This window comes from Vitis vinifera, chromosome 14 (assembly GCF_030704535.1).
Source record: "Vitis vinifera cultivar Pinot Noir 40024 chromosome 14, ASM3070453v1".
Lineage (NCBI taxonomy): Eukaryota > Viridiplantae > Streptophyta > Magnoliopsida > Vitales > Vitaceae > Vitis > Vitis vinifera.
The window spans coordinates 23,277,884-23,405,844 of NC_081818.1; the positions used below are offsets into that span (position 1 = coordinate 23,277,884).

Here is a 127,961-nt window from a genome sequence, read left to right on the forward strand (position 1 = left end):
TTTGGAAATTACTTTGCTTTGATTATTATTGTAGTTTGCTTTTTTTAGCTACATAATTTGCTGATGTTGTCATATAAATGGAAACAATAATATTTAATTGCTCTAAATGTAGTCTTGACTTTGTAAGAGGAATTGCACTTGTTGTAAAGAGATCTGTGAAATCATATTCTGATCCAAGATCAACCTTCAAGCATATAGAGAGTCAAATTATCATCTAAAATCATTTTTCCAAAAGCTAAGAGAGTACCAACTATGTTTCACATCTTAAGAAAATAGTCATTGATGTTGAGAGAACCTTTCTTGAGAGATTGCAACATATAATGAAGTTATATGGTTCTTGCTTTGGATTTTGAGATGAAAAACCTTTGCAAATGGAAAAGTTTCAATGGATGAGATCATAGCAAGGGTAGGATTAGGTTGATCGATTGGAATTGATGTTACTCAAGAAGATATGATACCAAGTTGAGATATAGAACAATGTAGAAAAATCTAAAAGACATAATTTATGTGAATGACTCATAAAAAAATGAATGAAAGCTTCGGGTCTTTCATATATAAATATTGATTTATAAATATAACAATCTCTAATAACAAACTCATCAATAATATAATAGACTCATGTTCTAACTGCAAGCTAACTATACTTGATAATAATAACGAGGAATAAAGTGAGAGAGGGAGTACAAAGATACTCGTTAAAGTGGGACAGCAGTTGGAGAATAGAAAATAATCGTTAAGGAGGCATTTTCTGATAGAATTTAAAGTGCTTAATCTCTTTTAGATCCATTTTCTAATGGAATATAATGTATGGAAAACATTTTTTAAGAAAAGTTTTCATACCTTATGAAACGTTTGTTAGGAAAACGTATTCCATAAAATGTTGAAATGGCTTTGTAGCTAAATTGGTTGATTGAAATCGTTTCCTTTAGAAATATCTTTTCGATTGGGAAATTTTAAGCTAGGTAAATGGCTCAAATTCCGATACTTTTGTATATATTTTTTATGGTACTTATATAGATGTCAAAACTCCCTATCATCAAGAAGTGATTCCGTGGCACAAAAAACAGAATTTCAATATTTTCAGAAAATTTCTTGAAAAATGCTGTCAAATATCATTCAGTTCTCTATAAGAAAATATTTTCGGGGTCCTTTAAGTTCCGATTAAATGGCAAAAGCTACTAATGCTGCCATGAATGATAAAGGTGAGGCCCAAGAGTTTGGAGATGCTCCCTTTAATTATTAGCTTAAAGGGTTGAGGATGATGGAAAAATAAGAAGAGTAAGAAGACCAAAAAGATTTAACTACCATAAAGAATGCAGATGAACAATTATGGAGGTAAAGTTAAAATGTTGATGAAATTTAAGAGGCAAAAACCACATTCCTAACAGAATCAAAGTAAGTCCTGAACTTGATACTGATAATAATCGAGCTAAACAATTCAACAGTTATATATATTGGAAGCACAGTTAAGCAAACAAGCAAATATTCTTCAAAATGGTCCAAAGTGAAAGCAAGTATCATAGGTTTCCAGAATACAATGAATTTCTTACATGCCTTGGCTAAGTGTTCCAGCCCTTGGAGATTCAGTCATAGCTGTTATTTTGCCATTAAAGGTTACATATATTACTAATGAAACCACATACATATCATCACCATACAAGGGCATTTACCTGGTAAACATTTTTCCAAGAGCAATCAGTCAAGCAAACAAATGTCAAAACTCAAAGCATCCACCCAGGGATAAATCCATTGACATTTTGGGCATTACTCGGAGCAGATAGCTGGCTTGAGCCTGCAGGATTATATCTTCATCCCATAAAAGAAAACTAATTCAGCTATGGTACTAATATTAAAAAGAGAAGATGGATTTCACCAAGTTAAATGTTTACCCTATTTGCAATGTGGGATTGCATTCTAAAGGCTGGAAGAACCCCTGAGACTGAGCTTGCTGGTGGCCGTATGGCATACTCTGCTCACCACTTTCCCATGATAATTGAAGGTGATTTTTGACACTAATTTCATCCAGCTTCACAAATAGAAATCAATACAGCAGACGTAAAAAGGTGGGAAACAGAAACATATCAGCTAGGGATTGGATTTGTTTTAATAGAAGAAAGATACCATGGGTAGAATCTTTGACATGCTACCCACATAAATCAGTTTGACAAGACTTCATATGAAGAAAAAATTGAACAGAGGAAACATGTAAAGCATGCAGACAAACGAACTTCTACTTATTCATGCAGCCAAAGGGCAATGCAACGAGGTTTTGCACATATGATGTATTACCTTCCTCGTCAAAGCCTTGTTAGATTCAACCAAAACTTGTTCCTGTGCTTGGCAATAGCTTGCTAGTATTAGAAGCATATAAAATCTATTCATAGATGATTTGAATTTCCAAATGTATGTACCATCTAACCTTGTTCTGAAGATCAGAAAGCTGATCAAGCATGAATTGGGTCTGCAGTAGGTAGATAAAAAAGAGTCAGAATACTCTCTAAAAGAATTATCATGAGGTCATCTTACTGAAAAGTTGATGGAAAAACAATTTTTATAGAAGCCAAATCATGTTCCAAGAACTAAAGACGAAATGGGAGAAGTAATCCCTGAAGTGTCTTACACAGCATAGTACTGAAGCCTTCAAGGATAAGCACAATACACACAATGTCACTCATAGTATTAGATTACCTTTTAACTAAATAAACTAGCAATATTTATAAACAAGATTCTGTGCTACAGATGTAAAGGTCAACCCTTGTTTCAACCAAAATACATGAATTTCCCTACGCTTACATTGTTCATATTAGAAAGCATCAAGACTCTAAAATCTCCTTGAAATTTTTACAGTTTGAGCAAACAAAAAAGGACAATTCAGTATTATGTCTTGAGCAACCACGTTTAGATGCCTCCCACACATTCTGTAAATTCCCATAGCACACACATTGTCTAGAGATGCTCTATGAGGGTTTCTAAAGATGAGAATTTCTTTAAACAGAAGCTACCCATGGATGATAAAATTAAATATTTTAATCTTTGGATTTCTCTTGGCATCTCTAAAACATAATTTGTTATGTTCAATGAGATACCTATCCAAAACATTATTTGAGGAGCATTTTCCACAATAACAACTTTGCAGGGTTGTTTAATTCATAGTTCTTATATGCAAATTTGGCTTCGCTAAAAACCTGATTTTGTCATCACTTTCTTAAACATAGAAAATAATTTATTTCTGGGCAGAAAATAAAAAAGAAAAAGGAAAAAGGAAAGGGTACACATATATTTTGATTTTAATTGGAGAGGCAGGTTAAGGATTTTAAGTTCACTTAGCAACTGCTAGTAACTTCTATAATGATTGATTTAAATCATGGGACATCTATAACTTGATTAGACCACAAAAGCAATCTCAATCCCATACATCACCTCCCCCAATGGAAAAAGTCACACTCCCTATTAGTGAAGAAGGAAAAAGGGATGTAATCCAATAACTGATATTGAATCTTCCAATTTGAAGATAAAAGGTTTCAATATCTAAAACTCATTCTCCTTCTAAGTGCTGATTTCCTGCATTCAAAGTTACCAAAATCCCTGACCAGCCAGTCGTGATATGAGAACCCAATACTTCAACTAGACTCGGATATGGAGGATTTCTAAAGAAGAAGTTTAGTTTCTCTCAACCAACACAAAGTGCAGACCTACATTTACAAAAAATTTAAGACCAACAGTACTATGATAGCATCACAGTTGTCAATAATCCTAATCCCCTTCAAAGAGTTCGAGCCCCACCCAGCCTTCTTTTCTGTTTAGTTTTCAACTTAGGAAGCCTGAAACATATGCATCATCAGACAATAATTTTATACATTATCAACATAATACTAATTCAAATTAGTATCACAATTACTTCAGCACTTATGGTAAATACACTCTTTTTTAAAGAAAAATTGGTTACCTTAGTAGACCTGACTTGCTTCAAGGATGTCTCAAGTTGACGTTCAAGCTGCTCAAGCTCTTTTGTGTTCAATGGACCCAAGTCTTCCCCAAGAAGGTTTCTAGAATATTCAGGGTCAAATATTTCATGAATAAAGTCAGGTTGTTGCATAAGATATCTCCGTAATTGAATGAAAACAATTATCCAACTCAGAAATTTCAGAAGCAGAATTCAAAAAAGCCACAACTAAGGTACTTAATCACCTCTGAGTTCGTTGAAGGGACTCAAACTTAGATTTCAGTTTCAGGTACTCCCTATAGCTGCTCTGCTGAAGACAACTAAACTAAATGAATAATCATAAACCACAGGAGAGTTGAAATTGGAATAGAAACATGGTGCAACTCTGAAACAGAAGGCTATACAGTCTCAGGCTGTGCATCAACTTGCACTTGTAAAAGTACCCATTATTCTCTCATAAGTTTTCTTTCATGCCACATCTCTTGGAATGGAAGAGTTGGCAAAAAATTTTAGTTGAAGATTATACCTGCATAACTGTTTTCAAATTCTTTGGTGTGCTAATAAATTTGTTGCCTTGTATAGCAGGTACTAAGAGAAATCATTCTCAATTAACAGAAACAACATAATAATTAAACCACCTCAAGCTCCTTGGAGGGTCGGCTGACTTCCACTGCACCATAACTGCATTTTTGGTATCTTTCGAGTGTCTTGAGCATGCTAACATAAGATGAAGGCAAAGGAAAAAAAAGAGATCCCATTATAGAACCGAACATGAACATAAAATAATGAAACTTGTACTAAAAAAATTGAAACCTGGTCATCTTATAAATAAACAGCATACTATAATCCAATCTCCTAAGCTCACTTAAGTCACAAAATTTCACCAGCTCAAATAAGCAACACAACGTCTTGGATTATCTTACAAACCAAGTAGAAATCAATAAAACACTGTCAGTCCACATTGGTGTGTACAAGGACTGAACTTCATGTCTGGCAGATAATTGCAAGTTTGTCATAGAACACTGTCCTTGAGTGCAAGGGCAGCCCATTCTGTGGTCCAAGCCCAGAGAACGTAATGTGAAGTCAGAAAGTACAGCTAACGAGCTGATTAATCACAAAGGAAAATGTTTCAATTGTAGGCATATTGGCCTCCAAAGGGACACAACATCATACATTTGTCGACTGTCATTAAGCTGCCAAACTGACAGAATCATAGACCAAATGGTTAAATACGCAAATTTTAGGACTGCAACAAGATAAGGCTGGTTTTTGTTTTAGAGATCGGCTAAGAAAAGCTTAAGGAGATGTACTATTAGTTTCTACATTCCTGTGTACACAGGTAAGGAATAATTACCTCTTTCTACAAAAGAAAAAATGAAATACAACAGAAAGGGCAACAAAAACAAAAACACGTCAAAAAAAACTAACATGGTTTAGGTACCTTCACCTGTGTACAACCTGACTCATAAAAAAAAGGTTAAAAATAATAAATAAATGAGAAGTTTAGTGTTTAATCACACTTTTTTTTTTGTTTCCAAATGATCGTTGGTTTCTCTCCTACCATAAAATTCAAAAAACCCACAATGGGGTAGGCATTCAGACCTTCCATTTTTTTTCCACAAAAGAACTATGCACCCTAAAACTGTTTCTCTTACCAAAGTTGTCATTACCACGCAACCTTAAACAAGGAAAATACCAAATTCCATACCACCCTAACTTTGGTGCAATGCAAAAGGATATGATCTGAGTATTCATCCTTCTTATAAAGAAAACATTGGTTCACCAAATACTATCCTCTCCTTTGCAACCGATCAAAAGTCTAAACCTTTCTCCTAGAAGCTTTCTATGTAAAAGAAAACCCTACTTTGGTCGGCACCATCAAATTCCAAATAACCCTCCTTAGGAACACTTCTGCCCTCCCCACAAAAATATAAAAGGATCTAACAGAAAATTTACCCTTCCTCGCATTCATCCAATCATTTAGATTTCTTGAAAAGCGAAGGTCGCAAAGTCCTCCATCACCCTATCAACACCAAACATCCTCCACCCAAGTATCTTTTGTCAACGCTATTGAAAACAAAGTAGAGTGACTCTCTTAGAGTAGAATCAGCATACCATTTATCTTTCTAAAACTTCACCTTTCTACCATTGCTCACAATAAATGAGTTTATGCTATCAAAATTCCCCCAATCTCTCTTGACGGCCTTCCACAATCCCGCATCAACACTTTTAAGCAGTTATGTGGTTCTTTTCATCTCTTAATTCTTAGGACTTCTTTACTGTATAATTTTGAAAAAAAAAAAAAAACCGAAAATAACTAAATTACTTGAAATTGATAAATAAGTTACCTGAGGTAAGAATAACTTGGGTGACAATTGCATATCAGTATATGATACCTTATCTTATATATTTAAAACAATTATTAGACTAGATCACTTCTTACTGTCTAAAGAATGAGAATAATTTCAGTGATCTAACATAGAGTATTTTTCCAAGACTGGTTTATTATCACACTCTCATTTTATTAGATGGGTTTGGGTTGAGGAAAAGTAAAATGTCTTTTAGGTTCAAAACTATGTGACTGAAAAAATAAGGGTTCAAAGACCAAATTAGAAATTTAGTAGTTCATATAAGTTACATCTTAGCAACTAAGCTGAAAGCTTTGAAGCGTGATCTTAAAGCTTAGAATAGAGAGGTATTTGGGAATGTCACTACTAATAAAATTGTAGTTTTGAATCAGATTGGTTTTTAGGGAATAAAGGAAAGGGTAACTATTCATTTAGACAAGGAGAATGAGATCAAAAGGAAGGTAATGGAGGAGTATTGCAATTGGGTAGCAATGGAAAAAGTCCTATGGAGATAAAAATCAAGAGAATTATGACCTAAAGAAGGAAATAAAAACACAAAGTTCTTCCATAAAATAGTCATTGCTCATAGAAGAAGGAATCATTTGATTAAAATCAAGGTAAATGGTGTATTGTTGTCTAAGGATGTAAACATAAAGAAAGGGGTGGTGAATGCTTTTCATAACCTTTTTTCTGAGTCAAAAAGTGATTGGAGACCAACATCAATGAAATGGTTTTTGAAAATTGGGTATGATGACTTAGGACATTTGAAGACCCCATTTTCTGAGGAAGAGATCCTTTTAACACTCTAGTTTGTATGTGAATAAAACCTTAAGATGGATGACTTATCTCTGGTCTCTTGGCAATTCAATTAGGACTTCATCAATAGTAAAGTGATGGGCTTTTTTAGGGAGCTCTATGAGTTTGGGCTCTTATGAGAGAAGTTTAGAGGGTTTTTTCTTATATTTTTATAATTTCTAATTAATTTTAGGTTCGCTGATATTTTTATAGTGTTAGTCCTAAAAAAAGGGGTAGTAAAGACTTAAAAGGGGGAAAATAAATTTGGTGAGTGATACAAGCTTCTATAAAAGTCCCAGCAAACAAACTCAAAAAAGTGGTATCTGCTTTCCAACATGCGTTAATGTTAGATTAACAAATTTTGGATATAGTTCTTATAACAAATGAAGCCATTCACTCTAGGATGAAAAGCATCGATGGTTGGTTCATATGAAAGCTAGATATTGAGAAGGGTTTTGATTTTGTCAACTAGGATTTTTATTAGCAATTTCGGAAAATGTGGGTCTTGGTCATGAGCCGATAAGTTGGACATAGTGGTGTATCTTTACAACTCAATTCTTTATTTTAGTTAATGGAACCCTAACAAGCTTCTTTCAAAATAGTAGAGGCTTGAGAAAGGGTAATCCTTTATCCCTGTATATCAACATCTCAACCATGGAAGCACACTTTGCTATCTAAAAGGCAAAAAGAAGCAGGTTTCATCACAAATTTGTTAGTTGGTGAAAGAAAAGGAGAAAGAATAAAGGTGTCTTATCTCTTGTTTATTGATGATACTCTTATTATTTGTGATAGCACAAAGGAATAAATAGAATACTTAAGTCAAGCATTCATGCGGTTTAAGGCTATCTTGGGCCTAAAGGTCAATTCAAAGAAAACTAAGTTGATTCTTGTTGAGAGGGTTGTCAACTTGGAAGATTTGTTTATGGTTTTAGGCTATAACCTCAAAACTCTCCCCATCAGATATTTGAGACTTATGTTGGAAGCTGCTTTCAATTGAACTCGAGTTTGGGATGTAGTAAAAGAGAGATTTTAGAAATGACTTGCTATATGAAAAAAAAAAAAAAACAAATATCTATCAAAAGAAGGAAGGTTGACTCTTAAAAAGCATCCTTTCTAGCTTGCCAATTTACTTTATGTCTCTCTTTTTCATATGGAGGAAGGTTAGTTTAAGGTTGGAAAAGATTCAATGGAATTGAAGTGGAATGAGACTTTTCAACTTGAACCCAACCTAATGTTTGAAAATTAAAACTTGTCAATTGGTCATTGTAGAATTTGATTAGCTTAAGTTGTAGGGTATTGGAAAGTATCTCAAATCACTAATTGGTATATGTAACCTTTTGTGTATGGATTGAGATGGAGATGTAAAGTTCATAACAAATAAGGATGTGAGGAAGAGTAATAGATAATTGGTAGAGCAAAAGCTCAAGGTGTAGCTACAAAGAACGGGAAACATGAGATGTTTCAAGGCTTAATGATTGCATTGTCATTTTTTTTAATCCTATAATTTTTTTTTATATACCTTTATATGTGGATTGTTTCATCCTTGTATTTTTGCATTAGTATATTAATTAACATTAAAACTTCTATTTGCACAACAAGTTGTATCAAAGCTTTCATTAGCACAATAAATGACATTAGAGCATTAGTTGAGATTTCTAGAAGAATAAAAAAGAACAAAACATATAAAAGAATTACAAAAGGAAATTTGGTTTAAGATTGAGTCAATTTTCCCTCATTGGAATGTGATAAATGAAGCATGTACTTTATTATTTTATTTTATTTTTTATAAATAAAAGAGATAAAATTACATTGAAAAGAGCCGCCAAAACAATAACTCAAAGTATATAAAGTAGAAACACCTCTCCCTTCCCCAACTAGAACAAATAGTTGTCAAACACAAAGGAGTAAAAAAAACCTCACCCTTAACGAGAACCCACCCAATCAAAGAAACCAACTAAAGTCGAAGGACCATATTTTATAAACAATTTCATCTCCAACCAGTGAAAGAAAATAAAAGAACTCTCAAGTCTTTGGATGGACAACACATCATCTTTAAATACAATTTTGTTACTTGCCTTTCAAATCGTCCAAAAAATACATAAGGGTCTACTCTCCAAACTTTTTTTTTTTTTTTTCCCACAAAGGACCTGTCCCAGCCCAAAAACGTCACCTTAACTGTGGCTAGCATCACCCATTGTACCCCAAAGAGAGAGAAAAACAACACCCATAAAGTCCTTATCTTAGTACAATGGAGGAGGATGTGATCTATCGATTCTTCATGCATTTAGCAGAGGTAGCATCTATTCGTTAAAAGTCATCCTCTTTTCTAAAGTTGGTCCAAAGTAAGAGTTTTTCCCCACATTGCTTCCCACCTAAAAAAACTCACTTTGGGCACACAAGCTTTCCAAATAACATTCGATGGAAAAGAGACTGGAGGACCTAAAACTAAGGCTTTATAGAGAGACTTAACGGAAAACTTCCCACATTTGATCTTTATCCAAAGCACCCTATCTTCCACATTCCGTTGAACACTCTTTCCATTGAGGCTCAATAAAAACCTATGCACCTCATCCACCTCCCAATCATTGAAAGATCTAGATAATTGTAGGCTCCAACTCTCATTTCCCTTAGTGGAACCAGTGGAACTCCACACATATTTCACCAAGCATCCTTGGAAAATGTGCAACCCCACACCATCTATCCTTCCAAAATTTCACCCTTTGACCATTACCCACCACAAAAGAAAATCTACCACTTACAACATGCCACTACTTCCTAATTGCTTTCCACAACCCCACACCATACCCATATCTCACTTCTTTGGGACACTAACCCCTTTGCTCATCCCCATACTTTCCCTTTATCACTTAATTCCAAAAGACTCCTCTCTCATTTGCAAATCTCCAACTCCATTTGCACAAAAGCGTCTTATTTAGAGTAAAGAGATACTTTATCCCCAACCCCTCTTTGTTTTTGTCTAAGCAAAGCAACATCCACCTAACAAGATGAAGTTTCTGCTCAAGAGTCCCACCTCCCCATTAAAAATCCCTCTGAATCTACTTTAACCTCAATTTGATTGTCCTAGGTAAAGAAAACACAAACATGAAATAAATGGGCAAGCTAACCAAAGTGCTTCGAATCAAGGTGATCTTCCTTCATTTGGAGATGTATTGTACTTTATTATTTGAAATAAGTATGTTTGTTTTATATGTTTATTGCATCTTGAAAAGAGGAAACAGTCAAGTGAATAAATAGTTTGAATACATGGAGATCTACTACAATGCAACTATGACACATAAAGAAGCTATTGTGTAAGGATTTGGCTAGAAAGTTCCAAATAGAGTAAATGTCATGATTTCTTTGATAGTAACATATAAGCGATAGAATATTGACTTGATGAAATTTGATCCAAGATGAGATTGTTGAAAAATATTTCAAATTCCTAGTCGATATATATTTCTTTTTTGTAAAGAATATTATATAGATTATTTATTATATTGATGTGTCATTATAATATTATATTTCCATATAAAATAAAGAATGGTATTTGAAATATCTCTATAAATATTCTAGGAGAAAAAGTTGTAAGTATGAAGTTTATATTGAGTAGATAGAGATATGAGGAATAGTAGGAGACATTTACTAACAGTTTAAGGTGAAAATACCAGAAGTGGAGAAATATGAGATATTTTAAACGCTATGATTATATTTGCATTTTCTGGTCCTCTATAATATTCTCCATTGTATAATGAAATATTTTTTTTTCTCAATCATGGATATAAGTATGGTTGGTCAAACCACATTAAAACCTAAGTACCTTTATGTGAAGATTGTTTTATCTTTATTTTATGACATTAATATGATAGGATTGAAGCTTCTATTTGTACAAGTGATATCAAAGCTTTTTTTTAACACAACATTAACTTTAAAGTGCAGTTTCAAGTGTTACTATGAGTTTTACCCTTCATTGATAGATATGTTTTTATCATAAACAAAAAATGTATTAATTATAGATAACAAGTACATGAAAAGGATGAGGAGTCCTCTCCACAATTTCAAAAACAAGATCAACATATGACTAAACTCCATTATACAAGGAGACTTGTACAAAAAAGTTTTGGTCATATAAGAATATACATAAATGTCTTCTCTTCAAAAACAAACTAACCTCCTCTCAATATTGTCCAAATGCCAATTAAGTTGAACAATATTAAGAGGAATGTCTTAAAAGTGTTGGTACAAAAGGCCTAGAAAGAGGGATAGAAGGTAAATTGATCTCACAAAATCTTTAACATCCTCTAATTATTCTTAAAGATTCTATCATTTCTCTCTAGTACACAATCCAAAGCAATATCAAACAAATAATTTGCCAAAAGATATTATCTCTAATGGAGCTTCTCAAACTCTTATATGAAGTAATTATCATGTCACATAGACTCCTAGATGGAACCTAATCCACATTAGCTTGTTTAAATAAACTATACATAGCCTTAAAGTTAAAAGATAATGTAGAAAGAGGTGGTCAATTATCTCTTCACTCCCTATATATAAAATGCAATAATCAAGACTAAGGGATTTGAAAAGTCTTCTCAACTTATACCATATCATTGGTATTTACCTTTTAATGTGTCACTAGTCAAATGAAGGCCTTGACTTTTTATGACACTTTAGATTTCTATAAAAATTTGGTTAGGGAGAAAGAAATTAGATCTGATACATTGGAAAAAAAAAACCCATGAAAAATGATTTTACTAAGAATAAACCTCAAGAGGATAATGAACAAGCTCTTGCTTGAAGATAAGTATAGCACATGAGTGAGAGAGAATATAAGTCTTTTAAGATCCACAATCTCCATACGAATGAGGTTATGACAGAAATTAAGGTTCCTAGAAAAAAAAAATAGTTGCCAAGAATAGTTGATATGATAAGATTTATAACTATGAAAACTATGTAAAGACTTGAAAATTGTGAATACAAAAGGTGATGCTCCACAACAAATCTTCTTAAAAATGAATTCTCACTTACAAAGAATAGTTGTTAGATATATGACACATGTTTTACTACATGATTTAGGATACAATCCTCTACAAATGAACAAAATATTTATTAAATCAAAGGCATGAATTAGTATGTTAAGGAAATGAATGTAAGCTTGCTCAAGGAAATGTCTATGAAGTGTTGTAGTTGAACAAGAAGTTAAAAAAATGTAATATGTTAACCTACCAATTTTACTCTAGAGGTTAAGGCTAGCAGATATTAGGGGAATAGTATCTAGGCAAATAGTATATACTAGGTAAACACTCCTTGATATAGGTGGCCTCGTATGGTCAATAATATATACTAGGTAAACACTAACTAATATACATGGCCTCGTATGGTCATACCCATCTGTGGAGAGGCAATTCTAGTTAAGCAAAACTCTCATACCATGTTAACTAAATAATTTGACCCAAAATGACTAGACTATTAAGAAATGGGTTAACATTCTATACTAGACTAATACTATCTAGTGGAACAATACATCTTTCATTGTTGTATCGAAACATGTTCTTGATTGCTATGTTGTTAACCTACCAATTTTACTCCAAAGGTTAAGGTGACAAATAATAGGGGAATAGTATCTAGGCAAATAGTATATACTAGGTAAACACTCCCTGATATGTGTGGCCTCATATGATCAATAATATATACTAGGTAAACACTCATTGATATGTGTGGCCTCGTATGGTCATACCCATATGTAAAGAGGCAATTCTAGTTAATCAGAACTCTTATACTATATTAATTAAATAATTTACCCAAAATGACTAGATTGTTAAGCAATGAGTTAACATTCTATATTGTACTAATAATATCTAGTAAAAGAGTACATCTTTCATTTTTGTATCAAAATATGTTGTTGAGTGCTATGGATTGGAAATCTCTTGAACTTAGTTTTGTTGAACTACCAACTTTACTTACCTAAAAGCCTCTTAACACCCCTCACATTCCACCTCATATCCGCATATGGAGAGACATAGAAAGATAGAAGAGAATATCCACACATGGAGATACATAGAAAGATAGAGGAGAGAGAGATAAACAAATGCAAATAACCATTTTTGGATTTACAAACATGCAAATTGTAGAGAGGTGACTCAAACACATAGCCTTCACTCAAATCAAAATTTACTATCAGGTTGAACTACCAACTTTCTTAAAAGTTTAAACTTGCAAGATTTGGATTCATTATGTATATCAGAACTTGTTTTTAAATGGACTAAAATTGAGATTGATTGTGGGATTGTAATAATGATTTATTTGATAATTAGGAAATAAAACCTCATGCATCAAGGTAGAAAGTCCACCCTTTTTTTGGTTTGGTCTCATTTGTGAGACAACTAATTTATATACTTCATGTTATACTTGGTATATTTATTGGAAAGTTTCTTAAATTTATATTTCAAGTATATTTTTTAAAAAGAATATTATAAATAATATTTATATATATTAGTGTTTCCTTTGACAAAAAAAATATTATGCATAATATTTAATATATTAATATTTTCTTGTAAAAAAATTATTTTTTTACTTTATAAGGAAAGTTTTCAAAAAAATTATAAGAATTAAGATGAATTTGATGAAGAGTACTAAATGTGAGAGGTAAAGATGTAACGAAGAGTAGGAGAGACATGATGGAACAAGGCTCCTATTCATGCTGTTTTACAAGTGGGGAAAAATTAATAGACATTGGAAGGTCTCATCTAGCGGGAGCTCGAAGGATTTACAAGCAAAACCTAACATAGATACCATAAATATCAAGGTAGGATGTTATGATGAAATAAGAGAATTAACATCGTACGATGCCAGCCCCTCGTCCCCTTGTAAATAAACTCTGTGATGAAATACATGATCCTGTCAGAGTTGGATTTAATGAATTATGAGGTACACCATGGTCTTTTGACCCTTAGAGCATCTCTTACAACAGTGATAAAATAACAACATCAAAATTATTTTAATTTTTTTAATATAAATGATAAAATAACAACGTCAAATTGTAGTACATTACTTCGATGTATAATGCTAAAGATGAAATGTCAACGGAAATTGGCATCCATCCCAATGGTGCTGTTAGATTAGATCCTGGACTTATTTTGAAAAAACCTTTGCAATTCTTAGTATTTGGAGTGCCTGATATTGGTGAAATTTCGAGAGAAAATGGGACCAATACATTACTAGGAGGAGACATATCAAAAGGCACATTAAATCTCAGCTGTGAGGACTTCAAGGTATAATATTTTATGGGTTAGTGTAATTACATAAAGATAAAGTCATCACACACAAACATGAGAATTTAACATAACCAATCAGAAAGAAAATTAGTTCTCCTAATTTGATTTCCAATAGACTTTTATAACCTTATAAACGTTATAAAATGAAACAAAAAAATATTATTCATATATTTTTTGTCTCAAATTATTAATATTCAAAGCCCTTCTAAAAATGTAATAATAATCATACACACAAAAAAAAAAAAATGATGTCTTTAAAATAAATTTCCCTAGCAATGGATATTTCTCAAAAGGACTACTAGAAATTGCAGTTGCACCAACCAGGCCTCGTGTTGGTCAAAGACATCTAGTAGGAATTAAAATAATGTTTTCAAGGAGTGCTTCCAAAAAACATCTTGAGAGGATATTTCTAGAAATTTTAAAATAATGTTTTTCATGCACTCTGATGAATGAAAATAATAAAAGTGAATGTCAGAGCAAAATTTTTGGAAAAGTAATTTTCATTTTAGATATCAAACACTATAATATATTAAATTGAGGATTGTCATACGTCTCAATGAGGGAGGCTCTTTGTTGAAGTTATCCAATAACAAATACGGAAAGCTTTAATCATGAAATTCTAAGACACTCTAGTTTGAAGTCAATTCACGTGAGCATGCTCCTAGACTTTGCATCCGAATCAACGAACAAGATATTTTATTACCACGGCACTGTGAGTCTATTCACATGATTAATAGATATCTTGCTCTCTCATGTCTCAACCTTCCACTCCATTCAACCAAGTTGGCAGTACAGTACATGTATATAAACTTGTGCATGTCCATGGAAATCATGTATAAATTACTAGCAATAAACTAGAGAAAATAATTCAGGCCACTTCTTCACAAAGACAGAAGTGAGTACAAAATAGTTAGACATGGATTTCATTCTTTTTCTTCAGAAAACAGTAGTGACCATGATAAGTACTTGACATGTTCTGTGAAATGATTGGGTTGCTTTCTGATTCACCAGGGATTTGTTAATAACTGTTACATTATTAATGGGGGGTTAACAGACATTAGACAATTATTCATAACTAGAAAATGCATATAAAAGAGAAAATATACATCACCACTCTTCTCCTGAAACATGTCTGATAGAAAACAATCAAGAAATTCTGAACTAGAAGGCTACATATAACATTTTTCAATGTTAGATACTTGTTCTATTCTTCTCATATATGTTAAAATTTCTTTACTTAATTATGTGTACTGAATTGGCTTAGTGTTGATACACCAATTAGATCAAACCCTTAAAACTTTATCCAAAAAGAAAAAAAATTGAAGAAGAAAAATGGTCCCTAGGATCCTACCAAAGGAAGGTGCCCAACTCCTGCATTCTTTCACCCGATAAACTCAAAATCCACTCCGCCTTAAGCTAATGCAGATCTTTCATTTATTCTTCACGATTTTTATTAACTCCAATTGCCAAAGTTCTGTCATCAGCATCTGCATAGATCCTTATAAACAACCCAACATTTTGTACTAGAAAGAACTCTTTTTTACACAGTTGGTTCACAAAATAACTCTAAACCACACTAGATTGCATAAATGAATTATTTTGTCCCAGTTGGAAAGAACAGTATATATTTATTAGCTGTTTGCTGATTGTTCTTGGAGAGCAAATTTGATAAATTGACATTCCATCTCTTGCATCGATATAATTGTAACCTAGTTAAGGAGCTCATTTATGATGAGAAACCTATTGGTAATTTATGAAAAGAAACGTAACTTTTGTCAAACAATGAATGATAAATTCCTACAAATGAATTCAGTAATGGAAAAAGACTCACCCCTTTTGGAAAAATGTTAGGAGAAGAAGATAAGGAGACAAAAATTATTAGTAGTGATGAGAAACCATGGGCAGAAGAAGTTGAAGAAAATGAATAGTAGTGATCAGAGGAATCAGCAATGGTGAAGAGAAATGGTAATAAAAAGGAGCATGTAAAACTTTTCCCTCTACTTTTCCTCCATTTTCATCACAAAATTTCCTTCCTTTTTTTTTTTGAAAAATACAAAATAAAATACTTTAATATTTTGTTAGTATTTTTATTTTCCTTATCATCCAAATATTAAAAATAAGTATTTTTTTTTTCTATTAGTTTTCTGAAATCAAACATGCATCAAGCAAATTAAAAACTGGACTTGCCTGGGAAAAGATGTGTCCTTACCACCTATAAAAGACTTAATAAGACAAATCTTTCTAGTCAAATTTCATACCGATGATCCCAATTAAAGCCAGAATGAATAAACAAAAAAAATGAATAAAGCATATGGTGAAACATGAGGCTCTACAACAATTTCAGTGTTTGGATAAGAATAAAAGAAGAATTTTTCTCTCAAAAAGACCCTGAAATAGGGAGTTTCCAACATGTTAACCGAAAGAAAGGGAAAAGAAAGAAGTTGTTCAAGACGATGATCTGCTAAACTTCATGCAGGCTGCTTAATATCTGAACTTAGTTCTGTAAAAAGAAAGACCTAAAATAGTGAAGATTTCATTAGTAAAGCAATGTGAAGAAAAACACACAAGGACATCGATAGATGCAAACGTACACAATCGAATCAGGGAAAAAAACAGAAGAAAAGGCTGCATATATGTTTCAGATCTCTCAGTGCAAGAAACAAAAACTCAAGATCAGACCAAATAAACTTGACCACAAATACGAAAAATCAAAACAGACTGAACTAAAATCAATCCAACCATCATCATCAAAATAAGCAAAGAACGCAGCTTTGGAGCTCATAAAAACCCCAACCTCATCAACGTCAAAAAATTCTCATTCCGAAAATAGAAAAAAGAGAAAGAAACACGAGTTCGAGGTAGATGATAGAGAGCTGAAGACGATTTCTTTGCCGAAGCAAGAACACATAAAATCGAAAATCAACAAAAATCAACCAAATAAAATCAAGAAATCAAACAGATCCAATATGAAGACATGCGTTTGTGAATATGCGTAGATATAGGAAAAGAGGAATCAAAGAGAGGACCTTGAGCTGCTGCAGAACTCATAGAGCTTTCCACGGGTGGAGAAGATGATGAGAGCGACCTCAGCATCACAAAGGACTGAGAGCTCATAAGCTTTCTTGAGAAGTCCATTTCTTCTCTTTGCAAATGTCACCTGTCTGTTTATTTTGTTCTCTATCCTCTTCAGCTCCACTCTTCCCCTCCCCATTTCCTCTCTCAATCCTTCTTCCTCTCCTTTATATCAATCTCTTTCTATATATATATTAATCTGAAAATATCAATGAGTGCAACCAAAATAGTGTAAAACACTGTTAGAAAGAGATGGATCCTGAAAACCCTAGAGAGAGACAGACATATAAAGGGAGGAGGGTAGTGTATTTGCCTATCTTCTACCTTTGTTTCTTTCAGTTGGCTTTTAACCTTAGGCTTCTCCTCTTACACCAGAAATGAAGTTAGGGTTGGTGTTCTTTCTAGTTTCATTCCTATTCTTTTTCTTTTTTTTTTTTTTTTTTTGCCCTTTTCTGATTTTCTTTTTCAAACCTATCACCACGCCCATCAAAGGCGCGTGCCAAACTGTGAGAAGGTGATGCTAGGGAAGATGCACAACGCGCCACGGTGGAAAGTGGGGAAGGGGTGCTACTTTCTGAGCTAATCAATGTTATTTGGCTTGTAATGACTTGAGAGGGATCAGAACAGAACGTCGTCACCAACCCTAAAATGGATCTCCACCTGTCGCCGTCTCATTGGTTTAATATCTCTGTAATGCCAAATTGTTCCGTCCCACTCTCCCACTTCATGCAATTTCATTGATAAAATTATACAATAACAATTACAACCTCGTTATTAACCACCTAAGGTTTGTGTTTTTTTTCATTTTTTTTAATAACCAAAAAACTTTTCATCACCATCGAGTCTTTTCCGTCTTCATAAGGACTCAAATTTCAAGATATTGATCACATTTGTCACAATCAATATCGAGAAATTTAAGACATTCAATTGTTAATAGGAATTAAGACCGTACACTTTTATCAGATATGATATCTGATATTAATCATATATGTTAACTTCATGAGTCGGGATTTGTTTGATAATTAATTTGATGAGACTTAAGTTAGCTTTATAAGCAATAATTTTGTTTGATGATTTATTTGACAAGACTTATTATGTCGTGTTACAATTAAAGATGAGGGCAATGAAATCAAGAAATCCAATCAAATAGAAGTTATAACAAGAAGAGCCAAAGCAATAAAGTAAAGGAAAAGAAATGTGAAAAAAGAAAGGAGGGGGGGAGAGGGGGGATGCCATAAGAAAGGAAGAAGCACGAGGAGGAGATAAGACATGGGGCAATATACAAGGGGGTCCTGGTGATGTGGCCTGTCATGGAAGAAGAAAAACTTTTTCCCATTTTATAAATGACGTGTGATGGGAACAGCCCCCAACCTTTGCATGTGTGTGGTGTGGGCTCTCATTCATGTATAGTCGTCTCGTATGGGTGCTTCTGGCTACCACTCATGTTTCAAGTACACTGCCTCTATTCATTTCAACCCCCTTTTCAAGTCAATTTTCACCTAATTTCAATGCACCTTCCCTCTAATTTGATGACTCCTTTGAAAGATATGAATTGATTTGCATATACATATGGGGTACATTGTGATTAGTCTCATTTTTTTTATAATAATTGTGGTACTTGGGTACTATATAACCATAACAGGCCCCTTTACTAAAAGTAGTCTAAATCTAAATTGAGCTATTATTAATTTGAAATAGTAAAGGAAATTATAATTACTCTTTTATTGTGAAATTCAATTTTAACGTACATTCTCAAGGAGTGAAAAATCCAATAATTATTAGGCCGTTAAAGCATTGGAATTCTTCAAAAAGCAATATTCCACATTGACTAGGCATGATCAAACATGCATGACCATATGCACACCTTGCAATTCCTTGACATTATATGGAGGCACTAATGGCGGGTTAAGAGATGTATCACTATTCATAGTAGAGTTGATTGAGATGAAGATGCTTCTGTCAATAGGCAACTTAAATGCATGTTGAGGTACTACAAAAGAAAAAACTACAAAATTCAATCCAATTTATTATTATCGATTAGTTAACATGTTGGTTAACCGTATTTTGAAACATGAAAAAAAAAATTATTTGCTTATCAAATTATTTATTAATCCATGAAAAAAATTAGACAAAAGACATAAACAAATTCACTATTTATTTTATGTCAAGCAATACATAGAGTAACACTCGATTTAGTAGTAAAAGCAAAACATGTAGGGAGATTGATTCATCAAATTCTCATTGAAATAAGATCCACACAAGGAACATATCATAAAATCATGCATTAATTATTATCATGAATTACACTTTATATCAAGAGGGCTTTTTTGGTTGATCTTTCTTTTATCCTAAGGGTGTTTGTTTTTTTACTTAATTTTAAATAAAACTTAAAACTAAAAATTAGTTCATAGTTTTAAGTATTAAATTGTTTATTTCTAAATATTTTATTTTAATTAAGAATTAAAATTTTTTAAAAAACCAAAAAATTACTTTTAACATTTAAAAAAAAACTTAATATTTTGATTTTTTTTCTATTTAATTATTATTTTTAAATAAGTAATAAGTTAACCCTTTAAAAATTATGATTTTAATTTCAATTTCAATTTTCAATAACAAAAAACATAACGTTTTTCACAAACAAGGTCCTTTTATGGTTAAAAGGACAAATTTAAATTTTTCGTTTTGAGGAAAATGTTTCTTATCCTCAAATATTGCTAAATATGGTGTTTTGTTTCTAAACTATTGCTTTTAATATTTAAAAAAATTCTCTCAAATAGATTTTAAAATAAAATATATTACTTTAAGTATAAAAATCTTTTATAATCATGGTATGGTTAATAATAGTTCAATATATGATATTCTTATAATTTAGGGTTTTTTGTCAAAATATTTCAAATTAAAAGTTTTTTTTAAATTTTATCAAACACTTAATTTCAAAAAAAAAAATATTTTTTAGATTAAAAACATTTCATAAAATCACTATCAAACAAATTCTAATTCTATTTTTTTTCTTATTCTTAAAAAAAAAAAAAGTATTAACAAGATGCTATTTTATATTTTTATTTTTTATTTTGTGACAACATACCGGTATTTTGATTTTTTACTTTATTAATTTTCTAATTTAAATCACATTTTTCTTTTTCTCTTTCTTTCTTTCTATCGCTAACTGCAACTGCATAGCTTTGATTAAATCTCTTCATTCAAAAGTAGATACATATAAAAATTAATAACATGATGAGTGGAAGGAGCAAGCACGAAAGAGAGGAAACATGTGACATGATTAGATGCCGGGCAATGAATATGTTTGGCCATAGGCAGTGACAAATCTTCTCATTCGAAAAATATTTTGAAGTAGAAAACGGCTAAATGCAAATTAAAGACCACTTAGACTATGATTCATCTAAAAGTAGTACAATGATTCAACTTGATTTGGAGAGAAGAAACGTATGCCCATAGCTAGCTTTCATTTCTTAAAGTGACAACTACCAGCCACGCTACTGCGCTCCATTCGCAAATTATCCAGCATCCTATGTTTTATATTCTTCCTGAACTATGCTTGCATATTGTATTAGCCTTTTGCGGCGCGACCATGTCTGCCCAATTACAACTCCAATTGATTGAGGATTCTTATTTTTAGGTAATTTTTTTTCCTAATTATAGACATTATATTAACTATTTCACTGTTATATTCCACACCCAAGGCATCTGCTCTTACACTTATGATCAACATCTTAAGGTTAGGGTTTGTTGTTGTATGGTTTTCATAGTTGGGTTTTTATATTCATTAAAAAATTTAGGAAAAAAAATTGTTTAAAAATATATATTTTTTCCAATTTTTTTTATTATTTTATGACATCCAAATGTCTAAAAATATTTTTTATTTCTCATAATATTTGTCAAGAACCCAAGAAAAAATTGTGTAATTTAAATATCATTTTATAAGGAGAAAAAAAAAAGACAAAAAACCTGAGAAAGGCAAGGAGTTGTCGGAGGGGGGTAAACCTAGTCACTATACATGTGTCAACATGTGAACTGATTTGTACGTACAATGTTAAAAAATGGACTGAACACCGGCTCCCGAGGATCACCGTGGGTCAACATGAAAAGAATTAGCAAAAACGTGTCGGATGGTGATTGGGAGAAATTAATAGTGCCAGGTGAGGCAGACAATAATTGGGCAACGACCGTACAAAAATCGGCGTCATAAGCGACACGCGTCGGGACAAGACAGGAGGAGAAGCGTAGGCGGTGGATGCGCCTGTCCGAGGCGTGCTGGGCACTGAGAGAAGAGTACTCTGGATACTGTGCAATTATGAGACTGCCCGTAAATGATAGATTTACCTGTTTGCCCATTGGCCCATTGACTCCCCCTTCTTTGTACCAAATGGTGTAAAAGGTGGGATCGGCACTTTGAACGGTAAACTTCTATTATTATCAAAATATTTAAAATATTCTATATATTTAATTGTCCCTCAAAATATTTTAATTCAAACAAATAATTCCTATTAAAAATTTAAAAGTAATTTTTTTATTTTGAAAACAGAAAATTTGTTTTCAAATATGTGGAATCTAGGTCCATGGTGCATAGATACAAAAATGATTTGATATGAATAGGTGGCCCCTTTAATGGAGCAACGTCACTTCTAGTCGTCTGTCGAGGTTTGGAGTCTGGACCCAATTATTCTATTCCAAAAAGAGTGCATGCATGTCTTGTAATAATTTTGGAAAAGGGGGAAAAATATCATAGTTCAAATGTATCAGCAATGCCAAGCATGCATTCCATTTCAATAATAATTCTGTCACTTTCCGACCCTAAATTATGATCTTATTATTCATCCAAAGCCTAGAGTCCAAAATAAGATGATTTATACAAATACTTGCAAACCAATGGTCCAACATATAGTTGCCGACTTCTTTAATAAGTTAGAACTAAATAATTTAGCTGAAATGCTTAGAAAATGTAGCCTCCATTGTAATAGTTTTGTGATGAGTTCCCTCCGCCAGAAATAGTGTGATCTATAGTGTCGTCCAGGTTCCACAAGCCACCCCATAGGCCTTGATCCTCTCCCTGCAGATGATCTTGATACGTCACAGGCAAGCACAGATCTTCCAGTATAGTGGGGTACATGGAGGCCACCTGTTGCCTTGCTTGATGATCGTCAATCTCTTGATACATCACAGGCAAGCATTGGTCCTCCATGGAAATCGCCTCTTGCTTCCCTTGTGCTTCACCCATTTTTCCATTCTCCAATTTGATCTCATGATCTTCCTGCTGCTGCTGCTGCTGCTGCTGCAGTTTTGGTTCTAGAGGTTGTTGAGCTTTTGGCTTTTGTTGTTTTTGGTTTTTCTTGAAGTGGGTTCTCCAGTAGTTTTTTATTTCGTTGTCCGTTCTCCCTGGTAAGTATCTGGCAATGGTGGACCATCTGTTCTTGCACATAGGAAATTAAGAATAGGAAAAACAATTCAATAGTGGCCTCATACACACACGTATATTTATATACAATTCAGAGGAAAGAGAAATTAGTGTAGAGAATATTTCATTACTTGTTACCCCAAAGAGCATGCAGTTCTATGATGATGCCCTCTTCCATTGTGGTTATATGGCCTCTCTTAAGACCAGGCCTCAGGTAATTCACCCACCTTAACCTACAGCTCTTGCCACTCCTATTCAACCCTGTCAACACAACCCAACACCAACCAAGACTAATCAATTATCGTCCAAAGAAAACTAAAAATATATAGCTGCCCTACATATCTTAAAAGGGTAGTCATATTTATTACCTGAACATCTAGCAACAGAGCTCCATCTTCCCTCGCCATGGGAGCTGACATATTCAGAAAGAAGCTTGTCCTCTTCAGGAGTCCAGGGCCCTTTCCTCCAACCTTGAACTGGAACTGATCCCCAACCCATCAATCCTACCATTATTATTTCACTTTCAAACTTATGCTGTCTCCAAATTCTGTGACACATATTGCACAACGGCTTCTCTTATATACCCACCCCCTCAGTCTGTCACTTCAATGTTTATATCACACCCTTGGTGATGATTTCATTAGCACTAAAATCTTTAAATACAATTCCACGCCTGTTCCTTCTCTTGAATCAATCCCAACATCCAGTAGTTTTAACCCAAGTGTTCTCACAGCGCTCGTCAGCTCATCGTATTCAGCCAACCAGAATGGAACAAGCAATCAGTCTACCAAGTCCATTGGATTGTACGGCATCTAGTTATGATCACGGCATATATTATCAAGGCCACTATGGAGACATTACAATTCCGTAACAAAGGCCACATTGTCAATCATAAGACCAGAGAAAGCATAATCTTGAGTCAGCCAAAATGGTAGTGGGTTGTTGATGTTTCCTTGAAAATGGCTTCCACCCCAATGCTTGTGAGACATTTGTTGATCTGCATAATCTTTAATAGCATGCTTTAGTGTTTGTTTATTTACTTAATTAGCATTAAGAAGGTTCTGGGATGCCATTTTGGGTAATGGGGTATTTGAATATATAAGAAAGGCGTCCACATCGATGACTCACCTCGCCTACACGTGGTCCTCGTTGCGCGTCACGTGGCCCTCACAGTGTATAATTAGCATATTCAGCTTAATAGGGCATGTTTGATTTATTGGCTAAGCTCATTTGTTTAAGCTCAAAATGCCTATATGTAGGCACTGGTAGCCTGCATAAACCATTCATTAATATAAAGGTTTCAAGATTCAGGGAAAGTTCAAGATCTTGTAATGTTACAGGATCACAGTGAGAATTGCTTCATCCGCAATTCTTTTTGGGTATTCTCCTTTTGGAGTTCCCCTACAAATTGGACTGTTTAGGAGGAACTAAAAGTGTGCCAAGCATATGCCTTGTTGCTGGTCGTCCTCTAATGCCTAAATCAATGGCCTCAAATCTAAGCTTTTCTGAGACATTTAGAGCCACCCATGTGTATAGATAGGTACAAAAGAAAGGGGGAAAGAGGATCTCCATGGGAAACATGTAATCATTCTATTTGTGTCTTTGAATAGAAAATTGAAGATATTTTGTGCCACAAACCTTCTAGATGGATCTAGTACTTATAATAAAATCATGGACCCCATATGGATTAATTATGGATTAGTTGTGGAATTAGTGAGTAACACACGCCTCTCTACCGAAGTTTCTAGCATTCTCATAAACAGAGCTTTTTGGTTAGTAAGAAACCAAGATTATCAGGGACTTGATAAAATAAAGCTTCTTCTTCAATAAACTTAACGTTAGCATACAATAAAAAGCATGAGATTGAAAATTTTCCATTTTCATATTTTGCTTCATTCAAAAGTAATTCAATTCAGTGTTGCATTACCAACAACTTGACCTGAGTCATACAAAATTCCTACCAGCATCACCTTTATAGAAGGGGAAGAAGCCTGTCGCTTTGTCATTAGTAAATGCTTTAGTTCCCCAAAGAGAAGGAAATTAGATATTTTGTCAGTAATTTGGGTGGCCATTTTTGGTGAAATATGCTTGTTGTCCATGTCTCCTTTACTGCAGTTTAGGGAAGTTACTCAGAATACATGTTATATTCATAACAACTAAGTAACTATCAGCATTTATATCCTTCTTTTCTAGAAATCAATTTGTTTTTCATTGAAACAAACAATGTTTGATGAGAAAGCTTCCTTGCTTCTTCCTGAAGTTGTACTAGGAATTTTCTTGTTCAGAATGATGCAGTAGCACAAAACAAACTAATGAAAGATCGATGCTCATTACTCAAATATAGCATAATACTTGTAACATACTGAACCATCTTTAGGACCCCTTGACGCGCTGTTACATTTTCTTTTATTCATTTTTTGCTCTTGGCATCTGAATGTCACGCAAACGAAATTCCTTTCAACATATTAGGTGGTTAATTTACATAGATGTTGCTCCTAAGGGAAGTATGATTACTCAATGAATGAACCCTAAAATGGTTGAGCTCCACTGTTGGTGCACAAATTCTAATGTCCGGGTCTGTCGTTGGTTCAATCCAACAATGTTGGTTGGTGAGTGGAAGATTCGCCTGCTGCCCTCTGATGCTTGCACTAAGGAGTAATCGAGGAATTAGGTTAGAACCGATTCACAAGAAAACTAACAGGAAGCGATTGGCTTAAAGCTCAAGCTATGAGGTAGAGTCAAGAGAGGTTAATGGATGGTGTGAGTTGAGACGTGTGGGAACAAACTTGTCTGTTTTGAGGGCAACGTCTGCTTGTATAATGTCAGCTTATAGGCTTGTGGGATGGTCAACCATCTCCTCGAGAAGGGGTGAACTATTGGACAAGCATGAGGCGTCGTGTCAAGTTTGTTAATTATTGGTTAGTTAGATCTATGTTAGGCGGTGCTCAATAGATCATTGAGGGAATGTCTAATGTCTACTATTTATAGGACACATCCCTAACACGAAATTGACATTGCGTATGAGTCACAAGTGCAAGTCACCAGACCGAACAGACAAGGTAGGGTTTGAGTGTTGTAGCATAGGCTGCTTAGTAAAAACTTTAATACATACAATGTTAATATAAAAATATAAAGATAAATGAAATATACAAAGAGATATAAGGTTTTAATATAATTTGACCAATAGTATCTATCCACGAATGAGAAAAAATCATTTTGCTATACTATAGAGAATATTATAAAGGACAAAATCAAATATAATTATTTGGTTCTCGAAACATCTTATATTTCTCCACTTCTTATATTCATACTCTGAACCACAAGTCCCCTGGCTCCATTGGGTGTGTCCTATTCTTCCTCACATGTTTATCAACTTCATATAGTTTTTGCAAGTCCATCTTCATATGATAATTTAAAAAGAATTTAGAATATTTATAGAGATATTCGTAATAAATTTCCTTATTTTAAAAGAAAATCTAATATTACAATGATATATGAATATAAGAAATATTTTATACAATATTCTTTACAAATACAAATCTTAACTATTTAGAAATTAAGAACACTTTCCAACAATGTGATGACATTTTTTGGGAGTGTGTTTTTGAAGCATAATCGGACACAATGATCAACGGTTCCTCCTTCAACTGGGGCATTAGTGGCTCGTTCTAGGCTCGATGCGTCTGCCTAAGTGGTTCATGGACGGTTACGCCTTATGCTCTTGATAGAAATGAAAGTAGTGGGCATTTGGAAGAATGGATAAAAAAGACTTCGGTAAACACACATTCCTGGGGTATGTGTGCCTAGAGACATCGACTACTAGTTTATCAAGTTAATATGTGAAATCTAACAAGGCCAAGTGGGATTTTTCAAGTGTAAGACAAGAACATGCTTTTGAAGAGAGATAGTCAGCTCTCTACTTGAGTGGAATGTTAGGTGGTCGATTCCGGAACTAAATGTCAGGTATTGTGGTGGTTTCAATTGCACATCACTTAGGTAATACCTTATGCAATCACATCCTTGATAAAATACATTCTAACACTAATATGTTTGACCGGTCCTTTCATAGAGCATCTAAGTTTTAATCATAAGTTTTAATCAAATGTATGATACTTTGGCTATCATAGTACACAACAATCATCTTTTGCTACAAGTCTAAAACACCAAACACGCCCTTAATCCAAATAACTTTTTGCACTACTTCTTTTGTTTTCATGCATTCTACTTATTGGCAAAACAACTATAGACTACAAGGTTGCTTTTCAACAAATAGCACCAGTACATGGATACCCTATGAGAGACCGCCTTTGATACAAAGTTTTAGCATAGTTACATCCGACAGAACCAACAATTATCCTAATACACAAATGTTTTACATTTTTCTTGCCAAACTTGTCAAAGAATAATACTTTACCCTTAAACTTGTTAAAAAATCAATACACAACTTGTTAAGTGAAAAAACAATGCTAAAATGTTAATAAAAAAAACACTTATTGTCTAAATTTGAAGTTATCACATTTTATAGTTGCAAACAAAAATCACAAATAATCATGTAAACAATTCTCTAAAATAAAAAATCAAAACTGGTAGTATTCCAAAAGAATTTTAGAAATTCTACTTTAAAATTACAAATTCAAAGGTGGCTCTAACTAAGTTTGAATCAATATTTGAACCATAAAATAAAAAAGAGCAATTCCTTTTATAATTATTTTATGGAAGGTTTGTAATTGAGAACAAAATGTTGCTTTTTAACAGAGACAAAATATTGAGTTTTGAATGTAAGAAGGTAAAGTGTAAAATACACCAAAGGTTAAAATGATAAAGTAAATTTAACCTTATACATATACTAAGCATAAAGTTAATCTAATTAAGAAACCTCAAAGAGGGACGAGGCACAGAAATGAATTGTGTGATGGTCTATTTTTAAAGAAATTTACCAATACTTTTGCTGCCTTCAAGCATCATTTTATGAATTTTTGATACTTCAAACCCTCCGAAACTTTGAAGTCATCTTTTAAGACTTGAACCAACTTTTAAATGAAATAAGTTAAATATATATATACCCTTTTGCCCCTTAAGATACTTGAATTTAATTTTCCATAAAAAATTATGTTCAAGATTGTCTAAGCTAAGGTATTTTTTTTTCCTCATTAATTGCACATTTACCAAAATTACATGTAGAGGACTAACAAATGCCCTAACTAAATTCTTGATTTTGATCTTCAAGTTTTCTTACTAAAAATCTTTTCCTTGAACTGTACTTTTGCTTCTCTAGAAATGTGAAGATCTCTTGAACTTAGGCATATGGAATAATGTAATCTTAATTTCACGCTACTATAATAAATTATGATGAATGTCAAGTTTATATTTTTTTCAAATAAATGTATGATATAATATATTCTTAATTTTATCTTAATTAAATGTTTGATCTACTAAGATAGAATATAAAATACATATTTTAAAATATGATTTCATAATTAAAATATTTAAAATTTATAATTAAAAATATTATATCATATATATATTGTATTAAAAAATACGACATATTGGTATTATTTTATGTTGTATTATACACATTTTTTTAATTTCTTTTTTAACAAAAAAATTAAATTTTTGCAATCAATTTTTTTATGCAAAATTAGTAAATATAAAAAAAATAAAAAATAAAAAAATTGAAAGAAAAGGAAGAGAATAGACCAAACAGGGCCTATGTGTAGCAGGAAAATCGAACGTGCATGAGTCATTTTCCATTGAGATTTATGCAATACAAAAACTTTTCGTCTCTTAATGCATGGAATAGACCAAGGAGAGGCAGGCATTCTGATTTCAACGAAAGCCCCTGTTTATGTCCAGCCATTCAAGGGATAAAATATCTGGTCCACTTCAGCAAAACGAAAACGGTTGAATCAGCGGGCCACCTGGATCCCAATTCATCATCGTCAGCCTTTTCGAGTTTTTTTAATGTCCCTGTCACCAAAATTTTCAGATCCCACTCCTCTTTCCGTCTCCTAGAAAGTTTCGGCAGATTCACTTCACCAGATCCTTGACTCAATCGGCCGCTTATGTCGTAAGATAACACTGATTTCTCAAATCTTCTTCAGATCCTTTACTCTGAATGCACCGTATGTTTGATCATTATTTTAATGCTTTTAGTGTTGCCTTTTCTTTGCTTTTGGATTGCCCTGATTTTGATCTGTCGGTAACATTCTTTTTTTATTATTACCTTTTTTTTTTTTGTCAGCCATTGTATTGTTTTTTTCTACTCAAGATTTCAGATTTGTGGCTATTAGATCTTAGCATGAATAAGACTACCTTATTGTGCTTTTTCAACATGAATTTCTCTTCTTAAGTCTGAAAATGAGGGATCTATTGGGTTAAAAGTTATGGGTCTATGTTGGAAGTTGAAGTTGAGAGCTATGTCTGCCAAATTATTTAGGAAGTTCCTGCTTACATTAGTATGAGTTTGTGGCTATCAGATTTTAGTTACCAGTATGACATAAAATTGATGGTTGGTTTAATGGAGTCTTGTGGAATTGTTTAAGAAGTTTGTGCTTACATAAGTATGAGGTTGTAGCTGTTAAATTTTAACTATCTTGATGGGGGTATAGTCCTATCTTGTGTAAAGGCCATGAACTGGTTTACTGGCTAGAAGCATGTGCTTATGTAAGCCAGAATTCTAGTTTAGGTGGGAAATCATTCTTATATGCTCTGCTTGCTTCCTTTCCACAATAGTTCTATCTTCTTTTACCGTGCAGTTTGTCACATGAAAATAAAAAGACCTATTAAATTTCATTTGCCTTAAATTTTCTTTCCTCACATTAGTTTTTCAGGAAGAATTTCCAGTGGGACAGGGCATGTGCATCTTTTATACAAAAGTCATGAAATTGAGAAAGAAAAAAGGGGTGACGGGTAATTTGAATGTGGTGCTCATAAAAATCAAACCCTTCTGTTAATCCATTTGTTTGTATGGTGTATGCATTTAGAAGTACTTTTAAGATGTAAGAAAAACTAAGGAACTAATTATTATTAGTTTATAACAAATCTTCCTCGTAATTTTGTCAGGATCCGCGATCATTAATTGATTGCTCTTTTTAGTTTGGTTTCATTAGAAAATGTTATTCTCAAGGAATGCTGGTATCAAATTATGTGGCTTGGGCAGTTTTAAAATTAATGAAAGACTAAAGGTTATGTTGTTTGGAGATGAAAGGAAAAAACGAAGAATCTTGTCATTCAACATGGACTGAGGGGTGTCAATTCATAGTGTATGGTGTGCTCTTTTTTTCCTAGAAAAGAGCAATACTATATTGTTGAATTTCGGTACCCAAATCTATACAGATTAACCTCCCAAATCTTCTTTTCTCTAATTTAAAAACAAAGTGATCATTATTATCTTATTAATTTTAAACATGTCCTTGCCACATTATTGTATATGATTCTTGGGGGCTTACGCAAAAGGGGATAGAAGTTTCACAAGTGCGTGAAAAGCATAGTTCAATAATTTCTCTTCCTTTATGATTGATATTTCCTTTCTGCTTCAGAAAATAGAAAAGTGACATTTAACACGCCTATCTAAATGATCATGCACTGTTGTTTCTTCTTCTTCTTCTTATTGTCTTTTCTTTTGGCATTTTTGGCCATGGTGCCTAAAGTTTTCATAAAAGTCTCAAATCAGCAAGATTTTCAATTTATTTGATTGATATAGTGTTGGCTGTTAGTCATAAAAGTTTGGTTGAGGACAGGCAAGAGTCAAGACTGATACCTTCTGCAAACTCATCAACATTTAAAACTATGTGTGATATTTTTGTTGGGCTTATAAAACTAGAGCATCTTGTAGGAATGTGTTCTTGGTATTTTAAAATATTCACTTTTTGACCTGAAATTCTGAACAGTGAAAACTAAGAGGTAACCTGGTTTTGGTTAGTGATCGCCTGAAATATACTGTTCTATGAATAATGATCAGAAATATATCCATACAAATAACAGATATGCTGAAAATTTGTAAGCATTTGGGAGGTTTTCACATGCTGATGTTGCTGAAAGGGCCTTGTTTTTTGGTCAAATCTTAAGCTAAATTCAAGATACCAGGAAGTTCACTTGGATTGGTTAATAGATTTTGCCTTATGAAGTGGTATCAAGATCCTTTCAATTGTTCAACTTCTTCTTTCCTTTTGTTCTTTTTAACTTCATTCTGTGGGTGGATTCTCTAATTCCTGCATTTATTTCCACTGGATCCTACCCACTTTGTATACATGATTGGGTGGTCTCTCCACTCAAAATTTAGCATGACTGGAACCATCAAACAAGACATCCTTTTATAAAACTAAAACCATGCTGAAAATTTTGAACTTGCCACTAGTACATTGGTAAACAGGACCTATTGAACTCCACACCATAAATTGTAGACGAGCAGTTGTCCTTTTCTATTCACAGGTGATAGAAGCTTTTAAGAATGGGGTTGGAGTAACATGCTCAGAAGATGAACTAGTAAATTGAAACCAGAGTTATTTAACTTTTGGTAATTTATTCTTGTTATACATAAGAAAAGGATGGACTCATTAAGTTTGTACACTTGCTTAAACAAAGTGGATATGTTGGACTCAGACTAGTAGTTGGGAGGACAGGGTTTTCTTTTTCTTTCATATATGCATGTAGGTAGATCCAAACACTAATGTTTCGTTTTTTAAGATTTGACACATTGTAAAAGATTATCATTTGATGGTAGACAGTTATGGTTACCACTGCCCTTAACTTTAAGAGGGTGTTTTTGGATATCATCTTATAACAATGCATCTTTAATGTGTCTTGGGCAACATGGGCTTTTCTGACTAGAAGACAAAAAAAAAAAAAAAAGGCAACTTAGGCTTTTTCCACCATTGTTATGAATTTTGTGACTTATGATGGTTTTGTCCTATCAGAACAACCCCCTTGATCTTAAATCTTTTTTCTTGACAACTCTTAAGAGCCATTTTTTATTTTTTATTTAAAAATAGATAATTAAATACTCATAATAATTAATATATTAAGATTTCAAAAAAAAATTTAGAAATAATAAATAAAATCTTTTTTTTCAAAATGTACTTAACATTCATATATTGCTTTCTTTTTTTTCAAGTTGCAACTATTATATTAATTTATTTTTTAATAATTTAATGTTTTATTATTATTTTTTTATTTTGAAATTTTTATTTTTGATATTTAATTAAATAATAATTGTATAAGACATATTTTATATATATATTTTTTTTATTAATTTAACTAGCTTATTATTATTTTTTATTTTTTATTTTGTAGTTTATATTAATTTATTGTTCAATAATTATTATTTTTATTTTGAAATTTTTTTTTTAAGATTTAATTAACTAACAATTGTATAAGACATATACAAATTTTTGTAGTTATATTTTTTATTTTCTCTGTTTGTTTTCCATACCAAATTACTAAAAAACTTATTTATACACATATAAAAATGTCAAATATAATTTTTTTTTTATATGTTTAAACATATACAAGATAATTATACTAAATGTGTAAAACATTTTTATATTTTTTGTTAACATCCATAAAAACTCGCAAATATATTCACAATAGCGAGATTTGTATAACCTACTACAAAAATACAAATCCCTTATACATTTTAACCCCTTTGGAGCCATTATGAGCCCCATCTGCCCCAAATGTAATCGTCCTTTTAATACTTTTAGTATGGATTTCCTTTATTTCCAGCATGGTGACATTACCCATGTTATTTTACTTCAAGAAGTGCACCGTTCATCCTTTCTTATATTTCAAATCAAAGAATTTGATAAAGAAAATCTTGGAAGGAGAGAAAATGAGGGAAAATTTTCAGATTTGAGAGGAAAGAGAAAAAGTAGAATAGCAGTAATTAACAGGATCCATCATGAGTTTTGCTGACTTTTGTCAGATACAAGGAGAGATTCTTTGCTTAAAATTTGAGCTGCTGCTACAACGTCTCCAAACGTACTGTTTTAGCATCTCAACGGCTCATATTCAAAATGCGGTGGTTAAATTTGAAGGGGAGAAAAAGATAGAGCACTATGAGTCATGTGACTGACCAAAAAGAGGCATAGGATGCTCAAATAAAGGCTGGAAGACCTAACAATGTCGTGGCCCGTGGGAGCCACCACGCATGCTAATCAGAGGATAAGAACCGAAAGGCTTTTTAAGTCAAGAGTCAGAGATGCCCTTGTAGCCCTCTATTTAAACGAGAAGCAAGATGAGCCCCCCTCATCTAGGGTTTCAAGGGCGGCAGCCGTGTAGGAGAAAGTAAAGGGAGAGTGAGAGAATGGGGAGCGTCTGGATTGGGGGCCGATGGAAAGGGTCCCTAAACATTTGAAGATGTGTGAAGATACCTTTCCCAGACCCCCAATACCAAAGGCTTCCCACCTTCCCATCCCTTCCTTCTCTCTGCATCTCTGGATCCACGCTTCTTATCCGGTACTATGATATCTCGCATCTCTATTTCCAACCCTTTCTTCTTTTTTAATCTCTAGATTGAATCTTTCATTATTCTTGTTTGAGGTCATGTTTGATTTGATGGCTTGGTATAATTTCTGATGTTATATGATATCACAAGATATTTTCTTCAATAAGATATAAGATATAAGATATAAATTAAGGGTCTCCAACGCGTCGGGCCGGGCTGGCCTGGAGGAGTAAGGCCCATGGCCCAGCCTGGGGCGGGCCATTGAGCCCGTTGACCAGTCAACGGGCTGGTCGGGTCGGGCCCTTGGTAAATCTAAGGCTCGTGGGCCCTCAAGCTGGGCAGGCTTGGCGGGGCGGGTCTACGGGCTTGGGTAAAAATTAAAATGTCTTTTGAGTTTTAAATAGAGGGGGATTCAAGAAGAGTTAGCCACCTCTTTTGTATAACTATTTTGCTTATATATATATATTAAAAATGTTGTATGTTTTTTGAAAAAAAATAAAAGTGAGTTGACTGTTTAACGGTTCTTATGATCGTTGAACAGACCATATGACCGTTGAAGGATTCGAACTCCTTCCCTTATGGATTTCAAGGAGAGCCAGCCACCAATTGAGTGGCATGTTCAACGGTCATGTGACTGTTCAAGAAGTCCTATTCAAATCAGTCAACTCATTTTTATTTTTTTTCAAAAATCATACAACATTTTTAATATATATATAACTAATGCAAAATAATTACACAAAAGAGGGTCAGCTCAATTGGTGGTTGGCTCTCCTTGAAATCTATAAGGGAAGGGGTTCGAATCGTCCTCCCTTTAAAACTCAAAAGGCATTTTAATTTTTACCCAAGCCCGTAGGCCCACTCAGCTTGAGGGCCCACAGGCCTTAGATTTACCAAGGGCCCAGCCCGTTGACTGGTCAACGGGCTCAGTGGCCCGCCCCCAGCTAGGCCATGGGCCTTATTCCTCCGGCCCGTTGGAGACCCTTAGTTGGCCCATCCAAAAAAATTTGTAGTGTAATGAGACTAGGGGACATTAGTTTTAAGGAATATCCAGAAAATATCACAAAATTGCCCTCTTATCATATCAAAATGGGTATTATTACTAGTTTTGGAATAAATTACATTATATTATCAAAAGAAAATAGATAGAAAAAAAAAGTAGAAAATAAGTAATAGATTTAAATTCATTAAATTGTTTTTATATTTTACTTTAAAATTATTTTATTAGTTTTAATTTTTTTATATAAAGATTAAATAATTTAAAAAAAAACATAAATTTTTAATTATATTTGGTCTTTAACTTATAGAACAATCAAATGGAAGAAAATTATTTTTCTTACCACTTTTCGAAAACCAAGTGAATGCAAGGTAAAAGGTGGAGTTTTGGGCTAGGAAAAAAATTCATTTTAATCATTTTTTCAATCTTATATTCAAAATAATCCTTTTGTTGCCACATAAAAACCACGTTATTAGTTTTCTTTTTAAAAAAGTTTAAATTGAAGTCTCATTTGACAAATAAGGCTTCTTTATACCCATGGTAAAATATGAAATCGTATTTATTAAACAAGGCTTCAGTTCAAAAGCGAAGCCTCATTTGTTAAATGAGGTTTTGAAAGAAAAAAAGAAGTGATAATTTAAAATTTTATAATAATAATAATAATAATAACAACAACAACAACATGGTTTGATAATAAAAATGTCATTTTGAATATAAGTTTGATGGCTAAAATATATTTTTTTATTTTTTTATAGTAGGCTATTTTGGCCCAAAGGTCTAAAAAGGTGGGTGTATAACTTTTTACTTGTTTCTAAAATACAGAATATACAAGGAAAAATGAATGAATGGTAGCTCCACTTAACATACTTTAAGGACCGAACTTTTAAGAGGACAACTTCAGCCATTTAGTCCTCGTTATCTTATTACTCTACACGGTGGTGGTAGTTATTCTAAACGAGAATGGACGCTATCAATGACTCGACTAAGGCGGTAGCTCTGCTCCATATGCTCGAGGAATTCATGCTTGAACTCCTCGAAATATCCATCGCTAATGCCATTAAGGTTTTGGCCAAGATTTACATTTGGCACTGGTGGCTCTCGCTCATGCGATGACGCTTGAAGTTGTTCTCATCTCGTTATTGCTTCTGGCTCATGTGGAAGTACCATCTTGATTTTTGTAAACCCTTGACCTAGATATGATTCACCATTGATTTCAGTGTCAAAAACATTTTCTTCCCAAATTCCCCCGGACTAGAACTATAGAAAAACCCTAGGTTGGAGAGGTTGCCCAATAAGAGATCTTTTATAAAAATTGTTATAAAAATATGAAAAGTGAGAGACAAAAATACCCTTTATCATTCACGCATCTTTATTTACATCATTTTCTTGATTTCTATCATTTGTTTTTTATATCAAACCGATGGAAATATTGTTTACACATAAATAAATGTCAAATATTATTATTATAATTATAATTATCATTTTTTCACATTTTCGCATATGGGCAAGACACTTATATTAAATGTATAAGACATTTATGCTAAGTTTACAAGACTTGTATAAGTCTATATATTATGAACGTGTTTAGGTGTTTTTATTTTTGCCTGTTTTTTTTATATATTTGGAAACCTTGTTTACAAGTACACATAAATGTGAAATACAATATTTTTATATTTTCATATATGTACAAGACACTTGTATTAATTGTATAAGATATTTGTATTAGTTGTACTAGGCTTGTATAAAAATATGAAATGCCTTGTACATTTAATATAATTGTCCAAACATATGGAAAAAAAAATTATATTTGACATTTACTTATGTATATAAATAAATTTTCTAATAATTTGGTATGGAAAACAAACAAAGAAAATGAAAGTCTAAAGTGCTACAATAAAAAACCATTTTTATTGTTCACTTTTACTATTCACTATTCATCCACGGATTCACTATTCATTCATAGAAAGTTACTATTTACAACCAAAGTAAAAAAACATACAGTACTTTGTCTATTGCTTTGTACAATTTAAAATTCATTTTTCAGTTATTTAATGAGGTTAACTCCTCAATTGTAAGCACGCTAAAATTTACACTTAAATTTTTTCATAGCTTTCCTTCCATCATAAGTTTTTTCTTATTTTCTCTCTCTTTCATCATGTAAGCCTTCAAGTCAAAATTTTCTTCAAAACTTTCTTTGTCCTTCCATTGTAAGATATTATGTTTCCTTGTTTCTCCTTATTATAAGTATATTTTTCAAGTTATGTAAAATAAAGTTTGGTATTTCTTTTCTTTAAATTTCTTTATTAAATATCTTTGTGTATTTTCGATTTTTCTTATTTGATTTTAAGTTTTGGCATAATTTATATGCAATGAAAACATAAATTATGTCAAAACTCAAAATCAAATAAGAGAAATTGGAAATACACAAACATATTTAATAAAGAAATTTAAAGAAAAGGAACACCAAACTTTATTTTACATAACTTGAAAAACATATTTATAATAAGGAAAAATAGGGAAATGAAATATCTTACATGAAGGGCAAGGAAATCTTTGAAGAAAGTTTTGGCTTGAAGGCTTACATGATGAAAGAGAAGAAGGAGCTTAAGATGGAAGGAAAGCTTATGGAAAAATTTAAGTGTAAATTTTAGCGTGCTTACAACTAAAGAGCTGACCTCATTAAATAGCTGAAAAATGAATCTTAAACAGTACAAAGCAGTAGACAAAGTATTGTATGCTTTTTGACTTTGGTTGTGAATAGTAACTTCCCGTGAATGAATAGTGAATCTGTGGATGAATAGTGAACAGTAAAAATGACTTTTTATTGTAGCACTTTAGACTTTTCAGTAGGGAATCTTACTTTCGACTGAGTAATGATGGTTGAAAGGTTGTTTTTTGAAGTGTAGTCTCACATGTTGGTAGACAAAAATGCATTCGGTGCTGAAACGGCTTAAAGCTTTGTCGGTGGAGTCATGAGGAGGCTTAAAGAAGAACATAATCTCTACAATGCTCTTCAAGTAACTTGACATCTTCAGTTGCAGACTTGGTTGGTAGAGGATCAATTCTCTTGCTGTAGAAAATTTGGTGAAAATGATTTGCAACAATGAGATAACCCATGTTCTTTGGATATGCTTCAAAATCTCTACTGATAATCCTAGCTCTCCAATGTCTGATCTAATTAATTGGGGGCTCAACACAAATATCACTAAATTCCAGAGGGCAAGACAACAGTGTTGGTCTTCTATTTTGATAGTGAAAAGAAATATTATGTTGTGCAGGTAGAAGACTGCCATCACATACCCATTCAGGCACCTTGCTGATGATGATGGCATCAGCAAATTTCTTGTTCATCTTAAAACCTTGAACTAGTCCCAATGCCATTTTTCTTCCAAAATTAGCTGCTTGATTTGGATCTGAGCAAACGATTTGATGAACTAAACCATAGTCTAGGAGTAATTCTGGAGTTAGGATTAATTCTTCATTCTTAAAAGAGAGGTTGATTGGTTGATAATATTGCAAGTTAAGGCAAACCCGATTGATTGTAAAATTCCTATTGCACTTGCATAAAATTTGCTTAATGCCTTGCTGGTAAAGAAGAGGATCTTTGACAGTTCTACAGAATTTAGAATCATCAAATTCCTTATTCTTGACTAATTTTAAACCTAGGACCCGAAGACCAAGGGTGGCTGAAAGATAAATGTGAAGATCTTAGAGATATGCTGAAATAAAGACTTGTTTTTCTTCACCTAAAGCTTTGGCCTTTTCAAAGATCAAGAAATGAACATCTTGCTTAAGAGAATACATCATCTCTTTCTTATGAAAATACATTCTTAATTTAAAATTGTTCCACTCTTCCTCACTTAATTTTACTTCATCCACCAGTGGGGTGGATTGCTTATTCTCACCATTTTCCAGTGGGGAAAATGGGGCTTAAACCTTAAGCCTGCTGACCTTTGAGAAAGTCAACTAATTCTAGTTTCCTTTCCAAAGTCCTGCACCTTTCCTACAAATCACAAAGACTTTTGAGATAATCATATAAGGGGTTAGTATCCTTAGAGAGTGGAATTGTGAGGAAGGAATCCTCCACAGAAGGTAGAGAACATGAACTTGCTCCTTTAACCCTGATAGGGGATGAGGAATGCTTAGGAGTTTCTGAAGAAATAGGATCTTTGGAAAAGCTGCAGGAACCCGCAACTTCAAAATGTTCATAGTATAGTGGCATAAATTTCTCATAAAAAGCTGAATGGGATTTCTTAGAGTATGAAGATTTCTTAATGGGTTTAAGAGGTTGTTTTTCTTTTTTGAGGGCCATGGTCTTGTGAATCCTGTAAAAATTCACGAGTTAAGAAATCAGGGATAGAGTTATTTTCTCCTTTAATATTCTCAATTTGAAAATCAAAATTACTTAAAATAGCTTGTCATCTAGCAAAAATATGCTTAGAAGTTATATTCTTAACATCCTTTTGTAAAACTGATTTTGCATATTTGCAATCAACTCTTAATAAAAACTCTTGATTCAAAATATCATTTTGTAATTTTGAAATGCATAAAACAATGCTTAAAATCTCTTTTTTAATGGTGTTGTAGTTGAGTTTGGCATTATTCCAGGCTCCTAAAGTATATCTAACTAACTTCTCTTGGTTACCATCTTTTTGCTTAAGAATCCCACCATAACCTATGTCTAAGGTGTTAGTCTCGACAATCTTAAAGGCTTCTGGATTAGCTAAGGCTAAACATGGTAGAGTCTTGACTCTGGATTTGACGGTTTTAACAATCTTGGTGTGTTCCTCATTCCAAGGTACTGGATTCTTCTTAAGTCTTTGTCTTAAAGGGGCACAAAGCTGGCTCAAATGCTTTCGATCTTGAAACAACTTAAAGCTTTGTCAGTGGAGAATATTCTTATCGGTGGAGTCATGAAGAGGCTTAAGGAAGAACATAATCCCTACGATGCTCTTCAAGTAACTTGACATCTTCAGTTGCAGACTTAGTTGGTAGATGATCAATTCTTTTACTGTAGGAAATTTGGTGAAAAGGATCTGCAGCAATGAGATAACCCATGTTCTTTGGATATGCTTTATTCTCTTCACCGAAAGCATTTTTTGTCTACCAGCATGTGAGACTACAGTTAATGAAATCTTTAACCAGCTTTCTGATTTCATCATTGTCTACATTGACGATGTTTTGATATACTCTATCTCTGTTGAGCAACATTGGAAGCACCTCAACAAGTTTGTTCAGATTGTTAAAAGTAATGGTTTAAGCTTGTCAGGCACTAAGATTAACCTATTTCAAACTAAGATTAGATTCTTAAATCATCATATCTACTAAGGAACCATTACCCCAATTCACTTTTAGATAAGGAAATTTTATTTGAATTTGCCAATCCACCTGATGAGAGGAGTATAAACACTTCAAAGGATTAGGTGATTCAAGCTAAGGAAAACCAAGTTAATCTATTAAAACAGGAGATTAATCTTGTAAAAATTGAAGAACAATTAAAAGTTAAGAAAACTCAAGACATGATAGAAAAATTTAAGGATAAGATTATTGGAAAATTTTGCTCTAACATTCCTAATGCGTTTTGACACAAGAAACAACATGAGGTTGAGTTACCTTATGAGCCAGACTTTAGTAAGAAGAATATTCCCACCAAAGCCAAACCTATCCAGATGAATAAGGAATTGTTAAGCTATTGTAAAAATGAGATCCAAGATCTTCTTGACAAGAAGTTGATAAGGAAGTCTAAGTCCCTTTGGAGTTGTTTACCCTTCTATGTTCAGAAACAAGTTGAATTAGAAAGAGGAACATCTAGACTAGTCATCAACTATAAGCCTCTTAATAATGCATTAAGATGGATTAGGTATCTTATTCCAAATAAGAAATACCTCATTCAAAGGTTAGTTAAGTCTAAAGTTTTTTCTAAGTTTGATATGAAATCAAGATTTTGGCAGATCCAGATTGCAGAAAATGACAAGTATAAGACAACCCTTGTGGTACCCTTTGGACATTATGAATGGAACATAATGTCCTTTGGTCTTAAGAATGCACCCTCATAATTTCAGAATATGATGAATGAAATCTTTAAGCAGTTTTCTGATTTCATCATTATCTTCATTGTTGATGTTTTGATGTACTTTATTGTCAAAGTGGTCAAGTCTAGAGTCATGACCCTACCATGTTTAGCTAATCCATATATATATATATATATATATATATATATATATATATATATATATATTCATAATTTAGAAATTTGTACATGTCATACAAAGTTGTTTTTTAATTAAATTTCAAAAAATAAAAAATAAAAAATAAAAAAAATAATCAAAGGTTAAATTAATGAAAAATAAATTAAGATAAGCATGTGCTATTATTTAATTGATTCAAAAAATTCAAAATCTCAAAATAAATAATAATAATAATTAAATATTAAATTAATATAAACATGTCTTATACAATTGTTATTTAATTAAATTTTAAAAATAAAAAATTATAAAAAAAAATATTTAGCAAGTTAAATTAATGAAAAAGAAATTAATAGAAATTGTTATTTAATTAAATTTAAAAAATTACAAAATAAAAAAATTATAATTGAACATTAAATTAATACAAAATAAATTAAGATAATAGTTGCAACTTGAAAAAAAAACTATAAATATTATATAGATTTTGAAAATATATATTTTATTTATTATTATTATTTTTCTTAAAATTTTAATATACTAATTATCATGAGTATTTAATTGTCCCTTTTAAAAAAGCATGTGTAATTATCCCCTTTTACAAAAAAAAAAAAAGTTTTTAAGGATATTTTGGGCATTTATGGTTGATAACTAGGCTCAGATCCTCCACAACAATTTTATTACTTCTTCTAACTTTTCACACTAATTCTAGGAAGTGGAAACCCTTTACAACAATTTTCAAGTCTAGCAACCCCTTAAGCATAATTCTCCCATTTTTTGTAATTATTTATCTCAATTTTTGTATTCCAATATATTTTAATATGCTATCTATTCATTTCTTATTATCATAATTAAAAATAAATTTTATTAATTACGGTTAATTAATTAAATAAATAAATAAATTTTAAAATAAAATAATGAATAAATAATTTTTAAAATCTTAAATTTTTGTACTAAAAATCCTTATTTTTATGGGTATTTGCAAATTACCTTTGAGACTATATTTGGTTAAAAAAATACTAGGGAAAGGAAAAAAATCTTGTGAAAATAATTTTCCAACATGGTATTTGGAAAAAAAAAATATAGAGGAATATTCTACTACTTTTTTTAAAAAAAGTAACTCATTTTTTATATAAAAGTTTTTTTCTCTTTTAATATTTACATGTTGGTTTTAAAATAAAATGTTATTTTTATAAACAAACAATGATGATATTTTTGTTCAATGATATAAAAAATGGATTCAAATGCTATTTTAATCGAATAACCCTAAAAAATAATGAGGAAAATAGAAGAGAAAGGGAAGGGAAATACGGAGGAAATTTGATCCGGCTGACGTGTTCACCGAGTCATCTATTCACCTAACTTCCTCTTCATCGGTTGCTATGGCTTCTTAAAGTCGTCGACCCTTTCAACAGTCACCACCATCACTCCAAACACCTTCCAGTGCCTTCAACAACTTACCCTCTTCGGGCACACAAGTTCTCATGGATGAAATGCATTCTTCAAATCCAGTGAATGTGTTCGAATCCATGTCTTCATATTAGCTATGAATTAAACTTCTCTCTCTTAACCTCACACCTTAATGTTTTGAACCCTATTTTTTTTTCTTCTTCTCATTTTTGGAAATCTAGACACTTGGATTTTGTACATATAGAAAATTTGATGCGACTCCTTGTAATTGGATTTCGATGTTTCTCTTGTGTTTGCATTTTTTAATTCTCTGTGCTTCCATTCGATTTTGAAAACTAAAATTTTAATTTTTCGTTTGCTACTACACAATTTTGAGGAATTGGCTCTAAGAAAATTTAACACGTCAATGACTATTATGGTATTGGTTTGGGTTTGTCCAAATCTTTATTGATATGAAATCTCATCTTGAAAATATAGGAAGCTACCAAAGCCTGTGAAGTTTAGCAATGGGTTTGGTGGGTGGTTGTTGTTTTTCCAGTGGGTTGGAGGAGAAACAAAAGAACTTGAATTCTTTGGATCTCCTCTTGATTGCTGAGACTGGGAAATGGGTGTTGTAGCAGAGAAATGAAGTTTCATCTCTCTTCTTGCTTTGGTTTCCAAGAAATGAAGAATTCATTTTAACTAAGCCAAAATAGTGTCATAGGCTCAATTGAATACTGGGTTTGTGTTTTCAGGTCCAAAATGATGAAAAATCTAGGATTAATTAATATGGTATTGGTGGTTTTTTTTATCATGACTTCAAGACCTTTACACCCTGATCTTTTTGTCTTATAATATTGTGTAACTTTGTTCAAACCGGTGATCTAAACGTAGCTAGTTTACACATACCATCCCCATAACTACCCTGTTATTAGTTAGCTAATAGCTCTGTATCATACAAATAAACAAATGGGAAACAGGACAACTATTTGAAACTGAAGAGAAATAGCATCAGGATATGTTGTAGTCATGGGAAAACTTCCTGTAGTATTAAAATTGTGGGACTTGTTATGAGTGTGTGCTAGAATTTCCCTGCAGTCTCCTATGGATTTCTATTAACTTCTGCCTCAATTTTCAATGGCTTTTAATCTGCCTTTTCCTTTCCAGAACTCAGGCCTGTGAAAGAACAGCAGAATAAAAGTTAGGGGGGTTACAGCAACAGAATAGAATAAGTTAAGAGGGAAAGAGGATTCATAACTGGTCAACCATAAAAATTTCAAAGAGTACCAAAAAACTTAACATACGGAATGAAGGAAATGACCACTGGCAGATTCCTGGCAACTCCACATGAATGTCCGATAATCATGCGTACGAATTCACAAAGGGTGTACACTTTTGTAGAGTTACATTTCTGTAACCTAGAAAACACAACATGGTTTTCAAGCTAGTTACCCTGACTGCAGAATGCACATCCCAACATTAGGTTGACTCAAAAAAGTGCATCAAGTGTGCTCAAATTTAGTAGATAGATCGTAGCATCCAAACATACTTACAACTATTACAACTGAACTAAAGTAAAATAGAAGCAAGCATATAAAGATACGAAGTGAGCCTGCTGAAGATAAACCATAGGAAAGACTACGAAAGGATTCCTGTATTGAAAAAGGTAATAGTGATAAACCAGACATTGTAATAGGCAGTTACAAGGAAGAAGTTTTAGAAGACAAAGGAAGCTTTTATAAGATAATTCTGTTACACAATTTGTTATTCAATTTACAGCTGTTATAACAGCTTTTGTGTGTAATACTGATGCTATAAATAGATCTTCCTTAGCCTCTAGCTACTCACTTTTTGTGAGAGCAGAGTTTCACTTTTCAGTTTTTCTATCTTGGTATCAGAGCATAAATTTTTTTTCTCTCCGTTTCTTCTCCTTTTCTTCCGATCCAATCATGTCTTCCACTGCTTCTCAGAGCTCATCGTCTTCTGGATCTGCGCAATCTTCGTCAATGGCGTCCATTCCTTCTTATCAGATGCTCAATTACTCTCTACCTGTGAAACTCGATCGGACAAATTATATCTTGTGGCGATCTCAGATTGATAATGTAATCTTTGCCAATGGTTTTGAAGATTTCATCGATGGAACTTCTGTTTGTCCAGAGAAAGAACTTCGTCCGGGAGAGATCAATCCCGCCTTCGTTGCTTGGAGGAGACAAGATCGAACAATCCTCAGCTGGATCTATTCATCGCTCACACCAGGTATTATGGCACAAATTATAGGTCATAATTCTTCTCACTCTGCTTGGAATGCCTTAGAGAAAATCTTTTCATCTTGTTCGAGAGCAAGAATAATGCAACTCAGACTTGAGTTTCAATCAACAAAGAAGGGCTCGATGTCTATGATAGATTACATAATGAAAGTCAAAGGAGCTGCAGATAGCTTAGCAGCCATTGGAGAACCTGTTTCTGAACAAGACCAAATTATGAATCTTCTTGGTGGTCTTGGATCCGATTATAACGCTGTTGTTACTGCTATTAACATTAGAGAAGATAAGATCTCTCTTGAGGCAGTACATAGTATGCTTTTAGCTTTTGAACAGCGTCTTGAGCAACAAGGCTCGATTGAACAACTTCCGGCTATGTCGGCCAATTATGCCTCTTCTTCTAATAACAGAGGAGGTGGAAGGAAATATAATGGAGGTCGTGGACCCAACTTCATGATGACTAACAGTAACTTCAGAGGTCGTGGTCGTGGAGGTAGATATGGACAGAGTGGCAGACAAAACTCCAGCTCGTCTGAAAGACCTCAATGCCAGTTATGTGGAAAGTTTGGCCACACAGTTCAGGTCTGTTATCACAGATTTGACATCACCTTTCAGAGCACTCAGAACAATACTACTGGTGTTTCAAATTCTGGTAATTCAAATTCTATGCCTGCTATGGTTGCTTCCTCTAACAATCTTGCAGATGATAATTGGTACCTTGACTCTGGAGCAAGTCACCATCTCACTCAAAACGTGGCAAATTTAACCAATGCTACACCTTACACTGGGGCAGATAAAGTTACAATTGGTAATGGTAAGCACTTAACCATTTCCAATACTGGTTTCACCCGTCTATTCTCTAATCCACACTCCTTTCAGCTCAAAAAGGTGTTTCATGTTCCCTTTATCTCGGCAAACTTAATTAGTGTGGCTAAGTTTTGCTCGGATAATAATGCTTTAATTGAATTCCACTCCAATGGTTTCTTTGTGAAGGATCTTCATACGAAGAGGGTGCTTGCTCAAGGCAAACTTGAGAATGGCCTTTACAAATTCCCAGTAATTAGCAACAGGAAGACTGCTTATGTTGGTATTACTAATGATTCTACTTTTCAGTGTAGTACTATCGGAAATAAGAGGGAGTTATGGCATCATAGGTTAGGTCATGCTGCCACTGACATTGTGACTAGAATAATGCATAATTGTAATGTTTCTTGTGGGAAATATAAAGCTACTGTTTGCTCTTCTTGTCAGCTAGCTAAAAGTCATAGATTACCCACTCATCTCTCTTCTTTTCATGCATCTAAGCCTCTTGAACTTGTTTACACTGACATATGGGGACCTGCCTCTGTCACGTCTACTTCTGGTGCAAAGTATTTTATTTTGTTTGTGGATGACTATTCTCGGTACACATGGCTTTATCTTCTTCAATCAAAAGACCAAGCCCTTCCTATTTTTAAACAGTTTAAGCTTCAAGTAGAGAATCAATTTGATGCTAAAATCAAGTGCTTACAATCTGATAATGGTGGTGAATTCAGATCTTTCATGTCTTTTCTTCAAGAATCTGGTATATTACATCGTTTTTCATGTCCTTACAACTCATCCCAAAATGGGAGAGTTGAACGAAAGCATAGGCATGTTGTTGAGACTGGGTTAGCCCTATTAGCTCATGCTGGTTTGCCATTAAAGTTCTGGAGCTATGCCTTCCAGACAGCTACATTTCTCATCAATCGAATGCCTAGCAAAGTCCTGCAGAATGCCTCTCCTTACTTTGCCCTGTTCAAACGAAATCCAGATTATAAGTTTCTTCGAGTGTTTGGCTGTCTGTGCTACCCTTTTATTCGGCCATATAACAATCATAAGTTGCAATACCGATCTCTTAAGTGTGTCTTTCTTGGCTACAGTTTGCATCACAAAGGGTATTTGTGCCTTGATAATCTGACTGGGCGAGTTTATGTGTCACCACATGTTGTTTTTGATGAAACACAGTTTCCCTTTGCTCAAAACATATCATCTTCACCATCCAAAGATGCTTCAGACGAGTCTGTTATTCCTGCAATTATTGTCTCTTCTAATCCTTCCACTTTGAGCTTCCATGGCAGCAATCATTCAATGGCCTCTCCTAATCTCACGAGTGCTCTTACTCATCCCACTCCTCCTACAGATACACCAACTACTCGGTCTTTACGCGAGCCGGTTCTTGAAGCTGAGGTTACTCTTCCTGCTCAACAGCAAGTTGTTGTTCCTCCACCACGAGTAACTACGAGGTCTATGAGTGGAATTACGAAAAGAAAGCACATTTTCAATCTTGCAGCCTTCAAGATATCTGAGCCAACAACCTTGAAGCAAGCTATCAAAGATCCTAATTGGGCAGAGGCGATGCAAACAGAAATAGCAGCTCTACATAAAAATCAGACCTGGGACTTAGTTGATCCACCAAAAGATGTGAACATCATCGGCTGTAAGTGGGTTTATAAACTTAAATCCAAGCCGGATGGAAGTGTTGACAGATACAAAGCGCGTCTCGTTGCAAGAGGCTTCAATCAGACTTTTGGTTTGGATTATTTTGAAACTTTTAGTCCCGTTGTGAAAGCAGCAACGATATGAATTGTGTTGACTATAGCTCTGAGTTACAGATGGGAGCTTAGGCAGCTTGATGTTCAGAATGTCTTTCTCAATGGTGACCTTGTTGAGCAGGTTTATATGGCCCAACCTCCTGGTTTTCTTCATCCGAACCACCCAAACAAAGTTTGTAAACTAAAGAAAGCTCTCTACGGTCTGAAACAGTCACCCCGAGCTTGGTTTACCAAGCGAAGCTCTGCTCTGTTGTCCTGGGGATTCAATTCTTCAAGAATAGATAGTTCTATGTTTGTTCACTTTGGAACACACTCTACTCTCATTGTCCTAGTCTATGTCGATGACATAATTGTTACAGGAAGTTCTCCTGTCCTCATTCAGCAGCTGATACACAAACTTCATTCTCTGTTTGCTTTACGCGATTTGGGCCAATTGTCCTATTTTCTAGGAATTGAAGTGGCCTATGATGGTGGATCTATGCATCTCAGTCAAAGCAAATATATTACAAATCTTCTGCAGAGGACTTCCATGCTTGATAGCAAAGCTGCTGCAACGCCAGGCACTGTAGGCTTGTCTCTCTCTCAGTTTGATGGAGATCTTATGGACGATGTCACTATGTACAGAAGTGTAGTCGGGGCTCTTCAATATGCAACCTTAACTCGGTCGGATATAGCTTTTTCAGTAAACAAAGCCTGCCAATTCATGCACCGACCTACTTCCACTCATTGGTCTTCTGTCAAGCGTATTTTGAGGTATTTAAAAGGCACAACTACTCATGGTCTGCTCCTTCAACCATCCGCTCACTTTACAGTTCAAGCCTATACAGATGCTGACTGGGGCGCACAACCTGATGACCGACGAAGCTCAAGTGGCTACCTTGTTTATCTTGGCAATAATCTAGTCTCCTGGACAGCTTCAAAGCAGAAGGTTGTCTCTTGGAGTAGTGCTGAGTCTGAGTACCGAGGACTTGCCATTGCCACTGCAGAGATTATTTGGACACAAGCTTTGCTGAGTGAGCTGTGCATTTCTCTAACTTCGATTCCTACTCTTTATTATGATAACATCAGTGCTTATTATATGGCCAAGAATCCAGTCTTCCATGCTAGGACGAAACACATTGAAATTGACCTCCATTTTATTCGGGATCAAGTTCTTCATAATAAGTTACAGCTGCAATATATTCCAAGTACAGACCAGCCCGCTGATATTCTCACGAAGCATCTCACAAGCTCTCGGTTCTTGTCACTACGGTCTCATCTATGTCTTGTGCCTAGACCCTTCAGCTTGAGGGGGGATGATAAACCAGACGTTGTAATAGGCAGTTACAAGGAAGAAGTTTTAGAAGACAAAGGAAGCTTTTAGAAGATAATTCTGTTACACAATTTGTTATTCAATTTACAGCTGTTATAACAGCTTTTGTGTGTAATACTGATGCTATAAATAGATCTTCCTTAGCCTCTAGCTACTCACTTTTTGTGAGAGCAGAGTTTCACTTTTCAGTTTTTCTATCTAATAGATAGTCGGCAGTTTATTCAGCCAGATTTTAATCGTGAGGTTTCTTTAGAGAAATATGTATGCTAAAAACCAAAAGTTATTTCTACTTCTAGTATCTTTGTTGTAGTGGATATTGCATAAGTTGCTTTAATGAAAATGTTAGTTTGGCTGCATGTATCAGTGTTGCATATTAAAGGAGCCACCATTCCAAACAAGAAGGATTTCTTTGGAAAAAGCACTTGTCAATCACTGCACCAGTACAGTGATGTCCAAAGATGACCACAGTGTCACAAATATCAAGAAAAACAAGTAAACTAAGATAGAATTTTGTGATAACCAGTTAATAACTGATTTCTAATAACTTTTGTTGTTTTTAATAACTGATTTTGACATTTCAGTTTGCATATTTGTATATGTTTCTTTACATATGTTATAAATATTGGTCAATCATTTACTTCTATGACTCTGTTTCTTCATACTGTAATTTCTCTAACATGTGTTTTTTCCTTTTTCTCTTCGGTTTTATAGAATGGGTCATCGATTTGTGTATGATTTATTTGATACCGATGAGCAAGCCACTCAATTCTCTCCCAATCATAGTTCCAAAGCAGAGGCAACCAAACCCCTGAGCCCTATTGCTGAGAATCAGAAGAATAATACTGAGAATGCTGAGGTTCTAGTCCAACTCTAAACGTGCTGTAATTGTGCTGAGTTTGCTGTTGGAACTGAAGCCCAGACAGCGGAAACACAGGTCTTGGAAGTCCTACCACCTGTGAAAGAAGAAAGGAGAATGAGCAAGAGAAGCTTCAAGTCTTGTTTGAATCGAAGGAGAAGGGTTCTTGGGGAGTCTGATTTACAAGCGAAGGGGCTTGGTGATATGGGTTTTTATGTGAACGTGGTTTGTGGGAACTAGGTAGTGGAGGAAGCGTCTGGATATCAGTTGTTTGGACAGTCCACATCATGTCAAGATGCCTCCCCTTAGTGACGGTATGGCCATGAAATAGCATCTCAAGGTGTTAGAAGGACGTAGATTATACTTCCGAAAAAAAATTATATCGATTTTCCTTCCATTTTTCCCTGACAAACGAAAATGAATTCCTTGTTTTTCCCTAAAGAGAAAAATTTTATATTCATTTTCTTACCTTTTTCTTTCCTTCCAATTTTCTTTTTTTGGCATTTTTTGGAAACCAAACATAACCTAAGTGGATAATTATAGTAAAGAGGGTATAAAAAAACTATCTAAATATTGCAATACAACCTAATTTAGAAAATTTTAAATTTTTTTACGAAGTCAATAATTTTGTATCATCATAATGTATTTTTTAGTATGCTTATCATTTACAAATAGGATAAAATAACCTTGAAATTTGTAATAATCACAAGAAGGTAGAGATATTTACCTGATCAAAAAATTGAAAATCACTATCAACCCAAGGCTACAATCAACCCAAACAGACGCAGAACACTTTATAGGCTCTTATCTTATTCATATTAGAAGAAGAGAGTGCCCCTCCATCTCCATTGAGTAGATCTTAAATGAAATGAAGAAGAAAAAATCACATTACAAATCATAATTTGGTTTTTTAGTTTTAAAGTCATTTCAAGTGGAAGCTGGATGGCTCAAGGCCTACATTTCCTTCACCAAACGTGCCTAATCAACAGATTAGGTGATGCCTTCCATTGTCCCCATTATAATCTCAATTGCAATGGCATTAGTCATACCCCACCCATAATCTCTTTCTCACTACCAAAAATTTGTCATTTAGCCTTTAACTTCGCCCAAATCAAAGGGATTTTATAATTATGTTTCTTAATGAAGGCTGAGATGGGGCTTAGTATGATAGTATCAAATGATCCGAGAAAATCTAAAGTGGGCCATTTTAATTAAGTGGGTGGAGTCCCCACTAATGTACGGCCATGACAATAGTCTTGGCCCCTAATGCTTGGCCCTGTCTCTTATGACAATGTGCTTCGAACCATCTTCAGGAGAAGGAGACAACCATATCTTGTGTGGCCAGGCGGCATTGACGTTAACCGATTTGGACACATTCTCGGAGTGGACTTCTTTGGAATTTAATTATTTTTAAAAGATTTAAAATAAGGAAAAAAAAAAAAGGCAAGATAATTGATAATAACTAGGACTACGAAGACAGTGGGTTGCTGGGTGATAGAGCTGGTCACAAACTAACACCAAGAAAGTGGCATTCACTTTGTGAGTGGGGAGCAAGATAGTATCTTGTACAAAAGCTTTGCCTGGATTTATTTCAACCTCATTATCCAAACATGACCACATGTTCATTAACGTTGTCGGTCCTACACAATTCGTGGTTCCCCAAGTATCTTTTATCTACGAACTATTCATCGATGAATCAAAAGGTTGAAGATTCGAAGCTTAGCGTGAGTGTGGGTCAATGGGATGTGAATCAAATTAATATTATTTTGATTAACTACAATCCAGCAAAGTCAATTACAAATAAATTCTTAGAAAACTCCCCCCTTGTAATCTTCCGGTTGTAAATATAGCATGCTTCCAAGAGGTACGTGACATTTCAATTTCATTATCACCTACTCCTCTTCAACACATGATTTTTCTATAAGAATCAAAAAAATTTCCCATAGGTCTTGTCTAAATTTAGCAGCATCGAAGTTCCTTTCCGGACTGGGCAGCAGCCCAAATGGGTTCAGCATCTCCAGCCATGAAGCCTGATGTAACGTTGACCCTATGCTTGTCATCCCCGGACCATTTTGAAGCCATCAACCCCGAAGAAAGAGGGATTCTTCTCATTCAGATGCTCCTAAAATGTGCCATGAACGCCTCTTCCGGCAACCTCCATCGCGCCGACGCCTGCCTCCACCAGATCTCCCACCATGCCTCCATTTCCGGCGACTCCATGCAGCGCCTCGCAGCCCGGTTCGCCTCCGCCCTCGCGGTCCGCCTTGTGAAGCGTTGGCCTGGCCTATACAAAGCCTTGAACCGCAATCCATCGTGGCAGCCCAAAGCTGATTGGGCCGGACCCATCTTTGGCAAGGTCTTCCCTCACCTCGAGCTTGCCTATACCATCATAGCCCAAACCCTAACCCGAACCATGGCGGAGGAGCGGGTTATCCATATATTGGACACTGGGTCGGGTGACCCTGAGTTGTGGGTCCCACTTCTTCATAGTTTTGCGCATATGCCACATGGTCCTCCCCACTTGAAAATCACTTGCATTAGTAGTAACAAACTTGCTTTAGAGAAGCTGGGCATTAGGCTTGTGAAAGAGGCTGAAGCCCTCGCCATGCCCTTCCAGTTTAACCCTCTAAACGTGACTCTAAGAGACCTAACCATTGACATGCTTAGGGTGAGATCAGGGGAGGCATTAGCCATTACATCGGTGCTTAATCTTCACACCTTATTAGCCGAGGATGATCGTGTGGACGCGCATTTTGGACTCAATAAGGGCAACATTGTGAAGGAATGTAAGCAAATGAGTCGATTTCTAGCAACGGTCAGGTCAATGTCTCCTAAGATACTATTATTAGTCGAACAAGAATCTGATCATAATCTAAATCGTTTAACAGATCGATTCGTTCAAGGCTTATATTACTATAGCGCAATTTTTGACTCTATGAATGCAACTTTAGGGAGTTCATCAAGTGAGGAGCGACTTGCGGTAGAGGAGATGTACGGAAGAGAGATTGAAAATATAGTGGCATGCGAAGGGTTGGAGAGGGTGGAGAGGCATGAGAGTTATGGAAGGTGGATGGTTAGGTTGGGGCGAGGTGGGTTCAAGCCAGTGCGACTGTGGTATGAGAGTATGGAGGGTGTAAAGGATTTGGTGGGAGGAGATGGGGAGGATGGGTATAAGGTTAGAAATGAGAGGGCTAGTTTGATGATATGTTGGAGTCAAAGGCCTCTTTATGCCATATCTGCATGGATTTGCCAGTAAATATGTTTTGTTTTGTTTTGTTTTGTTTTCTTATAATAATTAGACATATGCTTGTACAGAGCAATTCGTTCAAAAAGTTGACATTTATTTATTTATTCTTCTTGTATTCCTTACCCAATGTATTCAATCAAATTCCACATCTTTTTATGTTGGATGTTAACTATGCCCAAGCTTGGTGCTCTAAGTTTAGATTTCACTTGAAAAGTGGATGTGTGAAGGAAAAAAAAAATAATTCTTTTATTTGATATATTAATTTTAAATATTTTTCTATTTTTCTTTTTTCTTTTTATTTTTCTTTTTATATTCATTTCATTAGGTTTTTTCTCAAGCTTTCGTAACATGTAAATCGAAAGTTAAGACTATTAGAAAATCAAGTAAATAAGATCTCATAATTCTAGTTTCATGAACCAAAATAAATTTACAAAATCCACTTTATGTCACTACGATGAAGATCACTTGACATAGATTCTTCACAATGTTGCGTCATTTTGATAGCACTTTGTATCGATATTAGCACCTTATATCTTCTCTCTCCTTACTTTGTCTCACTTAATGTTTGTACAACTGACGGGTAGCCTCCCAAACTTAGGATAAGTGGAGAAAGGGGCCGAGAACTCTTTTATATCAGATCAAGTGACATTCCATCAAGAGTCACAAATGAACACTTTATTTTAAATATATAAATCCGACTTTTCCAATTCCATATAATAGTCATGGTATATGGAAACTTTAATTCAGGTATATGACTTTGGTCATTGTACCTTGTATACAATTTGATAAGTTCATGACAGTTGTGGGGGCTTCCCTCCACGTGTCCTCCCCCAATCAAAAACCCTTGGTCTGTCCAAGGTAAACAAATGATCAGTTTAAATCCATCCATCAGAACCAAAATAAATTGTCTAGCGCAAGAGGAAAGAGATTTCCTTTTTTCTAGATGCTAGACGGAATGGATAGACCAAGTTAATTGAGATTTTTAAACGGATTAACGAACACAACCGGAGACTTCAAGCATTGAATAGATGAACAATCACATCTAGTGCCTGAGCAACGGCCTAGATGACATATACGCTTGAAAGTCAATGTCTACTAATTGCTACGTGCAATATGTGGCATTGACAAACGTAAATGCATAGTCAACTACATGGTCCGAAACTCTTACTCAACAACCAGCAAATGACACTAGTCGGTGGATTTTGTTTGGTATAATTGCCCAACCCGTGCAGAGATGATGGCGTTGATCCTCTTGCTAAGGTTTGATTTCCGCCTTGATAACAATCATCATCACAAAAAAGGCATGAATGCACCATCAACGCTATGGTGAAGGTGTCATCCGCTCTATAAAACCCTAGAAAAAGTATGAAAAAGGTACACACGTATAGAGTCATTTGAAAGAATTAGACTCATCCTTATTCTTTTCTAACTCAAGCTTTAAAGGGGGCATGCTCGAACCACCTATCCAGACATCCTTTTATATAAGGAAGAAGCCATTTAGCCCCAGAGAAACTAGACGAACTCAACCTAGTTGGCACTGCACCAACAAAAGTGATCATAATACCTTATACATTTAATCTTCCCACATACATTAGATGTATAATATGAGAGATGCAAATACATTAGGTTCATGACTTTGATAACGAACATTATTGTGATTAACTTCATATAGTTATAAAGGCCATAATAATTCTAACACTTTTTTTCTCATTATTTATACAAATCATACTTATCATAATGACCATCCTCTTTAACTAATAAAAAACTATAGTGAATTTAGTAACAATTTGAACAAATTTAAAAGTTTTTTTACTCGTATTTTTATTTTTAGTAATCATTTAAATACAATAACAAATAAAAATAGAATTAATTTTTTACTTCTTATTCAAATATTCCAAATATAAAGTGATAGGAGAGTGAGGGTGTTATTTCATTATTATTATTATTATTTTCTATTTTTAGGATATCTAAAATCAATTAGAAAAATCTCCTTTAGTTGTTTTTGTTAACAATTCTCGAGAATAGTTTTATGTTTTTGAGAATAAAATAATAGAAAAACATATTTGATAATTAAAAAATAAAAAATCTCATATTTTTAAATAAGGAGACAAATATGTAGAACAAAGCATTGTATATAAAATTTATTTTTTTAAAATATTTGGAAACATAAAAATAAAAAAATAAAAAACATTCCAAATTTTCAAAGAAAAAAAAAAGTTAAAAAAAAATAAAAAAAAATCAGAGAATTGAGAACTGTTTTGGCAAACATCCAACCTACATCTTTTAATCATTTTATAAGAAAAAAATAAATACTAACCAGGGCGAACCCGACCCAGATGAATAATCCTCTGGTACACCTTAGCAGAAATTAGTAACAAATTCTAATGTGCACCGGGCTAAGGTATTAGGGTTTAAAGGAAAAAATATTTTAAAAAAATAGAAATTGAAAAACCCACGATCCCGTAGACACAGCAGGGATAGGGTTTGAGAGCCCTATATAAACAAGCCGGTTCAGCAGGTTATAAAAGCCTCTGAACATCCCATAAGAAGAAGAAGGAAATTTATATAACAGAGACGTCAGAACTAGCCAACAACACCCATTACCCTGTATTGTATGCGAAAGGCAAAACAAAACAATGTCGATTGATCTCAGTGATTACTCAATCATCAAGGAAGGAGAGGCTGAGATTCTTATGCACGCCAAAAACGAAGTCTTTTACAACAAGACCCAGGTCCCATAATCTTCTCCTTTTGGTTCTCTCTTGCAATTTGTGCTCTCGTAATTGGATTTTTGATGGGTCAGTTTCTGATCACTGGTTACTGGATTGAACTTTTGATGGGTCACTTTTGTTATGTGAATTTGTTTTTTTTTTCATCCTTTATTGTGTTTTTCTCCTTCGGTATGATTCATTGTAATAAACTAGGGCATGAGTTTTTTATTCTTTTTGTATGACAATAGGGTGAAGAAAGAAACAGGGATGGAAAAGAATTACTGCTTGTTGCTTTCTAAACTAAGATTTCTAATCATTGGTAGATGAGTTGGTTTTTTCCAAGGAATTCTGTTCTGTAAATTCCAAGATGAGCTGCATTGAATTGGAGTTTAGAAACAGTTTCCATTAATATGGAATTGTCTTTGTGAAGACTGGGCTTGTGGAATTTAAGTTTAGTTCCAAGTTCATTGGTAAAAAAGGCTACCAATAATGTAACATCAAAGTGAATTTCTTGTGGACAGGAGCTGAAAACTTTCTAATTCATAATACCAAATTGTGTTTTAGATTGATTGATGAAACCTGTGAGTTTACAGCAGGGATGTGAATTTTCAGTGCAGGTTATCTACAATGGTCATGTACTGGTACACAAGTAATATAAGATTAAATCAACCTGGTGAGGAAAAGCCCCTTAAAGTAGCTGCCTACAATGAAATATGACCTAGGGCTTCAGTGTTTTGGCCTTTATGGGGACACTGGGATTAGGTTTTATGAATGAAATAAAGTTTATATTGTCTATGATTTAGAATGTTTTATGGGATGAAATTAAAACGGAAAGCTTGCTGGAATTTTGGACAGCAAGGGAGTTAGCGGATTTTAAAGTTAAAGTAGTGGGATACTAGGGTAAAAGTAGGGTTAGAGTTCATGTTTAAAGTAAATTTAAATGAAGATGAATAAAGAAATAGATAAATTTTAGAGTCTTAATCAGACCTTATAGGAGTCCCACCTGGTAAAGAAAAATGAAGTCTCACCATTAAAGAGAGTGTAAAATGTGCATAAAGTTTGTATTTATTGAATTATTATCTTTACAATTCCTGTCCGTATAGAAGCATAATCATCAAATCCCTCTAACTTATAAAAAAAAATAAAAAGGATAAACAGAAACTTGGCAATAAGAAACCTCTACCAAATAAATACTTCCAAAAAATCTAAATGAGATCAAATTAAGACTTCATTTCAGTTAACATCTTGTATGAGGTGTGAGTTTACATTTTTAAACATCTCATGAAAAATGTTTCATATTCAACCTTGCTTATCAAAAATATTTCATATTCAAAGTTGCTTACCAAAAATATTTCATTTTCAAACTTGCTTATCAAAAATATTTCATATTCAAACTTGCTTATCAAAAATATTTCATATTCAAACTTTTATCTGCTTATGTTCAAACCTATCTGATGGATGATTTTGCAAAATGGGTACAACCATTTGTTGCTTATACTAATTTATTACTCCCTTTTCTGGTTAACTTTGTGGTTCTCTTGTGGATTCTGATCATAGAAATCTATGTTGACCAGGTTAACAACAGAGATATATCCATTGCCGTCTTGAGGACATTTATATCCAAACGTAAACAGGAGCATGAAGCAAAGTTGTCCAAAAGAACCAAAGCAGCAAAAAAGGTGTCAGAGGAGGATGCTTCTGAACCTCTTGCAAAGGAAGCACCTACTGAGTCAGATATGCATGAAGAGAAATCTAATGGAGAATGTGCAGTTCCAGAAGAGACATCTCTAGATGAACCACATTGCATCTCTGAAGAACCAGTTGGCATTATGGAGGAAAAGGGGCAGGGGCAACTGAAGCCACCAAGAGTTCTTGAGGTTCATCCTTGATCTGCTTTGTTATAGTTTTCACTTATTATGATTATGTTTTGCTTATTGAGGGTATGTTGGGAGATGTGTGGAAATTGGATGGCCATTGTTGTTGACCATTTGAGGATAAAAAACTATTTTCCCCAAGGGGAAGGGGGCATTAATGAAAATGGGAAAATTCACCATAACTGACGGGTGTGGGTTCGATTCTATGTTTTCTTGAGAAAAAACAGCATCTAAGATTTGCTGATGCTTTTTATGGTGGCAATTTTATGTATAATTGTATATTTCCACCTCCAAATGCTGTATTTGACGTCCATATGTGCCTTTGTCTCTTTGTTTTTGAATGCTTTGCCTAGAAAATTGTAAATTTGCATGGTTCTAGTCCTTTTATGATTTATATTGCTATTTCCTTCTGACTTTACAGGCTTTGTCAGCTTCTGGGTTAAGGGCTTTAAGATATGCACGTGAAGTAGAAGGCGTTGGTCAAGTTGTGGCCCTAGATAATGATAAAGGTAGTTTTCAATTTTAAACATACTAGTATTTTACTGATGTCAATTGTTCAGAAGGCCCTTCTTGTTCCTTCCTTGACTAAAAGGACATTTTCATGCCTGAAAAAGGCCTCACAGAATTAGATGTTGATGCTAGTTCCTATTTGATAAATGTCCATATGGCCATACCACACTATTTATGAATGCATGTTGTATATTTCTGGTGCTGTACAAGTACAAAATCTTAGTTCAACTGATAATCAAGAATTTGCAAGTTGTTTTAATGGGGATCTGTCTTATCTGTTATTAAATGAGCTTTACATCAGAAGAGTTATCTCTGTTACTTGCTTGTTGCAGTGTCAGTTGAAGCTTGCAGGAGAAACATAAAGTTCAATGGTTCAGTTGCAAGTTCAAAGGTGGATTCACAACTTGCTGATGCTCGTGTGTATATGCTTACCCACCCCAAAGAATTTGATGTGGTACTCTCTCTCTCTCTCGTGTGTAAACACATGTATAAAATACATTTGTATAACTGCATGTTCATGTCAAAATACATGCACATAGGCATGTGGAGATAGCTTCTGAGAATTTGAATCTCTATGTTGTCTAGTCAAATCTAAAACTAGATAATAATAAATAAATAAAAAAATTTGCATCATCAAAGCATGATTTTTCAAATTCCACTAGTGCCGGTAATTTAGGTTGGTGGTTATTAGTTATTTCTTATCTCAGGATTCTTTGTAAACATGAATAGACTTGATAGGGCATGTTCTCTGTTATGTTCATTTCCATTGAAAGCAACTGTTAGTAGTTTATTGGTTATGGATGTGTCAGGTTGATCTTGATCCCTACGGTTCACCTTCTGTGTTCTTGGATTCTGCGGTTCAATGTGTTGCTGATGGAGGCATGTTGATGTGTACAGCAACTGATATGGCAGTGCTATGTGGGGGCAATGGAGAGGCCTGCTATTCCAAGTAAGGCTTTTTACTCCCCTCATTTTTTGATAGAGAAATGTTTCTGATTCTAGGCTCATCTTTGATGAACTGTTTATGTAGGTATGGTTCCTATCCGCTGAGAGGAAAGTATTGCCATGAAATGGCTTTGAGGATCCTCCTTGCCAGTATTGAGGTATCCATGAAAAAGCTGCTTTGTTTTAATATAGACAAAATATAACATAATTGAAATCCCATATTTGTCTTTGTCCAGAAGAACAGAGAAAAATGTATTGGTTCATCTTGCCTATCAATCATTTTGCAATCTTTCAAAATTTCACAACTCTATGAAGCAACTGTTTTAAGTTTGAAGTGACATGATTCTATCTCTACCCAATATATTAATATGATTAGGTAAGGAAACTACACACTTTCAAAAATACCCTTTATTCAATGTATTCCCTTCACATCAAAAGGGCAAGATTTCTGTGATGTGTTAATTTAAGGTTTTGTGGTTCATTTAAGCGATTCTTAAATTGGGGAAGGGATAAGGTAAGGGATGATAACATAAGGCGGGATCCCAACCTCACCAAGGAAGTGGATACTCCAACTGCCCCATCACTTACCATTTGGGTGGATCACATCAATAGAAACCATAGCTGAGCACGCCCCTAACTAAGACATAGCTGTGCTTGATAAAATTGACTTGACCTTTTTTTCTTGCTATACAATACCATTGTGGGACAAAAATTCAACTGAAGAGTATTTGCATTGTAGAGCCTTGGGAGGGATGCAAGAAGCATTTTGTCCTCATTTGAGCATTTCACGAAATTAGATTTAATATTTATTTTACTTTTTCCCATTGTTATTCTGCAAAGAATCGTTTTTGTTGTTACAGTTTTGCACAAATTGTTCTTTATAATATATGATTTTATTCTTACTTTTTGTTGCATAATTTAGTTCTAAGTGTTGTCTAAAAGCCTTTTTTTTTCCTTGAATGCAGAGCCATGCAAACCGCTACAAGCGGTACATTGTTCCTGTTCTCTCTGTCCAAATGGACTTCTATGTCCGGGTTTTTGTTCGCATATACACGTGCGTAGCCTACTTATTTCTGGTGCACTTAGTTTTAGCTTGTACGATGCTGTGTTTAGTCATTAATTTTTAGTTTGACTGACAAACGAAATAATTCATGTTCAGGTCTGCAAGTGCAATGAAGAGCACTCCTCTTAAGCTCTCTTACGTCTACCAGTGTACCGGTTGTGATTCATTCCATCTTCAGCCTATTGGGAGGACCGTCTCCAAGGTATGATTCATCTGAGAACATCTGCAATTGGTGCTAGTTCATTACTCACAGGTTTTGTAGCTTGATTGCATCTGTGCTTATGTTAAGCATTGATGACATGTGGGTGATATGGCATCATCAGAACTCCAATTTTCTGCCTGATTTATGTAATAAAGTAATAAGAAGATTCAGTTATTTATCATTCACATTCATAGAGATAAACTTAGAAAAAAATTTATTAAAACATTAAAAGTTATATAAACAAAATGTTCAGAACGATAAAACATCTTGCTGATAGAATCTTATGAGCTTCTTTGATAAACAGCTTTGCTCGCAGAATCTTATGGGCTTCATTGATTCAGGTTTTGGGAAAAATTTCTCTGCTTCTGAAAGTAGGAAACAATGGAAGTGACCTGTGAAACATGTTTTCAGTGATTTACATAAATTATTTGTAAAACTCTGCACCTTTTTCAAGAAAAGTCAGAAAGTTGTTTTCCTCTATTTTAATTTCAAAATACCAAGCTGATATGGGCTACAAGCATAACACCCCACCTCATGTGTAACCTTCTTTTGACTTGCACGTGGCTTAGTAAATAGGGAAAATAAATAAGCGCTGAGATTCAAACTCATGATCTTCTATAAAACAAGGCTCTAATATCATTTTGAGTTATCAATTTGACCGAAAAGCTTCAGCCATGAGGTAATGGTGGACCAACAATGTATACCAAGGTGATGTGGACTAGGTCCTAACTTATAGTTGGGTTAGAATGGTTGGAGATGACATATCAATGGGGTTGCGTGGTAATTCAACCCAGAAAGTGAAGGGAAAATTGTTGGTTAATAGTACTAGTGGACAATTTGTTAGTTAAGTGTATTAATGCCTGATGTCATTCCAAGCCTGATTAACTCTGCTAAGGGAGTTCTGCCCAAGTTTTCTTACTTTTGAATCATAGCATAATCCCTGGCCCGCTGAAAATCTAAATCCTCAAGTAGTTGTAGAGGTCTGCTGATGGCTTGCATGCCTATGCCTTTTAACTTTGTTATAATGGTACTAAACTTCGCATACCAAATGCCTATACCAAGAAAGATCTTGGAATGTGGTAGCTTGGTGGAAGTATTGAATGTTTTCCTTGGTGGGCTGGATATAATGCTATTTTAACACTGTTCTATAGAAAACAACGGAGAATTAAAAAAAGAAGGAACTTTTGGATCATTGCTTTTTCTTGGAAATCAAAACAGAGCTTAGGTGTAGAAAGATGTTAGAAGAGTGTACATCATTGTAAGATTGAGCAGAAGGTTTTTTTTTTTTTTTTTCCTTTTCCCCATCACTATTAAAAGACTTGTTTACCATCTCGTGACATTATATATTTTGGGAATGCTGCTAATACCACATCTTCTTGTTAAAGATCAGTGATATAGTTTCATTTTAAATTGTTACTGTATTATTGATATTGTGCCTGTTTCTTGTTTTTTCTCTTCCTCCTCAAGAATAACAGTGTAAGGTATCTGCCTGGGTTTGGTCCTGTTGTTCCTCAAGAATGCAGTGACTGTGGGAAGAAATTTAACATGGGTGGGCCCATCTGGTCTGCTCCCATCCATGATCAAGAATGGGTGACTTCCATATTAGCAGATGTGAAATCTATGAAGGACAGGTATCCTGCTTATAATCGAATCTCTGCTGTGTTGACAACAATTTCAGAGGTAAATTCTTTGTGCATATTATAATTTATTGTATTAAAAAATTAATGTCTAATGAGCCACTCAACATCTCATGTCAATCTAAATTGAAATTTCAAGTTTGGATGCATTTGGCGCTACTGAAGTAAATCCAGGAGATGATATAATTCATACTCATTTTTGGAGAAAAAGGAATTTATACTTCTTTTTTAAACCAATTCCGTAACTCTGCAACACAGCGTAATTTCCTTTGTGCATAACTTTTCCCTAAATATTGTTTAATGGTTAATAGTAAAAGTGGTTGGTAATGCATACCAATTCAACATAATATTGCATAAAGTTTACCACCATAAAGGTGTGTGTTCTGTCAAACAGTGAGAAATTTCCTCTTTTAGAAAATAGAGCTAATATGTGAGGTGTATCCATCTCATAGGGCACAATTTCAATGATATGGCTTAGTATTGGGACAATCATAATTTAGGCTGGAACATCCAACATCACATGTATCGTCTTGATTTTCTTTGCTTTAATACATTTGTGTGACCTAATTTTCATTTGATCTATTGGTTTTACTTATGAGAGATCATACATGTTTTTGTGATTGTATGGTTACACATGTTTTCATTTGAGAGACTTATCGAATTATGGATGTTTGTAAATGGATGTTTTGGGAAATTCTTGTCTTATGAAGATGATCTTGTGCATGTGTTTGTTCCTGACCCCATTAGCCTATTTTGCAGGAATTGCCTGATGTTCCTCTATTTTTGAGTCTTCACAACCTCTGTGCAACGCTAAAATGCACTTCGCCATCAGCAGTAATATTCCGTTCTGCTGTGCTAAATGCAGGATATCGTATATCTGGAACTCATGTGAATCCATTAGGAATGAAATCTGATGCTCCCATGGATGTAATTTGGGACATAATGCGTTGCTGGGTGAGGACCCTTTTTTGTTCCTTATATGATAAGATCGCAATGTTAAACATTTTTCAGGAACTTTCAAGGTCTTTTTTAATAGGGAAAAGTGTGCTTTTCTACATGCATATGAACCGTTTAAAAATGATTTTAGTTTCATGCACCCTAAAGTCAAGGGTCATATTTGAGGTGGTCAAAGGTAGTACCTCTATAATTATAAGATATTACTATGTGGACAAAGTAGTACCTTTGACCAAAAAGTGCATAAAATTCTAATTATTTTAGATAAATATATTAAATTTGGATTTTCTAAACTTAAGTTCTTATTTCGTGATTTTTTCCAAAAATGCGTACGAAAACACACTTTTCCCTTTTCAATTCTCAAATTATCATGCAGGCAGCATCTTGACCCTGTTTCCTGAATCACCTAGTTTTCTCAAGTTAATTGCTACATCCTTTTCTGGATATTTCCTTGTTTGAAGAATTGTAACATCGATGGTTTTTCTAAAGGCTACGAAATGGCATTCACATAATCAGCTCATGACTTGTAGGTAAAAAATCATCCTGTGAAAGCTCAACAACCAGATCAATCTGGGAGTGTAATACTTGCGAAGGAACCGGTTCTTCAAGTGAGTTTGTGTCTTGAGCCCTTGTAGTTTTTTGAGAGTGTTGGAAGTATAGATTTCCTCCCCTTTGGATTTGTTTACTTTTTTCACGGATTCAGTTTTAATCCGGCAGCACTCCCCCTAAAATCAAATCTCAAGGCAACAGTCATACGGATACTTCCAGACGCACCCACCACACAACCACACTCAACTTGGAAAAAATAAAAAAAAGGTATTGATTTGCTAGTTTCATGAGTCGAGAATTAATCTCTCTTGCATCTTTATTTTGATGTTGTGCAGGCTAACTTTGCTCGAGCAGTTGCCTCTCTGAGCAAAGCACAAACCAAAAAGGTAGCACGCTTCTTACCAAATCCTGAACGGCATTGGGGCCCAAAGCTCAGGGCAGGACGACAGATTACTAGCAAGCATGTGTCTCTTTTAGGTCCAGAGGCTGTAAACGGAAGTATGAACCATCAAGAAGATGAAGAACCAAATTCCAAGCGGCAGAAGACAGATCAAGCGGCTTTGGCTTCATAAAGAATGTCCTCTTGCATAATTGTCCCTGGATTCTAGCTGTCTCTCTGATCTTCTAGTCTGCTTTCTGCCGGAGAGACAAAGAAGTCATCTAGTATTCCCAAAAAGGGTTGCTGGGTTCTTCAATAATCACATCCCATAATCCCTCATATTTTGAGCTGCATTTTCATCCAATTTCTGAGTTCTGATAGTGTAACCTAAGATTTTATTAGTAATATATTTGTTGAGTTGCTGCAATCCGCTTGTTCCTTGGACCCTGTTAAACTCAGGTGTTGTTTTGGATGTTGTATGAAATGACTTACTTCAGCTCTCATCCTTTTAATTAAGATTTTCCAACATGTTTTGATATGCCGAAAAACAGGTAATGATTATGTTTAGGGCTGGAGTTGTAGTCAAGAGTGCCATAAGAATCCTGGTCAAAGAACATGGACTCCAACCTTGGTGGTTTAACTGCTATCCTCTGATTTTCTGGCTCTAAGCCATTGATTGTCATTTTCAGTTGGGCTTCTTTGGTCCATGAGAAAATAAAGGATATTGTGTTCATGTTAGGCGAGAAAGCTATGGCATTTTCAGGGGAAAAAACAATGAACAGGACAGGACGTAGTGACAAGCTGCCAACCAAATCCAAGCCTTGGATGTGAGGAGAGGGGTTACACGGTTTGACCATGACAAGAACCTTAGACTAAGGTGAAGAGCCCTTGCAGCAAATGGACGAATCTGTACAAGATTTTTCGGCCTTTTCCTTGGGGCCCTTGGGAAAAGTAGGACAACATGATGTTTCAAATTTAAAGATTAAATTCCAAAAAAGAAAGGCACAGTGACCATAGTCATAACACAAACATGGAAATCTTTTGTAGTTAAATCAACTATCTTTTATTTTTTTTTCTAAGCTCATAGCACGAGTACAACAAAAATATTACATTCATCAATTGCAAATCCAAGCTTTTTGACCAAATAGGTCTGCGACAAAATTAAACAGTGGTTGAGAACTATTGATTCCTTAACTAACAGAAAATAAAGACAGATATTCAAAAAATCTATTAGGCAGTGCCATTAGGACGTTTGGCAGAACCTCCAGCTGGGTTGAGCTCATCCCAGGCTTCAATCCATGTGACCATGGCATCCCCTAACTTGACAAAGTAAGGGTCTACCTTCCCAAGCTTTTCCTTGACTAGCTTGGCCAGCTCAACATAGCATTTTTGAACAGTGGTGCAATCCTTTGGAAGGGAAACTGATTGGAAGAATGGGATAATCTCTTCCTGCCAGAAGATGCCATTGTATTCCTTCTTTAGGTTCACAAAGGGGTTACTAGCTTTGCTGTGCCAAATGTATGGCAAACCTGTCTTCACTCCCAATCCCAGATGGTCGCATGTCACCTACATGATCACCCATCAAACACCCATCATTGGCAATTTTTTTTATTTTTTTTAGTACTTCACTATTATTATGTTGTCATTCATTCTTAAAGGTTTCTTTTTTGTTCTTAGGATTTTTGAAAATTTAACCAACTGCTATAATGCTGGAAAGATCACAAGAAAATATGAAAGCAGAACAAATTGCACATGAAATATTGAGGAAAGGAAGCTGATCCCACACCTTGACACACCAGCCAGCCCACATATCGTCGTAGCGTCCAATAGGCTGACCATCACCCATGAGTCCGAAGTACATGGCAGGGCCAATGAGATCACGGTCAAATGCCAGATTCATACCACACATGGGGAACAAGGTGCCCTTTGGAATGGTCAAAACAGCATCCACAAACCTGATAGAACCATTGACATGTAAATTGCAATTATATTAACATCAAATGAAGTTTCTAGGCTTCTAGTTGAGGAGAAATCGCATACCTAGTATTCCTCTCAAGTGGCTTCACGAGCTGTGTTGGTGCATCATAATCTGGGATGTTGAGCCACAAACCATGAGAAACAGCAGTAGGAACACCCTCACGGAGACTGAAAGGGTATCCACGCACATAATCTGCACCTTCACGGAACGGGTCATACAGGGTGTTGAAAAAAAAGGGAGTGGATGGGGAAAGAAGGTTCTTAATGTGCTGCTCAAGTGCATTGATCTGTTTGCCAGATGGGTCCTTAGCAACCTAAGCATCAATAAGAATTTCGGAAAAGTCAGTTTCAAGAGATCGTTCAATCAGTAAATAGGAATATTATAACACTAGTAAACAAAACTACTTCAACATAAAAAAATAAAAAATAAAATAAAAAAGCACATGCCAATGCATAAAAAATATCAATCATCTGACTAACAAGTAATCAAATTGAAATAAGAACGATTCTTAGCATCACTAGTCAGGTCAATCATCTGGTGAAGCAAATTGTTTAAGCCCAATGAAATAATTATCAGCCACTTTTGATAGAACATATGGAAATATATCAACCAAAAGACAGACCCTTAAATCTAATCAACTAGCTTGAATCTGGAAGTTAATAAAAACTAAACATCATAATCTTCATACAGTCATGGCTTACAATTATATCGACAGAGTCATTTGGTGATCATCCACTTTTAGCCATTTCAAGGCCGGTATACCAATTGGATGGTCTGCTAGCATGCAAGCAAGAAATGGAGTAAAGTTCTCTTTTCGGTGGGAAAGGTTATCATCATAGGAGGAGCATCTAGTACATTATAGGTTGCCTCTCTCCAAGTCGATCTATTAGCTGTGATTGCTTATCAACCAGGACCCACCAAAGGGACAAAAAATAAAACCGATGACCCAATTCATATGAACGTATTGTAGGAACAAATGATGATACAATTATGAACAAGATTTCAAAATGCTACAGCTGTATATCACATTTATCAATTAGAAATGCATCTTCCCTTGACAAGGGCATTAGTGAAATTGGAAAAACAATTATATGTGTGGTTGAGAGAAGGAAGCAACATATTAATCCAAACAAAGAATTTCAAGATCTCATCAGCCATCCTCAGTTTTAAGACTTAAGTCAATTATTAGTAGAAGCTATAGCTTGCAGACAAATAAGTCAAATTTACCAGATCTCTGATCTCAAATTAGGCAATAGCTTACAAATCAGGAGAGATCTTAAAGTAATTGCATCACTGATCCTTACTATAATTCATATAAAATAACAAAGTTGGAATTTGAAACCAAATTCCAAAGACCCAGTCCCCAATTCCACGAAAAATCGGAAGTAAATGCAAGATATTCAAATTCCATAAAGTTCGAGTTCGAAACCAAATCCAGCAGAATGCAAAGAAACGAAGGATAAGCACAGTTGAAGGACAATGCAGATTCAAACTGATACCACAATTGCACGCAAATAATATTTACATAACGGGTCAAAATAAAAAAAGTCCATACACTGCAAGAAAAAGACAATCCACTCGATTTTCTCACCAACCAAGCAACTTAGTCGAAGACAAAGAGACACCAAGATCCAAACTTTGCGGCATAAAAGCGAAAACACAGATAGAAAACAGCAAGAGGAGAAGGAAAAAAACACTTACAAAGCAGTCATCATCAATAGTGAAGATGTACTTCTTCTTGGAGACCATGTAGCCGAAGCAACGGCAAGCAGAGTCCTTGAAGGAAATGCAAGAGGCCTTGGGGCCCAGAATCTTGTTAATATCATTGCGATTGTAGAGCTCATAGTCGAAGCCATCTGGGACCTTGATGGTCTTCGAAGGATCACCATCCTGAACGATGATCAGATGATACGGCTGAAAAAACGGCCGCCACATTTCGAGGAAGTCGAGGTTCCTGATAGTGGGGATCACGATGTCAAGCTCGTCCTTGAGGAGAGGCGTGGCGGTCGACGATGGCGCAGCCATTGTGAAGAGGGAAAGAGGCCGAGTTCTAACGTTCTAGAGAGAGGTGGAGGTGATGGTGCTGGTAGTAGTAAAGAATGGTGGAAGGAGGGAGGCAATGGTCGTGGTCTTATAAATAAGGAGTACGTAGTGGCACGTGCGACGTCGGTGGTCTCGGCACGAGTGGCGCGCCCGGGGGATGGGTGTCGGTGAGTGGGACTCTTTCAAAAAAATCGCCGCTGATATTGGTCTGCCTTGCGTTTATGTTCAAAAATGGCAATTCTTTTGATGCATTCCATGTGTATCGTGCACTACCGCCGCGTCGCCATTCACTTAAAGGGTTCGGAGCTTTTACATGATCAAATGGCTGTGAGTCGTCTGATCCAGTGGCCCTGTTTGTGAAGGTGGGATAAGGTTCTGATTGAAATATTATGGTCATGGATGGAAACTATGAAGGCATATAGGGGGATAATCATTGCATGGCGCCACTTCCTTTTGACTTCGGCATTGGAGACTTGTGAGTTGTGAGTAGTTGTGAATGTGTTCAGTGGATATCCCATTTTGATTTATGTTACATTATTTTATTTAATTTTTTAATAATTTATTGTGTGAGTGCAAGGCAAAATTCTCTGCACATCCATCTCAATTAAGAATTTTTTAATCTTGAACTTTAATGTTATCCAAAATTATACTTTTGGACATCATTTAAATTGTTCTTAAATATTTTTTAACTATCTTTATAATAAATTTTTGTTCAAAATTTACATAAATCACAAACTCTAAAATATATTCATTTGGTACAATAAATGCATATAGCATATTCGGGCAATACTTGGATAAGGTATACCAGGACAAAAATATTTTAAAAAGTCATGTCAATTTTGTATTTTTAATAAAAAAACATTAAAATCTATTTTATTTTATATAAGAAGATTAATTAATATGTTCAAAATTAATGCCTAAAATACATTTATTTTAATTTTTTATAAATTTAAAAAAATAATCTAGTGTTATATATGTAGAAATAATATATTTTCATCATTTTTCATTTAAATTTTTTTCTTCTCTATTCACATCTTCTTCTTTCAATTGAATTGTTCAAAATAAGTGTAATTTCCATAATTTCAAAAAGCAGAGGTAAAAGCTTTTTCTTTATATTAATGATTTAAGGTTTGTATTTTATATTTTATTCTTTTGGATTTATACATGCACATCTTCTCATGTTCATAATAGAATATCTTATGAGAAAAAACTAGTAAAATACCCTATGAGTTATGGAATGATTATGCACCTAACAAGCATACTTGAAAGTGTAAGGTCTGGTACAATTACAACTTATAGGTTTTTAATTATTAAATCAGAAAACAATCTCATAGAAGTGAACTCCATAATGGAAACAAAGAAAGTTGATTTCTTTGAAAATGTATTTCTTATGAAATTGAGTGGTGAAGAAACAAATTTAGAGAATAATTAGAGACAAGTCTAATGAATCTTCTAAAATTGAACTAAGAAGAAGTAAAAGAGATGAGAAAGAAACAAATGTTAAAAATGATTTCTACACCTTTCTAATATATGAGAACTTTAGATTCTTCAAAGAAGCTATAACTTCTTTAGACACACCATTATGAAAACAGACCATTAACAATGAAATCAAATTGATCATGTGTAAACCATACATGGGAGATAGTAGATTTATGCCATAGTGAAAAGACTATAGGTTGTAAGTGGATGCTTCAAAAAAACATTAGAGTGAGATGGGTCCATAAAGAAGTACAAAGCATCCATAATAATCAAAGGTTTTAAACAAAGGGTATATATTATTTTGACACCTTTTCCCACATGACCATGATTTCCTCAATTAGAGTTTTGTTACCTCTAGCTTTCATTTATAATTTGGTAAACACTAGATGATGCTAAGATTGTGTTCTTGAATGGGGAATTGGAAATGAAAATAAAAATTTATATAGACCAACCTAAGGGTTGTGTGGTTCTAGGAGAAGAATGAAAGGTGTGTGTGGACTAGTTATATCACTATATGGGTTAATGTTATGATAGAACCCTTTAAAGTATAACATAACATAACATAACAAATGAGTTTTAGCTTTCACTATTCAATCCTTAATTAAATTAATATTTATTTGAACATTCATACCTATATCACTTGCATTATACATAACTAGGATGTATTAAAGTTGTGTAAAATATTTAAGTCATAAGTTCCTTGCAAGTTGATGAGTAATTTATAGTCAATCCATGGTCTCAAACAATTCATCAAGGTTGTAGTGCACTAACTCTTAATTAGAGAGATAACTTATCTTGGTCATCGAGATAAGTTTTTCACGAAGAGTGCACTATTGTGTATGGTTTACATATTGAAAAATATCTACAGTAATTCATAATATTTGCTAGTGAATTGTCTTGATTTCATCAAGCTAATAATTGTATGGATTCTCAACCTTAAAAGAATATTGAACCACTATTGTAATCTTTAATAACTTTGACCTATGCGTGAGGCTCTAAGGTAGTCATATATTCCCTATTGATTGAGTCACTATTGACTAAAGTAGGTGATGATAGGTATTCTCAATAGAGATACCATGATATCTCATGGGATTGAGACAATGTGTTCTCTTATGTGATTCTAAGGATTTATAACATAAAATTTATGACACTACAATAATTTCTTAAGAGGGATTTAGCATATGTCATTTGTGGATCTAAGTATATCAATTCATCACAAAATAGGAAGATCTAAGACTTAATGATGGTAGAGATAATCTTGATAGGTTTATAACTTCCATCTCATTAAATTATGAACACCAGTACATGGTAAGTCCACATACAGTGGATATTAGGTTATGGATACTAATCTACTTACATGAGAAACACCTCTTGACGATTAAGACAAATCATTCTTCCAATTAGAAGGTAGTGCACTATAATTTTAAAAGGATTGTCTAAGTCCATGAACCAATTATAAACAACTTATCAACTTATAAGGAACTTATAACTTAGATCTTTTATATAATTCCTGATACACTCAAGTCATATACAATGCAAGTGATGTAGGCTTGAATGCTCAAATTAATTATAATGCATAAATTGCATAGTAAAGGGATACCAAAATCATGAATATAAATTAATTTTATTTATTGTTACATCATGTCATTCTTTTTAGGGTTCCATCCTAACATGCACATGATTTCAACCAAATATTTCAAAGTTGCAATTATTTAATTTTAAATTTAACTTCTTTTTTTTATTAGCTTTAAGTTTAGTTGAGTCATTCTCAGTTAGAGATAAATCTATTCCTTGGTCAAAGCGTTTAGTGGGCTGAATTGGTATAACTACATTTTAACTTGATTTATTTATGTTTGAGCCATTCAACATTTTTAAGAGAGTTATATTAGAACTCTGCCTATAAAAGCCTCTCCTTAGAGTTACTCGAGAAATCACTTCCTCCTAATCTAATGTTTCCATCTTTGCCACTTCTCTATCTTTGGTGACTCTACTTCTTTGTTTTTTATAATTGCTATAGCCCATCATTTTGATCCACTATTACAGTCCATTCTATGGTTCCACTTTACTTGCTTGAAATCCTTTGCCTTTAACACTACTATTACTAAGTTTTCCTTTGACACTACTACAACCAAGTTCATCATTGACATTTCTACAACCAAGTTCACCATTGACATTGTAGCCAAGTTCACCCTACTACAACCATACCAATTGTTGCACTCTTCTTGTAGCCATATATACTATTGCAAGCTTCCTATAGTCAACCTTCAAATTTGAGTTGTATTGTACCTCATCCAAGGAATGCACCTTAAATAAGGCTTTTGGTTATTAAATATTAGAGGTAGGACACTAGTTCCCTATTGTACCAATATTGATCTCTAAGGAAAGTAGGGATGGCAACGGGGCGGGTTCGAGACGGGTCGCCCCCATCCCAATCCCGCCCCATTTATTCAAAATAATTTTCATCTCTGTCCCATTTAAAAAATTAAATGGGGAGGATATCATAAATTCTCATACCCATCTCACCCCGCACTATTTAACTTTTTTTTTAATTTTAATTTTTTTTAAAAAAAAATTACTTCAAATTTTTTTAATTACATTAAAATAAATATATTTTATAAATAATTAAATTATTATATTTTTTATAACTTATTTTATTAAAAATATTTTTTTATTATTTATATATTAAAAATAGTAAAATAAAAATTAATTTAATTTAATTTTAAATTAAATTAATTTTATATATAATTGGGGTGGGCGGGGCGGGGCGGGGCGGGGCAATACCCGAACCTACCCCGGGTATTAAAAAAATTCTCAAATCCGTTTATTAAAATTGAACCCCGTCCCATTAGGGACAAGACGGGGCAGGTACTCGAAAAAAAACCCGTCCCATTGCCATCCCTAAAGGAAAGTGGATCTACTTCAAGGACAATGTTTTGTCATGCCATAGTCGTGATCATCCAATAAATATCTAAACCCTCTTTCCTTTTCTTGTTTATTGGTGTTTTAAGCTTAGTTTTAGCCCTCTAGAACATTCAGAAAACAACATAATTAACTTCTTCACTTGAGCTAAATCTCTTCTATGCTTAAGCAATAAATATCTAAACTCTCTTTCCTTTCCTTATTTAGGGTGTTTTAAGCCTAGTTTTAGCTCTCTAGAACATTCAAAAAGCAATATAATTAACTTCTTCACTTGAGCTAAATCTCTTCTTTGCTTGAGCAAACTTGCTGCTCCTCTCAATTTCACCTCAACGAACCTATCCTCTACCTAAGTAAACCTAGTTATGGCTCACTTTGCTTTAACTCTTCTTCCATTTTCTCTATCCCTACTCTATTACAACACATCATGGCTTCTCAGTACTCGTTTGCTCTTCCACTCTTTTTAGATAATTCAAAATCACATTTAATGCCACCTCTTTAGTTCTCATTTCTTGTCTTGTATTATTTCTCAAGAATAACATATTAGTCCAACTAGTATCTTAGCAAAGTTCAAGTTAAGAGTGATAATTTGTATGGTATTGGATGCTCAAAACTTAGCTTCCTTACAACTAATTGATTTTCTGTTGAAATGGTCAAGACTTGTGACCATAGCAATTGATGCAAGAGCTAGGTCATGGTTTCAAGTCTTAAAAGCATCATGTTGAGGAAGGTTATTAGATTTGCAAAATGTCAATACTTATAATTTGATGACATGAGAGTTAGAAATTTCAATATGAGAGATACAAACCCATATAAGTTTCACAATACAATTTCTAGAAAAGAGTTTTGTAATTACTATAGTGACAAGGCTTGGCAAAAGATACCTAGAAAATAATCCTTTAATAATTAAGGTGACAAAGCAGTCATTCTATTTGTTATTTAAATTACAACAATACAAGAAATATTCTTTTAGCATAAAAAAAATAAATAAATAAAAATTTGAAGGAAAATAAGAAGTTTTGACCAAATTTAGAAGGCAATTTTAAAAGTTGAAAAATCATATATATAATGTTTCTTAAAGAAGCATTTGATAGGTAATTCTCCCAAAGACATTTTTAAAGAAGACACTCCTATTAAAAATGTTTTGAACAGAAATACTATCAAACAAACTTTTGAATGCATGTTATGACACAATCTGATTGCTAACCAACCCTACGTAATCTCTTGAAGGAAAGAGTCGGTGATGTACAAATGTCGGTCACGATTCCAAGTTTTATTATGACAATAGACCTGGGGTAAAAAGGTGAAAGCAAAATAAATTGGGTGCTTGACATAAAGCCAAGTGGTCCAAGTGGTACGTTCATAAGCCCATGATGTCAAGCCTTTAATGGGCCACTACATGGATCGGCAACTTACCACTAAGAAGGTGGGGTAAGTCCATATTCAACTATGCCACCATTTGAGTCCTTTGCTATCCCTCTTAATTTTCATTTTCATTTTCCTTATTGCTTGACCACCAACCATTGCAATCCTCATTGGGGATGTGCATTTTATTTTTATTTTCATTTTTATGAATACGTGTAGAATTGAGGCAGAAAAAGGATTGGTGGTGCATGCAGCCTTGGGGTGGCAGCAGTGGTACCACAAGGGAGGAGTGGGTTGAAAACTTGAAATTGTTAATGAAAGGGACATATCTTGAGTGCGGGCGATTGATCATTCATCTTTAGTCTTCACCATGAGTTGTAATAATTGGACCTTTCATCCTATGGGCCTCATCATCCTCAATTTTCAACTGACTTGTGACTTTCATTTTTATTTTTATTTTCAACTTTTAATGGCCAGCTTGGATTCTCTTACTTTAATGATAAAGCTTCGGCAAATCTTGACCTATTTGACTTTAAAAACACTTTTTTTAATTTTAAAAATATTATTGTTTTAAAATAAACATGAAGTAGACAACAACTGGAAATTATTTTCACCTATGACAATGATTCTCTAGGTTTTGCTTCCTTTGCACAAAAACATGCTGGGCCCAAACTTTCAAGTCCCATTTAAGGCCCTTCATTTTGGGCCATCATTTTGACCTGGGTCCAAGTAAGGGTAGAACTTTATGGGCTTTTCCTGGTTCAGGGGACCCAAAAAAAGGGGGGTCTGTATGATGAATGATGTTGAAGCTGATGGTGAATTTGCTTTAATAAAAGAAGAAAACCCAGAAGTTGGGCATGGACAGCTTTTTTATTGCCTAAAAAACTTATTTCTTACTGTCAAAAGAATGAGAGAAAATTCATTACAAGTGTGTTAGAAGGAGGCAATGGATATTCCCATATACACAGAACATAATGGAAAATCTAGATCCATTTAAGTTTCTAATATGTTAGAAAATTATTGTACATCCATATTGCTTTCACATGCTCTATATTTTTCTTCTGTACATACATAGGTTAGTCAGTAAGCTGAGACCCTAATGTGTAGTCCATTTGGTGCTTCAACTCTTGGAAACTTCATTAGCTTATCTCCCCCAACTTCTTCCCATCTGCAACCAAATGATAGTGAATTCAATAACCAAGTTTTCTAGCCAACCAAACAGCAGGCAAAAAGAATAAGGCCCACTACTTCACCTGTATCTTGTTACAAAGTAGTGAAGGAATGTAGAAATTTCAGCTATTCCCAGTTCCTTTCCGGGACACTGCCTGGTGCCTCCTCCAAATAGTAGGAAGTAGTTTTGGGACTCTAAGCTCTTGTCCTGCATTCACCAATCCCTTTTAAATACCGATACTCAACAATTAGGCAAAGAAGATACGATAACTATATTCAAGTCCACTAACCAGCCATCTCCAAGGGTTGAAAGCTAACGGGTCGGGGTATAGCAAGGGGTCATAGTTGATCTCCCTGGTATAAACATATATTCTCCAGCCTTTTGGAATCACAAATCCTGAAGACAAAAAAGAAGGCACACATAAATATAAGGTATTGCAGATAAGAAAAGGGTTCACCTATAGGTGAGAAAATGCAGTAATTTTTTAGGTAATTCCATTGGAGCAAAAGAAGGGAGATCGGTCTAAGGCCTAGCTGGATTGGTAGGTATGCCATGTGGATTGTGATAGGGTAGGGTCCACTGAGGAAGATGACCTCATGTCCATTATATGTTCTGCATTTTTTTTGTGAAAAGAGTGCCAAAAGGAGTAGCTACCTCCAAAACTTCTCCTTGAGCCCATAAAGACTCATCAAGGTGGATAGAACCAAAAGATATTATGGTGTTTGTGAATTATGGTTTGAGTCTGCTCAACTCACCATTCAGTTCCATGTCTTTGGTGGTTTTCCTCAAAACCCCATTAACAATTGTAGCCAGTCTGGAGGTCTCAAAGATCACCTGCACAAGAATAAAGCAGAGTTAAATCTAATTTACTCAAACTTTCTGTATGTGGAAAATTGAAAAAACGGATCATGTTGCAGCCAAATTTGGATATTTCTTACAGCTCGGGTGAAGCGCATCAACTTGTAGTCATTCCAGTCAATGGGATCCTCTGGCCTTTTCCTTTCCCTGATTGCCAAATGTTCTTTCTGCAGAGATTAAAATCAAGTCAGGATCATAGGCACTAGAGTAGAAAAACATGAAGATATCAAGATACAAAAAAAAAATTGTCACTCACTCTGAGTTCATCAAGAACTCTTGGGTGGTCATGGAGATACTTGACAGCCATCATGGAAGTGGTGGAAACAGTCTCGTAACCCGAATACAGAATTGTGATTATGAGATCAATTATCTCTTCATCGCTTAGTTTATATCGATTTTCATTAGTTCTCATTAGGCAACCAAGCATGTCATTGTGGGTTTCCTGGGAAGCTTTTCTCTCCTCTATGAGTTGTCTCAACATGCCAACAATATTCTTCCTTGCCTGTGAAAGCGAAACATCCCAATTATGCAAAACTTCCATGAAAATTAAAAGATAGGAAACACAAAAATGGTGGGCAATTTACTTGGAACCCGCGGCGGTAATTTGTGCCAGGAAGGTCAATAGGCAGAGAAATGGTTCCCAACACCAGCTTGAAAAACTCTGGCATAAACTCCTTAGATATTGTGCCGGATTCAATACCGGCAATCTGCTTGAGAGAAGAGAGAAGTGCCATCTGCAGAAAAAGCAATGGAACAAATGGAAATTAGAATGAAAAACTTCAAAAATTCCAGAGGGTTTTTTAATGATTGATACAAACCTCTTTGGTTTTCTCCTGGATGTTGATGATTTTGGTATCCCATTTGTTCAGATGGGATCTCATGAACTCATCTATCTTTGGTAAAAGCTGGCCTCTTATCATGGTGGGGCTAATGAGAGCTAGAAGTGCCCCTCTCATGTACTTGTGAGTGGAGCCATGGACAGCTGCAATGTTGCATTTTCCCAGGATATCTAACATGGACTGTGGGTAGCCAGGAACCAGGCCTTTTGCTTCATTCATTAGGATGTATCTGTTGAGCTCTGGATCCATGGAGACTGTGGTAGGACAACCCAATAAATGGGATTTGAAAAATTTTCCATACCTGTTACAGAAAAATTAAAGAAAATTATATTCATACTAAACCATTCATTCTTAAAAATATATACATATATATCTATACAGAGGATAAACATCAAGAATGATCAGTGATTTTCAGGGTAAAATTACTAGAAACCTAAAAGGAACTGCACTTTTTGAACATCTCTGTATTAATTGGCCTGTGTTCACTATGAAATCTAGGCACTCAAAGCCAAAGAAAAAACAAAAATTGAGTTTAATTTTTACAAGCTCTTATTAGTATCAATGAATCAAAATAGAAAGAGAGAAATAAGTCACTTGGGATTAATGAGTACTTGTGAGTTCTCAAAAGGGGGTTTTACTAGGCCACCACCTATAAATGAATAGGGTGCCCTAAAAATACCATCTGTTCCTTTGAGCTAAAACAGCATAAACCATGAAAACCACTTGAAAAGTGGTAAGCACCTATCATAAGGGAGCACAAACCAGAAACTGGTGACCCTGAAAGCAGCAAAAGGAGGAAGAAAGAAACAGGGTAAAACCCAGTAAGATCCGTCTGAAAGTGAAGAAACTAAAGAAAACAAGAATCACCTTGCTCTCTGGTTTTTCATGAAGCTTGGGCCTTGCTTAAGAAACTCAGTGGTCTCCCCAAAGACTGGCCAACCCATTGTACCTGGGGGCAATCCTTTCTTCCTGTACCTCACCTCATTCCATCTCAACAAAGCAGTGCAAATACAGAGCCCAATAAGAACCACACCAAAAACCGCCATGAAAACAGCCATTGATGCTCCCAAGAAGCTCCAACCAGTGATCAGAGAGAGCTGTAAATGGTATGGGCTTGCTCTAGTTTAAGTCAGTCAGAAGTGTATATATAGACCTGAGGACTACCATATGTGCAGAGGGTGTGAGGCCACATAGGCCAAACCATGCAAGGTGCCCCCTACTAGGGAGGGACCCTCTCTCAGACCCCCAGAGCCCACCCCACCCCCCTCAAGTAATAGAAGCACCCTCACCCAAAATCTCAACTTTTCTTCTCAATTTTTAACTATTTCTCCACCCGGTTTGGAAATATCAGACTATGAAAATCTTTTGCCTTGAAAATAAAATGACATGTAATTTTCAATTTTGTACAAAATTAGAATTTTCATTAAATTATTTGAGTATTCAGTATTTTAATTTTTGGGTTTTTTTTTTAAACTGAACCCAAAAGATAAATTTTGGTAACATATAAAAATACACAACAATTTAAATTGATCATATGATTAAAAAATTTCATGTCTATTACATGTAGGTTTAATTGATCATTTATTGCCATATGTGTCCCCTTCTTCCCTGGTTTTAGTAGAAAGAAGAGAAGAAAAGAAGCCAAGGAAAGGGGGCACATGGTGAGCAGGGGATTGGAGCTAAAAAGAAAAGGGAATTTCCCCGAGGCAGAGTCCTTCACATGTCTGGCAACAAGATCTGCTTATGGAATTTACCAAAATCGCTACAAGACAGGGGTCTTGGTTATCATGTGACTAAGAGCTGGTTCCATTCTAGTGCAAGTATGCAACCGTGCAAGTTTGAAAGATGAGATACTGAGAGCCTGCCCCCACTTTGTGGCAGTTGGAAACTTGGAACTTCTGCTCTGTAATTCCTTCATAACCATCACTATACTATTGACTTTTCTGTGTTGCTCTCTGCTAGTTGCTTTACCCAACTGGATTCCCAAAACTACCCACTCAATCTCAATCATTACTAATCCTCACTTTCTCCATTTTACTGTATCAATACAACATACAACAATGAAACACTCTCTCATATGTTTGTGACGGTGGGGACTTCTGATTACAGCCTAACAGCCTAATGTTTGACAATGGGGAAAACAGCTCATCTTTCTCCTCATTACGCCCTATTTGGGAGTGTGATTACGAGCATATTAAAAAGAATTAATTTATAATTAAATATTAATTAATAAAGTATTTATCAAATGAGTAAGTAAATAGAATCGAAATATAAAGGTATAAATAAATGAGACCCGATACAAATGAATAGGACTCGAACTCCATCTACGAGCCATATCATATAATCAGTGCTAATTCTTAATCAAATAAAGTTGTGAATTGATCCAATAATCGCAAGGACAAAAACAAATACGTGTAAACTTTAAACGTCGGCCTGAGTCTGAAACTTTGAATCGGGCATGAAATGAGATAAATGTTGGAGTTTTGGGGTAATCACATCAATTGACCTGGAAATGATTGAAGATTTGGAGTCTTGCCTTTTGTAAACTCCAAGGCCCAAAATGCCCTTCACTCGGTTGTGCATTTTTCAGATGATGAAAACCTTCAATGATTGCTATTAATCTCTTCTCAATCCCGCAGTTTGTGGGTGACTCCCTCGTTAACTCCACATTCCCGGAATGTTCTTATGCAACCTCACTGCATGCCAAATTCTCACCAACAATTGAAGACACAAACGGTTCATACACATCAACACTAACCTTTTCGGTTAGTTTATGAGAAGTGTGAGGAAAAATAAGAAATGAAAAATAAATAAAAATAATAATTTTAAAGTTAATAAATGATTTTTATATATTTTTTTTAACTCGTTTTTTTTTCTTTTATATATAAGTAAATAATTTTAAAAATATATAAAATTTTAATTAATTTTAATTATAATTAATTTTTTATGATATTTTTTTTTTCCTTGAAACCAAATATAGTATAAAACCATCTTCTTTTAAATTTTTTATTATTTACTATTTATTTATTTATTGTCAGTTACTAATAGGACTGATGATATGCAATTATCATTTTGTTTTATTTATAATGCATTTGGTGGTGATTAAAAAAAAATATTTTTGAACTTTCTAATATTTGAAAATTTTTATTTTTTTAAGTATTATAAAAACTAAAAATACTTTATAAAAACACTTTTTAAAATTTATGTCAAATCACATAATATAGTAACTTTTAAATTACAAGTAAATAATAATAAAAATTCAAATAGAAATAACATGTATTATGATTTAATATAGGAAAATTACAAAATATTAAGATTTTGTTTGCTTTGAGAAAAGGCTACAGAAAATGAGTTTTTTATATTTAGTTTATCATTAAAAAAATATAAAAGAAAATTAATATACTTAAAATTAGTTAGAACTTATATATTTTTTAAATTATTTAATTTTTATTGGATGAAAAAAAAAACAAACTAAGATGAGTTTCAAAAATTATATAAAATAATTTTTTTTTTTATTCTTCATTTTTTTTTTCCTTCTATGTTTCCTTCTACTTTCTTTGATTACCAAAAAGTGCTAAAGAAAAAAATTTAAAAAAACTAATTCAGGTTTAATTTTACTATGAAAAATATAATTAAAATAAATGAAAATTTTATATATTTCCAAATTATTTAATCTATATAAAAGAGAAAAATTCAATAAAATAGTATATAAAAATAATTTTTTAACCTTAAATCTATTTTTTATTTTTCTTCAATTTTTCCCTTATGCTTTTTTTTTATTCACATTTTTCCTTTAATGTTTTAGAATCAAACACAATCCTTATAATTTTTTTTTCATTAAAGTTTTGTAGCTTAGTTAATAATATTCATGCATGATTACATTCTTGATATTTCAGTACCTTATTTATATTTTATATCGTGGATAATATTTTTCCTATCCAATTCATAGCGAGGGGCTGTGAGATTTGAGAGCAATAGCTTGATGGGATAAATAAATAAATAAATAAAATAAAAGTATGAATATGTTTTTGACTTTATGTTGAAGGTGATAGCTTGTCTTGGGGTGAGTAAAAAGGTTGATTGGATGGAGACTTGTACAAAGCGTGGATCCATGGCGAGATCCTCCGATAGGGATTGGACATTCTTGATACACTCCTCCTTTTCCCTTTTATTAACACCTTTCTCTCCTTTTTTTCATTTATTTATTTATTTATTTATTTTACCTTCTTTCTTTCTGTTTCTTTTAGTTCTACTGACACTTCAGTTTTCAATTATTATTTTTTTTAGAAAAAAAATTATATTATAAAAAATAGCATAAAATATTAAAAATAAATAAATAAATTTTAATTAGTTGATGTATGAGATATGGTTTGGCTAGTTTTCTTTTTCTATACTGAGAAACTAAGTGAAAATTACAGAGGAATATTTTGACTTATTGTACCACGTACCTTACTAGATTCCCACTCAAAAATTGAAATAATGGAAACTTTTTTACTTTTGCCGCTGAAAAAGGAAAAATTTTCTTTTACTCATTTAGAATTTTTGTATTTTATGGGAAAAAGACATTCTCCATATCTTCTTAATGGATTTGTATTATATCGTGAAGAAATAATATCACCAAAACTTAAAAAATAAAAAAATAAAAAAAGTACTAGAGGAAAAAAAATAGAAGAAAAGAAAAAAAATTGATTTATTTTTTTATATAATAAATAAATAATATACACATACATACATTTTTAAATATTTTTAAAAATAATTTTTTTGTTTAAATATTTTTATTCCTCCTATTAATATTTTTTTTTTAGAAACTAAACATAATCCAAATGTGGTGAAACTTTTCATGTGAAGTGTTTTTAAGGTGTTGTATAATATTGATTTGATATTTTTATTTAAGTTCCATAGATTTATGGTTTGTTAGGTTAATTTGTTAATAAGTAATATATAACAAATAAATGGTTATTTAATTAAAAGGGTTTTGGTTTGATTTTGATAAAAATATTTTTTTTATAAAAATATTTTTTTTTAAGTATGTATATAAGTGTTTGACATAATTAAAGATATTTATATTAAAAATTAGTTAGGTGATGTTTGTGTTTTTGACTTTTTGCTGAAAGTAATTTATTTTTAAAATTTAGGTAATTTGTTTTTTCTATTTTTTCATTATTTATTATAAACTTTTTACTAAATAAAAAAAAGTCAAAATATGTAATATTTTTTAAATAGAAAAAATAACATATTGATTTTTCTTTACTTTTTAATATTTAATAAAAATAAAATACTATAAAAACAAATAACTTAATATTTAATATTATTAAATATTAATATTTTATTTAAAATTAAGTAAAAAGACAAACATCACATTCCTAATAAAAACACGAAAATGATAAATAGTGGGTTAGGGGTGAAACAATTAATTCAAAAATAAAAAACATAAGGTCCAGAAATGTGAAATCCAAACCAAAAAAGTTAAAGAAGTGGGGATGATATGATCAAAGGCGGATAAAACAGACCATCAAGATGGGGACCGGAAAGGTCGGAAGGGCCAATGAGAGGGAGACAAGTGGACAATCAGAGCATTCAAATCAGGAATGAAAAGCTGATTTAATGAATCAGCACACGTGCACACTGGTTGGTGAGTGACATATGGCATAATTGGGCACCTTATGGGTATATTTCAGAAATTCTTTTTGCCTTCCCAAAAATAAAAAACTAGAAATAAAAAATTGTTTACAAAAAAAAAGGGAAGACGAAATTGGAGAGAAATATTGCCGACACGAATGGGGATATTCATCAGAAATAATGGATGATGAAATTGAATAAATAAAAGTGAGATGTAAGTGGGGCAAGTTTTGAAGAAGAAGAAGGGGGAGAGAGAGAGAGAGAGAGAGAGAGAGAGAGAGATGTGTGACTGGAAATGATATGATAATGGAGGTGCACGGAAGGTGCAGAAAGGATACATTTGGTGGGGTTGGAAGAAAACGTCAGTTATATAATATATTATGAGAGAGAGAGAGAAAAAGGGAGAAAGAGAGAGAGAGAGAGAGAGAGGGAGAGAGGGAGAGAAGAATGTCCGTGTCTAGCCACACGCACACATGCAGCCGAACGCAGTTTGGTTTGATTAATAAAAAAGTAGTGATGTACATTGAAACCTCCAGTTGCACGAGGGCCTCTCTTTTGTTTTCTTCTGCTGCACTCGCTCTCCCTCTCTCTTTCCTCCCTCCAACAACATTATTGCCAACATGTACATGCATACATCTATGCCTATCCCCTGCGTATATAATAATATATCAGATGTATCATCATCTCCTCCGGTCCTCCCCTTCACCTTCCCTTTTCGTTTTTATTTTTCCCTTACTGCTTTAACCAATATTAATTAATTTTAAATACCATTGATATAGTAGAGAGCATGGGATTAATAGTCTAACCACAAAGTTTTTATTTAATAACACCCTACAAAACATTATCAAAATTATTGTAACGCATACTATATATTTCTTACGATAATACCAATTAAATTCAATAACTTGTCACAAACAACATGAGCAATATTCACTCCAATTATTTATGATAAATATATGATTTTTTTTTAAAAAAAAAACAAGTATAATTGAATTTTGAATGGTCAATGAGTTTGAATTATGAACAATCTCAATCAACAATTATTGAGCAATAATTCAGGGTGGTAGCTTTTTATTTTTATTTTTTTATTGAGTGATTTGTATGGTCAAAATTATATTTCTTACAATAATATTAATTATTAAAAATTCAATAACTTGTCATGAAAAACATGGGCAATATTTTCTAGGACGCGAGTTGACTTGCTTTTTGGGGTACGTCCTAAGGGCCTTTGCTCCCATTCTCCAAATCCGATTTTTTTTTATTAAAATTATAATTGAATTTCGAATGTTGAAAGGGTTTGAATGATGAACAATCTCAATCAACGATTATTGAGCAATGATTCAAGGTGGTAGGTTTTTTAAAAATAAAAAATAAAAAAATGAGTGATTTATATGGTGAGAAATGGAATTGGGTGGCGAAACATATCGAATAGAGAGATATTCATGTTGTAGAGTTGACTTGACATGTCGTTTCGGTTTGACGACATTCAATGCCTATCTATCCGTGTCTTGGACTTAGCAATTAATTTTTCGCGTTAAATGTACTTCCAATCTTTTCTATTGGAATTAATGTTCATATGGTTTTTATTTTGAAAAACAAAAAATTATTTAAAAAAAAATTTCCAGAGAGATCCTTAACTATTTAATATGTTGGAAGGAATATTAAAATAATAATATCCAAAATAAATAATATTACTTATTTTAAATTTAAAATATGTTTGATAATGATTTTAAAAAATGTTTCTAATCTTTTTAACATTTGATTTATATAAATTTTCAAATATTAAAAATATTAGAAACATTTTATAAAATCATTATCAAACAAACTCTTAATAAATAAAAATTATCGTATGTTTGCTCATAATTCCTTCCTTTAAAATATTTTTTCATTTTTAATCTAAATCCATGTTAAACATGTTTCTTTAAAAATATAGACGGGTAATCTAAAAAATAAAAAACTTTACTTCAACTTTAACTTTCAATTAAAACAAAAAAAAACAAAAAATTATACCCTGTCATACTCAAATCATCTTCAAGATCCAAACGAATCTCAAAAAATCAAGTAAAAAAAAAAAAAAAAAAAGAGCACGTTATACATAACATAATGAATTAGTTCATTATAAAGCATTGCCAACTAATCAAAGGGATGGACCACCCTGATTTAGTCTTTCCCATTGTCGGCCAAAAACACAGAATAAGAACATGGAGAAACATGGTGGTATAAAAATGAAAGGTTTGTGCAGAATATAGCAAGGAATGCCACCTAATTAAGGACTCTATCCCCTATGTTTGCTTCTTCATTGTCCCCTTTGGAATGGAAGTTCCCCTACCTCCGTATTCAAATTCAAATTCAAATTCTCTGCCCTTGTTCTGCTTTTTAATGTATCTATTTTTTGTCACTTGCTAGATTTTTGCCCATATGTCTCTACATGTCTCTAAATTTTAACATCAATTTATAATATAAATGTACATCATGTGGGTAGGAATTAGGGTACACCCTTTCCTTATCCATTTTAAATACGAATACTTGTACATTTGTTTTTTTTTTGTAATGGTAAGAAAAGTGCTTCAAAGATGGGAAGAAAAGCAAAGCGGTTGTCGACATTCATTGCCATTTCCCATGTACCAAATCAAATGTATGGCAAAGTGAGGGCAAACACAATATGGTCAAAATCTTCCCCATTTGATAGATTCATCAAGTGTCCAAAGACATGAGGATTTGGAAGCAAAACAAGATGTGTTTTAGAGCTTAAAAGGTGATGAAGGGAGGCCCCTTTTAAAAAGCGTGTTTGATTTATTAAATGATATGACTAAAGTATTTAGATTATGATTCTGTGTTTTAAATAATGTTAAATGTTTGAGACATTTTGGATGCATAATCAATATCTATCAAACATCGAATTACGATATTTGAAAATAGATGACAGAAATTTGAATTAATTAATAATGATATAAATATATGAAATTTAGATACAAATAAATAAATACAAAAAAGATAAAAGAATAAAAATAATATCAATATATATATATATATATATATATATATATATATATATATATATATATATATATATGTTATGAATAATGAGATTAGATATAAAATAATAAAATAAATAAATGAAATCAAAATACAGGGGGACATGATTAATAACACTTTTCCGTAAGGACGTACTGTGGCCGGACCCCAATCCCATAAGACGATGGGAGATGAAATTGTTTGTGATAGTGAGGAGGGTGTCATTATGCAATTGACGTCTTATCCTATTGGGTTGTGTAGCAGGAGCAGGAGTGCAGGAGGGGGGACTTCACCCATATCATATGATGTTTCTTTGCACGTGTGGTCCGTCGTATCCACGTGCATCTGTTTTTACGCGTTCGTTTCTTTCCCTTTGTCTCTTTCCTCCTCTCCCTCTCACAGCTCCCATCGCCTCAATTATGTTCCCGATTATATCCCTTCAATTTTTCTCATATTAAAATCATTACTCCTCTGACATTTCTTTCTACTATTTTCTTTTATTATTTTATAACAAACATCTGTTCTTCCGGGAATCAGGATAGTGTGACTCTGCAACTTTGATTTCACTTTTTCATCCCGTGAGTGTAGAGTTCAAAATCATCTACGTACTTGGGAGCCTTGGACACAAAAAGTTTTAATGCCATCGGGTAATGATTTAGAATCAACCAATCAAAATGATATAATATAAGTTGTTTGGAAGAATTTTTAAGCACAAAAAAAAAATCTCTAAAAATTAATTATAATTTTTTAATGTAATATTTTAAAAATCCTGATTTATTGATTCAAAAGTGAATAATATTTATACGAGATTAAGTTATTATAATTGAGATTAAAATCAAAACTTAATTAAATGTGTAACTCTATTAATCTATGACATATTGCTGGTATTTATCAATTTGAATGATCTCGTAACCTTATCAAATATGATGAAGATCTTGTATATGTATAAGGTTTGAATATAATAAATCATATTGGACTGCCAATTTAAATAACCTTGCAATATCATGACAATTAATGATGAATTTGTATTTACATCTAATAAATGTGACCGGTGTAGGGACCCCTCCTCCTGAGAACACGTGTCACACACCTCATGGTGACACGTGGCGCGCATTATCATCCGAATCACCCTCATTCGGATTTCCCTAAGAATACACGTGGCGCGCTTCTCCTATCCAGACTACCTGAAGGAGGGGCACACGACACTCGTAAACATAACATCCGGACGACTTCCACAAATGCATCCGGACGACCAACATAGGCCATCCGGATATGATTGATTATTGACTGAAATAAGCAAGTCTTACACGTTATCACAACAGCCTGCCATGGCCCACGTTCCGCCACCTGCAGAGTGAAAGGACAAGATGAAATGACAACAAGTCACTTCCCACGATCACCTACCACGATCTTTGACAGCCGCATCACCTACCACGATCTCTGTCAGCCGCCCGTAGGGTGATGATGACCCTACTACCACCTAGTGTCATCATAACAACAAAAAATATATCCCCACCATTAAAGAGAGAAACAAAGCTCCTGATACTATATATACAAACCTTCACACAAGGAGGAAGGTAAGCTGACTATACCTAGTAAAAGGTCAACTGATTTATCTCTCTCTGACCATGACTGATAAAACCATCGGAGGGTGCGTCCAGACACCCCGTCCGGAAGCCTTTTGAAGGTGGAACGACTGAATCAAGAATCTATATTGATTGAAATCATGCGTCCATCCATTTGGCAACTACGTGGATCACCAGGAACGCGAGACCTCAACAACCGGGCAAAGAAGGGCACATCACGAGAAGAAGTTATAATGGAATTCTCTTATTATGAGTCATTTTTACTATTTAGGTATAAAGAAGTTATAGTGGATTTCTCTTATGAGTCGTACTTGCAATTTAGGTTTGAAGAAGTTATAGTGGATTTTTCTTATGAGTCGTACTTGGCATTTAGACATTCATTTTTAAAAAAACTTATTGTCATATACATGGATTTTGAAGTGATGCATGAGCAACCATAAATTTAAAACGAATAATATCTGGAAGAGTTTAAAAATTATTTTGAAAATAAGCTTTTTTTTTTACAGAGAAATTGTTCTAAAAATATATTATAATGAATTTAAATTTTTTATTTTATTTTTTTGCTTTATATATATATAGTCAACTTTTCTTAGAATGGATAATATTACCCGAGTTTAAAAAGGGAAGGAATAGGTAAACTTCTTATACTCATCAATTCCATCTAAATTTTTATTTTTAAATATTTTACTCAAATTATATATATAAATATAAATATATAATATGAATTTCTATAATAATTTTTTTTATTTAAATTGTAAGTGTAATTATCGTATGAATGGTATTTAGACCTTATTTGAGATGACTCTTTATTATTTATTTTAATAAGAAGTTAAAATTGAAATCAAAATCATAATTTTTTTTTTTAAAAAAAATCTTAATATTATAAAAATTTTATTAAATACGAAATATTTGATATAAATAAAAATAAGATTTCAATACAAAGGTAACAATTTTTTAAAATAAAATTAACCAGACATAAGTTATTATTTATTTGCATCAATATCATATATATAATTAAATTTAAAAAATTGAATGAAAATCTAAAAAAATAAAATTCACACAAATAAAAATATGATGAATTTATCATAAGATTTCATGTATAAATGAAAAAAAAAAGTAAATTTTTTTTGGTCATTTATGTAAAAAGTAGTAAAGATTGAAAAGATTTGAATGATATTTACTTTTTCCTGTGGTAAATTAAATAAAATTAATTATAAAGGGGGCGGATGGCAGGAGGCACAGTGCTAATTCCTAGGATGGTCCTATTACTACTACCACTAGTCTACTAGTCTTCTAGTCTTCTAGTCTACTATTACTACAACCTTTGTCATTGTCATATCTAGTAAATTGTGAAGGCTCGAGGCTAAAAGAGATCCTCTCACTCACTCGATCACTCCACCCTAAATTAAGTCTCTATCTTCGCTTTCATTTCATCTGCATTTACTTTCCTTCCTCCACATTCCTCGATGGTTTACATCAATTCCAACGACTTTTCTTCACTTTATTTATTTTTTTAAAATTTGTATTTTTTAGTTTTCTCTGGATTGCCGTAAATAATAAATATTCTTCGAAAAGAGAAATTAAATTACCGTTAATATATATATAAGATTTTTTACTTACAACTTATGTTAATTAATGATGAAATTAAAAAAAAAAAGTTATCAAATTACTTATTATTCATTGTCCTTTTTATTTTCCTTTGATGAAAAAAACTAAAAAGTCGAGAATTTACACATTTGATTAAAAAAAGAACCACAATAAATTTTAAAATTAAATTTTATAACATTTCTAAGAAAATTTGGTTTCGAGGTGATAGATTCTAAGTTATAGATATATTTTTTAAATAAACAATCTGATGTTCTATTTATTTCTCTATAAATATGATGAAAAATACAAATACTAAGGTTTGAGTCATCTTTCAAATATATTTCATTAAAGACATGATAGAATTGAGAATGATACTCTTTTTGTTATAACTATCTATTACTACTTTTGAGCCACCTTCAATATCTAAATTTAAGAACTTATTGTTCTTAATAAGTAACACACTATTTTGAAAAATCATACATTGTACAATAATTATTGACATATTAATCATATGTCCACTCGCAGTTACTTTTATTATACTGCTAGAATCTCTAATTACCCCATTTTGATGCACTTTTATTCTCTATCCTTAAACCATTAAAGTTTAATTTGAAATTTTCATTAATTAAAGGAATTTAACAAATCTACTTTTCAACCACCTGAGGGACAAAATGTGTTTTATTCTAAAGATGAAGATCGTGACAGACTCTTGTAGATTTTGAAAGTTAGAGATAACTATTTGATACCCTTTTTATACATTGAGATATGCTAATTTTAAATTAATAGATATTATATATTTGTTCTCTTATTCATCTTTTCTCAATTTTTTTTTCTAATTTTTACATTACTCATGTTTAAGAAGTGGTTTGAGTTGGGCTTTGAAAAAGCTTTGGATTTACAAGTTTATAATTGATCACATTTGATCATGCACATTTAATATGTATTAAAATATTTTTATAATAAATATTATTAACAAAAAAATAACAATTACTTACTAAATGATATATTATACCAAAAAATCCCCCCTGATATTAAATTTGAGAGAAATCCTATATTTTTTAATAAAAAATATTAAAATATAATATATTTTTCTATTTTAGAAAAATATGAATTAAAAAGTAATATGTTTTGTATTCTATTTTTTTTTATCCATTTTAAAAATCAAACATGAGTATATGAAAATAATATATTAAGATATCATTCCATCTAGATTAATATCATATTAAAAAAATTATATCTCATTATATATATATATAAATACTAGACAATATGGAATGAGATTAACTAAATCCAAATACATCAGTCAAATAGATGGATAAAAATACATATATGAAATTAAGACTGTGTTCGGTAATAATTATAAAAAATATTTTTAGTTTTTTTAATATTTAAACGATAAAATTTTTTAAATATTGAAAATATTAAAAAAAAAAAAAGGACCAAAAATCACCTTAAAACGAAGGGTATCTGGCATTAATAATTTCACTACTCTTACCCTACTCTTACAAAGATTTTCCCTGTAGTATGAAGAAAAAACAGGATGGACAATTATTTAGTTGCCTGTTCTTAGATTAAATATATTTGTTTCAATCATTTGATTTGAAAGAAAATTGTGAGAAAGGAATGGTGCACCATTGTATACTATTAGATTGTATGATCTGCAATCATGGAAACGAAAAGAATGTAATAAAATATTCCACACAAGGCTTTTCTGATTTCTCTGCTCTGTGAGGAGAATTGGTGTGTAGTTGTGAACTGTCGGATTGGAACCAGATAAAGGACAAAGAGAAGCAGGAAAGTGGTTTTGTGGGCCTCATTTTTCCAAATGTGAAAAATCACCAAATTGCGTTGGTTCTTGAGAGTTGAGACTTAGGAGCGGAGTTGAGTATGTGGTGAGGGGGTTGATGTGGTTGGAAATAGTCAGATTTCTGATTGACTGTGATGCACTAACGCCGTACCAGTACCGCACGATCACTCACACCATATATTTGTATCTTCAGCCTCAACCTCAGCCTCAGCCTCAGCCTCGCTCTGTGCATGAAAGATGAAACATCTTAATTTGAGGTCAGTGAGGTCACTACCCACCGGACAAACCCAAGTCCATGGGGAATCTCTTTCCTTTTCTTCGTGAATCTCGCTCTCATGTCCCCCTCCCTCCAAACTTGTAACTTGTAAGAAACTCTTCGGATATGGGAAGTGATTTTTGAAAACAATTTTATAAGTCTATTGAAAATCTGAAATTTTAAAATATGTTTTTCATATTTTTAAATATATTTTAAAAATATCTTTTATACATAATATTTTATTTTTAATTGTTCATCATTTTTATATAATTCTTTTTTAAAACAATTTTGAAAAAAGAAGTGAAATCAACTAAAAAAAATTAAAAAACATTTTTTATAAATATATATTTTTTGTTTTTAGTTTAGAAAAAAGAACTATTTTGTACTTTTTTTTTTATTGACAAACTTCTTTTTTTACTTTTTTTTTTTAAGGATAAAAAGTTATTTTTCAAAATAGTTATCAAACAAAACTTAGAATTTAACAAAGTGTCTAATAGACATTTTGATTCAAAAATTAGTTTTCAAAATTCAAAATATAATTTTTGAAATTATTTTTGAAAGCGGTTTTTAAATAAGTCTATTTGAAAATTTGAAATGTTTTATAAGTTATTTTTTTTTATTTTCAAAAATTTCTCAAAAATAATTTTTATCCTTTATTTTTAATTGTTTTTTGTATTTGTATATGATAAAAAATAAGACTTTTCGATTACCTTTTGAAATGTTCAAGATCCAAATTGATTGTTTCACGGATTAATTTTCTTGCCTCAAGTTATGAACTATGAATGCGAGAACTATTCTTTTTTATAGTATGAAAACCTTGATCTTCATTTCTACTTAGAAAAAAAAAAAAGGATTTTCAAGAAAGGACTTTTTGTTTCTTTAGAAGAATTATATTCTTTTTTGTTTCCAATGAGAGAAAAAAAACATATTTATCCTATTTTTGGTTTTAAGAGAAAGGGGAAAAATATTCTTTCTCTGGTTTTTTATAGGGAGAAAGAGTAAATAAAACTTTTTTATTTTAATAGTGATAGTTTCTAGATAGTTTTAAAACTCCCAAAATAGTTCTCAATTTTATCACATTTATTGGATTGGATCGGGTCAATCTATTTGGGCATCCAAACCCAACATCAATAGTATAATTAAATTTTTTTAAATTATAAAAAATAGGTAAAAATAATTAAAATATGTTATAAAAAATACTGTATTTTTAGGACAAGTTCTAAAAAAATTGTTTTTTTAAATAAAAAAATTATGGGCACGCAGTTCCAATTTAACTCTAATTCTATCGGGAAACTGTTTCAAAAAATTATAACATAACCATACCAATGTTTTGGAAAGAGTAGTGAATGGTGTTTTTAGTGTAATGCATAAGTACTTACCCATCTCACCTACAAATCAATAAAATCAATTGGTAGTTAGTGGCATGAAAATAAGCCTGTTCATGCGTGATTTTAGGTCACACCAAATACAAAGCTAACAAATCATAGGTATACTTTATGAGCTAATACCAAATCTGGAGCGCATACAATCTCAGATTTACTTCTTCCCACACAATCTTGTGCATATATTTTGGAGGGCCACGTCAAATCCAGGGCCTACTTTTGAGCCATTATTTTTCTGGGGAGGGGGACTGCCGCCAACCCCAACATTTAGAAGAAGAACTCTTTTTTTCTCCATTAGTGCTAGTGCAGTTTCAATGTATGCTTCAAGTGGAATTCATGAAGAGTTGATTAAAGGGATTCTTAAACACTTATTATGGCTTTTTCCATGGAGGCCCAGTTGAGAGATGACTAGTTTGGAGGGATATATGTTAATAATTAAGGAGACCCAGTTCTGAATTAATTGGATATTGGTGTCTGAGAATTGGTAGAACAAGCTGTCATTGATCAATCAGGATCTCATCCTTAAAAACTGTAGCCACTTTAACTTACATTCAGATTTAAATCTAAATGGGGGCATGGAATGATGATGATGATGATGATAAAAGAAATTAATAAAAAGGAATAGAAAGACGGGTATATAAGTGTATAAAGAAGGGGGATTATGGTTTGAACACAGAGGTTATGGTGGCCAAAGTGTGTGGTTCCAACCAACATATTGCAAAAGATTCTCAGCTTTTAGTTGGGTGCTGTGCAGAGGCTGAAGCACCCCCACCCCCACCCCCCCATGTGTTTAGGTCCCCATTGCATTTTGTTTGATGCTTTGAGTGCTTGTCTTTGCTGTTGTTTCTTTCATTCCTCCTTGTATTTTATTTTTTCTCTTCTCTTGCTTTCAGGCCACATTAGGTAACCTTATGTCAAAAAGAGGGTACCAAAGCCATGTGATCCGGTGACTGCTTGGCCACAATGAGGATGAAACTTAGCCCCCTGGTGGGCCTCCTTTGCGACTGCTCTTATGCGACAAACATCTATGCTAACAATGCCCCTATTTCCATGTTACCCCCTCGTGGGGTATCGTAATCATCCTTGGTATTGACAAGCACTCCACTCTAACTCACCCTATCCTAACCTTTTCTAATTACAACATCAATCTAACCTCTTCATCATCCGACTACCTAGCTACTAATTTACCCGATCATCTTTGTATTTTAAACCCTCCATTTAGCATTTCTCTAGGCTGAAAAATCAATTCAAAACACAAAGAATGGCAGTCTTCTATGGCTTAAAAGTGGGTTGTCATTTATATATATATCTAAGGGTGCAGCACTCCAAACAGGATAGGGTAATTTTTCTTCTGCACTGGGGCTTAAATCCTGATCCATGTTACGTCTTGGGGTCAGTTGTCTGTGTGATGTTATCTTTCTTATTCTATATAACTCATAATACTGAGATTGAAAGCTCTCTCGCTGTCTCCACTCGAGGACGTGGTGGCTGATTCATGGAATCAGACTGGGCCTCCTCTTAATTTCCACAGCCTCTCTTCAAGACTTTTTGGTTTGATTAGGAAGTAGATATTCATAAGACTTTCACTCTCCTCTAGTGTTTGTGGAAAAAGAAGAAAAAAAAAGTTGATATTTTGTCTTTCATGCAATGTCATGCCATTATCATCATCCTCCTCCTCTTATTACCACTTCACATTCCATCCAAAATAAAAAAGCCCATCATATTTACAATTTTAATTTCATATTCTCACATATTGCCACTCCTCTAATTATATCAACCCTCTCATACAAACATTCTTAATCATGACTATAATTAATTCACAATTGCATTAGTGACAAACATCCTTTAATTGCCATACTAGTCAACCACAAAAAAGTTATGTTAAAATTAGCGATAAAAGTAGCTAATCTCATCTCTAATGATCCTCAAATGAACAATGATTCCATCCCGTGTTTCTTAATTAATGTCGGATCCGCCAATCACATGAAGCCCACTATTCCCGCGCAAAGCAACATCGAACCATGTTGCTAGTGAAAGCAATATTAGGTTAATCATGGTGATAAGATATGATCATATATCATGTTTTACTTAACGACATATATTATTATAATAACAATATTTGATTATTTTTTTTTTATCATTATCCTAAGATTGCTAGCATGTGTTAGATGCCTCCTAACCTACCTACTCACATGCTTCACACTGAGATACAAGGGTAAATAAACCACCGATTTTTGATTACTGCATTGTTTATTAATTATAATCTTAAACTTCATGGTTTCAGACACTGTTTTCAGTGTTTGACTGAATCCAAATCAGCGACTTTTTGACTTGCATCTCCCCAAGTTTTAAATTCAGTAGTTACAGTAGCCAAGGAATTAAGCATTATTTTACAAAGGCAGCAGCAGGATCATGACTATACTACTTGAAAAATGGAGAAAAAAGTCTAGTTTGAAATCTCTACGGCTCCTGGGGTCACAGTAAGAATGCATATGAAGCACCTTTTTCTGTTTAAGATCTAAAGAAATCTTAGTTAATTGCCCAAATGGAAAGTTTACACTCCTTTTAGTCAAATCATAAAATTAACCAAATCTCTTAGCCTCCTAGGCTAGATGATGATGCATTGCTGAACTACAGTGCTACTGAAAGTGAAATCCACTTAAATTCAAGGATTATGGTCAGTCTCGAATGGCGTTTACCACAATGAGCCAGCGGGATAATTATATTTAATGACATTTTAGCTTGAAGGGTCTCTAGGTCCTTGTATTGAGTCATCAAATCCAACTTCAAATACAGCCATGCTCAAGAAAAAAGTTACATAGCGTAGTAGGTCAAAACGATAAAATCAGAGGCCGGTTAATCGATCGAGACACAACTCAATTATTGTTCGAGACAAATCCTAGAGCCGTGCCCTACAGGCCAACGTGTTGGGTCATCGGGTGGTTGGGTGCCCATCACCACCACCATTATATGAGAGTGAAAGAATATACAGTCGAGCATTTTCCTTCCCTTTTCCTCACTACCAAACACCCTTCACTTGCAGCCCATTATTCCCTTACAACCACACTCGAATCAAAAAGTGGCATCCACCCAAGATCATTTTGCTAAAAGTATGACGACTGCAACAATTTTCTTACAATCTCGAGGCATATTTTCTTGGATTAATCCCCACTAACCCGCAACCACATGTCCCCGGGCCTAGATGTAATAATACTAATCACATCTCAATGCTATAAAGCTAAAATTTTAGACTTGTTTCTTTATAAGGTCCAATGTGTCACGAAGCAAAAAAAAATGGTTCAATTACTTTCTAAAGTCATTTGGATCCCTATTGCAATGCAAATACTCCTTTTTATTCTCCATTAGCATTGGAACGCACGTGCCCATTGTTTTGAATGAAAACCAGAATCATAACCAAGATATGAAAATCAAATTTTCTTGGAATCCTATGAATTAAGGATTTTTCTTTCATTATTTTAAGACTAGGTTATCACCTGAAACCTCAAATCTCGGTTAAGTGATAACTAAATTTACCTAAGATGAAATGAAATGAAATTTAATTCTAGTAGATACGAGAGCATATAATCATATAATAAATGTGTGTGGGAAGAATGGAAACAATCACGAAAATTGGATACTCCCTGGAGCCCACAAAAGGCCCTGCCCATATCGATGCCCGAAAGCCCAATGTCAAGCATTTGAACCATAAATGTAGCCCATTTAGTTCATTTTCATGTACAATATTTATGCCAATGAACAATGCCACATGTTAATAAATATAACCTGCTCTCATTGCACTGGTTTGTAAAAATTTATTGCTAAACAAGAGAATTACTCCAGGTTAAATTCCTCCTGCTCTGATCCTTCTCATGAGTTGGAGGCTCCTCATGGAGATATAGGCTGCAAGAATAAGGAAATGATTGTCAGAAGATTTTCCTTTCCAAGAGTGGTCATTTTTTTTGTGGAAACTTGACATGTAAATTGGGTAGGGTTTTGGCCTAATTGTTATTAAGGAACTAAACTCCAAACAGAAGAAGCAGGGTCCTGCCCTTCCGAGGGCTCAAAAAATGAATAGGGAGAGCGAAAGGTTGAATGGGCCACCAAGTTATGAAGTTAATCAGCTCTTAATATCAAAACCTAATGAAAATCAGTTGCATGTATATGTGTGTCCTTTGAAGATATGGGAGAGGCTGTAGCTTACCAAACATGCACGGACATCCCTGCTGCCACACAACAGCTCCCCATTCATAGTGTCTACAGCTTGAAATGTTCCTCCTCCATCACTCCTCTGCATCAAATAACACAAAACCGTTAAAAGTCTCTCTCCATCAATGTCCTCTGTTTTGCTTTTTGCAAGCTTTTCTTTCCTTTTTTTCTTGTGAATCACATGCAACTCTTTACTGGATTTTCTGCATCAAACTAAAATTCCAGACGAGCATTCTAAGATAGAAGCTTCAAATTAAGCAATGAACAATTTGTACCTTGTAAAAATCAACTGCAACAAAGTTTGCCCATCGGTTGCCAGCAGCACCATGACATGTGTCAAGCATACTAAGGAGAGTTTTCGAGTTTAGTTCACATGTGGGCAGCTTAAGGGGCACAGACAAAAAATAATTTACCAAAACCAAAGATTTAGTCATGTCGTTAAGGGGCGGCGATTCTCCCCTAGCAGTGCAGTTTCCACTTTGAAGTCCACCATCCCCATCTACACAAATTTAGAGTAAGTAAACTCCCAACCATCATAGATGGCACAAGGTAATGTAGAAGCTAAAGGAGAGGTCTCTTACACTGATTCTCCACCATGTAATTCCACTGGTAAGCGATTCCTTCACTATTTTCCTTATATTTAGCTGAAGTGAATACAACTAGCCTTTGATTCTTTGCAATCATGTCGCTAACAAGGGGCCAATCCTGACCATTTTGTGGCATGCTTTTCACAGGGAACCAATATTTCATCAAACCCGCATCTGTAAATACCTTGGTTAATGCATTTGGGGTTCTAACATAGTCTTCTAATATCAATGTAACAATTTCTGTTGGATTTGCTGATAGGAAAGCTTCAATTTCCTTGAAAGTGTCTATAGCTGGACCCTACAAAGAAGGGCATATAATGCTTCATTACAATAAATTATGCATTTAGTACAAGAAAGAAAAAGATAAGTGACCAACGACCAAGAATAGATAATTACAAAGGCTGTGAAATCAAAGCACTTCCCGTCAAAAGAATGGCACAACCATACATCTCCTTTGAAATCATAAGCGTCCAGCATGAGGCCCCGGACCCCACTCTACACAAATGAATGATACTCATTAAATTATTAACTCATAAGAAGTTGTATCAACTGTTGGAAATGATCAAAATAGTGGAAGGATATCCAGGAGAAGATAATCATACTCTTAGCTGATCGGTGACACTATCTTCTTGACATGTAGTAGTAAGTCGGGGAAATCCGGTATGAGATGGTTCTCCAGAGATGGCGAAAGAATTATGGGTTGTCAAGAATGAATACTTGTTGAAAGGAAGAGAATTATTCTATCATAAGAGGAAAAAAAAAAAAGAATTGATGAAGCGGACTCTTTTTTCATTAAATCATATCCTCATCCAAACTATATATCCAATGCCCATCAAGATTTCTGGTTTGGATTTTCGTGAGCCATGTGAAATATTTTTGTTTGTAAGCAGCCCCAGACGTCATGCTTGTTGATTGATGACTTCTCATCAATCTTCTTTTCTTTTCATTTCAAACTAAAACCATCACCATCTCTTTCATTTTCAGTATCACTTTACTGCACCATTTTTGCACATTTTTTTGGGAGTTTCTTTTTCTAATTCTTTTCTGTCTGAATTTCTTCAATTAATGACTAGATTTTAAAGGCAAATCATGAGATTTCAAAACTCAAAAATCTTTTCACAAAACAAGACACTCACTAGAAGAGAGAACTGATTGGTAACAGTTGATCTAACGCATGTATTGTCTGAGAATAGTTCACTGCAGGAGAAGCAGAAGAGTCCAGCAGCGCAGTCTCCATGCGACGAGCATTTATCGTGAAGCTACATTTACAAAGCACCGATGGAAATCAAAATCATCATAATTCAACCTCATACTAAACCCCATGTTATTTTACAACAACACTGTCCTCAAAATCACAGAAAGAAGCAAACCTGGCAGCCCCCATTGGAGCAATCTGCAGTTGCAACAGCACAGAAGATTAATGAAACTAATAGGAAAAGCAGGTTCCCTGCAAGCCCCATTTCTGAAAAAAAAGGAAGAAGTTGATTGGAATTTGTAAGGATTGTGAAGAAGACAAAGGGAGAAGTGAAATGAATTAATATATATTTTCGCTCAAACCAGAAGTGCAAAATTAATGTGAATGAATTTGATCACTTTCCCTTCTCCATATGTTTAATGACATTTTAGGAGAAGAAGGAAAAGGAAAAGACAACTGTATAAAGTGGGCATGGAGAAAAGAAATATCAGAAAGGATACTGAAATTAATATAGAGCGTCCATATCAATTAATAGCATGATAGTTCACGTATGTATAACATCTATAGAAAATTATCGAAGGCACAAAACATAGAAATATTTGACGTGATATGCAAATATACATTTACTACAGAAGATGCATATTACAAAATAATATTGAGGTAGGCATTGAGTTTAATTTATCATGTAAGGGGCCAAGGGCTTGGCACCTCTACATAGAATCTTCAATATCTTTCCATGTTAGGGACAGCAAATGATGAATTTTTCTTTTCAGAATGAGTAATAAGATCTTTCCATCTTTTTTGTTTTAATCTTAAATATGATTTCCTTTTTAATATGGCCAAGTGTATGTGAAATGATCGTTTACTTATATTTCTTAATTTGCAAACTAATATCCTAATAATCTGATTAACCTCAGTTATAAATCCAGGTCATCTCCTTGACTTTTTGCTCTTATAAATTTATAATTCAAAATTAACTCCATTAATTAGCTACTTATAAAAATTTTAAAATAAGTAAAAGAAATTTGGATTATTATGTCCAACTTAAAATTCATCCTATTGGAGAAAAAAAAGGATGAAGAGTGGTCCCACAGGTGGTCCAGTGAGGCACAAAAGTGGTGCTTATTTATTTATTTATTTGTCTATCTAAATAGACCTTAATTTAAATTAAGTAAAAGTAGTTATCAATGGTATTCAGTATCAATTAAGTTATTTTTTCTACTTGTGTTAAGATTTGAATCATTTTTAAAATTGTTTATTTTTTAAACTTATCACTTTTTTTTAAGTTAATTTTACTTAAAAAAACTATATATATATATATATATATATATATATATATATATATATATATATATATTATCTTAAATCTTAAAACAACTTGCTTTAATACTGAAGTTCAAAAAATAAACAATCCCCAAATTTAGTTGAACAAAGGTTTTAACTAGACTTTGACAAGGCTTGACTTTGACAATTCCATATATGTTTGTTAAAATAATGTAAAACATAATAATTTTGGAGATTGAATATTAGGACATCTGGAATCAAAATAGCTTATGAACTTCTATTTCGATTGCTATCATTATGGAGTAAGTTGTATAGATGATGATTTCATTTCTAAAACTTTTATTTTAAATATTTAAACCAAATGATATAATATGGAATTAAAAAACAAAATATTTTTTAATAATTTACAAAATGTATTATAAAGCCATGACAACTTCCTATATTCCATATGCTTGGTCTCTACCCTTAGAAGGAGAGACTTTAATATTTCAAGAAAATGATGTGCATACAACAACAATGATTCCTAAATTATTACCATTAGGTCAGGTAATGAATTCATCTTAATGAGATTTCAAGAATTTAACCACTCTTAAAGGGATTAAGAATACTCAATCAACTTATTATATTGAAGACTGGGAAGGGACTGTACCCTGTGGATTATGTTATTCAATATCTAGGAATTAAGGAAATAAATCAAGATCCTTGCTCTTTTATACCTTCTTTTAGCTATACTCCAACTAGAACTAGAGATCAAGAACTACAACGGGTAAATTTTCAACCTAATACCTCAAGACCTTTTTATCAAGACAAATATTAGTATTGGAAAATGAATCACCTAGATTATCTCCAATTCAATCCCAAATACAAGATGATGCAAGAAAACTCATGTATTTTGGAAAGAATGTCAGAAATCCTTATAGACTTACGATGCAAGAAAATGAAAGATTCATATGGTATAAAGATTTATTTATCAGTAAGATTTTTTCTATAACAGATTATAATCATCTTTATTGAAAAGAAAGATTATAGAAGTATGAATTATTTTGAACTGATAAACTAAGAAGTAAACTTCAACCAAACAAAGCTCAAAACAAGACAACAAAATTAATTGAAATTGGAATAGGGTATTTTCGGATTATGCGACTAAGATGTGATAGAACACCATCGTTAAGTAGATTTGTCCTTCTCGAAGATTAACCTTGGTGCAAAAGGGAATTGACATCCTACCTCTAGGATCCAACAACCAAGAACCTCACCTTAAGTGTACTTCATTAGCAAGTTACTATATAGCTAGAAAATTTATGAGATTTTGAAGTTCCTCCATAAGAAGGGAAGATTGCAACATACTTGGGAGGAGCAATGTGACTATAATAGGCTCAGATGCAAGGTGTATGGCTGTAGTAGTAGAACTTGAGAAATGAAGATGGTTGTAGTAGTAGAACTTGTATGCAAGGTGTTTGGTTGTAGTAGGTGTATGGCTACAAATAGTTGGGTATAGTACTGCACTAGACGGAATGGACTATTGCCATTACTGGAATGGAAGGGAGTAATAGTGAAGGTGGTATGTAGGATGGTAATAGTGAAGACAGTGTGTAGGATGGTAGCAATGAATGGAGAGAAAAATTGCTAGAGAGTAGAGAGAAAGAAAGCATCAGAGAGAGTGATCTTGTCAAGGATTAGAGTTAATGAATGAGAGACTATGAGGGGAGGGATCTATCTGTAAGCAGAGTCCAATGACAATGACCAAGTCAAGGAAAATCAAGAAAACAAAATTTAAAATTCAATTGTTAAAAGTGGTTGGAATCGTGTGCATACGCAGGAGGGCCCCCTACATGTGAATGGTGCTCATTAAGGTTCCCTAAATTGGGCCACCTAAATCCCATTGGAATGGGCTTGGACCTATGGGCATGCAAGACTCCCACTTATCTCTTCACAACCCCAAGAGCCTAAAGAAGTGGGAAACTATATAAAGACAAATTTTTTTTTACTCTTCTTACAGTCTTCCTAGAGTCTTCGATGAAGGAGTCAAATTAAGAATCAAGGAGAGATTTGATAGAGCACTGCCATATGAATCCCTAACATATGGTGATATCATTAATTATATTAATCAAGAAGCTTTATCTTTATGTTCTTTATTAAAGATATATATGAGAATTCAAAATAAACTTAGATCAAGTAGAAAAGAGTTAGGATCATTTTGTGCTCAATTTTAATATGAAATTTTAACTCCTCCCTTTGTGTCAAAAGAAAAAGAAAAAGAAAATCAAAAGTAAAAAAATACTAAAAAAATTATTATAAGAAATGAGTAGTGAGAAAATGGAGAATCCTAAAAAATACAAGGGAAAAATCAAAGTTTAAAACTCTAGTTTTCTGTAAGTATGACAAACTTAAATATTTCAAGTATGAATGTAGAGTAAGGCAACAAACCCAAGTATTAGATATCGGAGAAGAATTAAACTTAAATGCTTGATTTGATAATGATGAATATCATTCCAAAATCCTTAATAGATAATTCAAGAGTCTTCAATATAAAATGAATTAGATGCAAACAATGAATGTGATTGTATATAACGTTTCTAAACCTTAGAAAATGTGAAGTATAAAATGAATAATCAGAAGAAGAACTTTACAATTTAATGTTAACCAAATCACGTACATACATGAATAGAAATAAATAAAAATATAAGATTTTTAATGTGGTTCGACGATCAATGTGATTCCTACATCCACAAAGTACACAAATACTCAACAATCCACTAATAAGAAAAGAATGAAAAGAGTTACAATGGTGCAACTTTCCAAAAAAAAGCTCTTAATTGCGGCCACACTCTCGAAAGACAAAACCCTAAACATAAAAGAGTTAATTATATAATAGAAGCAAACTCATCAATCATCGCATAAAAAATGTTTCTCGACCCTTGACATCCTAAGCGAAACGGAATAAAACTTATTCAAACTGCACAATTCAACATTTAAAATAATATTGGGGCAATTTTAAAAAGAAAACACTTCTATGATTACATTTTACTATTTGTAATATGAAATATGAAAGTACCAAGAAGGGGAATGAATAGATAATCCAAGAAATTAATCTCAATTTTATAAATTTCTTTATCTATTATATCAATTATGAGTCAAAGTTGATGAATCCCATGTAAAAAAAAATAATTTTGAATCTCACAAACAAACATATAATGCAACTTAAAAAAAAAAAAAAAACATGGAACTCCTAGGTTTAAAAAAACTTAGATGATTTCTCTACCATTGAATAATGCACTAAATATGAGGAAAGAATGATGCACATGAATTTTACCTGATCAGATGAATTTGCTCCCTATGGTCTTATGCAGTTAGTATCTATATTCGTTTTTTATTAGCACAAAATTAATTATTGTAACATTAAGTCTTGATTAATCTTAGTACAAATAAGGTTTGATCTAATGTTTTATCTTGAATGTGTTTAGACAAGAAATTTTTCAAACTGACAATTATAAAAACAAATCAAGGTAAAGGAAAATCAAGAAGTAGAAGAAGATCTCATAGAAAAGAGCTTTCAAGACTTTGCCTAGGATTTTTTTTGTAAGATTGTTGATGCACTAGGATCATGCATTTGATCTTTAATTTACTTAAGTACAAAAAATCATACAAATACTAATTTATTTTTTTATTTTATTTTTAATTAAAACCTTAAGTAAGATTATTCCTGAACTTCTCTAAAAGGTTTTAAAAATGATTGACTAATTTTTGGATGTTTCAGACCTCAAAATCAAATTATTTGAGCACTTCACAATGCATTCAATTAAGGGTAAGGAATTGCAACTTTCTCTTCTAGTAGCATGTATTCAACTGGTAAACCTTAATCGGTTGAAATCCTAAACCCTAACAGTCACTTGCCAAAAGCATTAATTGCTAACAACTAATGAATTAGTTGAATTAGTGCTTGATTGGATGAACCCAAACCATGCCTAATGGTTAGTTTAAGTTTCTAACTCCTATAAAAAGGCTTCAAAATTCATTTTTTTTTTATATAAGCTTAACATCATAAAATGTTTTTTTTTTTAAATATATTTGAGCTTTGAGGGAGTGTTTTTTAGTGCACCTTATTTCAAAACTTGCATATCATTAATGCACCATTCAATCATAGTTTATCTTTGATCATTTGAGCCTAAATTTTGTACTAGGATTTTGTGAGAATATCTTATATCATTTCTTGTAAACCTTTGAGAAATAAAAATCTAAGTGTGAGGTATTACTAAGGGATTCTCAAGTATGGGGTATCACTTGAGGGATTATTTAAGAGTAAGTTATCTCTTGAGGATTGTAAAGAGTGCTTAGTGCCAAAAGTCCAAAAGGGTTGATTGGAACTATAATCCAATTGTAAAACTTGGAGGTTTGGCTTGACAGTCTCAGAATAGTGAAACCCTCACTTGGTTAAGAGCTTGATGAGAGTGGATGTATGACCAATCTTCTCTATTATCCAAAATACTAAGCCTTTAACGTAGCAATTTTGGTCAAGAAAAACTAGAGAAAAAGTTACAACAACATTTGTAGTACTTCGGGTATCGTTCTCAGGGACTGACTTATAGAAATTGTCAATACTAGGATAAATAAATTGCTTTTGTTTGAATCCTAAAGTGAAAAACAATATGTGAAGTAACTTTTATGAAGTGAAACTAAGTAAAAGAAACTAAATTAATAACAAAATGAATATTGATTTTTAATTCAATTGATTCAAGTTTGGGGCTTTCCACAATTTAACTTAAGGTGTAGAAATAGAGAAAACAAAGGTTTCTTTAGTAAAATGATCTTACAATTTTAGGGTTTTTGGTCGTTTGTGATCAACTTGAATTCTATAACTCAAAACTGCATCCGAAACCTAATTTTTCCTTTTTAAAATAGATTCCTAAAATCATCAAATGAATGAGATTGATTACTAGTTTAAGGTTTGGCTTTTTAACCCGTTCTATTCCTTATAACTTTGTTTTGAGGAAAATAACGATAGAGAAGATTGAGATAACTAATGATTAAGAGTTAACAAGAATCACTAGCATAAAGTAATAACTTATCGTATCATTCCATAAACTAACTTACAAAGATAGGATAAAAAATTGATAAATTGTAATTCAACAAATAATTAATCTCATTGTTATAATGATTTACCCATTGTCCCTATAGGTTTCCTAACCCTTAGGTTTTCATACTTCAAGCCCTAAGTTGACTTTTTAGCCTCTCATGGGGGTGATATCATATTCACAATCCATAATAGGGTAAAAATCCATAATTTAAATATATAAAACAATTTATTCAATAAAGAAGAAAACAAAACAAACCAAAGTTCTCATCTTCTTCCCCATAAAATTGTCAAACTTTCGAAAGATGATCAAAGATTCCTAAACCTTAGAATTAAAGGAGTTTATATAATATCATCAATTACCTAAGATGTAGCACGCTCTCATTGGCCACTTATTACAAAATAATTACCTAAAAATGACTAAAAAATAATAAAATGATGATTTCTAGTCATATGGGGCCACTTAGGGTGAATAGAGTGCCCTAGAAGCAATTCCTGAGGTAGAGGAGGCGAAACATCAAAGTGGCAGTGAGTGAATTCGAAATTGGGGTCATTTTAAATTGGATTTCAAATTCATAAGTTGGATTTTGAATTCACAAGTTGAATTCGAAATCGTTTTGAAATGGCCCTTCAGATTTACGTAGTTGTTTTCAAATGGTCATAACTTCTTCATTTCAACTCCAATTTGTACACTATTTAAAGAGTTGGACTTCTGAATTCTTGAGGTTCAAAACGATATATAGTATACCTAAAATGGACTTTAAAAAGTACTCCAAATTTATCCTCAAAATTCAAAGTATATGTTGCCACCAGATTTTGAGTTCTAAATTTCAATGCAATTGAATATTTTTTCATGTCTCATTTTCTATGTTTTCTTGCCTTCTTTCTTACTCCATAATAGTCATTTCTCATCTCTCAAACCCATGATATCCTTGTCTTGCTTTTCCTCATAGTTTATGAGTCTTTACTCGCTTATTTTCTCATTCAACCATTTCTTGATCTTTCAAAATCTAAAGTGATTTAAGTACTTACAACATTTTCTTCCTTTGAATTTGAGATAAATCTTCAAAATACAAGTTAAACTTATGGTTAAGGCTTTAACATCAATATAGGTTAAGTTGGGTGATTTGAATGTCATTTGGTGTACGAATGATATTGAATATATGCCATTAGAGCACATATATATTTTGACTCCAATAAATGTAGGACGAGTTATACCAAACCACTACAAAATGAGTGTTTGCATTTTCTCTTCCCTATTCTTTTTTTATTTTATATGCAATTATTTTCATCATATTTATTATATATTTGCATATAATTATCTCTTACATTCACATAATTTAAATTTGTAAAAAGGGATTATCATCCTATTCACCCCCTTTAACTTAGATTAATCTAGTTAAAATCTTAACAAATATTATTAATAATGTTAAAGGGTTAATTTCACTCACCTCCCCTTAGGGTTTACTAAATATACTTCACCTTTATTGGTTTGAAATTTTATCAAAATACATTCATTATTTTAAGTAAGAGGGGAGATAAATGAAAATAACAAAAAAAAAAAGGATAAATGAGGTATTTGATGAAATTTCAAACTATTAGGTGTTAGATATATTTAATCCAAATCTCATTAGAGATGAAGGAAATTAACTCTTAATGTTAAATCATACAAACTCATAACATGTCATACATAAGAGTAATAAATTTATTATGTTTATCAAGTGTCTTAATAGATTTATGTGAGTTTCCCAAGGAAATAGGGCCAAAAGTGACTTAAAAAGAGCATGTTGAAAGGGTTAGTAACCCTAGATGGAAGATACCTTTCTACTCATTTTGCAAACTATTAGGAAAACACAAAAGCTAGTTCACTAGATTTTTCCATTGGGGTTCAACTAAGCTTCACTGGGTACTCAACCTAAGGACCACTAAGTTTACTAGGCTCCTAGCCTTGCAAAACCCAACCCCTTTTTCCATTTTCTTGTACTTTTTCATGTTTTCTTCCATTTTTTCCTCCTCAAACACCTTTCTCTCTCTCTTTATCTCTATCTCTTTCTCTTTATCTAATCTTCAAGTAGAAGATTTGAGCCCCTTTACCCAAGCTTTGCTCAATTTTTTTTTCTTACTCTCAACTCTCATATTCTCATTTTCTTTCTCAAGCAAGCTTTACTACTGTTATGTTAACTCCTTAGGAAGTGAAACACACTAGCCACCAAGGTTCCAATAGTCATAGCATGCATGACACCTGACATCATTGCAACTATCCAAGGTTAGTTATTTCATCATTGCAACTATCCAAGGTTGCGAAGTGATGTGACATTCTAAATGTCCTAATTGCTAGATGTTGCAATGTATTTCTCGCTTCTATAAATAGCCAATATGGGAAAAAGTGGAAAAGATAGAAAAAAAGAACGAGCACTAAAAAAAAGTCTAAATTAGAAATTCTAGGACATGTTCGATAACTATTTTGAAAAAAATTTGACAACAAAAAATAGAAAATATTTTTTTTGTTCTTAAAAACAAGAAATATAATGTTTTTGGAGAATATTTTTAATTGTTTTCACTTGTTTTCTAATGATTATTTTAAAATATAATTATGCAAATATAAAGAATGGTTAAAAAACATGTATACATATAAAAATTATTTTTAAAACATATTTAAAAATATAAAAAATATGTAAAAATATTTTACGTTCTCACAAACTTTTGTTTTATAAGACATCATAATAGTTTTTAAAAACTATTGTTTAAAACTATTTTTGAAAATACTTCCTAAATTAAGTCTTAGGCCCTATTTGATAACTATTCTTTTAAGAACAATGTTTTTGTTCTCTAGAATAAAAAATAGGAAAACACATTTGATAATAAAAAAAATAAAAAATATTTTTCTATTATTAAAAACAAAAATATGATGTTTATTAAGAATATTTTCTAATTGTTTTAAATTATTTTTTGAAATTTGTTTTAGAAAATAATTATACAGATATAAAGAATGATTAAAATTAAAACGCTACATATAAATATTATTTTTAAAACATGTAAAATAAGTTAATAACATTTTAAGTTCTTAAACAAACTTTTATTTTACAAAACATTATATAATTGTTTTAAAAAACTATCCACAAAAACTATTTTTGAAAATACTTCCTAAGACTTAGCCTTTGTTTGGCTATTGTTTTCAAAAATAGTTTTTTATTTTTTATAAAAAAAAAACCAAGAAAACACTTTGGAAACCAGAAAACTATTTTATGTTTCCTATTTTTGAAAATAGAAAATATGGTATTTTCAGATAATATATTTTAGTTGTTTTCATTTGTTTTTTTTTTAAAGTTATTTAAAAAAATTATACAAATATTGAGAATGATTAAAAAAAGCACTAGATATAAAAATTATTTTTAAAAAATACTTAAAAATAAGTTAAAAATATTTCAGGTCCTTAAACAAACTTTTATTTTATAAAACATAAAAAAAAAAAAATACAAAGAAAACAAAAATTGGTGTTCAAAACTATTTCAAAAAATAGTTACCAAATAGAGCATTAGTTTTCAATTTTCTTTTCTTTGGTAGCCACAATAAGACACAATCATATCATTGAGTCCCACTCAGATGAGCCATTTAGTTGTTTCTATGTTGAAATTTAAATTGTAACCCTTTTCGAATCTAGTCATAGCATGAGGTCATTTGACTTTCAATTTTAAAATTTTAGCACTCAGTTCTCATTCTTCTCCTAGCACTCAAACCATTCATAAGATTTCACAAGATCCCTTAAAATGTTGTGTTTGAGTTCTTTTAATTTAATTTAATTTGTATTTTTTTTTATCAATTTCATGAAAAAAGGGAAAAAAGTGAAAATATAAATATGGGAAAAGAAAGAGAAGTATATAAAAGGGCCACATTTTAATAATGAGAATTTTAATTTTAATTTTTTTTTACCTTTAATTTTTATTGATTTCATTTAGTTTAATTTTTATTTAATGGCAATTAATGGAGTTTTTATTGAGCTAAAACGTATGAGATAATGGGATGATTTGTAAAGACCTTATATCGTTAAGCTAATAAATTTCAAGTTGTTATTAGGTGCTTGGGGATTATGATTTTTTTTTTTAATTTTTTCACCTGAATTGATTTGTTACCTTTAAAAAAAAAAAAAAAACAAACAAACAAAAAACAAAAATAATTGGTTTAAAAAAATATCTTCATAAATAAATTATGAAATGTGTTATTAATGTGACATTTACTTTATATTTTTTATTTATTTTTAAATAAAAACCCTTATATAAAATATAATTTTTTTTTAACAAAAATATAAGAACTCTTACACAAAAAGCAAAAAATTGATCTTATGTTCTTAAAAAAAATCTCAAATTTTTAAAAATTTGAGGAATACACAAGGTATGTATCTATTTTTCAAAACAAAAAATTAAAAATTTATCATAAAATGATCTAAATTCATTATTTTTATTTCTAGAAAATAAAATAATAAATATGTTCAATATTATTACTCGAATGCTTACATTTTTTTAAATTTAAAAATAAGCTTTTTAATTTAAAATAATTAATTTTAAAACATTCTTCACAATTAGAATGTATAGTCATCATCATTATTATTATTAATTATTTTACATTATTTTCATTTTATTTTATTTTATTTAAAAAAATTTATCTCTTTCTCAACTGTAAGGTCAGGAAATTTTAAAGCATGGAGAGCATAAGACTCGGACTAAGTTAGTGATTGATTATTGGCCTATTTGGAGTAGCACTTGATTTATGTATTTAATAGTAGAAAAATGGAAATTTGCTATAATTGTTATTATGGTAGGATTGAATTTTGTAGTCGGTGTCTATATTTTAATAAATGTTTTAAAGATAAAAATAATTGTGACATTTAAAAAAAAAATTAACTAAATAAAAATTGCTTAGCCAATCATGTTTGAGGAAAAGTAAAAATCTCTCTACTTCTTTAAAATATGAATGAGCTATTTTAAAATGTGTAAGATTGATGGTTAAAAGTCTCATTTAAATACTCTCATATTAGTCTTTAAATACTATTTTTACCATTTAAAAAGTTCTCCCAAGCAAGTTTAATAATCATTCCTAACCATCCAATTCGAGTTAATCCAATTTTATAGAGTTGGAATTTGGGGTAAACATGTCAATTTGGATAAAATTTGGGTTGCACTTGGATTAGGGCTCTAATAACTCTAACTCGGTTATTTATTTATAGAAAATTTAAATTATATGTATATAGATATTAATTATTTTATTTATCTTATTGGTTGTATGTAGAGTTGCAGTTGTGAGGTTGATTGAACATATAGATATATAAATTGAAATATATAAACATATTTAAAATATGCACGACAAGAATACTTTTAATTATTTGAAATAGACTCGAAATAGCCATGTTAGTACTAACACAACACCACTCATATCCAAAGGAATATTTTCAATTAGCATTGTTATAGATCAAGCCAATAAGAATACTACACATGAAAAACTTATCAACTATATATGTGAAAGGGGAATTCGGAATAAGTCAAGTGAAATCGGTGTACTTACAATATTGATTTGCAGTGATTCTAGAATTTTAATTGAATAAGTGTTACCCTTATAGTTTTTAATTTGTTAAACATAGGTCGGTAAAAAATGTAGTGAAATTGATGCTAAAGTATATGCTAGTTGTTGGTAGGGGTTCAAGCTTCTCAAAAGCCCCACCACAATTTCATGCACAACATTACAGTAAATGAATAATGAACCTGCTTCCCCTGAATGCCACAAATTGACAGATGGATTCCCATTATCCTGTTTGTACAATTGTTTTGTGATCAGCATCTTGTTTTACATTAATTTTATTGATAAGCATGGAATTTCCCCTCAATTAAATTCAACTTCCATGCAATTTGCAGCCTGGATTGCCCATTATGAGTGATGCTTGTTATGGCTTATGAGGGGGTGCAGGCTCCAGAGGTAGACAAGGCCTACACCAAATGGAAATGATTTGTTAGAAATTAAATGTTTGTTTTCATTCTGAAAATTGGTTGTGAGGGTCAGTTGGGCTGCAAGTTGGAGAGTTAAGGGCTGTAAATCCTTCACAGGGATCATTGATTTGAATTTGGCTTTGCCATCATAAAGAAATGGAATTGACCACATGACCTGATATACAAAGATGAATGAATCAATCATTGGGATGCAACACTGGAGCTTACCACACAGGCATGGATATCATCGCACCCACATAGCAGTTTTGCATTCATAGTGTCTATGGCTTGGAATGATCCTCCTCCTTCACTCCTCTGCATCATAAAATCCATCACTTTCAGTCCTCAATTATGATGAAATTAGGCCCCCTCTCTCATCTCTACTCTCTCAGAAGAAACATGAGCTTGTTCTGGAACTCTGGGATTTTTGTATTTGCATATAATTTTCTAAAATATTAAAGTAATTAACAAAAAAATTTATACCTTGTAATAATCAACGGCGACGAAGTTGGCCCATCGGTTGCCGGCAGCTCCATAACATGTCTGGAGCATGTTAATGAGGTCTCCTGAGTTTTGTTGGCATGTGGGCTGCTTAAGGGGAATGGTTTTGAAGTAGTTTACCAAGACCAAAGATTTAGCCCCGTCGTTCAGCGGGGACGATTCTCCCCTCGCAGGGCAGTTCCCTCGGTGCATTCCACCATCCCCATCTACAATATTTATCCAAGGAATCAATCAGAAAATCAACACTGGGTTATGATCTCAAAGGGAGAAATGGGTGGCTTCTTACACTGATTTTCAACCATGTAATTCCACTGGTAAGCAATCCCCTCACTCTCTTGCTTGGATTTAATTGAAGTGAATACGATTAGCCTTTGATTCTGAGCAACCATGTCGCTGACAAGCGGCCAATCCTCACCATTCTGAGGCATACTTGTCACTGGAAACCAGTATTTCATCAACCCCGCATCGGTGAAGACCTTGGTTAATCCATTTGGGGCTTTAACATAGTCCTCTAATATCAATGTTACGATCTCCACAGGATTTGCTGATAAAAATGCTTCAACCTCCCTCAGAGTGTCTATAGCTGGCCCCTAGAAGAAGTGTACACCAGTGTTCATTTCTAAAATCACAACAAAATTTTGCATACTTTTGTAATCAAAATACTCACAAATGCAGTGTAGTCGTGGCATTCTCCTCCAAAAGAATGGCACAGCCATACATCTCCCTCAAAATCATAGGTATCCAGCATTAAGCCTCGAGCTCCATTCTACAAATTGAGTATCAGTAATTAAAGCAAACTGGGAGATAAGCTCTCTGTTAATGTAACAGAAAAGAAAGGACCATATAGGATGATCTTACATTTAGCTGTTGAGTGACGCTATCTTCTTGGTTGGTAAAGGTAAGCCGAGGAACTCCAGTATGAGATTGCTCTCCATCAATGGCGTAAGAATTGTGGGTTGTTAAAAATGCATATTTGTTGAATGGAAGAGAATTGTTCTATCCCAACACAGAAAAAAAAAAAATTATAATGAAGAAGCTATTATTTTTTCTGCAAATCAGATTAAGACAATGGGCCTTGGTAGCATACTGGGTATTCCATTGATCCTGATCCAAGGCATCCAATTCGAATGCCCAGCAAAAAGGCAAAAATTAGCGTAACCAATGGCTTAGAATTGGTGGATCATGTGATGTTATTTTGTTTTTGAGCGGCCCATATGTCATGACTGGCAATTGATGACTACAGACATCGCCCTTTTTTTCATTCCCATCTTGAAAGTAATCTGTCTTTTGAAGAGACTTTGCCAGTGTGATTACTTGCTTAGGTTTCAAACCAGAATGATCATTATTGCCTTTTGAACTTAACTTTTACAAACATGTTTCATGAAAGGAAATTTCTTTCATGAATTATTTTTGTCAAGTTCCTTCCATGATTTACCTTTGACCAAAAATATGGAAAGCTTAAAAAGGTAGAAAACAATTTAAATTATTCATTAGTCCTTCACAAGATATACAAATGAAAAATACATATAGAAATGCAAAAAAAAAAAAGAAAAGAAAAAAAAAAAAAGAAATTATATGAAAGAACTATATGATTTTTTTTTGCTTCATTTGATATTTGAAAATTATTTACAAATAAAAATTTTTATTTCTTTCTTCATAGGAGAAATATTATTGATTAAATTTAATTATTTTCTACCTTCTAATTTTCTTTTCATAGTATTGTTCTTCAAAATCTCGAAGCTGCAAGGAGAGTCTAGACCCAGAAAATATCAAACTCAGGAAAAAGCTTGAAATTAATGAGTTTGGGATTTGAGGTGGAAGAAAGGAGTGTGGAAAAGTTCAAGAGATACTCACCAAAACCTTGAATTGGTCTGTAATGCTTGATCTAACACATCTAGACCCAGAAAATCCTTGAGGACAAGAGAAGCAATAGAGTCCAGCTCCACAATCTTCATCCGTCGAGCATTCATCCAGCAGCTAAATTTACAGACTGGTCAGAATCAAAGCATTTAAAATTCCAACAAAAATCAAATAATATGGCACCAACATCCTTCTGAAATCAGAGAAAGAAACAGACCCTGCATTTCCCATTGGTGCAAGCAGTTGCCACGCTGAAGAAAAACGAAAGTAGGATGAAAAACAAGTTTGCTCCAAGACCCATTTTTCAAAACATGAAAGGAGAGGTTATTTGAAGTTTGAAAAGAAATGTAAACAAGACAGAACTGAAAGTGAATTCACGTCTTTGATGGTTTTTCTCTGAAATGAGAGCCTGAAAATCAATATGGGTCTTCTCAGTTTAGGCTGAGAAAGCAAAGGGAGTTATAATAAACAAACAACGGCAAGACGTATACGCCTGGAAGAGACAAAGAAGGAAGGAGCAGGCTGCCACATTAGCCAAAGTTGCTTCACAAAAAGTTAAAACTGGACGGTTTAATCATGGAGGACTATCGTCTATGTGATTGACTTGGGGCCCATCACGGCCATCAGGCTCATGCGTACCGTTAGATTTGGTAGTTATGTATATGGCAAGTTTCAAACCATTGGATGGATATAGAATACCAGGATTTACGACCATCCAATGGCTTTGGAGTGAGTCTAAACATTGAGCTCACAGTGGATAAGGATGTAATGTAAGATATTTTGTGGTACAATCAAGGCATGGTTCGATGATATTTGGGGTTATATTTTTGGTTACTTCATGTGATTGGTGTGGTTGGGCATTAAATGATGGAATTGATTCTTGAACGGTTGGTTCATCCATACCACATCCGTCATGTCGATTCTAGCCTGGAAATGAAAGTGACACAAACTACGTATGAGTACATTTTGAAACTCAGAACTCATGAGTTGGTGAAAGGATTTTAAGTCGAGATTCAATCATAATTTGTATCTTATACACAAATCAATCTAATCAGATTCACTAAATTTGCACCCAGAAAATTAAAACCATGTCATTATTTGTTCATTGGGTCTATATTGAAATGGGAAAATATCTAAATTTGATTTGGTAAGGAGTCTAGATTAATTTCAGAGATAGGAGTGACTAACGGGACACATCAATCAGTCCCTGGTTGATTTTCCCTAAGTGGCAACATGTTGCTGGGAGAACAAGGAGACTGAAGCTAATAAGTGTTGTAAAATCAAAATCAGAATAAAAGTAAACAAGAACAACATGGGGAACTTTGAAAATCCAAAAGATTGGTGTGAGGCGTGTGAAGACATTTTCCTTAAAATAGTTTTTATATATCCATAAGAGAAGCAGCACTTTACTCCCACAATTTGACAACCGTGCTGAGGTGATATTGCACTCCCTGCCACTTGCAATAAGACATAGTTTTTAAAGAATGTTCCTCTAGGATGTATGGATATGGAAAGAGGAGCACAACTCTCATAACTAAAAAAGTAGACTAAGTTGAATTGTATTGGATATTGTAATAGGACTCGTTCTCTTTAACTATAAAGGTTGTGTAATGAAGGTCCTAAGGTGTTAAAAAAAATACTAAATCACTATTTTGTTCATTTTTATAGATTTAAGAAATACTCTTGTTAAAAGTGTGACTATAAGCATATAAAACTACCCATTCGTACAACAAAGTAACAAAATAGGATAAAAAGAGGAAATCAAAATCACAATAAATAAATTTATTAGTAAATTATATTTAATTACATCTTGTTATACTTTTAAGAGTTCTATTTTAACAAACTTCCATTAGCCTTAAAGCATGTTTAGTATACATCTAACACCTATACTATCCCTATGATCATCAAAGACTTGATTGGATAAAGGTTTGGTGGAGAAATCCACTAGGTTCTCCCTAAAAGCTATCTTCTCCACAAAGACATCTTCTCTCAATAATATCTCACATATCAAGTGAAACTTCCTTGTTATGTATTTACCCTCCAAGTGGTTTCTTAGTTCTTTAGATTATATATGCCACTGCCCCATTGTTATTATACAACAATATCAAGGGTGATATAGCTAAGGAAACTACCCCAAGTCCCATGAAGAACGTACTAAGTCAAAGAAATTCTTTTGTTGTTTTTGAAGTAGTAACATACTCAATTTTTGTAGTAAAGTTTGCAATGCAGAATTGTTTCATACTTCTCTAATTAAAAATCCCATGACCTAGAGCAAACACAAACTCAAAGGTAGACTTGTGAGAGTCTCTATTAAAAGGAAGGTCTAAATTCATGTACCTAAGAGGTACCAACTCATCATTATGATACATCAACATATAACCTCTTATTCTTCAAGGATATTAAAGTATATACTTAACCACCATCCATTGCTTTGGTCTTGGATGAAGTTGATATCTACTCATTATCCCTACAATAAAGCAACTATCTAGCTTAGTACATAACAATGCCTACATAAGGTTACCAACTACAAAGGTTTAGGGTGTTGCCTTCATGCTATTTTTCTCCTTAAATGTCTTAGGACACCAATCCTAAGAAAGAGGTTTTCCATACTTAAAGGGTGGAAAACCCTTCTTAGAGTCCTGCATCATATACTTGACTAAAACTTGTCAATGTAGCTGACTTGATATAGTGCAATTTTCCTTATTTCATCGTAATATATGGGATTAGTCTCATGTTTATTTGGAATGGCATCGAAAAACTCTTTCAAATACATGAACCTATTCAGTTGTATGATAATCCTTCCACTACAACAAAGCTCTCGTGTACTAGAATTGTTAGGGATGATAAGTGTAGAAACCTTTTGATCAATAGCTTTCTATGTTAGGGAATGTCTTCTACTCTTCTCCAATTTGTATCATGTTTTACCTTATTACTCATCATATAGTTTTCTTTTAGAAATTTGACATATGCTAACAAATACCTTTTGGTCAACTTGACTATAAAAATATTGACCTTTGGTTCCCTTTGGATAACCTACAAACCAACATGTCCTTAATCGTATTTCCAACTTGCCTACCTTTGATTTCAACACATATGTGGGGCACTCCCAAATGTGAATGTGTTACAAATTGGGTTTATGACTTGTCTACAATCTCCAAGGCACTAGATTAAGAAAATCGTAGTTTCCAAGGCATATCCTCAAAAGGATGTAGGAAGTAATGAGGAACTTATCATAGATCTTACCATGCCTATCAAAGTTAGATTTCTTTTTTCTACTGCTCCATTTTGTTGTGGAGTTTCAGTTGCACACAACTAGGATATAATCTCATACTCCTTAAGAAAAGAATCAATTTAGGTGGACATATACTCACTACTTTGATCATATTAATGTGTCTTGATATGTTTACCTAGTTGGTTTTCCTATTCCACCTTAAATTCGATGAATTTATCCAAGGCATTAGATTTCCTATGCATTAGGTAAATATCTAAACCTAGAGTAATCATTTATAAAGATGATGAGATACTCATACCTTCCTCATGCATGTACATTAAAATAAAAATCCACATACATCAACATGTACTAACTCAAAACATTCCTTGACTCTATATCCTTTAGTAGTAAAGGGTCTCTTAGTCATTTTACCTTCTATGCAAGTTTCGTAGATCAAAAGATCTATTATAATCAAAGAGTGCAATATTCTAGGCTTAACCAATCTTTGGATTGTACTTAGATTAATATGACCTAAGCGTAAATGAAAAAGATATGTTTGATTAATGCTAGGTTCCTTTCTATTTAATAATATATGATTATTCTCCTTACTTAACAATATTGTGATATTGGAGTTGTACAACAAAGATTATCACGCAATAATCCTAAGCATATAAATGAATAATTCCTTTTAATAATATCTTATTTATTGAAAAACCCTAAATAATTCATTACATAAAGTAGAAATCAAAATCAAGTTCTTTCTAGACTTAGGAACATAAAGACAATCTTTAAGTTCTAGAAGACATTTATTCTCTAAGATAAAGGTAATGTATCTGGCTACCTACATAACTATCCTTGCATCAGAAGCTAAAGTCAGATACAATTCCTTGTCATTTAGCCTTCTTCTTAGCTAGAACCCATGTAAAGAATTACAAATATAGCCAATGACCCTAGAATCTATTCACCAAGAGTTAGTAAAATCCCCCATTAAACATGATTAAACTAAATGTAAATGATTTTTTTCTTTAGGAATTTAGGGCACTTCTTTTTCTAGTGGTTGTTCTTTCCACAAAGGAAGCACTTGTCTTTTCCTTTGTTCTTCTTACTTCCACTCTTGAACTAACTCTTTTACTTTGTGTTTCCAAAATTGTTCTTCTTCTTCTTGCTAGAAGCATTTGAAGAACCCTTGACAACTATATGAACATCTCTTTGGTCTTCGAGAATCCCCTTAGTTGTTTGAAGTTCCCTTATAAGCTTTGGCAATTTTATTAAAAACTTATTCATAGAATAGTTATGCTAGAAGTGCTTGAAACTGTGTCAATTACTATTATTGTTAAGAATGAAAGCCTAATAGAGTTGGTATTGCTATTATATTCTTACTTAAAACCGTGTCGGACTCTATTTACATGTGACTTCCATAATATTAAGAGTCCATTTAAGTGTCTTTAAAAAGCACTTGTAATCTAAAAAGTTTTTTTTTTAAAAAAAAAGATATTTTGCAAAATTTAAAAAACACTTCTAAAAAATTAAAAATTATTTATAATATTTTTTGAAGAAACATTTTACATGTGATTAAAAAACATTTAAAAAAAAACATTTTAACTAAAAATACTTCAAAAAAATATTATTAAACACACTCTAAAAAGTATTTGTTGGTGCATATGTTGTTTCATATCAACTTAGTTGCTTGTTCAAAAACAAACAAAGAAAAATCAGAGGATTGATAGCTCTGTAAGAGGTGCCAATTCATAAGTAAGATTCACCTTCAAGTAGTTCTTCCTATCAAGAAACGGGGAACCCTGTATATCTGAACTAATTCTGGGAATTATCAAACACTAACACCAACACCATTGTGTCCCCCATAAATCAGAATTGTTTTCCAAGAAGCATGGCAGTGCCCAATCCAGCCTGTGGACATTTATTTTATCTGTGTACATTAAAGCACAATAAAATGGGTGGGTTTTCAACAGACCCCTGAAAACACAATCAAACAGTTACTTATTCTCACACAACATTGCTTTTGGGTCTGAAGAAGTGTTAGGAAAAAGAGGCATGGACCAAGCAGCTATATCATTACTGAAACCTCACGTGCTCTTCTCAGGATCAGAGAAGAAGCGGTTGAGCTTAGGAAAGATTTCAGGGGTACGAGTGCGAAGGAACTTGCGCAAACCATGCTCTGCATATCTCTCCCCTTCGTCTGCGTTGTCCAGCACTGCCTGCTTACGACCCTCTTTGGAGATTCTACAATTTCCACTTCCAAAATCACCACTCTTTCTTCTTCTTCTTATTTAAAGAAAAATATATCAAAAGATATAACTTAGGATCCGTACCTGACGTCAGGGTTCATGGTCACATGTCTTCCTAGCGAAAAGACCACCATACCTCCCACAATGGCCATGGCACCCAATAGTGGGTACACCTGATGTTACAAAAACACACCATAAATATCTTTCATCTATGCAAATTAGAAAATACTAAGATACCATATTCATACTTACTAAATTTTGAATCTCGGTTATTATTCATGTCTAATGAAATTTGAAACATTTAAAAATATAAGGAGTAAAATCAAGATCTTAGAAATGAGATTTCATTTCATATGTAATAAAATAAAAAATAAAAAATATTGAAATTGAATTTGATTCGATCACAAAGCAATGACACTTGCATACGTGGAATCACTTGACTGATGATGATGCATTTTAGATAGACATCAACAAAAAACATTTTGATAATATAACAATTGCGACACGGTATTTTTACGGTGGAAAGTTGACAAAATTACTTTAGTTTTTAATTATATGGTAAATTATTATTATATGAATGCCTTAAAATGAAAAATAAAAATTAAATAGTGATTTATTCTAAACCGATATTAGCTTGACTAATATTTTATATAATATATAGATAATAACTTGAACCAAAGAGTAAATTTGTACACTATTTTTTTCTTGAAATAATATGAGGTTTCACTATTTAATATTATAGCATATAATAATTTTCTAATTGTATGGGGTTTTAATATTTTATAATTATTGCATTTAATAATTTTTGTGAATATATGGAAAATATGAATGATATGAAATCAATTAATGGTATGGACCTCATGCATATAATTGATATTACAATAAATGGTATATGATATGTAAGAAAAAATAGATATGAAAATAAAATATCAATTTTTTTTTTTTTAAAAAGTATTTAGGTTTCGCTTGGTATTGATTTTAAAAAAAATTAAATATTAAAGTTTTCAAGTATTAAAAAAAATAGAAATACTCTTTAAAATCACTATAAAACAAATTTTTACTTAATTAATAATATAAATTAAAGCTTCTTTGAATAATATCCTCAAAATTCCTTCCTTCCATCCATATCCTTACCCCCAAGAAAAGAATCTTAACTCACAGATACAATAATTATATATGTGAAAAGAAAAAAAAGATAAGAATTTCATGGTTTTAAACCTATGATTCTGGTTAGCCAAACAAGTCATATTGGATAGTGATGATGATTTTTAATGGGGGAATTTATTAAATTTTTCCAAATACTCACTTATTAAAAAATTTTAAGGCCTAAATGAAGTAGATGGGCATGAAAGCTTTAATCATTCGTGTGATTGTAAACAGAAAAACCATCATAATAAATTCAATAATTTATCAGAAAATACAAAAAAAAAAAAAAATCATTATTAATTAGAAAATTAGAAGGCCCCAAAGGAAATGGTTCTATTATTGAAAAGCACGAAGCTGGCTTACCTCTGGTATGACCCATCTCCCCATTGGAAAGATTTGCCTCCTCTCTATTTCCTGGAACTTGAGAAAAAGTATATGCTTTTCTGAAGCAGACTGTATAATTTGGTGAAATGATTGAAATGAAGATAAGGGTGCCGGTGTCTATATATAGTGTGAATGTGGAGGGCAGGTGGACTTGCATTCCAGTGGGCCGTTTTAAAGAATTGACTTGAGCGGAAACCAGGCGCCTAGCCCATTGTTTTTCTAATTTGGAAAACTTTGGATTGGGGAACCCCCTTGTGGTTCTAGATCACGATAGCCACTTAATTTCCTAAATGATTCTTGCCCACCTCACTTCATCCGCTGGACAAATTCAATGGTGGCACGGTCCCTGCATTTTTTCTAAACTAATTCTTTTATGTATACTTTTATTATAATTTTTAGAATTAAACTATAGAAATATATATCATGATTGTGTGTGCATCATTACTTTTATTATCATTTTTAGAGATAAATATAAGCTCATACCAAGCATGATTATAATATAATATTTATTTGGGTCCAAATGATATGATTAATTTCCTCGTCCCATGTATGCATTTAGGTTTTCATTGTTTTGTACCCGTTACTTTGTACCATGATCTCCACTAATTTATACCTTTTCTCGTTTTTCATAACTTGGTTTCATTAATTGCATGTTCATCTAAGAAGTATCTATGGAACTTCCAATCTTCAGTCCTAAAAAATCATACAAAAAGATTATAACCTGTTAAATGAAGATGTAATTAATAAAATTAAGGAACAAAGAATAAGAAAGACCATATATAAAGAATAAAACAAAAGTATAAATAAGTGAGACTACAGTACAAAATAATAAGGCCTAAATACATTTGTGGTATAATCTAATTAATCATATATTTTCAATACAATATAATTGAACTCTTATATTAATATAAATAAGGATGAAAATTTTCAAATTATGATAAAAAATTTCTCTGAAGAAATAGCATTTTTTTAATTTTTTTAAATATTTTTATAAATAAATTTTCGTTTTTCCAAATTTTTATAGAATTTTTTGATATATTCATAAAATATCAAATTAAAAGCCCATCCAAACATCATATTTCTTTTTTTTTCTTTTTTTCTTTTTTTGCAAATGAATTTATTATGGTTGTGTTTCTTTGAAGAATTCTCCATAGAAGACTTTGTCTTGGCGGGTCACGGAAGTAATCAATACCAAGGGCGGGTTCTTTCCTAAGTCATGGTTTTTCTTTCTAACCCCCAAATCGGCTATGTTGACCACATCAACAAGTCAACCCAAAACCCACACAAAATAAAAATCACAAAAATCTCGTGATTTAACTTCAGAAAAATATCCGAAATTACTAAATGAATAGGTTTGGCTGAATTTTGGGGTAGAGCTGAATCAGAACATGGTCCAAGGTGAACCTGCTTCCTTTTTAAGGGCCTGTACCGAATGGATTGTTTGGATAGAACTTTTCTACAATATTGCAGTCGATATGCTATGCCAGTTGTCTTTAATAAAATTAATAATAATAATAATAAAATCCAAATTATATTAACGTCAATAAATTGTTTTTACGTATTTTTTAAAATTTATTTATTTTATTTATTTATTATATATAGAGATAAAATTGTTACTGGTTTTCAATTTCCATTTCTACCAAAACGCATACAGGATATATATATTTATTCATTCATTTAGAACATGCATTTATTCACATGGAATATACCCGAATCCATTTCTGAATTTTGGTTGAATATGTATGAATCTTCTAAGGCCGAAGAGGGTAACTGTTGAGGCATCGCGTCCCTGGTGATCCACGTAGTTGCCAAATGGATAGACGCACGATCTCAACCAATATAGATTCCTGGTTCAGTCGTTCCTGCAAAAGGCGTCCAGACATGATGTCCGGACACACCCTCCGATGATTTTGTCAGCCATGGTTTAGAGAGATAAATCAGTTGGCCTTTTACTAGGTATAGCAAAACTTACCTTACTCTTTGTGTGAAGGTTCATATATATCGTATCAGTAGCTCTGTCTCCCTCTTTAATGATAGGGAGATATTTTGGCTTGTCATGATGCCTCTAGGTGGTGACAGGGTCATCATCACCCTACGGGCGGCTGACAGAGATCGTAGGAAGTGACTTGTCATTATTCCTGTCCTTTCACTCTGCAGGTGGCAGAACGTGGGCCGTGGCAGGCTGTCGGAATGACGTAGTAAGGCTTGCTTACTTTAGTCAACGATCCGGACAAACATATCCGGATAGGATATGTCGGTCGTCCGGATGTGATGTTTGCGAGTGTCGTATGCTTCTCCCTGAGGGTGTCCGGATAGAGGAAGTGCGCCATGTGTCTCCTTGGGGGAAATCCGAATGGAGGTAATCCGGATAGAAATGCGTGCCACGTGTCATCAGGGAGAGGGGTCCCTACAATAACCACCGTCATTGGATTCTTTTTGGCAATGGGAAGCAGGAGAGATTAAGGTTCTGTTCTATTAAAAAATGTGATATTACAAAATGAACAGATCCTTGACCTTTTATGCCCTCCTGTCTTAGGGACCATACCCATTGGGTTATTGGGCCTCACGAGTCTTAGGCCCATTATCTAAGGCTCGTGATGGCGTTTGGGCTCTACACATAAGTGACCTATACTCTTGAACGAACAGAAAACAAATTAAAGAGGTGAATAGGTTAGTCATGAATTATTGTAAGATATGTGAGTCCATATCTTAACAAAAATAATTTGAATATTCATAAATTTCTAATTAATTATAATTATATTTAATCATTTTTGTAATTTTTATAATAATCCAAACATAAGAAAATAATTCTTCTTAACAATTTTTCCTTTTTTCGGTACTTTTGTAAAATTAAACATTATATCAATTTTTATTTATAAAAAAAAAAATTCTTATTTTAATTTGTTATAGTTCATATCAAGGCTTTTTCGGCGATTTTAATGTCACGTCATCCATTTTTTTTAGTTGAGTTGACTTCCAAGTGTTGAATTGGGCTCCAGAGATGCGGCCCATCATTCCGATCCTCTGAAGCCCAGCCTAGCTCACTGCGCTTCATTCGACTTCGAGTAGCACTGCGGCTTAAGTATCGGTTTTGTGTCTCCTTCCTGAAGGTTCAAAATGGAACGGCTATGCTAATTGCCAGTTGTTATGTAAAATAGACGTGCATATCTATATATTTTATTTATAATATGTATTTATATATATATTAAATAAATATTATAAATTATATATGCATAAATTAATTAAAATATTGGTTATAGTAAGTAAATTAATTTCAATGTTGTGTATTTTGTATAATAATTGAATATGAAATAAATAAAAATTTATAAATAAAATTATCATCATTTTAAAATTAGAAATACTTATAAATATATCATTAAATATTTTATATCATCCAAATCAAATAAATCTTTTTAAAATTTTGAATATTATTATTGGACATAATAAATTATATATATCAATTTCTTTAATAAAACACCTCAAAATATTCATTATTACTTATTATTTAAAAAAAAATTCAACGTTTTTATTAGTTTTGATCAATTTTCATCTCATCAATATTCCTTGTCAAAATATTTACCAATATTTATCAATATATCCATAAAATCAAGTCATCAATATATCCATAAAAACAAATATTTTCATGTTTGGTTAATATTAACAAGCATGTTTGATGAAAAACTCCTCTTAAAGATGCTTATTGACCAATGTTTTAACTAGCATATATCTAATCAATTCATGTATACGATTCTTAAACATGTTTTGAGCTTAAGAGATTTAGAATTTCGAAAAAGAATGCGAAAATGAAATAATTTTGAAAATTATTTTAATCATCCTATAAAACCTTGATTTATAACTCATGAAAATCTAAACTTATATATAAGAAAATTGAATATATATATATATATATATATATATATATATATATAAGTATTTTCTATTTTTATTTTTGAAAAAAGTCAGAAAATCTTTTATTTCTTGAGGAAATTCGTGGAAATTGGCCAAGGAAACAAAAATCATTATTATTATTCAGAATCTAAAATACCAAATATTAAATAATCATTATTGTTATTATTGAAAATATATTTTCATATAAAATACCAAATAATTTTACATTTTTTTTTTTCTCTTTGAAATTTATGCAACCTTGCATTTCCTCACCAAATGGGAGAAAATTCATGAAAATTCTACAACGGTGTGATATAAAATTTGTTAAAGAATATTCAAAAGCTTGACCATCATCATTATTCGTAATCATTTATTTATAATTATTTACTATAATTTCTATTTATTTGGGTTTTTTTTTTTTTTTTTGTATTCTCTATTACCTCATTGGTTTACAAATAAAAATTCAATGCAGAATATCAACAACACATTCATTACAGTGATTAGTCTGTTGAAAAAAGAAAAAGAAAAAAAAAGGCCTATTACATACCAAAATATTTCTATCACAAACTCAAAATTCATAAACAATATATGAATTATTCAATCTTAAAAATTATGTAAGTCAAACAATCAAGAAACAAATAAAAAAAAAATCACATCAATCCCTATATGAAAACTGACATTACCAAAAAACAATCAAGATTCCTCCACTAAACCTAGACCAATAAATATATATATATATATATATATATATATAAAACCCTAATACACTAATCTTGTATCCACAAAGGAGGTGAATGATTTTTAAGATACCAATTAAAGAATTTGGACTTCCATTATTTTCTTCTTGTCATGCAAGAGGCTAAATTCAACTATTCTCAAACTCTAGATGAAAACCCTTGGAGATAGTAAGCCTTACAAACTATAAAGTATAAGATGGCTTTTTCTTCATTTTGTCCTAAAATCCTACATGAATGAGGTTTCTTCTTGTAGATTTAGACCAGACCAAATTGTTGCTTTTACCATACTAGAATGTACCAAAATAGCTATATATTCAACTATTTCAAATGAAAAGAATTTAAGATCATAGGATGTACACTCACGGTAGAAGGTGGAATTTTAGCATTAGAGGGTAATTATACATGTACTCTTCACCATCCTCGAATACCAACAACGTCACTCATGAATAAGCCATGTTAGGACTCCAATTTGACTTCAACTTGAGGGAAATACTCATGTCATCATCCCTTGAACTATTATTCAAGCAATGGAATCAAAGGAAAATATTATTTTTATAAAAGATACTATAATATAGGATGGTACCTCATATTATTCTACTATAAATAATTTCATTCACATATTTTTCTTTTTATTTTGCTTATTTTTGTAGGAATTCTGAAATTTTTACATGCAGCAATTTATTAGTGGAACAATGTATAACAATTGTCATTGCTGTTTTATTGAGGAATGCACCTCTATAATAAGAATTTTGCTTTGATTCGCTTTCTACTCATGAACTTTTGTTGTCAATTCTCTTCTTATTTAATATCTTCTGTGACATTATTTAGAGGAATAATGTAGGAACAATGCATAAAAATTATCATCCCTATTATGTTGAGGAATTAACCTCTATAAGAAAAATTAGCTCTTAAATCTCAATAGCTTTTGTTGTTATGAGTATTAAGCGCATTAGAGGAAAAAAGTATAAGAGTTGTCATCCTTGTTCTACTAAGGAATGCACCTCTATTAGAGGAATTGGTTATTGAATCTCAAGAACTTATATGGTGGCTATGAGTATTCTCTTTTGTGAGTTTTACTCATGTGCACCACCATTTTGCAATCATCCTAAGTTATTGATATTTAGAATTATTATTTATTTAATAAGATTTCAGTTTCCCATTTCTATCTATCTAATGTCATGTATTACATTTTATTAGCATTCTGGTTGAATATATTTTATATTGAATATGACTTAGGTACATTAAGAGTTGCATGAAAGATCTAAGTCATGAGTTCTTTACAAGTATATGATAAATTCACGATTGATTCATAAACCTAGGAAATCCATTTGATATTGTATTATGCTACCTCCTAATTTGAGGGATGATTGGTCTTGGTTATCAAAATGATATTACTATGGTGATTACATTAGTATATACGTTTACATAGTAGACAAGACTTATGGTGAGTCATGACATAAGATTATTAGGTAGTCACGATCTCACCAAGCTATTATATTTTATAGTCTTTCAATCTTGAAAAAATGTTGAGCTTATACTAAAATTTGTAATGGTTTTAACCTTTAGGTGAGATCATAAAGTGGTTTTATGTTTTCTGTGAATTGGGTCACTATTGATTAAAGTTAATGATAAAAATGCATTCTCAATAAAAGTACCATGACTTCTCATGCAGATTGAGATAGTGTGTTCCCTTAGTCATCGAGATGAGGTTCCCATGGCAAATGCATTAGTGGATATGGTTGCATAGTGGACAAGAAGTGGATATGGTTGCATAGTGGACAGGACTTATGGTAAGTCATGATGTAAGGCTATTGGGTAGTCATGATGTAAGGCTATTGAGTAGTCATGATCACCAAGCTATTATATTTTATGGTATTTCAATCTTGAGAAAATGTTGAGCTTATGCTAAAGTTTATAGTGGCTTTGATCACCTTTAGGTGAGATCCTAAAGTGGTTATATGTTCTTTATGGATTGGGTCACTATTGACTAAAGTTGATGACAAAAAGGCATTCGCAATAGACATACCATGATTTCTCATGAAGATTGAAATGGTGTATCCCCTTGGATGATCCCAACGAAGTGTGTTCAAGAAAACTATGGTCATAATAGTTTCTTAATTGGAACTTGACATAAACTCTTTATGAGTTGAATTATCTCAATTGATCACATAATAAGATAATCTAAAACTTAAGGATTAAAAGAGGTAATGTTGAGAGATTGACAACATTTACTTTGTTAGATTATGAACATCAATTTGGGAGCCTACATACAGTAAATACTAGGTCACGGACCCAAGTATTTGTATCTTATTGTAGTTACATAAGATATTAAAGTGTAATTGGCTCTTTATAATGAGATGTTAAGTCAACTTCAAAATTGGATTCTAAAAAGGTCAATATTTAGCTATGGGTCCCAATAATTCTTGCTTGAGCCTAATTAATTTCTATGGTGACACAATTTATGAGAGTTAGTTGTATTTTTAGTTCACTTATAAGGATGTTTTGGTAAAAACATAAAGTTGCAAAAGAGCTTGTGAATGGTCTCTACCTATTGCAATCTTTTATTTCCTATTTTTGATCCATTAAAATCTAATTTAAAGTTTCCATTGATAAGAGCATCCATCGAATCCATTTTTCATCCGTTTGAGTGACACTAAATCTTGTATTCCAAGTAAAAGAATACTCATATAATCTTAAGATTTTGAAAGTTTAGTATAGTTTTCTCAATAATGAGAAAGGGATTTGAACTAATTATAAGTAAAAACTATCTAATTCATATGGATTCATAAGTTTTACATGATAATTGAAAATTTTCCTATAAGGTAGTTGAAAATGTTGCAATTGATTTTGTAATTTTTGTACATAATTTTAGGCAAGGAGAAAAAATCACCTTCATGCAATAGGGGTGTGGGATAAATATACTAGATAAGATCACAAATTCCTAAAAGAAAAGAACATCTTTTTTCTTATTTGCAAAGATTATAAATGTTTATAATCTTAATCCTCAAAAGACATCTCTAATCACTAGCCATAAGAAAATTTTTGTTTTTGGCATAAATTTTAATTTCCAAATCCAACATAGGATGTTAGTGCTAGGATGAGAAGAAGTTTTTTTCATTACCAAGTTGTTGTTTTGAGAAAGAAATTATCATATTAGGAGAAACCTTTAAAATATTCTATTAAAGGTGGGAGAAGAAAGGATAAAAGTAGTTATTTTTAAGGGGAATTTATGTAACCATACACCAAGGGGCAAAATTTTGCCTTTTGGAAACTTAACTTTTTACTTTTCAAATTCAATGGATTTTGTGAAAAATAAATCACATTTCATACACTGTAATAGTGATATTGAGGAGCCTTCCAAAAATACCCTCATACACTTTGACATAATCAATTACTCAGCAAAGTCTTGTTCCACTTAAGCCAGTGACATGGCTCATATGACATGTAGACACTCCATGTGGCAATATTTTTTTAAAAATATTTACTAAAATATAATAGTGAGATTTACCCGAAATCATTTCTTCTGTGTTGAATCAAAACCCTAAATCCCTTCTTCTCTCCTGAACCAAACCCTAACTCCAAAAACCCATATTTTTTCACTTTCTTTCACAGCCACAATTCGCGAGGGGAGCTTGCAGTAAAAATAGAGAGAAGTGGTCCGAGCTGAGAGGAGCTTTCCCAGGTACGAATGTAATGGATTTATGAGTTAATTTGGGTTGGTATTGATGCTTGTTGAGATCTTTGACAGAAAATTCAGTAATTTTTTAAAAATATCACACACGCACACAGATCCACAATTTGAGGGCAAAGGTTGTGGTTTTCAGCGTGGCTAAAAAATCATGGATTTAGGGTTTGTAGAATTTAAATCCAACCCGCTGCACACGCACACAGATCCACAATTTGAGGGCAAAGGTTGTGGTTTTCAACGTGGCTCAAAAATTGTGGATTTAGGGTTTGTAGAATTTAAATCCAATGGCACAAAAACAAATAAAACCTTAGAACAGATGCAGAAAACACAGGGAGCAACAAAATAAAAGCATATTTTTTTTTGGTTTTCCTTGGGAGTTTTGATGGATTTCTCTCGGAAATCAAACGAGGATGAATTTTCCCGGAAATCGAATGGGGGATGGATTTTCTTGGGAAGCAAATTGGGGTTGAAAATAAATATTAATAAAATGATTAGATTAGCACCTGCGAGGATTGAGAGTGGCAGAGGAAAATAAGGCATGATGCTTGCCTGGAGAAGAATTCAACAAAGGGGCTTCTTGATGCCTCACGCGTGGTGGTCGGACCCATCAAAATCTGAAGCATCAACCACCATTAGAACCACAGACTGAGTTCCAGAGGTTGAAACCAATCTCCTGTGCTCAAAATCAACCTCCGGCAACAAATTCTCCATCGTTGGGTCCTTCACCTTCCCATAATGCCTCAACGAATGGCAACGAGCATGTTTGTTTTTTAGATATAGTATAAAAATAAAAAGGAAACAAATCACAAGAACAATATTATAAATCAAAATTATTAATTATTAATTATAAATAATTAATTATCCATCTTTATTTTGGTTAAATCAAAATTTCAGTTTTTATCAGTAATATTTTATAAATTAAAATTAATTTGATAAGATAAATTATTAATAATATTAATTATTTAAATAAATTAATGTTAATAGAAAATTTTGTTACCATATATTTTTAATACAAATGTAGAAAATTTTTAAATGGTAGGTTACTCTTTTCTTTAAGTAGTTTTGTAACTTCATTAATTTTGTAAACATTGGTCTTGTTGTTGTTTGATGGATATTGTAGTTTAAAATGTGAAATGGTCTCTATTTGTTTATGTAGA

At 32.9% G+C, this 127,961-nt stretch overlaps 9 protein-coding genes, 1 long non-coding RNA gene and 1 other non-coding gene across 14 annotated transcripts; 4 read left to right on the plus strand and 7 right to left on the minus strand.

Annotated features, from left to right (window-relative positions):
* Positions 1 to 1,466: 1,466 nt before the first annotated feature.
* Positions 1,467 to 17,852, minus strand: MADS2 (MADS-box protein 2). Of its 4 annotated transcripts, none has more exons than XM_059742329.1 (9): positions 17,754 to 17,852; positions 17,384 to 17,628; positions 4,582 to 4,660; positions 4,189 to 4,250; positions 3,947 to 4,046; positions 2,420 to 2,461; positions 2,290 to 2,331; positions 1,890 to 2,026; positions 1,467 to 1,806 (listed from the first exon to the last, which is right to left on the minus strand). In XM_059742329.1, the coding sequence occupies exons 2-9, from the start codon at positions 17,566 to 17,568 to the stop codon at positions 1,722 to 1,724; spliced, it is 732 nt and encodes a 243-aa protein (XP_059598312.1). In that variant the 5' UTR covers positions 17,569 to 17,628; positions 17,754 to 17,852; the 3' UTR covers positions 1,467 to 1,721.
* A 4,381-nt stretch (positions 17,853 to 22,233) lies between these two features.
* Positions 22,234 to 23,608, minus strand: LOC100248088 (MYB-like transcription factor EOBII). The gene is made up of 3 exons (XM_002278062.4): positions 23,211 to 23,608; positions 22,974 to 23,103; positions 22,234 to 22,852 (listed from the first exon to the last, which is right to left on the minus strand). Exons 1-3 carry the CDS (start codon positions 23,398 to 23,400, stop codon positions 22,381 to 22,383), a joined length of 792 nt encoding a protein of 263 aa, XP_002278098.2. The 5' UTR covers positions 23,401 to 23,608; the 3' UTR covers positions 22,234 to 22,380.
* Positions 23,609 to 28,614: 5,006 nt separating this feature from the next.
* LOC104881622 (uncharacterized) lies at positions 28,615 to 37,524 on the plus strand. The gene is made up of 3 exons (XR_009467643.1): positions 28,615 to 28,909; positions 32,765 to 33,297; positions 37,187 to 37,524. It is a non-coding gene; the product is annotated as an uncharacterized LOC104881622 (long non-coding RNA).
* On the plus strand, positions 33,115 to 33,273 carry MIR3632 (microRNA MIR3632). The gene has a single exon (NR_127884.1). It is a non-coding gene; the product is annotated as a microRNA MIR3632 (primary transcript).
* A 13,302-nt stretch (positions 37,525 to 50,826) lies between the features above and the next one.
* LOC100263490 (scarecrow-like protein 3) lies at positions 50,827 to 52,109 on the plus strand. The gene has a single exon (XM_002278003.4). The coding sequence runs from the start codon at positions 50,856 to 50,858 to the stop codon at positions 52,107 to 52,109; it is 1,254 nt and encodes a 417-aa protein (XP_002278039.1). The 5' UTR covers positions 50,827 to 50,855.
* Positions 52,110 to 54,511: 2,402 nt separating this feature from the next.
* On the plus strand, positions 54,512 to 63,425 carry LOC100242902 (tRNA (guanine(26)-N(2))-dimethyltransferase 2). Its single transcript, XM_002281344.4, has 12 exons — positions 54,512 to 54,832; positions 56,386 to 56,688; positions 57,107 to 57,194; positions 57,528 to 57,649; positions 58,005 to 58,144; positions 58,226 to 58,298; positions 59,106 to 59,194; positions 59,300 to 59,405; positions 60,873 to 61,085; positions 61,802 to 61,996; positions 62,527 to 62,604; positions 62,881 to 63,425. Exons 1-12 carry the CDS (start codon positions 54,737 to 54,739, stop codon positions 63,115 to 63,117), a joined length of 1,740 nt encoding a protein of 579 aa, XP_002281380.1. The 5' UTR covers positions 54,512 to 54,736; the 3' UTR covers positions 63,118 to 63,425.
* Positions 63,426 to 63,963: 538 nt separating this feature from the next.
* LOC100248032 (UDP-arabinopyranose mutase 3) lies at positions 63,964 to 67,036 on the minus strand. The gene is made up of 4 exons (XM_002281320.4): positions 66,604 to 67,036; positions 64,965 to 65,215; positions 64,711 to 64,879; positions 63,964 to 64,490 (listed from the first exon to the last, which is right to left on the minus strand). Exons 1-4 carry the CDS (start codon positions 66,925 to 66,927, stop codon positions 64,155 to 64,157), a joined length of 1,080 nt encoding a protein of 359 aa, XP_002281356.1. The 5' UTR covers positions 66,928 to 67,036; the 3' UTR covers positions 63,964 to 64,154.
* Positions 67,037 to 73,677: 6,641 nt separating this feature from the next.
* Positions 73,678 to 76,681, minus strand: BR6OX1 (brassinosteroid-6-oxidase). The gene is given in 9 exon segments (NM_001280960.1): positions 73,678 to 73,873; positions 73,959 to 74,083; positions 74,166 to 74,272; positions 74,632 to 74,710; positions 74,815 to 74,901; positions 74,991 to 75,236; positions 75,319 to 75,468; positions 75,553 to 75,874; positions 76,441 to 76,681. Coding segments are annotated over 9 exon segments (1,383 nt in total). The 5' UTR covers positions 76,620 to 76,681; the 3' UTR covers positions 73,678 to 73,785.
* A 17,714-nt stretch (positions 76,682 to 94,395) lies between these two features.
* Positions 94,396 to 97,124, minus strand: LOC100241216 (PI-PLC X domain-containing protein At5g67130). The gene is made up of 8 exons (XM_010662267.3): positions 96,989 to 97,124; positions 96,755 to 96,877; positions 96,221 to 96,358; positions 96,015 to 96,113; positions 95,613 to 95,916; positions 95,307 to 95,530; positions 95,027 to 95,113; positions 94,396 to 94,725 (listed from the first exon to the last, which is right to left on the minus strand). Exons 1-8 carry the CDS (start codon positions 97,076 to 97,078, stop codon positions 94,711 to 94,713), a joined length of 1,080 nt encoding a protein of 359 aa, XP_010660569.1. The 5' UTR covers positions 97,079 to 97,124; the 3' UTR covers positions 94,396 to 94,710.
* An 11,811-nt stretch (positions 97,125 to 108,935) lies between these two features.
* On the minus strand, positions 108,936 to 112,298 carry LOC100246342 (PI-PLC X domain-containing protein At5g67130). The gene is made up of 8 exons (XM_002277961.4): positions 111,722 to 112,298; positions 111,499 to 111,621; positions 110,503 to 110,640; positions 110,312 to 110,410; positions 109,931 to 110,234; positions 109,627 to 109,850; positions 109,372 to 109,458; positions 108,936 to 109,143 (listed from the first exon to the last, which is right to left on the minus strand). Exons 1-8 carry the CDS (start codon positions 111,803 to 111,805, stop codon positions 109,108 to 109,110), a joined length of 1,095 nt encoding a protein of 364 aa, XP_002277997.1. The 5' UTR covers positions 111,806 to 112,298; the 3' UTR covers positions 108,936 to 109,107.
* Positions 112,299 to 116,542: 4,244 nt separating this feature from the next.
* On the minus strand, positions 116,543 to 118,699 carry LOC100258293 (uncharacterized). Its single transcript, XM_002281269.5, has 3 exons — positions 118,471 to 118,699; positions 117,046 to 117,134; positions 116,543 to 116,956 (listed from the first exon to the last, which is right to left on the minus strand). The coding sequence occupies exons 1-3, from the start codon at positions 118,492 to 118,494 to the stop codon at positions 116,800 to 116,802; spliced, it is 270 nt and encodes an 89-aa protein (XP_002281305.1). The 5' UTR covers positions 118,495 to 118,699; the 3' UTR covers positions 116,543 to 116,799.
* Between the last annotated feature and the right edge of the window lie 9,262 nt (positions 118,700 to 127,961).

Excerpts from the sequence above, each read along its gene's own strand:
- MADS2 (XM_059742327.1), bottom strand. The coding sequence starts at position 17,568 with ATGGGGAGGGGAAGAGTGGAGCTGAAGAGGATAGAGAACAAAATAAAC. Across the intron at positions 2,462-3,946 it reads AGCAAGTCAGGTCTACTAAG|ACCCAATTCATGCTTGATCA; the intron begins GTAACCAATTTT and ends TACCTACTGCAG. Across the intron at positions 2,332-2,419 it reads TTTCTGATCTTCAGAACAAG|GAACAAGTTTTGGTTGAATC; the intron begins GTTAGATGGTAC and ends TGCCAAGCACAG.
- LOC100248088 (XM_002278062.4), bottom strand. The coding sequence starts at position 23,400 with ATGTGTCACAGAATTTGGAGACAGCATAAGTTTGAAAGTGAAATAATA. Across the intron at positions 23,104-23,210 it reads CTCTGTTGCTAGATGTTCAG|GGTTGAATAGGAGTGGCAAG; the intron begins GTAATAAATATG and ends TTGTGTTGACAG. Across the intron at positions 22,853-22,973 it reads CATGCTCTTTGGGGTAACAA|ATGGTCCACCATTGCCAGAT; the intron begins GTAATGAAATAT and ends GTGCAAGAACAG.
- LOC100263490 (XM_002278003.4), top strand. The coding sequence starts at position 50,856 with ATGGGTTCAGCATCTCCAGCCATGAAGCCTGATGTAACGTTGACCCTA.
- LOC100242902 (XM_002281344.4), top strand. The coding sequence starts at position 54,737 with ATGTCGATTGATCTCAGTGATTACTCAATCATCAAGGAAGGAGAGGCT. Across the intron at positions 59,195-59,299 it reads GTTTTTGTTCGCATATACAC|GTCTGCAAGTGCAATGAAGA; the intron begins GTGCGTAGCCTA and ends ATTCATGTTCAG. Across the intron at positions 62,605-62,880 it reads CGAAGGAACCGGTTCTTCAA|GCTAACTTTGCTCGAGCAGT; the intron begins GTGAGTTTGTGT and ends GATGTTGTGCAG.
- LOC100248032 (XM_002281320.4), bottom strand. The coding sequence starts at position 66,927 with ATGGCTGCGCCATCGTCGACCGCCACGCCTCTCCTCAAGGACGAGCTT. Across the intron at positions 65,216-66,603 it reads CTATTGATGATGACTGCTTT|GTTGCTAAGGACCCATCTGG; the intron begins GTAAGTGTTTTT and ends ATTGATGCTTAG. Across the intron at positions 64,880-64,964 it reads CCACTTGAGAGGAATACTAG|GTTTGTGGATGCTGTTTTGA; the intron begins GTATGCGATTTC and ends TGGTTCTATCAG.
- LOC100241216 (XM_010662267.3), bottom strand. The coding sequence starts at position 97,078 with ATGGGGCTTGCAGGGAACCTGCTTTTCCTATTAGTTTCATTAATCTTC. Across the intron at positions 96,359-96,754 it reads CCAATCAGTTCTCTCTTCTA|AATAATTCTCTTCCTTTCAA; the intron begins GTGAGTGTCTTG and ends CTCTTATGATAG. Across the intron at positions 96,114-96,220 it reads GTGTCACCGATCAGCTAAGA|AGTGGGGTCCGGGGCCTCAT; the intron begins GTATGATTATCT and ends TCATTTGTGTAG.
- LOC100246342 (XM_002277961.4), bottom strand. The coding sequence starts at position 111,805 with ATGGGTCTTGGAGCAAACTTGTTTTTCATCCTACTTTCGTTTTTCTTC. Across the intron at positions 111,622-111,721 it reads GCACCAATGGGAAATGCAGG|CTGCTGGATGAATGCTCGAC; the intron begins GTCTGTTTCTTT and ends CTGTAAATTTAG. Across the intron at positions 109,144-109,371 it reads ATGATATCCATGCCTGTGTG|GCCTTGTCTACCTCTGGAGC; the intron begins GTAAGCTCCAGT and ends CATTTGGTGTAG.
- LOC100258293 (XM_002281269.5), bottom strand. The coding sequence starts at position 118,494 with ATGGGGAGATGGGTCATACCAGAG. Across the intron at positions 117,135-118,470 it reads GGAGATGGGTCATACCAGAG|GTGTACCCACTATTGGGTGC; the intron begins GTAAGCCAGCTT and ends TTGTAACATCAG. Across the intron at positions 116,957-117,045 it reads ACCATGAACCCTGACGTCAG|AATCTCCAAAGAGGGTCGTA; the intron begins GTACGGATCCTA and ends TGGAAATTGTAG.